Here is a 144,179-nt window from a genome sequence, read left to right as displayed (position 1 = left end):
TTGTATTTTAAGTCTAGCTAAAACTTTAATAGTGGTGAATTTTTTATCTTCATTACATATGAAATTTTCATAATGGTTTTCTCTAGTTTTATGTTCATTAATTCTGCTTCTTGGGGAAGTGTTGTACATCCCCCTTCTTCTGTCTTTTGAACAGATTCTGTATTTTCTTCAAGTTTTTGTTTTCCTTTTTCTAATGACATTACCTTTTGCTCTAGTTCGTTTATTCTATTTTCTAATGTTATTAATCGTAAATTTATTGTATCATTATTTATATCTATCTTTTCACGTCCTTTTATTTTTATTTTTAACAGGTTTTCTATGCATGTGATACATCCTTCAGCATAGCAAAACTTACATTTTGTCCTTTTTCTCTGCTTGGATACCATTTACATAGAATACATTGGTTACTATCTATTCCTTTATTCCTTTCAAATTCATGGGTACATTCTTGTAAAACATTCATCATTGTATTTATTTGTAATTCTTCTAAGTCTATATTTTTTATTTCTAATCCCATCTCATTTATTAATTCTTCATTAGCTGAATCTGACTCATCAGATCGTGTGTTTCTTCTATTTCTACACTTACTATAGAATATATGCTTTCATTGTCTGACATGTATTCATCTACATTAATTAAAGTTTCTTGAAAATCTTCGATTAATTGAGAATTTCTAGTTCTACTATTATTTCTTTTAGGACATACATTTGCTAAATGTTCTATACTTCCACATGTGAAGCATTCTAGCTTATTTTTATAATTTCTATCATTTCTGTATTTTTGAACATGTCTTTCTTTATTTAGATAAGGTTTCCTGGCTGAAGATTTTCTTAAATAGTATTTTTTATTATACTGCTGATTATAGTAGGGTTTATATTTCTTGTATCTTTTCTTAGGTTTATTTTGTCCTTTATCATAACTTTGGGTTGTATACATGACATTCTTACAGAAACTCATTTCATTCTGTTTTAGTTGTTTCTGTATTCGTATATTTGTGCATTTTTCTTTTAAGACTTCCATTATATGTTGTACTTTGTGTCCTATAGACCATTTACCGTTTGGATTCTGTATTACTCCTTCTCTTTTATACCATCTTTCTTCTATTTCTCTGCCTAAGGCTCCTGGTAGTTTATTAAATAACTTTTTTACTAATTCTTCATCAAAAGAATTCCCACTAATTGTACAGTAATAATAATAATCTTTAAGAAAGTTCTTTATGTGGAACCAACTTGTAATGCTTAGCTGTTCTAGGTGTATCAAAGCATTTCTTTGTAAGACTACTAAGCCACTATTTGGGTCTTCTCCTGTAATAAAACTGTGTATTTTATTTGTAAAATTATACGGGTTTGCTCCCAGGTTTACTAAAGCTTGGAATTCTTGTGGGAAATTAGATTTATATGCTTCCCATAAGGCCTTTGCAGATTCTCCTAAAAAAGTTTCCATATATTTATACATTGTTTCTGCGTCTGCATCTTGGTATGTTTTTATATAGTCTGCTACTACTATTCATTTCTATAAATCTATTACTGCATTCCACATTTGAGGGTCATGTGCTGCTATGTTTAATATTTTTCCTTTACTTCCTCCTTCTTGTAACCTAATAGGTTCTTCTATAGGCATCCTTCTACCCATTGGTCTTACGTTTTCAGTTACTGTGTCTGGGTTTACCCTATAGACTCGTCTTCTTGGTACATTTCCTATACTTGTGTCTATTGTATGGTGTTGAGTAGTTCGTTGGAACGGACTAGCACTTGAACTAGTAGATTTCATAAGCTCTTTTTGACTTATTATAGAATCTCTTTTTATTTCGTCGTCTTCACTTTCATACAGATTTTCTAGTATTGTTTCAACGTTTTCTATTTTGTCTTGGTTATTATATTCTTTTCTGTACCCTATATTATCAGTTCTAAATTCGCATGTTTTAAAATGTCTGTCTACTTCAAATATACCCATATTTCCTGTCTTACATCCTTTACATTTAAAAGTTATATCTTTATTATTATTATATCTTCTTTCGGCTTCTTGCAAAGCTTCATCTACTTCATATCCTTCTTGTATTATTTCTATATTCATAAACTCTTTTTCTTCTTCTAATTCTAACTCTTCTTCTAAATTCGTTTGATTAGAGTAATTATAGTTTGTGAATCTAATAGATGTTTCTCCTTTTGTATTAGTATACATTAGATGAGATTCTGGTATGAGTACTTTCTTTTTATTAAATTGTTCTAGGTTCCATTCTAATCCTGCATATTCTTCTGGATTTATTTTTATTGGTTTTATTAATTTTATTCCTTTGTTACCCATTACCTCTACTACATCTTCTACTTTTAATCTAAACCTTGTATTACTTCTAGATGCAACTTTTCCAATGAAACCTATACACATTAGTAAATTATTTTCGCTACTCATTTCTTCGTAGCCTTTAGTCTAGATTCCTATTTTTATGTGCTTTCCGAATTCTCCTAAATTAATCATAAAATCTGGGCTAATATAAAATATTCCTCCATTATTGGTCATGTCTACTTCTTTTAATCCTATGATTGATTTCTTTAAGTCAGACCATCTATCATCGTATATTACTATTAATACTTTAGTTCCTAGATTTTTTCTGGTTAATCCTTTTAATCCTACTACTATTAAGCCCATGTGCATTAATGTTAGTTTGTTATGTATAATTCCTCGTAAGGATTCTGGATTTATTAAATTCATAGTAGCTATTTCTTTTCATATGGCTGAAATTTGTTCTTCTCTATAATGTCTTTATAGCTGATTATTTCTTGTGAAATATCCTGTATCATATAATATCTTTGGGTTTAGTAGATTCAACTGATTCTGTTGGAATATTCTTAGGTCTTTATCTATATCTATTACTTCATTTAACTCCTGGATTTGTTTATCTTCTTGCTTATTTTTTGTTAATATTCTTGATATAAAGTTATTTCCTATTCTATTATCGGAAAAATTTACTCGTGGTCATTCTTCGGTTGTTGTACAAAAAATTTCAAACAAATACAGAAAATACAGTAAACAAATATAGAAAAAAACAAAAAATACAAAAAATTTCAAACAACTACAGAAAATACAGAAAATTGGTTCTAAATACAGAAAATACAGTAGATTTTAGATAACAAAAAAATCACAGAACTAATACAGCGGAATAACAGAAATCGGCAAATACAGCAGAATAGCAGAAATTCAGATTTTTGTAAAGCAAATACAGTAGAATAGCAGAAATTCAGATTTTTGTAAATCCTACTCAGTACTCCCTCTTACTCGTGTCTGGTCATGTTTATCTCATATATATCCTGTTTTTCCCTCTTTTTTTTTTCTTTTTTTTTTTATGTTACAACCCCGTTCATCTCTTCCTTTTAACCAGTATTCTTAAAAAGTTGTTCATTAACCCCACCCCGGAGATGGCCAACAAGACGTTCCGTAATTTTTACGGACTTTTTTAAGGCCTTAGAAACATCCTAAGAATTTACAGGTTAATTCATCGTTGTTATTAAGAAGTTAAAAGTCTAACTATATACTAAGGGTAGTTTTATACTACAAACATATTTACATATTAAAGCAAACATGATTTAAAACATACATACTTTACATATATTTTTAGGGAAAATTACAGGAAACATAAGAGACTTACATGACTTAGACGCAGAGAGGTTTCCCTTTCGGGAACCCCGACTGACTCTTACACACTTAAAACAAACTTTTTTACAAGCTGAATATTACAAGAGAGGATTTTAGGAGTTTTTGGATTGAGCAGTGGAGATCATTTTTCTGAAAATTGGGAAGGGGAATATGTTGTGTTTTTCTCCTTCTGGTTCTTTTTTCTTGTTCTTCTTTAAGTGTGGAGGAGTGTCTTTATACAGAGGTTGAGGGGACTTAGCATAAAGAGTGGAAGAATCCTAATGGCCAAACGTGGCCGACACACTAAGATAATGGAATAAAAAGTAACGGCCTAAAATTGGCCAACGCTTTTACAAAGATTAGCTCAAATAATTAATGTCGGGTACACAGTTGGGCCCTATCGCACATGCATTATTTGCACTTCACAAAACTTTTACACAAAATAAGACGCGTGCTTATCAGTTTTTTCCTCATTGGAGGATAGTGATAAAGTAAGCCCGGAAGGACATTTTGAATGGTTAGCCATGCCATTTGGACTAAAAACTGCCCCTCCAATATTTCAAAGAAAAATGGACACTATATTCGGTGACTATAAAAGGTTTGTCTTAGTATATGTAGATGATATCTTAATATTTAGTAATGATATTAAAGAACACTTAGGACATCTACAGACAGTGTTTAGATTATTTGTGAAAAATGGATTAATAGTAAGTAAAAAGAAAATGAAACTATGTAAGAACCATATAAATTTTCTAGGAGTAACATTAGGAGAAGGTAAAATTAAATTACAACAACATATAACAACAAAAGTATTAGATATGCCGGATAAATTAGACAATACAAAAGATTTCTCATTTAAATTATTAAGTCCCAAAAACTTTTCGCTCTGATACCAAACAAATACAGAAAATATAGAAAATACAGAAAATTTTAAACAAATACAGAAAATACAGTAAAAACAGAAAATACATTAAACAAATACAGAAAAAAATAGAAAATACAGAAAATTTCAAACAAATACAGAAAATACAGAAAATTGGTTCTAAATACAGAAAATACAGTATATTTTAGATAACAAAAATCACAGAACTAATACAGCGGAATAACAGAAATCGGCAAATACAGCAGAATTGCAGAAATTCTGATTTTTGTAAAGCAAATAAAGTAGAATAACAAAAATTTCGATTTTTGTAAATGTTACTCAATACTCACTCTTACTCGTGTCTGGTTATGTTTATCTCATATATATCCTGTTTTTCCCTCTCTTTTTTTTCTTTTCTTTTTATGTTACTACCCCATTCATCTCTTCCTTTTAACCTGTATTCTTAAAAACTTCTTTATTAACCCCACCCCGTAGATGGCCAACAAGACGTCCCGTAATTTTTACGAACTTTTTTAAGGCCTTAGAAACATCCTAGGAATTTACAGGTTAATCCATCGTTGTTATTAAGAAGTTAAAAGTCTAACCATATACTAATAGTAGTTTTATACTACAAACATATTTACATATTAAAGCAAACATGATTTAAAATATACATACTTTACATATATTTTTACGAAAAATTACAGGAAACATAAGAGACTTACATGACTTAGACGCAGAGAGGTTTCCCTTTCGGGAACCCCGACTGACTCTTACACACTTAAAACAAACTTTTTTACAAGCTGAATATTACATGAGAGATTTTTAGGAGTTTTTGGATTGAGCAATGGTGATCATTTTTCTGAAAATTGGGAAGGGGAATATGTTGTGTTTTTATCTTTCTGGTTCTTTTTTCTTGTTCTTCTTTAAGTGTGGAGGAGTATCTTTATATAGGGGTTGAGGGGACTTAATATAAAGCGTGGAAAAATCCTAGTGGCCAAACGTGGCCGACACACTAAGATAATGGAATAAAAAGTAACGGCCTAAAATTGGCCAACGCTTTTACAAAGATTAGCTCAAATAATTAATGTCGGGTACACAGTTGGGCCCTATCGCACATGCATTATTTGCACTTCACAAAACTTTTACACAAAATAAGACGCGTGCTTATCAGTTTTTTCCTCATTGGAGGATAGTGATAAAGTAAGCCCGGAAGGACATTTTGAATGGTTAGCCATGCCGTTTGGACTAAAAACTGCCCCTCCAATATTTCAAAGAAAAATGGATACTATATTCGGTGACTATAAAAGGTTTGTCTTAGTATATGTAGATGATATCTTAATATTTAGTAATGATCTTAAAGAACACTTAGGACATCTACAGACAGTGTTTAGATTATTTGTGAAAAATGGATTAATAGTAAGTAAAAAGAAAATGAAATTATGTAAGAACCATATAAATTTTCTAGGAGTAACATTAGGAGAAGGTAAAATTAAATTACAACAACATATAACAACAAAAGTATTAGATATGCCGGATAAATTAGACAATACAAAAGATTTCTCATTTAAATTATTACGTCCCAAAAACTTTTCGCTCTGATACCAAACAAATACAGAAAAAACAGAAAAACAGAAAATACAGTAAACAAATACAGAAAAAAATAGAAAATACAGAAAATTGGTTCTAAATACAGAAAATACAGTATGTTTTAGATAACAAAAATCACAGAACTAATACAGCGGAATAACAGAAATCGGCAAATACAGCAGAATTGCAGAAATTCTGAGCTTTTGATGTCAACAAGGTCTTGAGCTTTTGAAAGCTCTCCTCACAATCACAAGAACACAGGAAGTTCACAATTTGTCGAGTCAGTCTAGTCAAAGGGGATGAAATGGTAGAGAAGCTCTGAACAAATCATCCATAATAGCCCACAAGTCCGGCGAAACTCCGGATCTCAGTAACTGATATAGGTCTGGTCCAACCCCTCACTACCTCAATCTTGGTTGGATCTACCCGAATACCCTCCTTGGACGCCACATGTCCCAAACATGCCACAAAATCAAGCCAAAACTCATTCTTTGAGAACTTGACATAAAGTTTCTCTTCCCTCAATCTCTGGAGTACAATCCTCAAATACCAATCGTGATCTTCCTTAGTATTGGAGTACACCAAGATGTTGTGAATGAACACTATCACAAAGGAATCCTGATAAGATCGGAACATCGCGTTCATCAACTCCATGAACGCTGCAGGGGAATTAGTCAAACCAAAATACATCTCAAGAAACTCATAGTTCCCATAACGAGTCTTGAATGCTATCTTAGGGATATCTGATGCCCTAATCTTTAGATGGTGATAACTAGATCACAAATCAATCTTGGAGAACAAAGGTTCACCCTGAAGATGATCAAACAAATCATTAATACGAGGAAGAGGATACTTGTTCGTCACTGTCACTTTGTTCAACTGTCGATACACACCATCATGGATCCATCATACATCCTAAAAACAACAGATGAGCATTCCATGGAGAAACGCTAAGGCGAATAAACCCCTTACTCAAAAAAACCTGTAACTGATCCTTCAATTCATTCAACTTAGCTAAAGACATATGATAAAGAGGAATAAAGATGGGCTTAGTGCTTGACTCTAAGTCAATATCAAAATTAATACCCCTATCCGGAGGAACACCTTGAAAATCAATAGGAAACACATCTAAAAACTCTCGAACCACATACACAAAATCCATGGGAAATGGCTCAACACTAGTATCTCGAATGAAAACCAAGTAGGACAAACACCCTCTATCAACCAATCTTTGAGCTTTAATGAAGGAGATAACTTTGATAGGGTAAGAACCACTAGCATCCATCCACTCAACTTTTGGGGCACCTGACATCGCTAAGTCACAACCTTAGCATAATAATCAGGAATCACATGATGCAGAGAGAGCCAATCCATATCCAAGATGATATCAAATTCTACTATCCCAAAAATCAAGTCTACCTAAGAATCATACCTGGCCAAAGAAACAAGACAGGATTGATACACTCGATCCACCACTAAATATTCACCTACTGGTGTAGAAACATGAATAGGCACATGCATGCAATCAGACTACATATCAAACCTAGCAGCAAAATAGGTAGACACATATGAGAAAGTAGATCCCGGATCAAACAATACAGACGAGGTCGATGGAAAACTGGGACGATACGTGTGACCACAACATCAAAAATCTTTGTCATAGGCCTCCATAAGAAAAGCATAACACCGGCCCTCATAGCCACATATAGTCTGAGTAGAACCTCTACCTCTACCCTGCGGAGCTAGAGTATCCCTACTAGTAGTCCTGCCACCTCTACCAGTTTGAACTCTGCCTCGATCCATGGCCGGAGGTGTTGCATCCCTAGCTGGAGAAGTTGAATAAGAATGCCAAGGTTTTGAATGAGTCTGAAGAGGACATTGTCGCATCATGTGACCTGGATCCCCACAGGTATAACAAGATCTCGACACAGATAAGTGCTATTGCGAACCAGACAAACTACCATGGCCACTTCGGCCAGAACCATATGACCTCGAGCTAACTGCGCACTCTCAGCCGCTTGCATAAAAGTAGGAACCGGTCCACAACGCTGAAAAGAACTATTACCTCTATGTGAACTTTTGCCTCCAAATGAGGCCTCGAAAAATTGACCGGAAGAATGGGCCATCTTGGGATCCCCAAACTTCTCTAAAATTATTAACTCTGCTCCTTAGCGGTGCTCACAATGGACTGGAAGGAAGCCCCCTCACTAGCTACCCTGAACACATAGGATCCGACGGAGAAAGTTAACCCTCTCACAAACCCGTGAACTCTCTCTAATTGAGATGAACTCTAATTTTAGAAATTGAAAAACAACTAAAAAAAGAATAAGATAAGACATAGGAAGAATATTCAGTCGTTATTGCACCCACACAAGTTGGTGCTGGTATCAATCATACCCAACTTGGGAAAGAGCCGCTCAAATGAAGCACGTGACAATGACTTAGTGAGTATGTTAGCATGCAACATGTAAGTGTTTGACTTCATCAATATCTTTGTTTTGCACCTGATCCCGCACAAAATGAAAGTCTATGGCACCATGCCTCATCCGACTATAAAAAACAGAATTGGCACAAATATATGTACAATTTTGGTACATAATTTTTATACGTTTTTAAGTGGAAAAACATAACATTACCTTATTTTTGAGGAGTATTCATCGAATGCAAGCATGATGAGTACACTAGTATTAATCTTCGAAACTGCTTGTTTTTGATTACTTATTAGATTGCGTGTGAGTAGTTAGTTAGTTCTCCACTAGGAAATATCTGGCGGTAGGTCAGGATAGTGACAGATACTATTTAGATTTTTCAATCAATTTATATAAGCTTACATATGTGAATATTCTTTCTCATTATTTTAAAAGAACACGGTTACATATAATCTATGAATCAATGTACAAAAGTGTTAATTGTCTCTCATACTGTCTAAAAGACTTCAAGCCTGAATTGTATACTATACTCATCAGGAAGAGTCACAACCACTCCCGATTTGGATTTGTGGTATTAATTTGAGAAAATCATTTGGTTTTTAATTAACCTAGAGCAATTGGTTTACCTGTATCACACAAATGTCCATCACTTAAGTAGAGTCGAGTTTAAACTCTTTCGATAAACTTTTCATAGCCGTAGTCAGACTAAAGTACCCTTGTAGAAAAATCCACTTCTGAGATGAAGAGAATCCCAAAATATATATGCTCTTTTCAGGATTGAAGTCCTTTGCTCTAACCAGCTGAGCTGCCTCTAAGTTACACTATTTACGAATATTCCTTGGCATTCGGCGATTGGTAGTATAGAGGAAGACTCAAACAAATCAACAGTTACACTATGTGGTACATGTAAACAACAAGTAAATATTTCAAAGTATCTAATCATTTATCCCCACTTGGGAAGGTAAGTACTAACCACTATCCATTGTTAAACATTTTTCCCCATCAACTACAAAAAAGTATACTCATAGAATCAATTTTGATAATGACAACATGAAATATTTGTCAAATTAAACAACGCAAGTTGGACTGTTTTTTGAAAGAAACTAAATTGAGAGAACAATAGAGTTCTTAATTAAGATAATAGTTATTTGATATGAATCACATGAAGTAACAAAAATAAAGGTATAAAAGAAACTTACTATTTCATTTTGATTTAAATATCAAATCAAATCATTTGTGTTGTATTTTTAAATTTATAAACCAAATCAAACTAATAAAACTCGAATTTTTCAACCTCAAATTTTTTGATTTTTTTTTGGGTTTTTTCCGGTAAAACTTTTTTGCATAACTTAAAAGTATGATATGCATGTGTAAATAAAACCAAATTTTACATGTTTCATCCATTGCAAACTCTTTAGTACTGACCACTTAGCTATCAGATTATAAGTAGTGATGATTCAATAGTAAATGTCCTTATAAATTTTGGATAAGATTAAAAAAATTGGGAAGAAAAAGTAGAATCTCCTCCTTCCCAGTAGAATATGTTTTTGACAAAGATTGGGATAAAATTTACATGATATAGGGTTCGATTTGTTTTATTTTCTTTTAAAAATTAACTAACAATAAAATAATAATTAAATATTAAATATATGAAAATTCAAAGAACATATTTTGTATTTTTTTTTCTCTTTCCTTGCAAATCAAAAAATACAAATATTATCAGTAAAATCTTTAAATTTTCTTACAACAATGTTTTAAAAATTCGTTATACAACTATATACAAAGTTTTGATTTTTTTATGATAAGGTTTAAAAATTGTCCTTTCTTGATTTATCAAATTGAACAAGTAATTAGGGACAACTAAAAAAAGAAATGTAGACAAGTAATTAGGGACAACTAAAAAAAGAAATGTAGACAAGTAATTAGGGACAAAGAAAATAGTATATAAGACTATACAAAATTATAAGAGGTGTTTATATACTCATATACAATACTAACTATACAATATTATTTATATACTCATACACAATACTATACACTACTATAAAAAAATTTGACTTCGTCTTCTTCCTTGAATTCAAACATTAGAACAATCCAAAACAACTCAAAAGTTATACCAAATCATCCTAAATTTCAGATTCATAGGGTAATTAATGGTAGGAAAGTCGCCACAATATTGCCTTTAGCTGCAATTAGGGGTGTCAAATAAATGGGTTGAGTTGAAATTGGAGATATTAAAGTGGGTTGAAATAGAAATTGGGTTCAGTCCTGACCCGCCCAAGTTTACTTTGGGCACAAATGAGCTTAAAAATAGGTTGGGTCTTGACCCCCCCAATTTGACCCGCATAATGTCAATAATTTTAATATATTGTTATTTAAGTTTTATAGCCACAATTTGAATTTCAACTTAAGAAAAATTAAAAAAAGAAGTTACAAATGGATAGATAAATTCTAAAAGATATAAAATAGATAGTAATTCATACTTTCAATACACAAATATTCATTACATCAATGCAAATAAAGAGTCATAAAACGGGTTGAAATTGGAGATTAAATTTGGCCCAATCGAGGATTCTCTTTAAAGGGGTTAAAGCTTGATTGGGTTAAGGTTGAACCAAATTTAAATTATTTTGAGCCCAACCCTCAAAATTATGAACGGATTACCTATATTTGGGCTCATTTTTGACACCCTTAGCTGCAACTCAGCAGTCGTAAAGAAAACTCGGTGGTTGATAATCTTCTATGTCGAAGATGAACGGTCACCACAATATGTTGCCACGAATAACGTTTAGTTCGGCGATATTTTTAATTTCAATTTTGATATTTTGTGGTATGATTGTTCGGTAACCATAGTTTGTGTGACTTCAACTTACATATATTGAGATAATAAAAAATATAACTTTAATTTTTTTTAAAACATCTCCATCATATTAGACTAAAACTATCTTTGTTAAATAACTTCATAAAAAATTATTTCAATAACCATCTAAAATCTAACTTGGCATATGTAGCTCCATGAGATCTAAAATACTTTTCAAATGACTTATTCCACTTCTCAAATTGTAGTGAAAATGGCTTCTGGATCACTTTGCAAAAGAAATAGTAGGAGCATATGTATTCTAACTTCTAATTCCAACTTCCAATTCAACTCTGGAGATAGATATTATTTTAGTAAATTGGTGATATATGCCATATTCGATGGCTCAAATATAATATGTAATCAAACTTTTGCAAAAGATTTATTTATTTCATCTGTCAAAAGTTTGGTTTATTTATGTCATTTTTATTTGAAAAAAAGTTCATCCATGTCATTATTTTAACTAAAAATAATTTCCGTTGCAAAATATTTTTTTACACGTGGTCAATTATGATTCGGCCACATCACTAATTAAATTATTTTTTAAAAGAAGAAATACTCAATTTTTTCATCGAACTTTGTCAAAAGGCTTATTTATGTTATCTGTTAAAAGTTTGGCTCATTTATGCCATTTAAGTTGACAAATAATGAGAGAAAATGACATAAATAGTCCCTTAATTATAGGAGTAGGTCTAAAATGGTCCCTTAACTATACACTTAATGGATTTAGTCCTTTAACTATTCAAAAACTTATCATTTTTGGTCCCTTAACTACACACTTACCGGTTTTAGTCTCTTAACTATAAACTTACCAATTTTAGTCCTTTAAGTATTCAAAAACTTATCAGGTTTGATCTTTGTCCATTTTCTTAATACAAATAGATTAGGTTTATATTAACGGAATCCATGCCTCGGGAAATTAAATCTTTTAGCAATTTTTTATATTGTTTCTCTCTCCGTTACTTTTTCTTCAAATTAACCTTGTGCGAAGAACCTTAACCTCAATGATTTAAAATAAAATTCAGGAGAAAAAAAAATATAAGTCATAATTTTATTCAGCAGATGATAAAATGAAGCATGTTATTGCTACTAATGACTTGAATATGCTAAAATTTATTATAGAAAAAATAAATATTACCCGTTAAATCCAAAGTTTGTACTCCAACGACTTCATTGATTTAATTTTTCAGAAATTGAAATTTATAAAATGGTAGATTTGTAATTTTTTAAATAGATCAATTTTATTATTCTATTCATTTTATTTTACGTAAAGAAATTAGAGTAAATAAAATAAAATCCGCACATATTAGCATATTCAAGTGCGGATTCAAGTCATTAACAACAATTATATGCGTAATTTTATCCTCCATTGAATAAAATTAGGATTTATATCTTCTTTCCTCATTAATTTTATTTTGAATCATTGACGTTATTGTTCTTTTCATAAGAATAGTTTGAAGAAAAAAGGGTGGGGATAGAGAAACAACTTAAAAAATGGGTTAAAGATTTAATTTCACGAAGATTTTCGTTAATATAAACTTAAGCTATTTGTATTTAAAAAATAGACAAAAACCAAACCTGATAAATTTTTGAATACTTAAAGGACTAAAATCGGTAAGTTTATAGTTAAGAGACTAAAATTGATAAGTTTATAGTTAAAAGACCAAAGCTGATAAGTTTTTGAATAGTTAAAAGACTAAATCAGTTACGTGTATAGTTAAGGGACAATTTTAGACCTACTCCTATAGTTAAGAGACTATTTATGTCATTTTCTCTAAATAATGACATGATTGAGCCTTTTCTCAAATGGAAGCCAAACTTTTAACGGTGGCATAAATGAGATTTTTATCAAAGTCCAATGACAAATTTGAGTTTTTCCTTTAGATATAATATATATATATATATGAATTCTACATATTACTATAGAATACTGTAATAAATACCAAATTTTTTAAAAACGTATACCAAATATCACAATATACATTTTCCAATATAAAAAATATTTAATTTCAATATGATATTCCGTATATACTATACCATACTATGCCCACCTAAATCGAAGTATAGTTGAAAAAAAAGGAAGGAATATTATACATATAGTAGAGGCATGTCAAATAATAAAAAAAAGAAATACTACAAGAGAAGGTTTGAAAGAAGACAAAAAGAGGTCCAAGAGCCTTATCGCCATGGTTTATGTTTATGTGACCTTCTCTAACCATTACACCAACCAAGAAAATTACAGCCCCTATCAATCATGAGCTCATTCACCAACAACAAACATAAAACACCAATCTTGAAAAAACCCAAAAAGCAAACCCTACCCTAAACCCCCCTTTTCCCTGTTTTTGTGTTCTTCTGTGTGTTTTTATATTGGGGGACTTAAAGAAATACTCTATTGTTTTTGTCACCATGGACTCAAAGATTTATGGTGTTCCACTTTCTACAACACAAGGGAGCCCACCTGCAAATGTCCCTCTTTTCACTTCAACAGGTATTAGAGCTCCTATTACTATTGATGATTCTGACTTTGAATACTCTATCTCTGCTAATGGACAAAAAAATAGTAGTAGTAGTTATTATGGTAGTGACTCTGAAGGTTTTGTTAGTGGTGAGGAGGATGAGTTTGAAACTGCTTCTGAAAGGTTATTTCTGTCTGACCCAGATGAGCAAAATCTTGAAAAAACTCATTTTGGTAATCAATTTGTTGTTTCTAGACCATTTGTGAAAAACCCAGATGAAGAAATTGTTGAAAGAGGTAGTAGTGTGGGGGATTATGATGATTCTAGGTCTTCTTTAACTGACCCGTATGCAGAAGATGAATATAGGGATAGACCTTTTGTTGTAGATAGGGGAATTGATGAAGGACATGGTGAATTTAGTGATAGTCCTTTTGTTGTGGATGAGCTAGCTACAGGGGCATCGATGGATGGGTCTGATAAAGAGGGAACTAGAGTTGTTGATAGTGCAATTCGAGGCATTCCAATTGCACAGTTGTCCTGGGATAGTGAAGATGATGAGTACTTGAGTACTGGTGTTCTAGAAGACAATGATGTTTCAGGTGTCTTTAGAATTCCGAATGCAGTGGTGTTGGATAGGTTAGATAGTGCTCCAAAAGTTAGAATCTCAGATGTTTCGGATTATGAATCAGAGTCTGAGAATGCGATACAATCTGGGATGGAAGAGGACTTGATCTTTACAAAAAATGTTGAGATGGTTTTGGGTTCCGACAGTAAAGAAGAGGATAAAGTTGAAGTTGACACTGTTCAGAATTTCATAACGGAGGGAGGTGCGGCCAATGATACTTTAGAAGGAGGAAAAGATTTGTATCAGGTTGCAAGTAAAGAATCTACTTTGTTGGGACAAGAGTTGGACAATGATGAAGAGCTTTTCGCAGAAGAAAGCCAAATTCTTGATAGTAGTGTAGAGGCAAAAAGTGCAGATTCGTCTCGTGATGTTAAGCCTTCTGATACTGCTTACTCCATCCCAAGGGAAGAAAATAGAGTATCAAAATTTAGAGCTGATGAATTGAACTCTGGAAACATCATCTTACTTACTGGAGCTTCTGGGGACAGTCAGAAATCAGAAAGTAAGGAGGATGGGGTTTATCAAGGAAGTGATTGTCAGGATATTGCCACTAGAACTGAAACCGAATCTTATCATGAACCCATCAAGGATAGTGAAGCTGAGAGCTTGGAGTGCACTGATATTTCAGTACCATCAACAGCTGAAGAACAAGTATATTCTTCATCAGATGTAACTTTGTCCTCCAGAGCTGAAGATGATCTACCTAAGTTATCAGATAAAGCACAACACAGGGAGGCTTGTTTAAATCCAGACTTAGAAGCCAACTGCAATGACATTGATACAGTCAAATTGTTCAAAAATGAAGAAGTTCCATTCTTACATGAAAATGATGAAAGTTTGATCTTTGATGGATCCTGTGGTATGAAACTTATCATTGATCAGTTGGACCAACAAATAGCCACTGCCGACTACGATGGAGAGGTTTCTGAGGGTCATTTACCAAAGGTTGATGGTGAGTTAGTGACTGACTCAGATGAAGAGGTAGATACAAACGAAGAAAGTGAAGAGAGTGAGATGTTTGATGCAGAAGCACTAGCTGCGTTGTTGAGGGCTGCTACCGGTGTTGGGCCTGAAGGTAGAAATGTTTCAATTCCGTCAGCTGATGGTACACGGGTTTTTTCTCTGGAGCGTCCGGGTAACTTGGGATCCACATTTCACTCGTCTAGACCTGGTCAGCCAACCAGTGCAGATAAGTTTCCCCTATCTGAGAATAAGACTGAAGGTATATCAGAAGGGATATTGAGTGAAGAAGAAAAGAAGAAGCTTGAGAAATTACAACAGTTAAGAGTAAAATTCTTGCGGCTCATCCACAAACTAAACCGGTCTCCTGAAGATTCCATAGCTGCACAGGTCTTATACCGGTTAGTTCGCGCTGCAGGGAAGTCAGCCTCTCAAGTATCAAGCCTTGACTCTGCCCAGAAGTTAGCTATGGAGTTAGAAGCAGAGGATACAGACAGTTCGAATTTTTCTCTGACTATCCTGGTTATTGGTAAAACAGGAGTTGGTAAGAGTGCAACAATAAACTCTATCTTTGGTGAAGCCAAATCAATGGTTGATGCATTTGTACCTGCGACTACCAATGTGAAGGAGATAATTGGACAACTGGATGGAGTTACATTGAACATCTTGGATACTCCTGGTTTCAGATCTTCCCTGACGGAGCAATCCATTAACCGAAGAACTTTGTTGTCCATAAAGAAATATATGAAGAAATACAGTCCTGATGTAGTCCTCTATGTCGACCGCATTGACACACAGTCTAGAGATCTTGGTGATCTATCATTATTGAAGTCCATCAGTAGTTATCTTGGTCCATCAATATGGCGTAATGCCATAGTTACCCTGACACATGCTGCTTCAAGTCCTCCAGATGGACCCTCGGGGTATCCTGTAAGCTATGAAATGTTTGTTGCTCAGTGCTCCCGTATCATTCAACAGTTAATTGACCACTCCATAGGTGATCCACACACGATGAATGCTGGGTTGATGAGTCGTCCGTTTGCTCTTGTTGAAAACCACCCAGTCAGTCCAAAGAATGACAAAGGAGAAATATTGCTTCCAAATGGAGAAAATTGGAGATCGCAGCTTCTGCTTCTGTGTTACTCAATAAAGATTTTAGCAGAAGTAGATTCCATCATGAAAGATCAAGATCTTCATGACCACAGAAAGCTTTTTGGCTTCCCCAAGCGTTCACTCCCTTTACCATACTTTTTATCTTCACTGTTACAATCAAATGTTCATCCTAAAGTCTCTAACAATCAAGTTGGTGAGGATATGGACTCAGACATTGAGCTGGCATATTCATCTGATTCCGAGCAAGAAGTTGATGATTACGATGACCTTCCACCTTTCAGACCTTTGAGGAAATCTCAAATTGCTAAGCTAAGCAAGGAGCAGAAGAGAGCATATTTTGACGAGTACGATTACCGTGTGAAGCTGCTTCAGAAGAAACAATGGAGGGAGGAGTTGAAAAGGCTTCGGGACATGAAGAAGAAAGGCAAGGCAGAGATAGGTGATTACATGGAAGAAGGTGCTGACCAGGAAACAGGGAGCCAGGCAGGAGTAGCAATCCCTTTACCTGACATGGTGCTCCCAAATTCTTTTGACGGGGACAACCCAACTTACAGATACCGGTATTTAGAACCTTCGTCTCAACTTCTTGCCAGGCCTGTTATGGACTCCCAGAGCTGGGACCACGATTGTGGATATGATGGTGTGAGCATTGAGGATCACCTCGCCATTGCTGGTCAGTTTCCTGCAGTAATAGTTCTTCAGCTCACAAAAGACAAGAAAGAGTTCAACATCCACTTGGATTCATCTGTTTCAGCAAAGACGGGGAAGAAAGGATCAAGTATGGTAGGGTTCGACATTCAAACTGTAGGAAAGCAACTTGCCTATATTTTGAAGGGAGAAACAAAAGTGAAAAATCTGAAAACGAATAAAACAGCTGCAGGGGTATCCATTACTTTCTTGGGCGACAATTTAGTGACAGGATTGAAATTGGAGGACCAATTTTCCATTGGTAAACAGTTAGTTGTGGTGGGAAGTACTGGCACCATCATGTCTCAGGGTAATGCAGCATATGGAGCCAACTTAGAGTTGCGTCTGAGAGAGAAAGATTACCCTGTTGGACAGGACCAAAGTTCACTCGGCCTTTCTTTGATGAAATGGAGAAATGATCTCATATGGGGATGCAATCTGCAATCTCAGTTCTCTGTTGGAAGGAATTCTAAGATTGCTGTTAGGGCCGGATTAAACAGCAAGAAAAGCGGGCAAATCACAGTTAAGACAAGCACTTCAGATCAACTACAGATTGCTATTTTAGGACTTCTGCCAATTGCTAGAGCAATAATGATGACCCTTTTTCCTCAGACAAGTGGAAAGAACTTAATGTAGTTGTTGTATCGTAGACAAATGCCAGTTGCACCTCCATTTTTTTAAAAAAAGTTTGTAGTGGTAGTTTTCTTGTATTTGTCCATTCAATCTCTGAAGTTCTCAATAGAATTTCTCCTTTCTAATCATGAGTTATACTTATGGTACATGCCATCAAAATGTTGTAGGATTTTGTGTTCTGATAAGGAGTTGTCTCGTCTGCGTTTGGAGGACCATATGTGATCAAAATGCTAACAACGAGGGCATATTTCTTCCACAGCTTAGATGGTGGATAAATATAAACAATTTTTCGAAGTACATGGATAAATTTGACCCTTTACATACACACAACAGTAATAATAAAAAATTCTCTACATCCAAATATTCTATCCATCACTTGCTACAGGTGATGGTGAAGTTGCTAAAAATTCTGAGTTGCGTAAGGCCAATTTTGTTGGACGGGGCAATGATGAACATGGGCGGCTAACAACTGATAAATATACCGATTTGCAAGCTGAAAAGTACAGCAATGTAGAAGATAATGAAGCTAGAAATTGGACTTTAGTTGCACATAAAAATTCAGCCGGTAGTCATATAGGTTCCCCGACTAGTCAAGGTAATTCTCCAGGTCGTGAAAAGGATGAGAAGGCCAATACATGGGCAGAACATGCTGAAGATGAAGAATATCAAAATGATGGTAGCAGAAGAGAAAGCTTACATGAGAATAGCTCACCAATTTTGGGCAGTAATCTCAACCATAATGCACCAATTTTTGTGCCCAAGAGTAGTGGAAAAATCACAAGTATGGTGAATACTCCAATTGGTATCCATCATCAGCATAAAGGGTGTGGTACCACGACAGTCAATAAGTCTGGAAAGCAATTGATGAATTCTACGGGGCAGCAGCTAGCTCAAGGGAATTTGGAACAACAAGAAAGTGTGATTGCAAAGAAGAATGAGTCAGGCGCCTTAGCTGCAGGACTTAGTCCAACTAACGCTTATGCTATTGATTTGGGTGAGGATTTTCTTAACGAGGATGAGGAAGATAATATATTAGACATATGCTTTGATAAAGTAGCTAGGGATGTAGATATATCACCTAGGGAACAAAGAAGCGGAAGCAACAAAAGTAAAATAGAAGACATATGGAAGACAACATAGTTGAGATGGTAAAATGACTAGGGAGTTTGTTCCAACGCACCTTCCGATGCGACTAGCAAAGCAGAATCATATGACAATGTCAATAGCTTCAATACAATCCAACAAATCTAAGAAGAAATGATGAACTATCAATTGTTGTTGGCATATTTGAAGAAGAAGACAAGAGAAAAATACTTCAGGTTACTTTAGATGGACAATCTATCTTTCAAATTATTTATACATTTATAAAAGAAAATTTGAGTTTGAAAACTCAACTTTCTTCTTGGCTAACATATTTTTGCATTTTCTAAGAATTCTCATTTGTAATATCATCCGAGAGTGTATTATAAAGTCTATGTTAATCATAAAATACCTAGTTCTCTCTAACTCTTATTTTTCTTCACGCTTGTTAATTAGTGGATGTTTGTTATTTCATTTGGATAGATAAGGTCAGACCAAGTCCCCCTTGCTTGTACTTATCCATGAGGGTTTTTTATTTTTTAAATAAATTGCCTCTAGACACTCTGTCTAGTGGTAGGTAAATGTATTGCGTGATGCACAAGATGATGGTGTATATATACACGTATTACTGAAACATGTTCCTCTGTATTACCTATTATCCACTTTTGGTTTGCACGTGGCTTTTAAAACCTATTTTACTCCACTGGAAATAGCAGTAGACTCTTTAAATGTTATATCTTTGCTAAATCACAGGAATCTAATATATTGATCCTTCCAGGAACTAAACAAGATCATTGTAGTGCCTCATTTGTTTGCATTGCCTAGCCTACGGGCAGACAGTTTATTAAACACTCCTTCCGCCTTTATGAGTTTATTAGATAATCCCATAAGGGAAAAAAGATCAAATCACACAACATGTTCCAAGAGTACCCCTAGATGTGACAAGTATGAATCGTGACTTATAACAACACATTTTGATTTCCAATCCAGGTAGGGAAGGGTAGAGGTCAGATTGCGACTAGAATTGAGTGTTACATGAGAGATTATAGTGTATCGACAAAAAAGAGGCAATGGAAAAATTTCAAGAAATGACTGAGATATCATGGAAGGATTTTATTGAAGGAATTCTACGAAATCTCTTCAAAGATTCTCACTCTTGCTCGCATAATTTATGTATCAAGTTTCTTTTAGCTAGACAAATCTGAAAATGGTGTGAAAGAATAGTCTTCAGCAGTTCCAATTTTCGCCACAAGGAAATGAATTGTCAAATAATAATGTGTAAATGTCAGAATAAGAACAAGACTAGACATCAAAATGTAAAAGCTAAGCACTACACCAAAAATATCTTTAGCAACAACTAATTAACGACAATAACTTAATTATCACTAAATATGTCCCTGAAGTCTCTAGCAACATCAAAATCCAACTATTGCTGGTAAAAACTTTAGTACTCTTTATTAATGTCATATTTATCGCCGCTTAAATTTGTTTTTTATTGTAGTTAACTCCCAAAAATCTACAGACTTGATAATTCTCAACCTTTTTCTTGTGAGTCCATCTAATATCGTCCCGACCCAAAAATACAAGTCATGATGACACCTATGTTCCCAACCAATAGGTAGACAAATTTACTATTAACTAGTTCAATTCAATATATAAAGTAGAAAAGTAAGTGACAAACAAAGTATCCCAAACACTAAGTCTTTTAAAATGAAATGCAGGACAACGGAAATACCACCCAAGATTGGTGTTATAAGTACAAGAGCTTCTACAATATGATAGAAGCCTGAAACTGGAATGACAAGTCTAAATGTAAGCAAATTTGTGTACACACACATACTAAATTATTCCATTATATATGACGTGTACGTTGTGGTTCTTAATTTCCTAATCCGGAAAATGGAAGGAGAAGCTCTGAGGAAACACATCAACTTTTTGATGATTTTGCTCTCCTCTCTGGAATCAATGGCTTTTTTCTGCTCAATGTACATCCTTTCCAAAGATGGAACGCAAGCAAACAATAGCTTTGTAAAAAACAATTCAGTCTTTGAGCACTCATAACAATTGATCACGACATACTTGAGGTTGTTGAGTCGTAGGTCCAAGCAAGTAATCGGTCTGTCAAGGTATTTCAAAACCGCTTCAGCATTGTCGCCAGAAGCACATACCTAATGGTATAAAACAAATATTGAATCAGTTAAAACTTCTCGTGCTTACATAAACATACCACATAAACCTATCTTACTAAGTGGATGCGTTCCATATCATGTTATATTCCAGGACAAAAAACTTAGAGAGGAGTGGAACCGGAATTCAAATTGGCAGTCACAACTATAAAGAAGTACACATATCAAGTTATGATCACTTTATAATTTTCCATTACTTACCGAAATCTGAAGTATGCTCAAATTGGGGCAACTCTTAATCAACTGTAGAGAGCAAGTAGTCTGATGCAGTTTACTCAAGTCTATTCCTAATGACAGCTTTTGCAAGCTCGCAAAAGGACTGCACTTAGAAATTGTGTCAGCCGTCAAAAGCTTCAGAGCAACAAAAATTAGAATAACATGAATACAAATCCTATAAGATATACAAGTATAATAACATGTCAAATGCTTACCTCAAGGCAACTTAAACCCATATGGAGAAACTCAAGTGTAGTTGCGACGCTTAACAGAAGCTTTTCCAAAGTTGATCTTTCATCCTGTTTTGGATTTGGATTGCAATCCAGTACTTTGTCTATTTCAAGTTGTAACTTTCTCAATCCTTTGCAGTTCATAAAGGGATTTAGATCGAGATAGGGACACCCATGTACAACCAAGTGTTCCAATTGTGATGAGACAATAATGTTCAGGTATTGAGTGCCACGACAGTCCACCAAGGCTAAATTGACTAGAAGGGGGCAATCGATAACATAAAACTCAGTGGTTGGTACAAAGGTTATCCTTTGCAGACGAAGGTTTATTAGATGATGGAAAGCAACAAAGGATTTTGGTGGTTTGAACAAACACTTGAAGAGTTCCAAATTTGTCAGGGTTGGACAATTAAGTACACAGGACGGCACTTTATAAGTGCGATTATCTGGCATGTAAAGGCATAACTCCTTGACACCTTTTCTAGTGACATAAACCAACCATCTATCAGTATGTGCATATAAAGACGAACGTACTGATTCTACAAGATGAAACTTCTCAATATCTCCAAGATGTTGTAAGAGAATTGTATTTACTCTTTCTCTGAAAATTTGTTGAGTTGTGCAATATATCCAAAAGGCCCTGTTCAACCACAGATTTGGAAGCCTGGCCCAAATGTATCTCCATTTTTTGGATAAAATACTGGTTTTTGCTGCGTCTTCAACAGGAAGAAGCTCTACGATACGATTCATAACATTTCCTGGCAGTTTACTGATCCTATCTTCTCTTTCCCCTCCACCAACAACTCTTTTAGCATCTGCGAGGAGAAAATGAATAATTTTATGGCATGTTTGGTTAAATGTATTGGAAAAATAATCACAGTACTAGAGAGTACATTCATTGCAAAAATTTAGTTATACATGGATAACATATTTAACATGACAACAATTTTCCTAAATGCATTCAAGTTTTTCATATATTGCCAAATAAAAGAAAATCTCATTGCATCCACCACAAGAGAACACATCTATATACAATAATGCCAAGACTTTTATGAAAAACCTTTATGCCCCGAGTCACATAAATATTATCTCAAACATGTACTACTTTTCTTTATAAACTAACACTTGTATAGTTATTATTTGTAAATCCTCTAACATTTGTAAGCATTTTCACACGAGTTACAAAACTAACACATAAGTTTTCCTGAATCAATTAAAATACAACATAAAAGAGATACAAAGGCATCAAATAGATATTATTTTACCATCATGGATCTCGATAAAAAGAAAGGTATCATTTTAATTAGAAACTATACCTTAATGTAATCGAAAGAACATCAATACCGGAAATTATTTCATGTTGGTGTCACCACTTGCCTAAATTGACTTCCATTAGTTGCAACTTTGGCCAAAGTATTTAATTTTTCCAAGACTTTATGTCGTTCATCATTTATGATTTTATTTCTCGCTTGATGTTCGTAGCACAAAAATGAAAACCTACAATTTTAATGTGAAACAAATTTGTAGACGTATATAACTCAATTGATTATTAGAGAATCATGCTGATAACGTATTATAAAATATGAGCAATATAGAATAAGAAATATAAACCAAAGATATGGAGGTAAAAAGTAGAGATCATTTTATTTAAATGGCTTCATATGTATCTTCCAAAAATCAAGAACTTCCTAGTTTATAGGATGATAAATCACCCAAAGATTACAAAAGTTAAGGTATATATATATATAAGATAACATTCATTGAATAGACATTCACCAAATGCATTGGATTCATATAACACCAAGCACATTTTCAACTATTATTTTTCTTTTACATTAATTTTCAAATACCCTTTTTCAACTCTAACTTTTGTTTTCTTTTCAAATATCATCAAATTCATCCCCAAAAGCCCAAAAGAGGAAGAAGAGAGGATGACATATACCTGGAGTCATGATGTTTGCAAAAGCTGTTTATATCCTTTTTTTGAATTTGATGAAATATAGCTCTCTCTCTTTCCTTTTCTTGACATACAAAAGGTAACAGATGAACTAATGTAGAGTGGATTTGTTTGATATTTTTGGTCCAACAATCTATATCTATATATAATATAAATCTAGACATATACAAGATGACGTGGCACTTTCCTATGACCAATATTATTATTTATCTTTTTTTTTTATCATCTTTTAACTTTTTTTCCTAATATGATGTCTAGAAAATTTGTTAAAAATAATTTAAATACTCCTTATGTATTCCATTCCTTATTATTAAGAATATAATTTATTTCCTTATTAAGAGTATAATTTTTTTTTCTTTTACACCCACGTCCTTTCTCAAGTTCAGATGAGTATCAATATAAAGCTAGAGCCTAGACATATACAAGGTGATGTGGCACATCTTTATAGCCAACATTGCTATTTATTATTTTGCTCATTTTCTTGACTTCTTTCCTTATATGATATCTAGAAAATCTATTTAAAACTTGTAATACACCTTATTATCAAGAATATAATTTATGTTCTTATTAAGAGTATCATTTACTCATTTCCTTATTAAGAATTTACTTTATTTCCTTTACACCCGCGATCTTTCTCCAATGAGTAATATCAATATAAGGGTAAATATATATATATATAGGACGATGTGACACCTCTTTATAACCATCATTGTTATTTATCTTTTTCTCACTTTTAAATTTCTTTTCCTTATATAATGTCTACAAAATTTGATAAAAAAATTAAATACACCCTATTTATTTTATTCCTTATTATTCAGAATATCGTTATTTCCTTATTAAGAGAATTAATTATTCATTTCCTTAATAAAAATATCATTTATTTCCCTTACACCCACGTCCTTTCGCCACTCCTAATGAGTCTCAATATTTAGAGTCTGTTTGACATTGTTGTTGGAAGGCCAATAACACTTCTTTTGGAAAATAAGATGTTTGACAAATCAATAAAACTACTTTTAAGTGGAAGCGGAACCAACTTCTCTTGTAATGTCCCATTTCTTATGATTTGGTTTTTAATTATGAAATGACCATTTTGCCCTTTCCTGTAGCGTTTTCATGCTTAGTTTGTATTTCAGGAATGATTGATGTGGTTCTCAATTCAATCAAGTGTGTTTTTGGTGATTTGACCCTCTTGAGTTGAGAATTCATGATAGGGTTGACCTCGGTCAACATTTTGAGTTACGAGCGTCGGGTGGGAATTTCATTAGTTACATCGCGTCAAAAACGTCGAGTTTGAGTTAGTAGGGTTGTCACGACCTGATCCTACACCTTGGACGTGGCCGACACTTGAGAACCATTGTTAGTCCCCAAGCGAACGCTCATCCTGGCTGGCTAAAAGCGGAAGACTAACTCAAGCATACAAAAGCTTAATTAAAACTGAAATAAATTCAATAAACTCGAATACTCAACCTTTTTAAAAGTTTGTACAATACTCAAAATGAAAGTAAATACAGAAACTCCTCAACTCTGTCTATCTATAAAGCCTCTACTATTATAGAAGGATATCGGGACAAGACCTACGACATCTCAAAACTATTAACTTTAAGATAAAGGTGAAGTCCTCTGGAGTATGAAAAGGCTCACCAAAGTTGATTGGAATATCACTTGACCTCAACGAAGCACCTGTTGATGATCCTAAATACATGTATCTGCATCATAAAATGATGCAGGCCAAATGACTCAGTACATGGAATGTACGAGCATGTAAGGGGAATTCTAAAGCATAAACAAAAGCTTGAACTGATGAAAAAGAAACACACTTACCTCTTCTCAACTCACTCAACTCAATGAAACAAAGTTCAACTCAATAATAAGAGACTCAACTCTGGATACCCAACTAAAGATAAAACAACAATAAAAGATGCAATATATGGAAAGCTTTTAAAAAAGTAGATAACAACTCAATAGATTGAAGAATACAATAAAAACTCAATTTGTATATAAAAATACAATATAACTTTGTGGGAGATTCTCTAATCGACAACCATCACTATGAGCTATGTGATGATACATCGTCTCTCCCACGCTGCCAGAACTGTCCTATACTTTGCCGGGGTATAGAACCTACTACTAAGTGGATCCACTAGTAATATGCTAAAAAACATTAAGGAATCATCTAAAAGTATGACCCTTTTTACCCACGTTGGCTATATGGTTTATGGAGACTTGAGTTATCTAAACTCGTCCCCATATCGATGCTCAATACTACTCCCAAAATGTAACTAGCTCATATGTTTAAAAACATAACTCTTTCTGTGGTTGGAGATTATTACTCAAAATCTTTCTCTTAAAAGAGATGGTACTAAAATTGCTCATGAAAACTCTTTTGAAAATTGGCGTTTCCACTCATCTTAAATGTGAAAACATTTACTCTTGAGAATACCTTAGTTCCTATATATCATTTTAAAGAAAATGAACTCAGCTCTACTCTTCCTCAAACTCATATGCTCAAGTCTTAAAATAAGTTTTAAAACAATTTATAAAAAAAGACTTCTTAAAATAGGGTTCATGCCGAATTATACACGCGAACAACTCAATTCAAGGTTTTCAATAACCATGCATAACACTCAATACTTGGAACTCAACAACTCCAGAACTCAAGGAGTCAATGGTACTACTCGTCTCCCAAAGTTTCACTTTACTACCTGACGCGTCGATGCCCTTTATTGCATGATTTGTTATACTTATGCCCCCGATTTACTCTTGTTAACTAGACGGCTTACTCCCTTGCCAATTTATTGTTTGGCTGGGTGGCCTTGATTTGTTATATTAACGCCCCTGGGTTTACTCTTGCTAGCTGGGTGGCTTATACCCCTGGGAGTTTCCTGTCTGCTGGAAGGCCCGTTTATGGGATTGCTTGTGGTTAAAGGTTAAGGATTGTCCTACTACTCACCCTGCATTCATATGAATCACCTGTCACCAGCATAGTTGTTTGTTGATTGTACCCTTCGGTTTATGGGCGTTGTTTGGGTTATGTTTGTTGTTGTACCTTGCGGGCTTATGGGGTCCGGTTAGGTTATTGTTTGACTATATTATGTTCTTGGTTATTGTTTTCTTGTTAGCTGATAGGTTTTGACTTCAGAATTGTGGATGTGGGTCCTCCTGGCCATGGATAGTTGACTTGGTATCTTAGTTACTTGCGAATAAGTTGTTGGCTTGCGTTCTAGGTACGTGTTGACTTGGCATCTTAGTTGCTTGTGAATATAAATTGTATGAGAATATCCTAAAGTGGTTTATACATGTTAAATTGTGTTAGGATTTGGATTTATATTATGATATTATTTAACTTGTCATAAGTTATAAGTATATTTTACGAGTTTGCAAATGCTCTAGAAGACATCGAAATACCTTAAAATTTAAATTGAAGTTGTTAAACTTTTTTTGTACGTCAATATGAGTTAGAAAATAAATATTTTCATATTGTTAAATCTAATAGTGGAAGGTATTTTATTAAGCATTTCTAAATTAGAAAATATACATAATTGAACAAGAACAAATTTAGAAAATATATAAATAAAATAAAAAACAATTACCTCAGAAACTATCATCAATTTAAATATTTACTAAAACATTTATCACAAAAGAATGACACGATAAAAACATTTTCAGTAATTTAGTAAAATGAATTTAACTAAAAAATATGCCATTTGTAATTACTATAGTTACGGATTGACAAAGATACAATGAACCAAAAAAGGAATTTAATTAATATTATGATTTGGGTCAAATCCTACCAAATAAGGAATCATCATAAATATATTTACATTTTTGTTATTTGAGTTAATTTTCATCAAATAATATGATGATTCTATCTCTATAAATACATCTTTAAAATAAAGACTCAACATCACATTTTTTTACATTCTCAAATCAAAAGTTTAGCCATGAGAAGACCTAATGGCCGCAGAAGAATTCAAATTGTGAGGATGCAAAATCAAACCAGCAGACAAGTTACATTCTCAAAACGACGTGCTGGCCTATTTAAGAAGGCAAGTGAGCTCTCTACTTTGTGTGGTGCTGATGTTGCTATTGTAGTATATTCTCCCAGCAACAAAGTATATGCATGTGGGCATCCTTCCGTCGAGTCAATTGTGGACAAATTTCTCGGAGAGAATCCTACACCCGGCACTAATGATCCTAACCCCATCATTATAGCTCAGCAAAATGCCAATGTTGATGAGATCAATAGAAAGCTGAACATGTTGGAGAGACAACTTGAAAAAGAAAGAAAACATGGACAAGCACTTCAAGCATTGAGGACAGAACCTTCACATGAAAAACTTAGCTTTTCTGACCTTAAAAGCTTGTGTGAGGCCTTGGAAGCTGCGGATGAAGAAGTTGAAAGAGTAGCGAGCCAACTTTTGGAGGCTAATAAGGTATTCCCATATCAAACTATTGGAAGTGCATTCGCTCCTTTAATAGTTAGGGAAAGCACTTCGTTCAATTCCAATGAAGGGCCATCTCAATCAAGTGAATAGATTTTTCTTGCTTTATTTAAAGTTCAGTGACTTAATTTGGTATTTATAGAGTTAAGTATGTCATTTCGATGATTAAGTTTTTTTATATAGGATTTTAATTTTATCTTTGGGTATGTTTATGATCATGGAATGGAATAAGCTTTTATTTTGGTACTTCATTCGTTTGAATTTCTTTGTCTTATTTTTTTTTTATCGGCTTAAAAAAGAATGTCTTTTTACAACACTTAAGTTTATAATTTTCACATGCCATGTTTAAAATCACAAGAATAAATAGCATTTTGTTATATTTCACATAGTTTCAATTTAAGACCATAAGATTCAAAAATCTTGTTTATTTTTTTATATTTTATGTCAAGTAACAATCAGATAAATAAATTAAAACAAAAGAAGGTTATGGTACTTTGTTTGCTGTTAACATTGATATTGATGTACAAGTGTTGAAAGTACAAGTAGGAAATGATTATTGAATACGACATTGTCAATAGCTTGAAGTGCAACAACTAATTTAAAAGAAATTAAGTTCTTATTATCTGTATCTATATTCACATATATTAAACAATGTCACTTTACTATGTTTTGGTAAAGTAAGGATGACCTCCTTACTTATACTTTTTTTTTTGGTTTTCCATCCGGTGTCCAGAGCCCACATTGGAACTCCGACTAAATTTGGATCGCGCTCTGCAAGGCCCTTTCGGGGCTAGTGCTCCCAACAGGATTTTCTCCATACCCAAGGCTCGAACCCGAGACCTCTGGTTAAGGGATAAGTACTCCCACCAGTGCACCACAACCCATGTTGGTCTCCTTACTTATACTTATCCATATTAATAAATTATTATTTTTATTGTTAATAAAATGTCACTAGACGTATTGTCTAGAGGTATATATTGATCAAAAATAAAATTAAATAAATATATCATAAACTTCATCAAACAAAGAATTAAAAGCTCATCAAATCTTTAAATGCAAGCATCACTAATGTATGTAATTAAGAGTTCTCAAATGAAATAGCTTTAATGTAATAATCCTTTTTGTTTTATTTGATTTCTTTCTTCTCATTGCTGGAAAATAAAGGGAATATATCAGTATTAACTTTCTATTTAAGTGTTTTAAAATATTTTCTGACATTATATTTCTTCACTAATCATTTATTGGGATGAATATCTTTCTGACTTGTAAAATATATATTATTGTTTTTGTCTCATAGTCATAGAAACTGATTTGAACCTGCTAATTTTATGAGATTTAGTGTCTAAAATAATATAAAAATATAGTCAATATTATACTTGAATTATGAACATCACACTTCGAATATAAATCTCTGGTGCGATATTTTCTTTCTTTTTTGTTTTCTAATTTATGAAAACTAAGTTGAAATGTTAAGTCGAACATAACTATAAGTGTTCCATAAAATCATAAAATTTAGTAAAAGTTTCAGTTAAGAGAAAATTGTTGTAGACACAATGCATCCACACACACCCACACACACCCCCTGCCTATTTAAGTGTCAACTCTGTAAAAAAGCATAAGAAATTAGAAAGAGTGGTGAATCAAGAAATGCAGTGTGGTATTGAATTTCCTTATCAAAACATTGGAAATGATTTCTCTCCTTTTAGAGCTAGGGAAAGCACTTCCTCCGATTTCATTGCCGACCATGTGGATATTTTGACAACATCCATTGGATTTAATAGCATATGGGGGCACCTCTGGTGTGCGAGCAGAATAGAGATGGGCAATAGGAGTGGCAGCAGGAGATAACACGCATATCCCAACCTCAATTGAATCTAGTAGTTTGTCGTCTTCTTATAGGGGCATCCAAATCATCAAAGTTTACATAAACTGTTAACGAAGTTTTCAATTCCTTTTTCTTATTCAAAAACTTCTTCAGTTTGTAATTCTTGCAATTCAAATAAAAATGCACAATTTATCTTTTTATGAAAATACACTGCAAAGTCAACAGCGATTGCAAATTATTTACAAGGATTTATAGGGACCTTCCCCGCTGTTGTCCATTGATAAAAAAAAGTGTTATTATGCATTGTTTGTTAATCAATTGTCGAAATATATGATATATTCTATAAAAAAAATAAAAGTGAAGTTCAACATGTTTTCAAAATTCTACAACCATTACTTGAATGTCGTTTTAACACAAAAATTCTCTCATTTTACACTGATAGTGGAGGTGAGTTTGAAGGATTTTTTCCTATTTAATAGCATATGGGGGCACCTCTTGTGTGCAAGCAGAATAGAGATGGGCAATAGGAGTGGCAGCAGGAGATAACACGCATATCCCAACCTCAATTGAATCTAGTAGTTTGTCGTCTTCCTATTGGGGCATCCAAATCATACACTAAAATAAGTTAGAGCCCTGTTCAACTCCATGTTTATACCTAGATTTTTCCAATAAATATACACTGCCACCAGTGCTTTGATCCAATTTCTTCAAAAATATTTTATCGAGAGAAGACTTTATTTTTTGAGAATAATTTTCCTTTTCAAAATATTTAATCTCATTTATATATTTTCCAAATTAAATCATAGGAAAACAATATAAAGGAAAACGATCAAAATTTCACATGTGAAGCTGAAAATTTGAACATGGATCTTCCTCCTGCTATTGCGTGTGGACCTTGCCCACAAAGTTCACCCATGCCACTCGCCACAAATAGGGAGCAATCCGAAAGTTCAGGTATTCTCCTCAACTCTCCTTAGAATTCTATGTCTAATGAGGTCGCAATTTCTCTCAAAATTCTCTACAACCACTCAATCCTTTTGTACCTTCTTCACAGAATCAAACACCCATTTTCAACAAGAAAACCCACCCCTTTTAACTTACATACTATGCAATCCACCTCAGATCCTATGTCTTTACCTTCATCGACCACTCAAACATCCATTTGTCTCCTTTAGTATCTTCCCCCATTTTACTTCCTTATACTCCACATTTGTAGGCTATCATCACACCCCCAAGCACAAAACCCATCCAACCCACTTCAGTTGCACCTTCACCATAACATTGAGTCATCCATGGTTACCCGTTCAAAAAATAATATCCATAAGACCAAACAGCTCCTTAGATTTCTTGCTTACTCTCCATGTTATAAAATGTCTTCTTCCTACAAACAAGCTCAGTGTGAACCCCACTGGAATGTTGCATATTGCTATGCAAGATACATTTGATGTCCTTGTGAGAAACCAAATGTCGATTTGGTTCTTAATGATTCTCCGAAGAATGTAGCAGACTGCAAATGGCTCTTTCACGTTAAGCATCTTCTTGATGGATCTATTAATTGGTATATATAAAGCTAGAAAAGGCTTCACTCATCTTCCTGGACTTGACTACCATTCAACCTTCAGTCTGGCAGTCTCGCCTACAACTATTGTTTGGTTATCGCCATCATTGTTCAATGCAATTGTTGTTTGCATAAAGTTGATGTAAATAATGCATTCTTGCAAGGTAATTTAGAAGAACAAGTTTATATGAGACAACCTCTTTGCGTTGAGCATCCAACTTTGTCCAATCATGTTTGAAAACTTAACAGAGTCATCTACGGTAGAAAATAAGCATCTAGATATTCATACACCGACAACACAAGGTTTTTGTAAATCACATTGTGACTCGTCTATGTTTATCTATTCTATAATTTAGGATTGATGTCACGACCCAAGACTACCCCTAGACGTGACATGGTACCTCAGATCTCGAGAGACCCTAAGCTAACCACATGACATAACATGACACTAAGATAACATACATAACTTAAATACCACGGAAAACGGAATAAAGTCTCAAATGACTATTTCAACATAACATAGAAATTTGAGTACATGACACATACGCGGAAATACAAATATTTGAATAAGCCTTTAAGATAAGTGAGTTTCTAGGACAAACCCTAGCTCACTCAAACATGTTTGAATAGTAAAGTCTGAATGAACATAAGAACACATAAGTGGCATGTTCCCGAACCATGATGACTCATCAAAATAGTGTTAGGCTGATACGATCCTATACTTAACATCGACCGGAAGGATGTGCGTTAGAACCTATATTATGAAATAATATAGGCAAAAAAATGTATGTTGTCAATACTCTAAATATGGGAAATTGCATGAGCATGACAAAATAGCATGATAAGTATGAAAATGTGATAATGTAAAGACCAAGTAAAACATAACATGGAAACTGATAATCTGATTGTGGAAACATAGTACAAGGTCATGCAACATTCTAAAATTTGTAGTCATAACATATGTGGGAGATATCATTAACCGATATAAACATTTTGAGCTATAACATGGAGTTCAGTTTACTATTTCCACATCGAAAAGATAGTGTCTTACTTTCCAAGGTAAGGACCATAATCGTGAGCTAAGGTAAATCGACTAGCTAAAGGCAATTAAGACAAAGTCCTATGGGGGCACGTATTTATGAACCTGGGTAATCGCCTGATATCGCCTCTAGTCCAACTCATTGCTAAGTAATCTCCCAACAGAAACATACATAATCATACTCAAAGAATAAGTAAGAATCTAGTAATACTGAATCAGTCATGAAAAATCTGATAACCATAAGCATAGCTCCTTAAAATCATTAATTCATAACATAATATTTGAGAAACTTATCTGAAGCATCTAAATCATGATAATTGATGTGAGGCCAACAATATATTTTAATCATTATTTGCCTCACATTTATTATTTATATTTGTCTTTTTTGAGCATGAATTTTATGGATTATGTTAAATAGTGTATTTTATTTGTAGGGATAAATTGATGTAAAGTTAAAAAAGTTTGAAGCTAAAACGAATTAAATATGGAAGATTGAAAAAGGAAATCAAGCAGACAACTTAATGGTTTAAACTTTATAAAATAATATATATGTTGGTTGAAGTAGAGTTAGAATTGCAATTGAACTTCACCTACTGGGCCACGTGTCAGGCAGCAACAGCAAATGAACGCAACAAGAGAAGAGGCGGTTCACGCGTACAACAAATTCCAACTCAGTTTTGATTTTGGTTTCCTCATTTGTTTTGAACTCAATTATTTTATTTAGGATGTTCTATATCTATAAATAGTCCATAGAAATCAATGACAAGAGATCAATCATAGGGCATGAAAGTATAAAAATGCCAATACTTTTTAGGGTTCTTTTCTTCTTTTTCTTTTCTTAGAAATTAGTGGCTTAACCCCTTTATTTTGGGGCTGTAGCTACAAATCGATTGTTGAGTATTTAAAGTTCTTGAATTAATTCTTGGTTGTCATTATAAGCTACTTCTATATTCTTGTTTTAGTATTTTATGCTTGATCACCTTAAGATAAATCTATTGTCTCATCTTAAAATCGAGAGAAGGGGTTAGATAGACCAGAGAATATAGAGAGTTCGATCAATCCATTAAGTTGAGATGATTTGTGTTTAGGAGTGACACCCGAATGAACAACTTGCTTGGTTACAAAACAGGATGAAATATAAATGCTCGCCAGTTAGGCTTGTTTATCCTCGCTCAACGATGTAGTTAGACAGCTAACTGGAGTAGGCGACTAGAGGTCTAAAACCCGACTCATACAATTAACCATGTAAACAAGTAACTTGACAACTAAAATTAGTTCTAAGCCAAGAATATGATACATGAGATTCATTTCATGCTGCAGCCCTGAAATTTTCCAACCATTGTAAGTAATTTTATTATTTTATTCCTGCATTCTTTTCTTTTGTCACTCTTAAATAAATAATTAGACCAATATAATTTAGTAAAAATATTTAATTGACAAATTCTTTGGGTTCGATAATCTGGTTCTTTTAAGAGTCACTATATTACTTGTGTGACCACGTACAATTGCATGTACAATTGGGAGCAATAATAATCTTATAAAATGGTTGATATTTTATCTTAAAGCATCCTTGGTTCATGGGAATCTTCATAACATAATGCATGCATATGAAATAACATACTCGTGATCATATAAATACTTGCATAGCATAGGTTCATGAAAATATAATTGAAAACACTGAATTATGATCAAATCATGCACAATAAGATTAATCATGAATAATAAACTTAAATTCAATAGAACTCATAAGAAATTATGAAATCCAAAATTTGGGTAAGATTCATAATTGGAGAAATTGAGGTTTCTTTGGGACTCAATGGGTGAAGAAGATTCCATTAATGAAGTTCATCCATACCTTGATTGAAAGTCAAATTGAATTTGGAAAAGGAGACTTGAAGCTTGAAACCATGATCTTGTCTTCGGAGAGAAGGCTTAAGAGAGGGTTTTAGAATTTGAGAGAATAAGACGGACTGGGGGAGGTTAGAGGTCTCAGAGGTCCATTTTACTCTTCAAAATAGGCCTCAAACTATGTAGTATAGGAATTTAAAAAGTAAGAAAAGACTCCTACCTCTGAGAATAACTGTCGTATCAATATTCACGGGAACCATCCACGGACCGTGTAACCTTCTACCGTCCATGACGTGTCTGTAGAAGACAAAGGGAAGAAAAACTGATGTCGGAAGTGTAACACCCCAAAAATTTCTAAACTAAGGCCCAAACCAATCTGTAATTGCTTGTAAAATTGAATCAGGTGATCCTTAAGTTACACATATGTGTAAATGTCATTTCTTTGGTGTTCGAATGGATTTGGATATGATTTAGGGTCACAAGAACCCCCTAGCACAAAGTTGAGTTGAAATCTTCATTTCTGATTAAGTTTTGACATAAGATTCTACTTAGGTCAACTTCAAACGATCATATCTCCCAACACAAAATGAATTAAGTGGCCTATAGCCTACCAAATTAAAGTTCTTTGAATCTTTTTTCCACCGCCACCAAGTTTGCCTCATTTAATGTACGGAGTAAAAAGTTCTGACCATTTTACCAAAGAATATCAAACCAGAGTTTTCTGAGTCTATGAACGACGACCCTAACCGACGGGCCATGGGTTGTGTTTTATATTAAAAAGAAGAAAACGACGGGTTTTTAAGAGTCGCCACTTAATTTTTTAAAGTAAAATTAAGAAAATTATTTTTTCCAAAAGATTAAAACAAAAATCTAATGAAAATATAAAAAGGGGTTCAGGTACATATTAGCATTTCGGGAAGGGTTTGAAAGCACCCGAAATGCCTGCTAACATGCGGTTATCTGACAATTAAATATCAAATATTTTAAAAGATAAGCATGTTTGACTAAGTGAAAGTAAAATATTTACTTGATTTTAAATAGTTAATTCAAACTGGCTATCTTTTGGGGCATTGATTAGGAAAACCTTAAAATTAGATAAACACACTAGCATGCAAAGTCAATTGAATAACGAAAGAGAGAAGATGGGCCCAAATTTGATTTTTGTCCGCCTAGCCCGATACTTGGGCCTAATCGTGTTTTTGGGCTTTGGCCCAACACTTGGCACCTGTCCTAGAAATCTGATTTTTTATTGGGCCTTAGGCCTAATTCCACCTGTCCTAGAATCTAACAAGATAATGGTAAATAAGTGGGCTTGGGCCCAAAAGTAACAAAATACAACTTCTGGAACTAAGAGTGGGCCTTTGGCCCAATCTTTTTAATTCTTTGATCTGTTGCATATTCTTTCAACTCCCGGGACTTGTTCTTCGATTTTACGGCTGGCTGACTCGATAAAGGGAATTTGAGCCTTCATGGCTCTCTTGGAATGCAAGGGAAAGGAATGAGTTTGTGACAAACTCGGGCAGATTTCACATGCAAACAAGAAAAAGGGACAGGAATTAGTACTCAATAATAACATCCTAAGATCGAAGCTTTAAAGGACAATGAGGATTACAGTCAAGATAATAAATTCATCAAAGTGAGTATGAATTGACGACCCTTAAACTAAAGTAAAACAAATTAAATTAATTGAACAAAATAACAGATAACTAGCAGTGACCATGACTAATTAATCATCACTAGATTTTAAACAAAACTAACAAGACCCAACATTAGATCATAAATAGGCATCAGGAGAATGACTACATTCTGCCAACTAAGACCAATCCGAAAATATGCCAATATATTCCTCTTGATTGGAATCAATATCATCAAGCTCAAATTAGAACAAAATGAGGGTGAGGATAGGCTGAATCTCAAGGAAGAAAATCATGGCAAGCAAACAATAATTTTGACATAATGACAGGCAAAGTAACCTAAGCAAACTGTTATTTTTTTTCCCTTTTAAGCCAACAGTGAATAACAATAGAAAAAGATACATCTAATGTTCTCATATGATTAAGCAAAGTAGTAAACAACCCATGTAATACTAAAATGAACCCAAATGCTTTAAACATGCACAAATCATCAGATTAATATTTATAACGCAAGAAAATAATTCACTTAATTCTCAGACATGAATGAAAGAGAGATTTAACACCTGCAAATTAATAAGAGAATGAGGGGAAGGATTGTCACGCCCCAAGCTACCCCCAAGACGCGGACACGGGACCTAGGACCACAAGTGATCCCAAGCTAACCCTGCTGGCATGATCATGAGCATACTAAAGATAATAAACTGATGCGGAAGCTAATTCATAAATAAATCTAAAAAGATGGGGAATACCCATATACTATAGCTGGATATATCAAATCTGAGAGTTTAATACACAAGAAATATCAAACTCAAAATACTAGGCTGAATCTAACTATGTCTGAAATAAGCCTCTAAATTGACTAGAAATGTTGGGACATGCCCCAACTAGATCTAGCAAAACTGAAACTAAAAGACTGAAATACTGAAAAGAAACTCATGACTAGTGTCCCCGAAGAATGAGGACTCACCAACTGATTTCTGCTGAACTGAAGATCGGGAATCGATCTAAGCGTGATCTGGATGCTGAGAACCTGAACCTACATCACGAGAAGATGTAGCGCACGTATGCGTCAGTACTTGAAAGGTACTGAGCATGCAGGATGGAGTAAAGCTGAAATAACATATAACTGAACAAAGCATACTGAGCAATGAAATAATCTGAACATGATATAGATACTGAATACTGAGCTAACTGAATGCAATGACCAATTTATAACATGCTGACTGAATACTGAATGAACTGTAAATGTGGTCAATGCAATAGAGTCTGACTGAACTGTGGGAGCTACTAATAACCGACATAAAACCACATGAGCTAAATGTGGAGTCCGATGTATACGCCCCATCGAGAGGACCCAATATACCCTGCCAGAGGTATAAAGGCATGCTGGCGTGATCACTAAACTGATGTTGTCCACAGAGGGGACTTACACCTACGTGGCTCGTAGTTCTGGGACTATATGGGTACGCTGAAACCCTAGTCCAACTCGGTATTATGCTACTCCCAATAGATTAAGTGGTTAACTAGTTATGACTGAATTTCTGTAAATACTGGATAGCTCGAAACTGAACATGCAAACTGAGAATGCAACAATTAATCCGATAATGATGCATTCATAAACTGAGGCATGTATAACTGAATACTGAAATATCTGACCTAGCATGTGTAATTCAAGAACTAAAGAAATACATAGCTAGGGTTCTGAAATTCATGCGATAAACTGAGCAATAACATGATAATCTGATTTGGAACATTTAAATAACTAATTCATGATGATCTGCTATAATTCTAGAAACCCTAGGTCTGTTCATAATCATGGAATCAAGAATCTGACTGAATTCTAGGGACCTAATGGGCGAAAGGAACCCACTAGTGAAATCCCACATACCTGGTGACGAATTCCACGGAGAAATCTTTCGATTTCGGGGCTGGAACTGATGGAACCTTACTGCGTTCTTGAACTAGGTTTCTTGGCCTTTTTCTCCCTTCTTGCTTCTAATTTTCTAAGTTTTGATTAATGAATTTGACTTAGGTAAGTTCTAGTTATGTTTCTAGGTTTAAACTAATTAAAACCTCATGATTTAGGGTCTAAACGACGTATCTTAGGGGTTAAACGAAATAGGAAAAGACCAAAAAACCCCTAAATTAACTGCTGTCGGAGTGACTGACGGAATGGACCTACGGTCCGTCAATCAATCGACGGTCCGTCGATTGGGTCCGTAGATCGAGTCTGCCCGACAAGGCTTCACTAAAACGAGCATAACTTTTTACTCGGAGTTCGGAATTTAGAAAACTCGGTGGCGTTGGAAAGATAATTCAATTATCTATCTAACCATAGGTGATGAGACACATAATTCATTTTGTGCTAAAAGTTATGACCATCTGAAGTTGACCCATCAGAATTTTCAGCCAACTGGCTGCTAACCTTCGATCTACGGTCAGACCTACGGACCGTGGATCGAACAACGGTCCGTGCTGGTCAACCGTAGTTCATGTCAGAGGCTGGGTAAGGAGGTCTTGATCCATAGACACAGACCACGGACCGTGGTCTGATCTACGGACCGTGGGTCTGTCCGTGAGTCGAGACTTAACCAATTTTCTGAGCTGGCTGGGGAGGGGTTGCAGTGGCAAACCACGGACCACCAACACGGGACGTGGTCTGACCTACGGTCCGTGGATGGTGACCGTAAGTTGCACCTGCAACTTCTCAAAATCTGCATTTTTGTCTATTTTGAATACGGGGTGTTACAAGGATAAACCTTCTTTTAGCATTTTTCTAAGACATCAGTCTAGCAATAGGATGATATGATAATGTAATTAACAAATCAGAGGCTCACCACTTCGAGCTAGTTTCAACACAAAGAGTGAAAGAATGAACAGTTTATGGCTGATTTATGAAACAACACGACAAGAACCAACAAGTTAAAACTAAATGCTTAAAGAATCATATGGAAACGCTCAAGGCTAGCAATACAAATACACTTTGCATTCTTCAGATAGATTTAAAGCTAGAAATAACCCGTTTTATCGTAACTTAACAGACAACCAAAGAAAGACTCAAACCAAAGCTTTCAGATTTGAATTAACATCAGAAATTTTAAACAAAGCAAAAGACAGCTTGCTAACTATGGCGTATAAATATTTACTGTAACATGTGAAGAAGCTACGATGATGAACGAACGATTGATCCAAAAGATTAACTACCAGAAGCTAGTGATCAACCCCAAGCCATTAGATGGACATAAGTGAGTTCAAAACAATTTTAGGCATATCTCAAGAATAAAAGCGAACTCAATCTGTCAAAACTTACAACCAATAATCAGTTCATAGAGTTCAAATCGACAAGAAGCATACATTCAATGAACACGACTTTCCAACAGAACATTTGAGCAAAGTGATGCAAAATATCGATCAACCTATTCCAAAACATAAGCGAGAATATTCAAAAATAATTTAAACACTCGTATTCAAACTAAAACAAGCTTTCATCCATGAGTATTTTGATCAAAATAAGACAGAACAAAACGAAACCAAAGAAACTCCACAAAACAGGTTTATCACACAACACGTAAAATCTAAACAAAATGCTGAAGAGGGAAGAGATATTACCTTTTTCCGGGCAGCAAACTGGAACAACGAGCTTGAACTATGAAGCTTCCACCACCACGTGAAAGGCTCCAATGGAAGTTTCTGGCGAAAAAGAACAGAGAGCTTAAGACGAGACCTCAAGGCTTGAAACTATTGAATTATAACTATAGAAATCCTTATGACTCTGTACCAATACTGTATTCTTTTTGTCTCCTCTCTTTCCAACTCTATTTTTTTCCAACCTTAACAATGAAGAATAAGGAACTATTTATAGAAGGGAAATTAGGGCACAATTTTGGGGGGAAAACGAAGGGCAATTTCGGATAAGAACAAACCCACGAAATTTGAATTCCAACTCAAATTCTATCCCAAAAAATAGAGAATTCTCACAATTTCAACGGATTGAAATAGAGGTGGAGGGGTAAGATCGATTTGATTGTCCTCGAGTGTCCGCGTGGCTTGATCTCACCCTACAAGGACAGAGGATGCTGCTGCGTTTCTGCTGCAGGTACAAATTGGAGAGAGATGTTGAGGAAGAAGACAAGAAAAAGCAGTGTACGGCCTGTTGCTGTTGCTTTGCGTCTGTCTCCGTGTACTCGCTGTTGGAATCGTGGGTTGCTCCGTTTGGAATCGTTGTGAGCTGCTGTCGTTTGGCTGCTACCTTTTCTGCGTTTGGTCCTTGACCTTGATGCTGCCAAGATGTCGGGTATTTTTCTTGCTTTGTCTATGAATGTTGGAGCTGGAACTTTGTTGTCGTGACTAAAAAACCATTTATTATTTAAATATTATAGACGTGACTAAATCACTTTAAACTCTTGAAAAATATTTGTATTTTATAAACTAATTATTCCGAATCGTTTGGAAATTTAAGAAGCTCGAAAATCAATTATTATCGGGGAGGGTCAAAATTGGGTGTCAACAAGTTGAATGACGACCCGTCTTGTCGGCCGTCGGTAGAGTACTGGGGGTCAACTTTTGGAACCCAAATCCTACAAATCCAACCGAAGGGCCATAGGTTGAGCTACGGGCGGTCGTTTGGACCCGTAAATAGACTTTTGAGCCTTAAAAACTCAATATAGAATCCACAGATGGGATCTACGGTTCGTGGGTCAAACCACAACCCATAGACGGTCTTGTGGACAACTTTTGACAGCTTTTAAAAAAGGATAGTTCAGTCTTTTCCCACTCTCTCTAAGCATAAACTACAATGTTTTTCACCCAATTAAGGTCTAAATAGTGTTAAAACATTATTTTACGTTCTTTAACACTTCAAAGACTTAGAGCAAGGATTTAAGAGGAGAAAAGCTAGGGTTTTCTATCGTTCTTCAAATTTCATCGATTTCACCAAGAACTTTGTTCTTCCCAGGTATGTAAGGCTATCATGATGATGGACTGAGTTTGTCCTCACGCCCTACATCTACTTTCTATTGGTAAAGAATAATCTAGCGTTATATCCTTAGTTTTGATAATTCTTGAGATGAGTTCGTTGTTGAATTCAGAGTTGTTATTACTAATTTTTGAGTTGCTATATATTATGTATTGAGATTCTTGAGTTGATTATGCATGCCTATTTTTCAGCATGAACCCTATTATTTGAAGTATTCACTGAGTTGTTGATGAGAATCTTTTTAACTGAATAATTATCTTAAATTGATTTTCTCATAAGATAAAAAGGAATTTTTGAGGAAAGTTTAAAGAGGCATTTTGAGTAAAGCTTAAGGGAATTATTGAATCCCCGATTTATCATTTTTACAGTGAGAAAAGAGAAACTTTGATTTCTAAACAAGGAGTTCAGAGTTAATTCAGAACAGTTGCCTCATTTAAGAGGATAGTTGAGCAATTATCTTAAACCAGAGAAAGAGTAATGTTTTTATACATTGAGCAAAGGTAAATAATATTGGGAGTAGTATTGAACATTGATATGAGGGAGAGTTCTGACGAACTTACAACCCCCATAAACCATGTCTTGCCAACATGGGTACATGATCATACTTTTTACATGAATCCTTAGAGCCTTCAGGCATAGCTTAGTGGATCCACTTAGTTGAGGTGTCCTATATTCTGACACGATACAAGACAGTTTTGGCAGCGTGGACAAGACGTTATATCATCACTTAGCTCATAGTGATGGTTGTTGATTAGAGAATTTCCCAATAGAGTTAAAGTATATTTTATATATCACTTATTATGCTAAAGTTCAAAGATTGAGAAAGTATATTTATAAAGTTTTAATGATTTCACTTCCTTATTTATTTACATTCAGTTGAGTATATATCTACATCTATTGCAATCCTTTCTTTCAGTTGTTTAATATTCAGCTATCTTACCTACCCGTACATTCAATGTGTTGATGTCATTCGACCTGCAACTTTTATGATACAGATATAGGTGGTCAGGATTATCAACTGGCGTTTCGTTGAGATCACTTTGCGCTTTAGACACCTTTGGTGAGCCTCCTTACTTTCCGGAGGATTTCACAATTTAATTTCATGTTATTGTTAAGTTATCATGGGTCTTGTCCCCACTTCTATCCTAGTATTAGAGCCTACATAGATACTTAATGTTGATTAGTCTCTCGGTATTTCCCTTTTGTTTGAGACATTTTGAGATTGTTTTGCAAAGTATTATTATTATTGCACTTAAGTATTTTCAGACAGTTGAGTTAAGTATTTACTTGAGTTTGAATGTTATAAATTCTATTTTTAAAGCTTCTTTATTCTTGAGTAAGTCTTCCGCTAAATAGTCAGTCAGGTCAAGAGTTCGCTTAGGGATCAGAAATTGTTCTCGAGTGTCGACCACATCCAGGGTGTAGGCTCGGGGCATGACAGGAAGTTCAACTTTACAGGCCCTTTCCATGGTCTGTAAACCGTTACATGGACCCTGGAGTCTTCTTGTCCTATTGAAGCCAAAATATCCCATTTTCTGATCCTTCATTCCACAACAAGGTCTACGGTTTGTGGATCCTTACACAAGTCATACAAACCTCCTTTAAAACCATCCTTAAGTTCATCTTCCCTGGAGTCCAAAGGTATGGTCTGCGGACCCATCCACAGTATGTAGAACCATCCACAGGTCATGAATCACAATCGTCATGTCAATTCCAAACATATCACTTTCTAAAGGTGTACGACTATATGACTCGTGAATCCATTTATGGACGGTACAACCATCTATGGTCCCTGACTTGGTGAAATTCCATTCTCTGAGGCTTCTTCGATGGGTGCTTACAGACAATGAAAGCTTGTACAGTCCGTCAACACCTCCCCTGAAATTCAAATATTGCATACTTCAACAACTTATTTTTCACCTTCCAACTTTATCTGAGTTATGAACCTCTGAGGTGTTATAATTGATTATTTATATCCTTTTATATTTGATGACATTATATATACTGGAAATCAAGACCACGGTGTTAGACAAATTATCAATGTCCTTAATTAATGTTTCTCTATCAAGAACCTATGCCACTGAACAATTTTTGGGGTGTTGAGGTTCTGTCATAGCAAGGTGGCATACTATTGTCAATTGAATTATATAGAAGACTTTCTCCTGGAGGCCAATATGCAAGACAGCAAAGGAGTTCTTACTCCTATGTCCGTCGCTAATGTTCTCAGTGTAGACCAAATTGATCTTATTGTTCATGGCTCTTTCTTATAGACAATTGTTGGCAAGAAACAATATTTGTCCTTCACCATACCTTACATTGCGTTCAAAATAAATAAATTATTTAAGTCAATGCATTGCCGTCAAGCTAATCATTGGAAGACTGTTAAGTGGTTGCTTCGATAGCTCAATCAAGCCTCTTCATTTGGGCTTTAAATAACCCGTGAGAAAGATAATCGAATTATGGTGTATTCTGCCTCGGATTGGGCCGGTTACCTTACTGATAGAACTTCCACAACTGGTTATGTAATAAATCGTGGAAGTACGCCATTATCGTGGTCGTCCAAAAAGCAGTGGTCCACCACTCGATCATCCACCGAACCTAATTATTGAGTTGTTCTTGTTGTAATGACCCTAAAGGTTATTTTTGAATATTTTTGAAAAATTATCATTTTACCCCTTTTGGTAATTTCCCCATGTTATGTTTGGTCAATTTACGAAGTTGGTTTTGAAATCGGATCATAAAGTTGTGATTATTGAAAGTTTTAGAAAAAATTTTAGACTTTAAGTTGTTAAAAGTGGTTTTTCTCAACAACTAGATCTACAAGTCTCCGAATAGAATTTCATCATTTTCATCAGCTCTAGAATACATGATTTGGTCTAGTAATGATGTTCTTTTCAGATTTCTAGTCCTTACGAGAAAATTGAGCCCTTGAGTTGTAAGTTTAAGTGCATTTAAACAAGATTTGACTTTGGTCAATATTTGGAGTTTGGATGCTCGAATTAGATTTTCGAAAATTTCATTGGATTCGGGGGATGATTTTAGGTCTAAGTGAGGTCTTATTTGAATTTTCAGAGCTTTTGAGGGAAATTTGGTATATTTGAGCGAAAGTAAGTTTATTGCGACTTTAATGGGTTTTGGGTCAAGGAGACCTCAAATCCGTGTTTCAACAATTCCATTGAGTGTGGAACATCAAATTTAATTGGGTAGCATATTTGGTTTGTATGTACAAGGTTCTGAACGAATCTTGAGGGTCCATTCGATGAACTTATATGTCTTGGTGTGTTGTTGTGTTGCTGATGTCTGGTGCATGCTGAACTTCTCCTTGGGATCGCAACTTGTCCTTCACGATCAAGATGAGGATATTTATGTGCTTCACAATCACAAGGTGGGTTCCGCGATCGCAAAGGATTTGTAGGTTGTGCATCATGACCGCATGGGACTTGATCATGATTTTATTGGTCAATTAATGAGTTGACAAGTATTACTCATCGTGATCGCAAGGTTTGGGGTCGCGATTGCGAAGAGTAAAGTGACGTGGATAGAATTCCTTTCCAAAAGTTGGGGTTTCATCCCCATTTCACGATTTTTGAACCTTGGGAGCTCGGTAGAGGCAATTTTAAAGTGATTCTTTGAGATTCGTCGATTGGGTAGTGATATTTTGCTCCCCATATTCATTACCCACCAACTATTTTATGATTGTTACTATCAAATCACTAATTTTGAATTTAAACTTTGTGGTTTTCACAAGAACTTGATGTTTAAGAAAAATGTAGGTTAAAGCTTGATTTCAACTCAATTGTCAATACAGTTTTCACTAATGAGTTTCTAAACCTTTGGGTATCATAATTTTATAGAAAATTCCAGATTTAACCACAACCCTCGGGAATGACTGTTTGGGTCAATTTGGACCCGATTTCTAAAATCAGCTTTATGGGTGTTGTTGTTTATGATTTCTTATTGGGATTATTTATTTGATTATATTGTGGTGATACTAGCGCACCTCCCCAGGCTGACCGACTTTCCCGGTGAATTATTTTGGTTTAGGATTCCAAATTTAATTAGGAGTGGGAATTAATTTTCCTAAACTCTATAAATAAGATCCTAGGATTATTTTGTAGAGAGCCAGCTTATTTTTTGTGTGCAAGAGCAAGGGATAAACAATTCATCTTAGGGGTTCAATCTTCTACTCTTTCTTTAATTTCGAAGTTCATGAAAACAATTGTATTTGCTTTTTTGAATAGTATGAGTGGCTACAAGCCTTTGTTCTGGGGTTGTAGCTATGGGTAATTGTTGAACATAATTTTTTATGGATTAATTTGTGTTATAATTTAATTACTTTAGTATTCTTATTTTAGTATTTCATGATTTGCCACCATTGATATAAATATATTGTATATTCTTGAACTCGAGAGACGAATATGCAGATAGACCAAAGAATATAAAAGGCTTGATCTTTCTTGCATATCACTTGTTTAGATTCATGTTAGGATTGACACTGGGATTGATTATGAAACAGGATGAAAAATAAATGGTCGTCAATTGAGTTTAGTTATTCCCGCTCAATGATGTAGTTAAACATTCAATTGGAATAGGCGATTAGAGGTTGAGAGATCATGCTCATAACATAAACCCTGTAAATCAGTAGTTTGATAACCTTAATCAACTCATACATGAGATGGGATACATATAGCCTTAAGTAAGCTACAGCCCTGGAATTGTTCATTTATTGTTAAAACACTGAAATAGAATTAGTTGTTGCTATTAGTTACTTTTAAAGTTGAGTTATTTGCAACAGTGCTATAGAAAACACAAGTTTCTTGAGAACATTTATTTAATTTGTGGAATTAGTAGAATTGATTTAAATTGATCGTAAGTCCTTTAGGTTCGACAATCCAGTTCTAAAAAGAGTCATTAATTACTTCTGCGACCACGTATACTTGTGTGTGCATTGGGAGCAACACTACTGATCAGGTTGTTGATGTCCTAACCAAGCCACTTCTACATGATTTTTTCAATCCTATGTTTAACAGTTGGGTATTGTAGATATCAACACCAATTTGTGGGGCCATAATAGAGATATACGTGAATAATTTTTAATTATGTCATAGTTATCTACTTGTACAACTAGGATTAGTTGTTGTATCACTTCAGGATTCATTGTAGTATCAACTCTTATATATTCTTCTTTAGTGTATGACCAAAATATAATTCTTCTCTTTCTCTATCTAGTCTTATTTAGTACTTTTAATTTCAAGTCGTAAAGTTAGATAGATTATGTTGCTAGAATGGAGTGCTACAATATTCACAATTTACACGTTGTTTTGATTGTTATTACATATTGTTTCATAATGCATCATATCATATTCAAATATTAATTAGTTTGTTGGATAAGAAAAGAGACACAATTCGTTGTATCGTTTTAAAATTTTATAATAAACCATGAAGTGTATGAGAATACTCTAAAGTGGTTTATACATGTTAAATTGTGTTAGGATTTGGATTTTCTTATTACGGTATTCTTCAACTTGTCATAAGTTACAAGTATATTTTACGAGTTGCAAAGGCTCTCGAACACACAGAAATAACTTAAAATTTTAAACTGGAGTTCTTAAACATAATTGTACGTCAATATAAGTTAGAAATTAAGTATTTTTATATTATGAAGTTAATAGTGGAAGGTATTTTATTAAGCATGTCTACATTAGGAAATATACATAGTTGAACAAGAGAAAATTAAGAAAATATACAAATACAATTTTTTAAAAACCCTCTGAAACTGTCATCTATTTACATAATTAACTTACTAAAACATAAATCACAAAAGAATGACACAATAAAAACTTTTCCAATAATTCAGTGAAATAAATTTAACTAAAAAATTTATGTTATTTGTAATTACTATAGTTCGGATTGACAGAGATAGAATGAAATAAAAAAGGAATTTCATTAATATTATGATTTGGGTCAAATCCTACCGAATAAGAAATCATCATAAATATTTTAACTTTTTTTGTTATTTGAGTTCATTTTCATCAAATAATATGATGATTCTATCGTTATAAATATATCTTTCAAACAAAGACTCAACATCACATTTTCTTACATTCTCAAATCAAATGCTTAGCCATGAGAAGACCTAATGGCCACAGAAGAATTGAAATTGCAAGGAATCAAAATCAAACCAACTTACAAGTAACATTCTCAATTGTGGATAGATTTCTCGAAGGGAATCCTACACCCAGCATTGATGATCCTAACCCCATCATTGTAGCTCATCAAAATGCCAATGTTGATGAGATCAATAGAAAGCTGAAAAAGTTGGAGAGACAACTCGAAAGAGAAAGAAAACATGGACAAGCACTTCAAGCATTGAGGACAGAACCTTCACATGAAAAACTTAGAAATTTTCACCTTAAAATCTTGTGCGAGGCCTTGGAAGATGTGGATGAAGAAGTTGAAAGAGTAGCAAGAAAACTTATGGAGTGTGGTATTGAATTTCTATTTATCAAACCATTAGAAGTGCGCTCGCTCCTTTAAGTGTTAGGGAAAGCACTTCGTCCGTTTCCGACAAAGGGTCATCTAGATCCGATGAATAGATTTTTCTTGCTATATTTAAGTTCAATGACTTAGTTTGGTATTTATAGAGTTAAGATGTCATATCAATAAAATATCATTAAAATCATATTTTATCTAAAAGTGTCCTTAATTCATGAAAATTTGAGTTCAAAAACCGTGTATGTGAAAATAACATAATTGTGATCATGAAAATACTTGACTGTCATGGGTTCATAATAATACCATTGAGATCATTAACTTATAACAAATTCATGCATTATAAGATCAATCCTGAAGAAGAAACTAAAACTCAATAAAAACTAATAAGAAATCATGAAACCCTAGAATTTGATAGGATCATAAATTAAGAAATTAAGATTTCTTTGGGATTCAATGGGTGAAAAAGTACCCATTGATGAAGTTCCCACATACCATGATAGAAATCCTAGGTAAAATCCTTCAATGGAGACTTGAGATCATGAAGCCCTAGATTGCATGAGGGAGAGGGAATTGGAATTTGGGAGAATATATGAGAGTAAATGGGGTAGTTAGGGGTTTTATGAATCAGTTATAGTCTTCAAAATAATCTTAAATGGCGTAGTATAGGTATTAAACGAGTGAGAAAAGACCCAATTAACCCTGAAATAAAAACTGTTGAATAGGCTTAACGGGACCATCTACAGATCGTAGTTCCTTTCACGGACCGTAGAATCCGTATGTAGTAATCAACTTAAAATCCTAAGTTTCAGAACTCTAAACCACAAACCCCTTTATGACCCGTAATGTCCACTCGTTGAATCAATTTACTGAAAAATCACCAAGTCTCTAAAGATGAACTAAGAAAGCATCTTACGACATTTAGTCCTTTGTATAACTCATACTACCTTCTCGTAGAAGCTAATGTACTAAAATTTCCCAACTCTGAAGTCTGATCTACGAGACACAACTACGACTCGTGGTTCCTTTCGCGAGACGTACTATTGGCTCGTACATGACATCCTGAAGTTCTGAAGTTTTACGGCTTGTTTCCATGAGCCTATTCACGACCCGTATAAACATCTACAATTTGTATTTCCTTCCAAACTGATCAAGACACATCTACAACCTGTAAGCCCATGTACGACCCATAATCTTGCTTGTATTCCCTGAGATACTTAGCCTGATTTCTAAAGCCTCAACCACGGATGGTTTCCACGAGCTCTAATACATTCTACGTTCCTTAACATGAGTTCGTAAATACCAAAACTCTATAAACTTGAACTGGTTTTCTACACTTTCTGATTTTTTTTGAGTTATGCACACCCAAGGTGTTACACTTGGGGTGATCGAGGTTGTTTTGATCGTGGCGAGGTTGGCCACTACGTCAGAGATTTCACCAAGTGTAGGGTTGTAGCACCTCCGAGTAGAGGCGGTTCTCGGGGCCGAGGGGTGGTCCTCCAAGTTCTTGAGAAAGTACTCAGGTAGGTAGAGCAAGTGGAAGAGTTGGACTCCAGTCCGTAGGAGGATGTGGACATTTTTATGTGGTTCCTTCTAGGTCGGAGTGTAAGGCTTTAGATTAAGGGTGTGTTTGGTATGAAGGAAAACATTTTCCGGAAAATGTTTTCCAATTTTCTCATGTTTGGTTGGGTTAAATGTTTTGGAAAATGTTTTCCAAATCAACTCATTTTCCTCAAATTTAAGGAAAATGACTTCCCTTCAAAACTTAAGGAAAACATTTTCCAAACCTCTCTTCCAACTTCAAAATTTCATTTTTTCACCCCAACCCACGACCCCCCACCCACCCCACCCACCCCCTACCAGCCCCCAGCCCCCAAAAAAAATTTAAGTTTGTTTTTAAAAAATATTTTCAATTTCAAAAATTATTTTCTACTCTAGTTAAAATAAAAGATATTTCTCAAAAATATTTTTCATTCATAAGTCAAACACTAAAAATCTTTTCCGGAAAATATTTTCTACTCACCAACCAAACATGAGAAAATAAGTCAAAAATCAACTTGTTTTCCGGGAAAACATTTTCCTTCATACCAAACACACCCTAAATGATTGGCAAGTACAATCTCAATTTTTTATTGATCGACCTTTGATTTATTTGATTCAAGATCTACTTATAAGTATGTATATGTTTATTTCTCTCGATTAGAGTTGCATTTTGAGCCCTTGTAAATGTTGTTGCCGGTATCGACTCTCGTGGTTGATTCTTTAGGAGTGGATCAGGTTTGTAGAGCATGTGTTGTGACAGTTCAAGAGTGCAACACGCAAGCTGACCTTATTTTGCTTTACATGCTTGATTTTGATGTCATTCTGGGCATAAACCGGTTATCCTCCTTATGTGCGGTCCTGGATTGCTTTGCCAAGACTGTTATCTTAGTCATTCCTAGTATTCCCCTGGTTGTGTGGTAGGGTCATCGTAGCCGCACATTAACAGAGTCATGCCTATTTGGCTTTTATTGGTGATTTTAGCAGGGAGGGCCCTATAGCTGATTTTGTTCCTGTTGTGCGAGAGTTTGTCGATGTATTTCCTACTGACCTACTTGGCCTTCACCCTGAACGTGATATTGATTTATCTATTAACCTTGACTCGAGCACTCATTCTATTTCTATTCCACCTTACTGTATAGAACCTGCTTAGCTTAAAGAGCTCAATATTCAGCTTCAAGATCTTTTGAGTAAGGGCTTTATTAGAACGATTGTCTCACCTTAAGGTGATCCCATACTGTTTATGAAGAAGAAGGATGGGTCTATGCGTATGTGAATCAATTACAGTCAGCTCAATATAGTGACAGTGAAGAATAAGTACCATATGCCTCGTATCAATGACTTGTTTGATCAGCTTCAGGGTGTTATGGTGTTTTCTAAGATTGAGTTGAAGTCTGGTTATTATCAACTAAGAATTAGGGTGAAGGACATCTCCACCATTAGGTGTTTTTTTACTGTGGAAAAAGTACTCTCTGGATTACTAAATCACCACATAAGTAATCATAACTCATAAGACTACATTCAAATACTACTTGGCACTAATACTTCATCAAAAAATTGGGCCAGTGCACGCACGGCTAACATCATCTAGTAAATGAAACAAAGATCAATAGAAAGAGACATGAAGGACGTCAGAGTGAAGATAGAATCAGTTACCTGTCATGCACATCAATGGCTTTTTCTTTTCCTGTAGCAAGATATAATACATTATTCTGAGTTATCATTCCATCATTTATTGCAACTAAAATGCTAGCCCTCAGCATCTAGTACTACACAAGATTCAAGGTAGCCAATTGTAGGTTAATTTTTAACTCGTACAATTGCACCACCTTTAGTTGATCAGCCCTGTTGTAGTAGCAGCAGTGGTCTGTAACATTTTCCAGCCACATAGAATGTTAGAAAGAATTAGACAGTGATAAGCTGAAACATAGAATGTTAGAAATATTGGTACTGCAATACAAAAGACAATGCTGCTGCTCTGAGATCATCTACTCATCTAATGTTCAGAAACTCAACTGATATATACAGAGTCAACAAACTAAATATCAAGTATTAGATCTGCTCAAAAGGGGACTTCTCTCCGGACATTGCAGCAGTACTGCTTTTCTGTACTTCAGCATTTACAAATATTCAAATGCAAGTCTTCTTGCTCGAAAACTCTCCTATCATGATGATCTTTCTTCAGATTTGAAATTGTAACAACTTTATAACATCATAATGAAGGAGTAACACCCTTGGGAATAAAATACATAGATATTCAGGCCTCTGCACAAACACAACATTCCGTTCAATAGAAGCACTAGAACATATCCACGGAAGCAGATTTATTCTTGTGCAAACATCAAATAGTACAGTATCTATTTGGCTTTATTGGCATTCGAGTATTTATTTACTTTTACCAAAAGCATCCTTATAATGTCACTTCAACTCTAGTTGCATTCTTATAATATTTCACTTAACAGGTTGTAACAGTTGTGTTGGGGAGAATGGACTTGGAAGCATGAGCTTGAGACTCCAGCATCAGCTTGTTTGCTGATATGAAACAAAGCAAGAAAAGGCCATTAAAAACCTGCAGCAGTAGCTTAATGACTACTGCCCAATATCGATATAAAGAGTCTTTGTTGTCATAGATCTTGATGATTTGCCCCGTGTATTTTAGAGAACCTAGCTAGCAATTTTACCTTCAGATTGCTTCAAGACAAGCACCACAGATCAACTACAGATTGCTATTATAGGACTAATGCCAGTTCTTTCCAAAGACGAGTGAAAAGAACCTAATATAGTACTAAGCAAGTGCCAGTTTCACCTCTGTTTTTGATGCTTTTAGTTACCGTTCCCGTCAGTCCCTGAGGTTTTCAAGTCAGGTTCTTCCTTTCAGCTCATGAGCTGTAATATATATTGTCCTTTTTCAGGACGAGTGTATCCATCTTGGTTGTGTTTGTAAGTGACATCAATAAAGTGATCAAGATTAAGAATACAAGTGAAAATATCTGTAGACATTGGAGTTGATCATAAAATTCCTTCATTTACATCCTTCCAAGCTATCTCATCCATTTCTTGAAATATTTTCCATTGCCTCTTCTGTTCAAATGCCATAATCTCTCATATAACACTCAATTCCAGTCGCGACCTGACCTCTACACTTCTCAACCTGGATCGGGAATCAAAATGTCCTGGTATAAGTATGAAATCATTTTTATCGCTTCTTGGTTGTAACTTAGGTAAAATAAAAAAATCTAAGTTTATTTGATGCAATTGAACGAGTATGAAATCACTCAATTCATACTCTCTCTTTTGCATAGTGAACAACATCAGATATGCCATCCTTTGACAACTCTCTTTCATAATAGTTGTAGAGATCTAAAAGTGCTTTGTAATGAGTGAGCTGGTCAATTTGGCTAATATCCCACCTAATTAATGAAAAAGAAATGAATTTGATATCTTATGAAGAAGGATTTTGCAAAAAATATTATTTGTGTATTATATTGATCATCTTTAAATACATAAGGAGGAACAGAGATTGCTACAATACAAAGGAAACTGAATAAAAAGAATCATAAGATCACAAACATAAGAGATATTAACGATATATGTGATAAGTCGTGAATTTGCCACTTATTTATGTCTTCTAACCATTAAATGAGACTACTTACATAGTGATTTGTGATTATTCTAGGTGGGAAGCTGCAAAATATGTTGTGTAAGGAAAGGAGTTCAAAAGGAGCAAGAGGAGGAATTGTTGTGCTGAGGCAACTGTCAGGCCTCTCGCACCTGCAGGGAAAGAACCGCAACAGCAAAGAGTTCACTGTTCCACTAGAGTTTCGCCTGCGATGAAGTAACACCACTGCAATCTCGCAACAGCGAAGGGACACCACCACAGCAAAGCTGAGGAAACAATAACAGGACCGCCCCTACGAGAGAGTATTTGAGTTTTGTATTGAATATTTGTAGGTGTAGTTGCTAATTTCAGATTTGGATATTGTGTTAGATATAAACAATATTTGGGTTTTTGATTTATGTGTTGTGTTTCTTTATTTAGTTGAATACCATCTGATTATGAATCGAGTCTTTGATTATCTAATTAATCTCATGCTTTAATTGATTTCTTGTTCTCAAAAAAGGCTGGGGTAATTAATCCTAAAACAGAATCTTCTAAAATGGTTTATACATGTTAAGTGTTTAAACTTTTTTTTTTAATATAACTAAGAAATCCGTCTGTGACCCACCGCCTTTAGGATCAATCACAACCTTCTAAACTCGGTGGATAATGGACCCGCCCCTCTACCCTTCTCCACTTAAAAATCGGGCATTGCTTTGCATGGTGTGGGGCTTGAACCTGCGACCTATGCCACAAATCCTCCGCCTTTTGCCACTCGAGCTAGGCCTTAGGGGAATGTTTAAACTTTTTTATACATTAATATGAGTAAGAAAATAAATATTTTTGTATTGTTACAGCTAATAGTGGAAGGTTGTTTATTAAGCATGTCTACATTAGGAAATATACATAGTTGAATAAGAGAAAATTTAGAAAATATACAAATACAATAAAAAAAAAATTATCCCAGAAACTATCATCAATTTACATATTAACTTTGCTAAAATATATATCACAATAAATTTTTACCAATGATTCAGTAAAATAAATTATACTAAAAAATATGTCATCTGCAATTACTTTAGTTACGGATTTTGACAAAGATACAATGAACAAAAAAAGAATTTAATTAATATTACAATTTGGGTCAAATCCTACCAAATAAGGGATCATCATAAATATTTTTACTTTTTTGTTATTGAGTTCAATTTTCATCAAATAATATAATCATTCTATCTCTATAAATACATCTTTAAAACAAAGACTCAACATCACATTTTTTTTACATTCTCAAATCAAAAGTTTAGCCATGAGAAGACCTAATGGCCGCAAAAAAATTGAAATTGCGAGGATGCAAAATCAAACCAACTTACAAGTAACATTCTCAAAAAGACGTGCTGGCCTATTTAAAAAGGCAAGCGAGCTCTCTACTTTGTGCGGTGCTAATGTTGCTATTGTAGTTTTTTCTCCCAGCAACAAAGTATACGCATGTGGACACCCTTCCGTTGAGTCAGTTGTGGATAAATTTGTCGGAGAGAATCCTCCACCCGACACTGATGATCCTAACCCCATCATTGTAGCTCATCAAAATGCCAATATTGATGAGAACAATGAAAAGCTGAACAAGTTGGAGAGAGCACTCAAAAGAGAAAGAAAACATGGACAAGCACTTCAAGCATTGAGGACAGAACCTTCAAATGAAAAACTTAGCTTTTTTGACCTTAAGATCCTGTGCGAGTCCTTGGAGGCTGCGGATAAAAAAGTTGAAAAACTAGCAAGCCAACTTATGGAGTGTGGTATTGAATTTCCATATCAAACCATTGGAAGTGCGCTCGCTCCTTTAAGAGCTAGGGAAAGCACTTCGTCCGATTCCGACGAAAGGTCATCTGGATCTGGTGAATAGATTTTTCTTGTTTTATTTAAAGTTCAATAACTTAATTTGGTATTTATAGAGTTAGTATGTCATATCGATGATTAAGTTTTTTTATCTTAATTTTATCTTTCAATATGTTCATCGTGGAATGGAATAAGCTTTTATTTTGGTACTTCATTCGTTTGAATTACTTTGTCTTACTTTTTTTTTGTCCATTTAAAAAAGAATATCTTTTTACAACACTTAGTTTATAATTTTCACATGTCATGTTTAAAACTGTTAACGAACAGGTTTTCCACTTCTTGTTTATGGTTACCTTCCTAAGTAATAACTACTACCCAATATTGATCTAAAGAGTCTTTGTTGTCATAGATCTTGATAATTATACATTAAAGGAGGTACACTACATAATTTGTCCCCTGTATTTTAGAGAATCTACCCAGCAGTTTTACCTTCAGATTGCTTCAAGACAAGCACCACAGATCAACTACAGATTGCTATTATAAGAGTAATGCCAGTTGCTAGGGCGACAATGAGGGGCCTTCCTTCCAAAGACAATTGAAAATAACTTAATATAGTACAAAGCAAGTGCCCATTTCACCTCTATTTTTTATGCTTTTAATTATAGTTCCTGTCAGTATGCAGCAAACTCGATTCCAACACAAGCACTATTATATATATTTATCATTGCAGACAAGTTACAATGTAGAATACGCACAACAAAATAATAACACACTAACTAGGGAGAGATTAACATAGAAGGTAACTAGAAGGGGATGAGATACTAGAAAGGGGATGAGAGATAACTGACAGCCAAAGTTTTGATATAATTAACAAATGGTTATTGGGCCTGGATCCCAAATAAAATTCTCTAATAGCCCATAGACCCTTACAGAGTTAGCTTGGTTCATAACACAGTCCCTAAGGTTTTCAAGTTAGGTACTTCCTTTCAGCTCATGAGTTGTAATATATTTTGTATTACCTGTCCTCAAATATTGTGGGGATTTCTTTTTTCTTTTAAATCTTTTTGCAACATGTCTTGAATTCAGCATTTGTCTCAACATAACTAGTTTGCCAAATTTTTCACTAAAATGGGTCTTGAACCCATTCTAGTATGAGCTGCCAAGATTGTAAAAGGATTTATACCTGGATAGATTGGTGAATGACTTGACTCAACTATTTTTTTCTTTTCTGATAAAGTATGAGTACTTTAATTAATTGAAGTACCAAGAAGCAATGACTTGACTCAATTCTTCTTTAGACAAATATGCCCTAATCTATAACATGATATGAAGTACAATATGATGAACAAAAGACAAAATGTTACATGTATGCAACACTAAGATTAAAAATTCTCACATCCAAATACTCTGTCCACTCAACAAAGTACCCAGATCCAAACATTGTTTTCGTTGTAAGATACTGATTTCTATCAATCCCATTCAATTCAAGGAATTCAAAAACTATGAATTCTCAATTCTCTATGACGTCAGAATGATAGTGAACCAAGACATGAAGTGTAATGCAAAATAATGCCTTGTTTCTTGAGACTTCATGTAGTGCAAGATGAACAAGGAACAGCTTGAACTAAGAGGAAGCAGATTAATTCTTGTGCAAGCATGAATCTGGTAGTATGTGGCATTACAATAAACTGATGTAAATCCATGAAATGCTGTTGTTTACACTTAATTGGCTAAAGGGGCATCCTTGAAAGTACTGTTGAAATTTCAAGCATAGATATCCTAGACAAAAGAAAATACAGAGGCTTTTGAATAATCTAAAGGAGATGGACGATAAAGGTGGATAATACAGAGGAACATGTTCCTGTAATACCTGTATACAACATCATCTTGTGCATCACACAATACATGAACCCTCAGTTTCGTTGCCAAAGTAAGGAGAGACAAGGCTATCAACAAAAGTTCGAGCTTCATGCGTAATAGGATTTACATCAATCAACAGATCCTTACGCCGATTCTCCTTCAGATTGTAGATAACCCATTCTTCGTCGACATCCAATAAAACATCATCATCATCAGTAATGGAACACAGTAGCGTACTAAGAGAATCATCCAAACTCGGTTCTATAATCTTAAATTTGGTCCAAGACTCCTTAACCCCATACTCTTTCATGATCCAAAATGTAACTGTGTTTATGTCTCGGGGTAAACTGGTAGATATACAAAGACACCCTTTAAGAGTTGCAAGATTACACATAAAGCAATTATCCTGAAGATCAATAGGTCCTGGTACCTCCAAGAATTTATCAGCACTTAAATCAAAAGCAGCAATTGCGGTTGAATATTCAAAAGTTCTACATGCCAACCAATGCAAAGCCCCATTAACCAAAACCCCAGAAGCACGGTCAGTGAGTGAATGATCATAAGGAGAAATCCCAAGTGTCTCCCAATGACCCTTTCTCACAGAGTACAAATCCACATAAGTATTAGACATAAATTCATTATTCGTATCACGATAAGAAAGAGAAACCACCTTATAATCATCACTAACAATATCATACCCTAAACCATACATGTAACAGCTAGTTTTCGGAGGAAGAGCCCAATCAAAAACAGGAAATTTATGGTATTCTAAGGTAGTTGGGTTGATAAAAAATTGAACATTTTCCCTATCAATCACTAAGACCAAACCATTACAAGACCCAGCTACAGAAATCCAGTTATGTGTGAGCTGCTGAAAATCAACCTTTGTTGAAATGCTATCGATGAATGCATCTTCGAAGATGTCGTGGCTAAGCGTGATAGTATGAAGTTCGCATAGCCAAGTGACGATAATGAGTTTCTCTTCTTGTGTATGGGCGTGGAGGTTGAAGTGAAGTTTGATGAATTGTGGGTCTGAGAGAAAATTGCGCCAGTGCTTTGATAGGCACCTACACCGCCCAATGGACTTTACAGGGAGTCTGTAGAAAATGTCAATGATGAGTTCTTCGGGTAGGTATTTAGCTTTGCTCATCGCCATTGTTGGATTTTGGAAAAGTATCGATTGGTTAAATGTATTACTAGGGTATTTGCTCAAAGAAAATGGAGAACGTGAAAGGGTCAGTTTTCCCCAATAATTTTGCACACTAGCGAAATTACGTGGGCTTGCACATTTTTCACTGTTTTTACCCCGAAAAGTTTTTGTATAAATTATAGGAACCACATATTATAAGTACTAAATAACATCTTATCCCTTCTAGTTTTCTATTTACCAAAAATCCCTTAAAATGTTGTTTTGCGGGATACATAGCGTGTGCACGGGATACATTAGGTTTAATACATTCCACATAGCGGGATACATAGCGTTGTGCACGGGATACATTAGGTTTGATACATTCCACATAACGGAATACATAGCGTTGTGCACGGGATACATAGCGTTTGATACATTCCACATAGCGGGATACATAGCGTTGTGCACGGGATACATGCGGGATACATAGGTAAATAAGGGATTTTTGAAAATTTTGAAATAAGTAGAGATAAATAGATATTAAGGTAAGTAAAAGAGTGTAGTTAAGTAATTTGTCCAAAGTTTTTTCTCTTTGTTTGGTCATGAAACAAAATTTAAAAATATTTTTATTTGTATTTCATGGACAAACACAATCAATTAGTACTGGTATTATTTTTCATTTTTTGAAAAAATCTTCAGATTCATAATAAACATGGCCAAACGTCCACTTATGAATGAATTAATGACTTATAAATTTACAAATTATATTTTGATTTTTTGTTGTATCATATCACTTGCTGGTAGAGCTGTCAAAATGAATTGGCCTAACCCAACTCAACCCAACCTTAACGGGCTAGAGAGTTAAATGGATTAGGACAAGCTGACTCTTTTAATTAAAGGGCTTATAAAATAGAAGCTCAACCCAGCCCTAAGAGGGCCACGGGTTGGGACGGGTCGACCCTTCACCCAAAAATTGAATAACATTGGTTTCTTAGAAAGAGTATCTAAGAGTATCTAAAAGTATCGAACGTTGATGTTTGATGAACACGACATCAATACATACAAAAATTCAGATATAAATTACATACTTTAATGAATACTTACAAACCAACATAATAGCCAAGATACAACATCGTAAGATTCATCCGAGCAAAAAATATTGGATGCTCAATTTTTTCTAAACAAGACAACAAAGGGGAAATGAAAATTTAGGCATAAATACAAAAATAGGCTTGATTTTAGTGGGCTAATAGCCCTAAAATGTAAAAGATCTACAAAGGAGTTAGACTTCATTTTATATTTTTTAGATATTTATTGACAAAATCTTTAAAAATAAAACACTACTAAAAAATTTATAATAAATATTTTTATCATTCATAGCCCATAGGCTGGTCTCTAAGCCTCACATGTTGGGCCAACGAGGCTAGCGGGCCAAATGAGGTTGGGCCAAAAGGCCTCGTTCCTAAATGGGCCAAAAAAATTTAGGTCCAACCCTACTTAATTCAAGGGTTGGGTTGGGCCGACTTAACGGGTCAAACCCATTTTGACAGCTCTACTTGCTGGAACCATTTTCTTTCAGCATAATCATCACATATTTCATTACGATGCACATAAATCAATGCGAATAAGCAATTTCACACCATTAGAAAGAGACAACAACTCAAGAAATTTGAGTCAACAATAATTTCATCAAAGCATTTCTTCAATCAACAAATTAGGTTCTACAACAAGGCAATTCACAAAGTACAACTATCAACACGCTGCCTTTTTCATTAATCAATTTTTCGTTCATTAAGATTAATCAAGTAGAATAATTGAACGCTGTACCTCATTCTCATTATTCCCCAACACATAATAAAGGATAAAATACAAGATTCTACAAGTTTTACAAGGTTTAAAAAAGTTCACTTGCTCAAGTCGATCCAAGACTTGAGCATTTCCTTTCCGAACAATGTTCAAAGCCACACAATCTAATCCAATCAAGTAATCACAATAAGATTCCGGAAATAACAATACTCATACCAACACTCATACCAATGAGATTTTTGAAAGTCCAATCCGAGCATTCGAACCCTGAATATTGACCAACAACCCAAAGGCTAAAATTTACAAACTTTCAACTTAAGACCTCAAATCTTTGAAACCGACAACTTAGTTAGACCAATTTCCACGTTTTGAAATTGATGGAATCGACGGAATTCTACTTCCGAGACTCGAAACTCCAAAAGAAACCAAAAATCACTTTTTAACAACTTTAGCCTTTCAACTTCCAAAAATACCATAATTCACAACTTTTAACTCAAAACTCGAAAGCAATTTCAAAATTCAATCATAAATAACTCGGGGTCAATATTGGGAGGGGTAAAACAATAATTTTATGAAGAATTCCAAAAATGACCTTTTGTGTCATTACAGGTCATCAACATAGGCGAACCCACATGTATAGGTGGGGTGCACGTGCACATGTTTACTTCAAAAAAAACATGAGTATATATGTATGTATCTTTTGAGAAACTAGAATATAACTAATTGTGCACCCATAGAGAGCTTAGAAGTGCACCGTGGGATGTTGGTTTAAGTCAATGCACCCACCCGCATGACCACTACGTGACCAGGGGTTGATCCCCGCTAAAACTCCATTTCACTGTTATTATAATTTTTGAATTTAAAGGGCTTATTTAACTGTAACATCAAAATTGCTAGAGAGGAGATTCATACTCAACAATCCAGTATAATAAACCCACTTTACCATTGAGCTATCTCACTCAATTGTTTTTCAATTTTTTTAAGAAAGTTAAAGTCTACATATTATCTTAAAGACTTAAATTCATATTATCTTAGAACTTATATATGATCTATATATTTGTATTTAATATTTTCAGTATTATTTAAGTCATCAGTAGTCAATCGAATTCGACATTTTCCTTAATCGTTATTGAAAGTTTTGCCAACGCCTAAATTAAAATAATATTAATACATCTGTGTGCAGCCTTCAAATTCTGAATCCACCTCTAATCATTTGTACATACCTAATTAGTTCCACAAAATACAATAGAAGCACCAACTATTGCTGCCTAGTAATGGATGAATACCATCCTTACTCTTTCCTTTTTTTTTAAAACATAGTTTGAATACATAATTAAAATCGACCATCTGTTTTTTTTTTAAAATTATATTTTTAATATCAAATTTCACTTGATTATTTAACGTTTTGTTAAACCTAAACCAACGATTCTACTTAGCCAATTCACAAATTTAAATATTTTTAACATAAACCAATTTAAATTAACTAAAAGTCATAAATAATTTCAGCAAAAATATACTCGGATGCTTGCACTGGAATTTAAATTAACTAACAAATCGTAAAACTAACTTGTGCTTATTTTTATTAGTAATAATATTATTGTTGTTACTACAATATCTTCAACAAGAGAACAAGACCATGACACAAATACTTGTAATATTGGTACAAAGGCAATAGATGATGTTTCTCATTTTTTTATTTAATTTGGATTTCTTAAGTTAAGCGCGAAATTTAGCTTTATAATCACTCCAAAGTTGATCAACCGTCTTCCCTAGTATGTCAACAAAGAAGTGATCACTATAGCCATTTCTCATTTTCTTGTTAAGTTCTGCCACGAACCCATTTCTCAAACTGTTGCAATAATCAAGAAATTGAGCGGTTACATCGTAGACTTGGTCCCAACGATTGCCCTGGCCAGGTTTCACCCAGTGGCTTGACCCAAGACCAGCTTTGAGCCTCACATAATCAGCAATTCCTTCAATTAATCCTCCAGGAGCCCCACCGTTCCCATTCCACTGCCATACGTGAGTGGCTTCGTGGTATAATACTCCAGTGATCTCGATCTCTCCTAACATCCCTAGAGTAACCTTGGATGTACCTGCAAATGCATATTTAACATTTGAGTAATGAGTACTATTACTTAATTATATATATACATATTTATCTCATATATGACTCACAATCCCAAAAAGACATTATATAGTTTTTTCATATACGTGAAAACAGAGAAGTTGGACCAAGTCAATTGGAAAATTTAAAAGGATGATAATATAAAAGCCGCTAGAGTGGGAAAATGAAAATTTCCAATTACTTTATGCGTAGGTCAAGTAATTAATGTTTCTTGTAGTTAACCAAAAAAAAAATGTTTCTTGTAGAATGTTGCTAATACTCCTAATAAGGAATTCTGACGGTTTAATCAGCTTCAGAATGACCAAATTAGGTTAGTAGCATGGTTGGCACAAGTATCGAGGCCTTCGGTGCTAGTTTGGACCATTAGGCGTTTTAGCCTATGAAATTTGGCCTAAGGTTAACTTTGGTCAACATTCTTGGAAAACACGCTCGGATGAAAATTTCGTCAGCGTGGTTAATTCTGGAATGTCGAGTTTGGTCTAGAATGACCTTTCGTTCGCTTCCCGAGGCTTCCGATCTAATCTCGAGGATCGTTGTGGAATTGGGCTAAAAATGGCATTTGGGTGTAGAATCCACTTTCAGTCAAAATGGCCTCGTATGGAAATTTCGACTACGCCATTGAGTTCGGAACGTCGAATTTAGTGGCGTAGCATAGTCCATTTGTGCACACAGGGCTCCAAACGAATCCCGAACACCCCATCGGAGACTTCAAAGATAGAAATAATTTGTTGGTGCGCCTGGTGCACCCTCGCCTATAAGACAGTCATTTTCAGCTTTTCTTCTAAATTTCAAAGTTGAACATCTTGAGCTATAGAGCTCCAAATTGGGTGATTCAAGAGGCTAGGTTGTGAGATTTTTTGAGGAGAACGTGTTGGTGAGCTCGGAAGCTGCTTTGGGACCTTCGTTTGAGGCAAATTCTTGCTTTCACCTGCTGCCATGGCTACTTTGTGAACTCAATTTGTGGGATATTTTGGGACTTGATTTTTCCCTCATTCTAAGTCCGAATTTGACGATTCCAATAGCTATTTTGAGTGGTTTTTCGAGGAGAACATCGTGGTATCGTCGGAATTCACTGTAAGCCTCCTGTTTCTGGTAAAATTTACTGATTTCAGCTGCTGTCCCATTTCTAGTTCTTGAGAAAATCTGGGTTTTGGTTGCATGTTGATATTGTGATGTTTCCGAGTGCCAAATTGTGTCCCATTTTGGGACATGAGCTCGGGGAACTGATTAGGACCTATTTTTGGGGTTAATTCCAGAATTTCCAGTGCGGGTCCCACTTTCTCCGTTTTGACCCCGAAATTGGTTTGTCTCTGTTTCTTGCGATTTTAGTGTCAAAATGACCGTAATAATGTTGTCGTTCTATTTTTTATAGTGTGGCAGTGTCCTGAGGCCGTTCGGAAAGGGAAACCTCTGGAGAAGTGATTTTGGAGCGCGCGTGATCGGCCTATAGGTAGGCTACGGCTTCCCTCTCCTAGATTGAGCTCGAGAATGTGAATGCATGTTGATAAGGTAGTTATTGAATCATGTATAGGTGTTTAGAAATCATGTTTTCAGCCTATTTCAGGAATTATCGGGTAATTGTGAGCATGATATGTGTTATTAATTGACCCTCTTTGCTATGTGGAGTACTTGTATGCTTGATTACTTTTTATTTGAAGCATTTTGAGCCTTAGTTTAGGTTTGACTAAGGCTTGCCTTAGAAATGCATGATTCAGAACCGATAGGCCTTAGTTTTTCCCCGACGTCGCTTGGCCGACTTAGATCCCTGTAGACTGGTGTAGCAGACTTGACTCTGATAGTTTAGGCCTTATTTAAGCGATACATTTGCTTCGATGATAGTCATCCTTATTTCTCCGATACCACGGCTTCACGAGTTACATCGGCGACACTGGGTTCCGCTCCGCGATTTGAAGTTGGTTTTTGATTCGGTTCCAAGGACTTACATTGATTGGCTAAGTGTGGACGGCGTTCCACGGACACTTATGATTATGGATCGATTGGGACTCTTTCAGCAACCACATTGGCTCCTTTGTCGGGCATCCAGATCTAAGCTTCTGCCTCGACCTCGTTGATATTTTCGAAGAGCATCCGATTCAAGGTCCAGACTGGATCACCCGGATACTTATATAGAGCATCCGGTTAGAGGTCCGGCCTCAGTTACTTGATATTTGTGATTGGTTACTTGGATACTTATATCGAGAATCCGGTTAGAGGTCCGGCCTAAGTTACTTGATACTTGTGATTGGTTACTAGGATACTTAAATAGAGCATCCAGTTAGAGGTCCGACCTTAATTACTTGATACTTGTGATTTGTTACTTGGATACTTATATAGAGCATCCGATTAGAGGTCCGACCTCAGTTACTTGATACTTGTGATTAATTACTTTGGTACTTCTGGTAGGCATCAGGTCCAACCTCCGTACTGTCAGATTCTACTAATTGGGGTTGAGGTTCTGGTTCGATGTTCTCCGGTCTTAGGTTCTCAAATATAGTTCTCTTTAGTTATAGTTATTATGTGTACTCGTCGGGCTTATGAGGGTTCATTCGGGTTTTTATTTAAATTTGTTCACGAGTGTACCTTCTAGGCTTATGGGGTCCAATTAGGTGTAGTTAGCTTATAGATTACTTTAGTTAGTTCTTTCTACACTCTTGTGCATTCCATTGTTTACTTAGACTTCCGTTTTGGACCTCTGTTTGTGCTATTCCTTCTTTTCATATTGCCTTTACTTTTCAAGTTCAGTCGGACTATAATGCCTACTAAGTACTTGTTGTTTTGGTACTCATACTACACTCTGCATCTATTTTCGTGATGCAGGACCGAGCCAGTAACAACCAACATCTGGAGGTGAGGGTGAGCACAACGTCCTGATCATTGCCGCCTCCTTCTGTACATATATTTTGTGGCTCGTCTTTTATACTTGTGACAGGTCCTTTGTAGTTGCGTATATTTGTGTATGTTGGTCCACTTCTGGGACTTGTACTCTTAGTATGGCTCTGTACTTGTGACTTCCAGGTTCTGGGTTGGCTTACCTAGTGGTGGGATATAGTAGGTGACATCACGGCTCGAGGAATCGGGTCGTGACATGGACAGATGGGGTAAAACAAATTACTCTCGTCCCAAGACTAAATATAGGGTTGTGTTATTTTTCTTAAAACCGATTAAAAAGAGTATACTGCATAAATTGGGATAAGTATTGTATTGTGTTGTTCTTAATATTAACTACTCATATTTTTCAAATTATTTCTCAAATCTATTGTGATTATATATCAATTAATATAAATATTATAATATATATATATATATATATATATATATATATATATATATACACTTCATTTATTATTCTAAGGGAGTATAAGGTCCATAATGAGCAAGTAAAAATAAACGAAAAGAATAATAAGCTACAGAGATTGATGCAATACATATAAACTAGTAGTAATACTTTATTGTGGGACACAAATTTATGTGCAAACAAATCACTAAATTACAATAAATAGTAAGTCCGAATTTATAATTTTCAGAATATAATAAGTTTGATATTAAAAAAAATTAATAATTGAACTCAAAAAAGGAAGTCAACAAGTCCACCACGATTGAGTCCAAAATACAAACAAGGACTTGCCTTAAAAAATATTTAAATATAGACTAGCAATTCTTTGAAAAGTGGGTGTAACAAAATAATTAATTGAATATAACAGTAAGATGATTTATTGATTTATTTTCATTGTCCTATAATTATATGTTCTTAATTATAGTAAGTTACAGCCAATGCGCTTTAGCCGGCCGAAAGATTATGTAATTCTTATTTTAGTGAAGCAAAATGCATTTATCAAAAATGGCCAAATAGTTAGATTGTTTATTTGTTTGATTTATAAATTAAATAAGTGATTGAGTATTTAATTATCAATCCATATTATTTTTCATAAAATATGAAGAGTTGGTGGCCTAGATGGTCACTCAAGTTATGGTTAATGTTTAATGGATTGAATTTGAATGATGGTTATTTTGTGTAGTTAATGGATTGAATGTGAAGAGTTGGTGGCCTACACAAAGTCGTTCAACTTTGTGTAGTTAGTTTTGATGGTTATTTTAGTTAAAAATATAATTTTTGGTACCTATTTAATGACGTGATAATTATATATTTTAGAAAAAAATATTTCAAAAATTGAAATCAACATGTAAATTTATTTAGAACCCAACCTATCCTAAACTCGACCAATTCTTGACCCGACCTGCTAATGGGTTAATTATATAAGAGCTCATTTTAATAACATTTAATACCATTTTTTTCCGCTTTTTTTTATTAAATACGAATACATTATACCCTCGATGTACATATGAGCTAATTGGAAATGACTTTTAACTTGAGACTAAAATAACGCAATTGCTGAAATAATCAACAAATTAGCCAATTAAGGAACTACTCATCGAGAGGTAGCCATAATGCTAGGCATTATACAATGTGTTATTTAACTTAGCTTCAGTTAACATTAATGTCCTTCAATTTTGGGTGTCTCATAAGCATTAAATTTGTATAAAATTAAACAAGTAATCACATGTATCTTACATGACATTTATAATGTGTGTCTTATATGACATAAAAACAAATTAGTTATGTATCTCATGTGAATTGTCATGTAGGACGTGTGTGTCTACTTGTTCAACTTTATACAAGTTTAAGTATCACTTGTGCACACTCAAAGTTGAAGGGCATAGATGTCAACTGAAATCAAGTCAAATGACATATTTATATATTATGCCTAACTTTGAACTTTAAATGATTAGCATACATATAGGGAAAATGCACAAGTACCCCCCAGCCTATGCCCAAAATCCCTGAGACACACCTAACCTTTACTAAGGTCCTATTACCCCCCCCCCCCCCCGAACTTATTTTTTAGTTAATTGTTTACCACTTTTCGGCCTACGTGGCTGAGTCCGTGATTTCACCTATGTTAGGCGCGTGGGTGCAGCTTTTAGACAGCACTGACCAATAAAAATTGGTCATGTGTTAAAATAAACTTGGAAAAAATAAATATTAACTCAATTGTCTTCTTCTTTATTATTGTTCTTCATGTTTGAAAAAAAAACCTCCATTATCATAAATTGATCCTTTCTTCGAAAAGCTAACAAAATAAAATCAAGAAAAAACTAACCTTTGAACTCAATCACGATTCTTGATGACTTAGAAGTAGGGGTGTACATAGGTCGGTTTGGTTTGGTTTTTCATTAAAAAAAACCTAAACCAATTATGTCGATTTTTTAAATCTAAATATCAAATCAAACCACGCAAAGTCAGTTTTTTCGGTTTCGATTTTAGTCGGTTCTTTCGGTATTTTTCGGTTTTTTACAACTTAACGGTGTTTGAAAAAGAGATCAAATACATTTTCACCTACCTGTGTGATAAGCTAAACTTAAGAAACGTTAAATGAATAGAAATTTTTATAAAGACGGTAAAATTCACATGAGTACAAAATATATTTTTTTGAAATAAAATATATAAACATTGAAAACTATAAACTAACTAAAAATATATTAACAAAGTTATAATATTTTTTAATCTATAAATAAAATAAAATTATATTGAATGAATGGGAAAGACATGGGTCTAGCCAGACCCCTGACATCGGGTGACAAACCTTGATGATGGCAATTTCAAAATGAATAAATAAATAAATAAATATATATATATAAAATATTTACAAAATTTTACAAACCCAAATTTGAAATAAAATATATAAACTAACTAAAAATATATTAACAAAGTTATAATATTTTTTATCTATAAATAAAATAAAATTATATATATAATATTTACAAAATTTTACAAGCCCAAATTTGAAATAAAATATATAAACATTGAAAACTATAAACTAACTAAAAATATATTCACAAAGTAGATTATAAGTAATTTTTTTTTCTATAAATAAAATAAAATTATATATATAATATTTACAAAATTTTACAAGCCCAAATTTAAAATAAAATATATAAACATTGAAAACTATAAACTAACTAAAAATATATTAACAAAGTAGATTATAAATAATTTTTTTATCTATAAATAAAATAAAATTATATATATAATATTTACAAAATTTTACATGCCCAAATTTGAAATAAAATATATAAACATTGAAATCTATAAACTAACTAAAAATATATTAACAAAGTAGATTATAAATAATAGGATAGCTTTTTGAAATTTTGGGAAGTGTAAAAGCTACTTTTTAGAAAGTTGAAAAAGTGGGGCCTGGCGCGTGTTGAACAAAGCTTTCAACCTATTTGGTTTATATTGCCACGTAAGCCGAAAAGTGGTAAACAATTAACTAAAAAATAAGTTGGGGGGGTAATAGGACCTTAGTAAAGGTTAGGTGTGTCTCAGGGATTTTGGGCATAGGTTGGGGGGGGGGGTACTTATGCATTTTCCCATACATATATACTACTTAGTTTCTTGAAATTAATTGGTGCATTTTTGTTCTTATGAAATTAATATTACATAAATCTTTATCTTTAGTCTATTATTAGAAATCCATTATTTTGAATTTGAAAGAATATCGTATCAGGAACGAGATTTGTGCACCAGTTAACAATAACGGAAGATCAATGAAATCCTTTTGAAGAATTACTCCAAGCCAAATTTTGAATTTCTAGGAAATAAGGTAATTGATTCACAAACTAAGTGTCAATTTGTCAATAGATGTTTATCTGAAGAAAGAAATGTGTATTCCTCTTTCAACCCATTAGTTTTCTGTTCTTACGTTCTCTTTTCTCTTATTTCCTCTCTCCTGATAAGAGTAAAAAACAATCTTAAAATAGGGAGTGAAAGTGGTTCATCAGTTACCCCGTAAATGTTCCTACTTCTTTTTTCAAAATTATATTTTTTATTTTAGAATCTTTATCGGGTTGGGTCGGATCCACATGGGTGACCCATGACCCAAAACTTATATCTCCCGCTTCGCACATGGTGTACAAGACCCAAGTTAATACAATATCAACTAGACACATAAATCATACTATTAATAGTTCGTGTGACTCGTGAGCATCAAGAGCTTACCTATAGGGTTTTACTAGCTCTACACAGGAATTCAATCTCATTTGGAAAGAATTCACTACTAATATGAGGATATCATTACTCACAATACCCCAGACTTCATTCGCTACTTCAATAGTTACTTATTCGATCCCTCATCCTCTTAAAGAGGTGAACTCGAGTTAATGTTTAACTTTATATACACAATTACACTCAACTGTAATAGTCGGCTTGTGTATACAAGTTAAATTGTTCATTTTAATCATCTTCCCTTTCTAGTCGAATCTATATATTCCATATCAACGGCTTTCCTAGACATGAACTACATTGCCAAATCACTCATGGATATTAATAACATGCTAAAGTAGCAACACCGATCGAAACTTCAAGAAACAGTAAAAGGTCAAAAGGTATTTCAATGAATAGTTAATATAACTTTTCGAGGTCTCACACAGTGAAGAAGCAGGGAACCATTCATTCATTAACCCATTGATCACTTAACACTTGTAGTTTGAGACACAGTATACGATGTTTACACCTTATACTGGTGCACGTATCTCATGCTTTCAATTATTCAACATCGTAGAAACTTTGGTCTAAACACCTCTAGGTGTTTAACTTGAGTTTCTCTCTTTAGTGATCCTCAAACTCATTTTATTAGAGACACTCTTGTCTGGTTTATAAAATAAGTCATAATATGGTACTGAAAATCATCTTTTCATGTTCTCTAACGTAAGATGCAATTGCTCGTATGAGAGAGCCAATCTCGAGACTTGTCTAACACACTCTTTATTTTTAAAACATTATAACATTCATATGAGATATGAATATAAATTCAATAGTCTTATGTTGATGATAAAATGACAACAACTAAGTTGTTTTACAATACATAAAAAATATCATATTCTACACAAACCTAGAACCTTAACATGTTTCTCAAATAAGTCTCTAGATATTGCCTTTGTAGAAGAATCAACTATCATTTCACATGTAGGAATGTATTGTAAATTTATTTCTCCAATTGCTAATATGTCTCTCACAAAGTTAAACTTGATGTCAATGTGTTTGCTCTTGTTGTGATACTTAGGATCCTTCATGTATGCAATAACTGCTTGACTGTCACAATATAGAATCATGGGGCCTTTAGAATTCTTTGCAATATTCAAATGCTCAAAGAACATCTTTAACCAAACAGCTTCTTATAACGCAGACGCACAAACCACAAATTCAAATTTCATGGTTGAGAGAGTTGTGCAAGTTTATTTCTTACTTTTCCATGAAATAACACCATCGTTAAGTAAGAAAGCATAATCAGATGTTGATTTTCTATCATTCCAGTCACCAGCCCAATCAACATCTATATAACCTTTTATGAATCAATCAAATGCACTATAACATAGTGAATGATCTGCAGTTCCCTTCAAGTATCAGAATATTCTCTTTACTTCTTTTCAATGATATCTTCCAAGATTGGATTGATATCGGTTAATCAGAGTTATGGAATGACAAATGTCTGGGTGATTACACATCATATCATACATCAAACTCCCGACAACACTAGAATACGAAACTCGGGACACGTCTTCCTTATTTCACTCTTTGGACACATTTCAAGTGTTAAAGTTTCACCTCTTGCTATAGGAGTATCCATGAATTTGCAACTATTCATTCGAAAGCATTCCAATATTTTCTTTATGTAAGTTTCTTCAGATAAACTCAACAATTTCTTGGAACTCTCTATTTGGATCTTAACACTCAATATATAGTCCACTTTGATGAGTCCACAAATTGGACTCATTTAGGGCTTTATTTTGATAGAAATAGTGTCCTCAAATGCTTATTTTGTCTCAATATCTAATGAAACCTCTTAAGTTTCAGGTATTTGAAATTATAGTGGAATCATGGACACTTAGGTACAAAAAGGAACAAAGAGGCTGAAAAGAATGAAGAAGCTAAAGCCTGAGCCTCGCCAATTATACTTGGCGATTCGCCGAAGGGACGCACTCCACCCTTTGTTCCAGTACGCGAAGCCCTGAATGAGAAGGATCAAAAAGGCGATGAAAGGAGCAGTCGGCGCTTCGCTGAATAGTTCCGCGAAGCAGTACTATACCACCCAATGGTCCAGAACGTGAAGATGCTGAAGGCAAGCACAAAACGGTGATGAGACAGAAGAAGGGCGAGTCACCGAGTTATTCGGCGGCCTCGACTAACCTTGCCGAGCGATCCGCCAACACTAATTTCTGAAGTCTATAAATACTAAACTCTTTATTAATTTTAGGGGAGTCGAATTATTATTATAATTTTCACAATAGAATAGTACTTTTTTGGGATATTTTCTCTCAAGTTTGGAGAGGGTTTTTTGGGAGACTTGAAGAAAGAAGAATGTCATCTTCCCTAAGTTGGAAGTGAGTCTTCTCCATTCTTCTTCCTTTGCTTAAATCAAGGTTTAATTCCTTATACTCATTTGATTTTAGTATCTTGTTAGGTGTATTTTGTTATTTCTTGATGTGTGGCTAAAAACCCCCATTCTTGGGGTGTGATTTAGCAAATATGTGTTGATATTATTGTTTGGTCTTGTTTGCTGATAGGTTAGATATATTTTAATGGTGATTTCACCTAGTGGTTGTGGTTTAATTTAATGGGTTTGTAGTTGCAAATACAAAACCACCACGTGTGTTTTTGGCTTGCTCGAGAGAGAGAGGTCGCGAAACCAAGACCGCTAGACTGATGGCTTAAGGAGTGGGTCGACATGAGGTTCAACCCGAGAGGGTGAGCCCTAGTCCCATATCCTAACACTCAGCTTGAGAGAGTGAGTGGGGTAAGGCGTAGGTTGGCCTTCATGCGGCAAATGGGTGTTCGAGAGGAACCTATTTGAAACGGGGTAAGTTGCCCGAGAGGGAACTTATTTCCATCTAAAGCTTAGTCTAGTCACTATTATCTTGCAAATTTCCTATCGAAAGCATGTACCCAACGATTTATCTCAACTTGTATTGCGGTCACACCTCAAGAACTTTTCCCCATACTTGATTTTCTTGTTATTTTTGTTGTTTTTACTACTTGTGACAAAAACCCCATTTGATATTTGACACTTTTGTGTCACCCCCTTTAATTTACTATGTTTTTGTTCGTTAATGTCTTTAGCTACGACTAGTTAGAGCTAAATTTATTTTTCTATCAATTCTCAAAACCACTCCCTTGGGACACGACCTCAACTTTTAGTTTGGTTACCATATTATCGACGATCGTAAACACTCATACCGTAGGTTAGTGTCGTTGGTCACGATAAGCATCACGCTTCACCTGAATTTTTCATATCAAAGGATTTTGAATGCCACGACTTGATGGTTTTCACATACTTCAAATTTTTTTCCAGTTAATAAAATATCATCTACGTAAAGAGAAAGAAGAACAAATTTAGCATTGGACTTTTCTTACATAGATGCAATGGTCTTCATCGATCATAATGAAATCAAATGATATTACCTCCTTATGAAATCTCAGGTACCACTGTTTTGAAGATTGCTTTAGGCCTTAGATTGATCTTTTGAATTTACATTCTTTCCTTGGCCTTTAACAACAAAATCTACGAGTTGTTCCATGTAGATTTCCTCTTTAATTCTTCATTGAGAAAAGCGGACTTCATGTCCATTTGATGTAATTCTATATCTAAACGTGCAACAATAGCTTAAAGTAATCGTATGGAGGTAAACTTTACAACTGGTGAATTTTTTTTCTCATAATCTATTCCAACTTCTTGAGTAAAACCTTTTGCCACCAATCGTGCTTTGTGTCATTCTATTGACGTATCAGATTTGTGTTTAACTTTGAGAATCTATTTATTCTCAACAACTTTACATTCTTTAAGAAGGTCAACTAGATCTCAGACTTTGTTGGTTTCATAGACTTTAATTCTTATTTCATCGTTTTTACCCATTCATCCCTTTTAGGGCTCGATAAGGCCTCAGTTACAAAATTAGGTTCATCCAATATTATAGGAGATACCAAGAAAACATAATCATCAATCTCATAAGATCGTTTACGTACACTTTTTATTGCACTCTTATGTAATTGAAGTTTAGATTCATCTATGAGATTTAGAGATTCATAACTCCCACTTGGATCAGGAATCATTTCTTGATCCATTGAGTTATTGAGTATGTTTGACGACATTACCTGATCTTCTTAATTCAACATTTCGTAGAGAGGCTCAACTTCTCTATTTCACCTTTTTTGAGAAAATTATTTTCTAAAAACCTGACACCTCGTGATACAATTTCAGTAATACTTCCAGGAACAAGATTTGTGCACCTGTTAACAATAGTGGAAGATCAACGAAATCCTTTTGAAGAATTGCTCCAAGCCAAACTTTGAATCTCTAGAAAACAAAGTAATTGATTCACAAACTAAGTGTCAATTTGTTAGTATATGTTTATCTGAAGAGAGAAACTTTAATTCCTCTTTCAACCCTTTCGTTTTCTGTTTCTATGTTCTCACTTTCTTTTTTTTCTTCTCTCTTGATAAGAGTGAAAAACAATCTTAAAATAAGGAGTGAAAGTGGTTCAACAGTTACCCCGTAACTGTTCCCACTCTTTTAAAAAAAAATTGTATTTATCTATATTTCAGAAACTTTATTGGGTTGGGTCAGATCAGATCGGATCGACATGGGCGACCCATGACCCAAAACTTAAAGAATTAGTTGATTGTCCATTTACTTATACATGAGTACTTATATCTATTTATATACATGCTTTCTAGGTTCAATGAGTCATTTTGAAGAAGAATGTATTTATCAATTATGACATTTACGATGATAAATTTTGAAGTGATTTCTCAACCTGTGAATATGCTTGTCATTCACCATTATGAAATATACTTGAAGACATTTGAATAAGATGGTCTCTACATTCTACTATCTATAACTCTTGTCTGTATTTCTTGTAATATATTACTCAACTTTTATAACATGGTGTCAGCATAAAATTCATAAATTAAAGATAAAGTTAACTCGACAATTAGATCATGGAGGTGGTGAGTTTCTCTTATTTGTTATTGGTTGATTTATAAAATTTTAATTTTCTGAATATAACTTGTTATCACTACTGGTGACCATCTTTCACCACTTAAGCACATATAAGAAGGCTAATGCCTCTACTATATCTAGCCTCAATTAATCGCTAATTGTTCTCATGGATTTTGAATTACAAGTTGATCATTCTAAATTATTTTAAGTGTCAATGGTAGAATTTGTTTAAATGGAGTATATTATTTTCTGTTGCATAATTTTAGATGAATGGTTTCGTAAATCTCTTATTATCAGCGGGTTACCAATGCTCTCTCCGTTTATTTTTACTTGTCACTGTTTGACTTGACACACCCATTAAGAAAATAATTATTTATGTCACGCCCCGATCCTAAACCCTGGAGGTGGCCGGCACTCGAGAACCATTGTTGATCCCCAAGCGTACCCTTGGTCTAGGTCACTACTTAGCGGAAGAATTACTCAAGAATATAGGAACTTCAAAATCAACCTCAAGAACGAATTCATGGATACAAGTTTACATGATTGGTGTGAGGGCGAACAAACCCAACACTATGAAAGCTTACATACCTCGAAAGAACTAAGTTCTTTGGTGAAAATCCTCAAACTCGAATGAACGTTTGAACTTTCTTCTTTCTCTCCTCTTGAACTCTTCTCAAAAACCCTAAGTGTGTTTTGGAATTGCTAAAACTGACTCCAATCAGTTTAGACCCCTAAAAAATTAACAAAAATGAGCTAGGCTAGTGGTGGTAAGGAAAATACCAAAATACCCCTCCTTAAAATGGATGAACTGCCTTACCTAGACAGGTTGCACTCAAATAGGCATTTCGCATTCATCCCAACTCAAAATTTAGCAAACTCGGCGGCATTGGAAAGAGGACTCAAAGACCTTCGATTTGATACCTCATAGGCGACCTAACTCATCATGTGCTGAAAGTTATGGTCGTTGGAATTTGACCCAAAACTCACAAATTTGAAGATTCAATTGTACCAATTTCAATTTAGCTCTTTCTAATTTAGCTTTATCTAAATTTAGCTCTTTCTAAGACCGAGATGTTACAATTTATATAGGTACTTTATCATTCTATCCCTACTAATTAATGTTTAGTATTGGATCTTCAAAAATGATATGGAGAATAATATTTAATGCTAGGGGTAAAACATAGAAAAAATAATTGTATTTTATTGCTATGTCAAAAGTCACACGTAAAAATGAAAATCTATTATAGGAATAAGTGACAAGTAAATGTAAACGCAGTGAGTAACATGTTTTCCCTTTTTCCTCTCTTTGACCTTTTAAAAAAAGAAAGTTTGTAACTATAAAAGGTCGTAATATTTTAATGATTCAAAAATGAATTACGGCGCACTTTGGTCTATTACATCATTTGTTGAGGGTGAGACAATGAATTTAATGTAAATTTCTATGGCCCGCGTAATTATATTTTGGTTTGATAATTAATATAAGTTAAATCCTAAAGATAAGAAAGTTACTTAGTTGTAACATCTTGCAATTTGAAATAACTAGGAAGAAGCCAATAATTGGAAATAGTCATTTTTGGAAAGAATGAAAATCTGGAAATTTTGTTAAGTTAGAATAAGTTGAGTTTTGGTCAACTTCAAACAGCCATAACTCCTAGCTCAGGATGATTTATGTGTATTTCCAGATATGTTTGGAAATCTCTTGGAATGATCTTTCCAACGCCTCCGAGTTTGCAAGATTCCGAGTTCGTGTGAGTAAGTTATGCCTTTGGAAGTTGGGTTGTTGGGTTAAGGAAAGTCTAATCCGGATTTTGGAAGGGTAATTTAGTCTTTTCCTTACCTAATTATTCTAATTCGTTTTTAGGAGTTTAATTGGGGTAAAGTCAGATTTTAGTCAGTTTAGAAAAGTGAATTTTACGCTAGGGCTTGGAGAAGAGGAGAAAAGAGAAGAACGTTCAAGATTCGTCGATTTCGTCAAGGATAGCTTGTGGATTTCATCGGGGGTTATCCCTAAAAGGTATGTGACATCACAGAGCATTGGGTTAGTTCACCCACGCACCAACCATGATTAAATTCAGCGAATTTAAGTCTTTGAAAGTTTAGAAATTGGGTTCTAGATGAACATTGTTGAAAGTTTCGTTTGAATTTCTTGTGGGTTGTGTTGTTGGAGTTTCTTGCGATTTGAATCATGTTTTTGGGTGAAATTTCAGTTTGAATCTATCATATATTGAGGGTATAAATGATTCTAAGTGTTCGGGGAAGGAACAATTGAAGTTTAGAGGTTTTAGAGATGAAAACAGAGAAGAAAAGTCGTCAAACACCTGTGGATAAGGGTGGGGCGTCGCGCCAACCAGTGCGCCCCAAAAGGGTCTCTGAATCTTCACCCTTGGGGTGACGTGCCAACCAGCGCCCCCCAGACCAGTCCCTGAATGTTAAGGGCTGGCTCCCCGCACCTCTTAGAGTGCCAGGGACGCTAGTTCTCCCCATTTTTTCCCCACCTTTTCGTACTTGTTCCTTAGCAATGTACCTATGTTTTCTAGTTGATTCCAACACTCTAAGGTACATCCAAACATCATAAAATCATCCATAAACATGAGATCATGAACCTTGAATCCATAATCCAATTCAAGAAAAGTTAAGATCAAAGTCAAGAGAAGTTAAGAGTTAAGTCTAGAAGTTAAAAAGCAAGTCAAAGCAAAGTTTATAAAGTTTTCAAAAGTCTTTAACAAACATTTTAACCTTGTTTTAAGACTCAAGTTTCAAGTTAATCAAAGAGTAAAGAGTTGAGTTCATTTCTCAAAAAGCTATAAGGGAACTAAGTATTCCCAAGAGTTTAAAATGTTTTCACATTTGAATAAGAAAGGGAAACATCGATTTCCAAGAGAGCTTTTAAGCTAAAAATTTGAGTAATTATCTCAAACAAAAGAAAGAAGTTTTGATTTTTAAATCATATGAGCTAAGTATATTTTGAGAGTAGTATTGAGCACCGATATGGGGATGCGAGTTCATATTAACTCAAGTCTCCATAAACCATGTAGCCATCATGGGTAGTAAATGATCATACTTTTTAGATGACTCCTTAAGATGCTTTTAGCATAGACTAGTGGATCCACTAAGTTAAGCGTTCTATATGACGGCAAAGTATATGACAGTTCTGGCAGTGTGGGAAAGACGTTGTATCACCACTTGGGATCATAGTGGTGGTTGTCGGTTAGAGAATCTCCCACAGAAACTACATTACTTTGTTATATGAGTAAAGTTGAGTTTGTTATTGCATTTTCTTTGACGAACTAAGTTGCTTTTACTGTTTTATAAAGCTTTTCATATATTGCATGTGTCTTATTTCTTTATTATGAGTTGAATTATTCATGAGTTGAGAAGAGCCAAGGTAAGTGTTTCTTCCAGAATTTTTTCAAGCATATGTATTGTTTAGCTTTCCAACTCGCATACTCGTACATTCAATGTACTGATGCCATTTGGCCTGCATCTTATTATGATGCAGACGCAAGTAGCCAGGATCAGCATCCAGCGCCTCGTTAATCCAGTTTGAGCACTCAGAGTCTTGTGGTGAGCCTCATTGCTTCCGAAGGGTCCCTTTTATTGCTTTCAGTTTTATTATTAGCTCATTAGGATGTCATGGGCCTGTCCTAACATCCATCTCAGTTGTTTAGAGGCTTCATAGACAGTCAGTCAATTAGTTAAATTCATTTGTCACTACTTTATTATTGGCTTATGTTTTTGAGACTTGAGGTTGCCATTTTGGCTAAGTTTGAATGCTTATTTAACGACATTCTAAGTTATTTCATCAGTTCCTTTTTAGACTATTTCTTGTGTTTAAGTCTTCCGCTGAGTAAGTAAGTCAGGCCAAGTGTTCGCTTGGGGCCAGCAATGGTTCTCGAGTGCCAGCCACGTCCAGGGTGTAGGCTCAGGGCGTGACACTAGTAACTTTAAACCACCCATAAAGGTGGGAAAGGGAAGTTACCTAATAACTTCCAACTACCCATAAAGGTGGGAGTTACCAGGTAGTTTTAAAACTACCCACCATCTCCACAACTCACGATGACGAAAAGTGGAAATAACGTTCAAAAACTCTCTAGAAAAGGGTCCTCTCTCTGCCATAAAGTATAGTTTTATCCATCAAATTTATTCATAAAGTGTAAGTCAAGGGAGAGAAACAAATTCTGAAGAATAATAGAGAAAAGACTTCCGCTCAATTCAAGCAAGATTACAGAAGAACACTATGGCTGATTTGGATATGTATTATTGATTGAAGTGTGTGGGTGTGTGTGTGTGTGTTCTACAGACGTTTCTTATTTTAATTACTATTTAAGAAAATCAATAATAGTTGAATGGTGAATTAATTATTCCTAAATTTATATTTCTCATAAAAGTATAAATATCTCTCACAATTATATTTATATATTATTACTGAAATTGAAAAATTAAATGCACTCCTCTTGGTTATACAATTTAATTGCCAAAATAGTAATATTTAAGAACAAGAAATATGTACTTGAACTAAAACACATTCTTCTAAGTAAGTCTCTTTCGATTACCTTACTTGTTACAACTAATTATTAGACTATTCGCCTCTCTCTATTACAAATAAGTGTAGATTTAATTATAACATAAAATAGATAGATGTCACTAAAATATTAACAATATATCAATACTTCAATTAACGGTATTACTTCTTCTGCTTCTCTAGGTTATAGAATTAGTAATATGTTTATACGTAGTAAACAATAGATACATGTTAATAATAAATAAAATAATATATAACTATAAAATAAATAGAAATTAAATCTATAGCTTAAGCTCATACACATAAAATTTAGAAATAATACTTACTATTATATAGAAATATCATGATCCATCAGTTTCTCAACACAAAAGAAAATTACTCCATAATAGAAATGGTATCACTAACAAAAATATTATTCTCCATTAAATTACTCCATAAGAAAATAGAAGAAATATTCAAGAAGAATAATTTCACTATTTAATTAAAAGGAGGAACTAGAATATTTTTCAAAATCAGATAATTAAAAAATAGTACAAGAAGAACTTAAAGAAATATATGGATTGTTTTGTTTCTGCCCCTCTCTACTGCTTTAGCAACTTATTCCTCGTGTTATTTATAGTCATTCTCTGAAGATGAAAATCACCCTTTTCTCTTAATTGTCCACTTGCAAGTTGAAATTTTTGACAAAATTAATATGGTAAGTCCAATGCACTCCAACATTTGATAAATTTTTCTTTCTAACTCGTCTTTTGCTTTGTTTTTCACTTTGGTGCTACTACATTTTTCAACTTTTGTTTTCCATATTTGCTGCATCTTTCTTTAATTTATTTCTTTCTTATTTGTTCTTCTTTCCATTTTTAGCTTGTGGGTTCCACACAATGAAAAATATGTGTCCAACTCTTTTCCATATTTGCAAAATTTCTCGTTCCTCTCTTTCATAATTCTTTAATATTTTCATTTGTGTTGGATAATTTCTTTTAAATCAGCACTTGTGTTTCTTTTGCCACATATCTACTTAGTTGATGTTTTCTTATTGTAATGCACCATTTTCTGCAAAGAAAGATTAAAAATATTAGTATTAAAATTAAATAATAACTTAGTATATATATGTTATTTTTCTCTTATTAGTATGTGTGTGTGAAAATCATATAGTTCTACGATCATGAATTATTGATAGGATTTCTGAATGTTTAGATTGCTTATGTTTTCACTATCTTTTAAATCTTTACATGTGGTATCAGAGCCAGATTTAAAAACTAGTGGTTTTTCATTAATATTAATGTTTCTCCTAATTTTGTGAACCATAATTATGTAAATTAAAGATTAAAACGGTGACATCCTGTAAGTTGGTGACTAGAAAGAAGCTTAATACTTGGAAATAGTCTTTTCGGAAAGAATTAAAAATCTGGGAAAAATTTGGTAAAGTATGGAAAATAATTAACTTTTGGCCAACTTTGAACAGCTATAACTCCTAGCTTAGGATGATCTAGGTGTAGTTCCAGTCTTGTTTGCAAAGTTCGTGGATTGTTCTTTCCAACGCCATCGAGTTTACTCGTTTCCGAGTTCGTATGAGCGAGTTATGCCCTTTGAAAGTTGGGCAGTTGGCAGGGAATCCGTCCGGAAATTGTAAGGGTATTTTGGTCTTTTCCCTAGCCTTGTCTTTGGATATATATTAAGGTGTAAGACTAATTTTTGATCAGTTTTTCCCTTTTTAAAAGAGTAAGAGTTAGGGTTCTTGAGAGAAAAGGAGAGAAAGGAGAAGAAGAAGCAAACTTCGTAAAGATCGTCGTGGTTTTCTTCGAGGCTAATCCCTATTAAGGTATGTGAGTTCATAGTGTTGGGTTGGTTCTTTCCCCCACACGCCAAACTCGTTTAATTTCGAGAAAAGATTGATTATGTTTGATTGAGGTTGTTGGTTGGAATTGTTGAAGTTGTAGTTGTGTTGTGTTGTAGTTGTTGTTGGTTTAGTGTATGTTCCCAGTGGTGTTTTTGAGTTGAATCTTGTGTATGTTGAGGGTTTTGATGATTCTAAGTGTTTGGGGGATAAAGCTTTGAAGTTTAGAAGGTTTAGAGTTGGAGAAAAGAAGGAGAAAAGTTGAGTTTTCGGGGAAAAGGGTTGGGGCGTCGCGCCAGCCAGCGCGCCCCAAAAGGGACTCTGAGGTCCAGTCCTTGGGGCGCCGCCCCTACCAGAGCCCCAACCAAACCCATTTGACCTTTGAGGTCTGGCGCTCCGCGCCTCTCAGAGCGCCAAGAGCGCCAAGTTTTCCCATTCCTTCCCCACTTTCTCATACATGTTCCTAGGTATTGTACCTATGTTCCCTAGTTGTTTCCAACACTACAAGGTATGTTTAAACGTCAAGCACTTGTCCAGAACACGTGATCAAACACCTTGAATTCATGATTCCAATTCAAGGAGAGTTAGTTTCCAAGTCAAGTGAAGTTAAGAGTTGAGTTTAGAAGTTAAAGAAGTGAGTCAAGGTAAGTCTTTAAAGTTGTTCAAGAGTCTTTATTGAATGTTTTAACTTCATTTTAAGGCTCAAGTTTCAAGTCAAGTAAAGAGTAAAGAGTCAAGAGTTTCAAGTTAAGTCAAGAGTTTAAAGTTGAGTTCATTTCTCAAAATGTTATTAGGGAACTATGTATTCCCAAAGAAGTTTCCAAATGTTTTTACATTCGAGTAAGAAAGGAACTATGATTCCAAAAGAGCCTTTGGGCTAGTTTTTCAAGAAAAAGGAACATTGTTTCCAAGTGAGCCTTCGGGCAAAGTTTTGAGTAATTATCTCAAATAAAGAAAGATGTGTTTAAAACACTTATGAGCTAAGTATTTTTGGGAGTAGTCTTGAGCACCGAATTGGGGACACGAGTTCATATTAACTCAATTCTCCATAAGAACCATGCGCCAACATGGGAGTTAACGGGTCATACTTTTTAGATGATCACGTAAAGTTAAGCTAGTGGATCCACTTAGTAAAGTTAGCTTCCTATATCACGGCAAGGTATATGATGGTCCTTGGGCAATGTGAGGTAAAACATTGTATCACCACTAGGGCTCATAGTGGTGATTGTCGGTTAAAGAAGCTCCCACTAAAGTTATATTACTTTTATATAAGTAAAGTTGAGTTGTTATTGTTTTATCTTTAACAAGCTAAGTTGTTTACACTATTTTACAAGCTTTATATATCACATGTGTCTTATTGTTTTATATATTGAGTTCAGTGATTCATGAATTGAACAGAGCCAAGGTAAGAGTTCTTTGTACTCCTTTCAAGCTTAAGTTGTGGTTTAGCTTTCCAGCTCGCATACTTGTACATTCAATGTACTGATGCCAGTTGGCCTGCACTTATGACGATGCAGACACAGGTACCCAGGGTCAGCATTCAGCACGTCGTTGATCCAGCTGAGCACTCCAGAGTCAGTGGTGAGCCTCTTCGTGTTCCGGAGGACTCAATTTTATTGTTCTCTTAGTTTTGTTTTATTAGGATTTTGCGGGGTATGTCCCAACATCCATCTCAGTGATATAGAGGCTTCATAGACAGTCAGTCAGTTGGTTTTGAGTCTCTCATCCATGTATATATGTAAATATTCTATTTTGGGACTTGAGTTGCCTTTTTGGCCAAATTTTTATTAGTTTGATTGTTTTATAATCTTGCATTGCATTGAGTTTTTCCGCTGAGTTAAGAAAGCCAGGCCAAGGGTTCGCTTGGGGGCCAGCAATGGTCTTCGAGTGCCGGCCACGTCCAGGATGTAGGCTCGGGGCGTGACAAAAACTATCTATTAGTAGTTTACTATGATTTGTTGCCTACACTATTTCGGTATGATTTGGTGTTTTAAAGAAACTCAGTGTTTACTTGAATAATTTTATATCTTCATGAAGTTTGACAGTAAAGTGTTTAGTATTAAGGAAAATAATTATTCATTTTTATGATATATTTTATTTTGAAATTATATATAAGTGATTTGTTAATCACCAAAGTGGTCGAATCTTTATGAAGAATTAATTCTAAAATAATGATTAAAATTATATTCAATTACTCATTAATTTTGATGTCTATACCCGATATAACTCTTATGGGTAAATTGAAGTTTTGGTTATAAGATATTTATGGATCACCCAAAGGTTGATTATTTATTTTTAGAACCATTTAGCATTAAGAAAATAATTTAGATGAGTAGTTAGTTTTATTTATTTATTCCAAGAGAATAAATATTATTAATTGACACATTAAAAATTATTGAATTACGTTGAACACATTTAAGCATCATTATGTCTAAAGTTGTATTTTAATGTTTCGCCCAAAGGAGGACATCAATATACATTTTAAACTACATAACCATTTATGAATCTAATAGTATGTGTTAAACTCATAACTCAAAGTAATAACAAATGAGTATGTTCTATTTGCACCATTTTCTCTTCATTAGCACTCTGCCTCTGTTACGACCTTTGACGGTCTTAACTTCTCAGACTGGTATGAATAGATCAAATTCCATCTTGGAGTTCCAACCCTCGCTGGAGGGGTATCAGCGATCTATGAATGCCACTCCAGAACCAAAGAACCCATGAAGCGTTTTGTTCAATGGGTGCTCACGAATTTATTATAATAATTTTCCAGTATTTTCTTTATACATATATAAAGTTTTCATCGGGATCAATGGGTACTCGAGCACCCGAACTTTAATACGTGGGTCTGCCCCTGTCTACGGACCATAGTTCCTTTCACAGACCGTAGAGTCTGTCTGTAGTAATCAACTGAAAATCCTAAGTTTCAGAACTCTAAACCACGAACCCCTTTTACGACCCGTATTGTCCACTCGTTGAATCCATTTACTAAAAAATCACCAAGTCTCTAAAGGATGAACTACGAAATCATTTTACGACATGTAGTCCTTTGTATGACTCATACTACCTTCTCGTAGAAGCTAATGTACTAAAATTTCCCAAATCTGAGGTCTGACTCTACGAGACCCAACTACGACTCGTGGCTCCTTTCGCAAGCTGTACTATTGGCCCGTACATGACATCATAAAGTTCTGAAGTTTCAGGGCTTGTTTCTATGAGCCTATCCACGACCCGTATAAGAAACTACAATCCGTAATTCCTTCTATAACAACCTGATTTCCATCATTATAGAAAAGCCAATGGGGAAAAATTTTGGGCCGGAAATTTGGTAGTAACTTGAAATTTCCTACCCTAGTCTAGACTTGGACGAAATTGGAGTTAGTGAAGTCTAGGGAAATCTGGTAACAAACGAGAGGTTTAATATGGAATGTGATTACATAAGTGAATAGCTAAGACGTTAAGGAACCCGTGCGACTTTACAGAATCAAATTTGGGTGAGTAGAACTCCCGAAACTGATATTAGCGTGAATGAGTATTTTCTGAACGTCCTGGTTTGAAAGTGTGTTGTGAAATGGGAGCTTGGAACTCAAATCTCAAGGTTCTGTCTCCATGCAAGCCGCCAGAGCAAGGCGGTTGTGGCGGGTTGGGGGCCGCCATAGCGGCCAGTCGCGACTTAAGTCGAAAATAAACCCCAAAACGTTATTATTCTGCAACTTTCGATCTTGAGAGATAAGGAACGACCTAGGGATTTTTCTTAAAGGTTTTCCACCTATTCTAGCACAAAAGGTAAGGTTTTTACTCCTCGAATCCATGTTTCGATCCGTAGAACTTAGTTTCTTGTATAATTATCGATGGGGGAGGGTTTTGATCCGGGAATTATGGTGGAAGAAAGCCCTAATCTGGGTATGGGGATCAAGGGTTTGACCTAGGGTTGATATTATTGATTATGATCTGGTTAATTAGGTCTTGTTTATTGATCCTCGCGTTATATTGATTGTTTGTAGACCAAGAACAAGCGAAAAGAATCCAAAAAGGAAAGAATCAAGTTTCTTAGGGGATTCAAGCATTGTTCAAGGTAGGTGATGGTTGTGATTTCATGTTTTGCGTGGTGTATGTTAGTAATTGTTTCATTGTAATGCATGTATGTATGTGAATGAAGCCTATTGATCACACCTAATGTAATTGAGTATGAACGAATGATTGTGTGCCATGAATCAATACTTGATTGTATGATTATGAGAATGTACATTGTGATTGTGGCTTGTTGAATGGATCAGGTGTCACGTTCCGACACACTAACTGGGATCGGATGTCACGTACCGACATATATATTGGATCGAGTGTCACGTTTCGACACACTAACTTAGATCGGGTGCCACGTTCCGATGCACATTTGGGATCGGGTGTCACGTTTCGACACACTAACTTGGATCGGGTGCCACGTTCCGACGCACATATGGGATCGGGTGTCACGTCCGGCACATTAATTGGGATCGGGTACTACATTCCGGTACACTAACAGTTTGGGTATGGGTTCCATGAGAGGACCATTGAATTGGGTTCCATGAGAAGACCATTAACTTGTCATATATACTTGTTATTGAGAATGTGGAATTGAACATTGCTTCGGAAATGATAAATTGTGTATGCGTGTTTTACTTTGTTGTGACTACTTATATATATTTCACTTACTGGAATAGTCGTGTGATCCTACCAGTACAATGTGGTTGTGTACTGATATTGCACTTGCTTGTTCTTTGTTGAGTACTGGGCATCTTCAGGCGGTTATTGACAGGCCTCATCTAGGAGATTCTTGATCAATCAAATTCAAGGGTGAGTCAGTTCTTCCAGGCTGCCATGAGTTCTCTTTTTTGCTTAGTCCATCTTATTTGAACCTACACAAGTACTTAGTTATTCTCTTGTTAGATGGGTTGCACCCATTTTCTTAGACTTGTCGTTCGTAGATGTTTTGGTACAATGACTTTCAGGTTCTAGGGGTTGTTCTTCCACATTAGTTTGGCTAGGTTATTTAAACCTTTGGAGTTTATGGGAACTCTATATAATCTCTGCATTTAAACCTGCTTCCATATCTTTAAATGCGTAATAGCTTGGTTAAGGCTGCTTAGTTAGGTTGTAGCAATGGTTCTCCCACCGAAGGGTTAGTGTGGGTGTCAATCACGACGGTCTGGGTTGTGACACTTCCCAACTGATCAAGACACATCTACGACCTGTAAACCCATGTACGACCTGTAAACTTGCTTGTATTCCCTGAGATACTTAGCTAGATTTCTGAAGCCTCAACCACGGATGGTTTCCACGATCTATAATGCATTCTACGGTCCATAGCATGAGTTCATGAAGACCAAAAAGTTGCAAACTTCAACTGGTTTTCTGCACATTCCGTATTTTTTTGAGTTATGCACTTCGAAGGTGTTACACTTGGCGTGATCGAGGTTTCTTTGATCGTGGCGATGTTGGCCACTATGTCATAGATTGCCCCAAGTGTAGGGTTGTAGCACCTCCGAGTAGAGGCGGTGCTCAGTGTCGTAGGGGTGGTCCCCCAAGTGCTTGAGAAGGTACTCAAGCAGGTGGAAGAGTTGGACCCAGTCCAGGGAGGATGTGGGCATTTTTATGTGGTTCCTGCTAGGTCGGAGTGTAAGGCTTTAGATTAAATGATTGCAAGTACAATCTCAGTTTGTTGTTGATCGACCTTTGCTTTATTTGATTCAGGATCTACTTATTCGTATGTATATGTTTATTTCTCTCCTCGATTAGAGTTGCATTTTGAGCCCTTGGAAATGTTGTTGCATGTATCGCCTCTCCTAGTTGATTCTTTAGTAGTGGATCTGGTTTGTAGATCCTGTGTTGCGACAGTTCAGGAGTGCAACATGCAAACTGACTTATTTTGCTTGATATGCTTGATTTTGATGTTATTCTGGGCATAAATCGGTTATCCTCCTTATGTGTTATCCTAGATTGCTTTGCCAAGACTGTTATCTTAGTCATGGCTAGTATTTCCCCCGGTTGTGTGGTAGGGTTCTGGTAGCCGCACATCAACAAAGATTATTTTTATGTTCGGGCTCAGAGGATAGTATCTAGCGGGTGTTCGGCCTATTTGGCTTTTATTGGTGATTTTAGCAGGGGGGTCCTATAGCTTATTTTGTTCATATGGTGCGAGAGTTTGTCTATTTCTTTCCTACTGACCTACTTGGCCTTCACCCTGAGCATGATATTGATTTATCTATTAACCTTGACTCGAGCACTCATTCTATTTCTATTCCACCCTACTGTATAAAACTTGCTTAGCTTAAATAGCTCAAAATTCAACTTCAAGATCTTTTGAGTAAAGGCTTTATTAGAACGATTGTCTCACCTTAGGGTGATCCCATACTGTTTATGAAGAAGAAGGATTGGTCTATGCGTATGTGAATCAATTACAGTCAGCTCAACAGGGTGACAGTGAATAATAAGTACCATATGCCTCGTATCAATGACTTGTTTGAGCAGTTTCAGGGTGTTATGGTGTTTTCTAATATTGAGTTGAAGTCTGGTTATCATCAACTAAGAATTAGGGTGAAGGACATCTCCACCTTTAGGTGTTTTTTTACTGTGGAAAAAGTTCTCTCTGGATTACTAAGTCACGACATAAGTAATCATAACTCATAAGACTACATTCAAATACTACTTGGCACTAATACTTCATCAAAAAATTGGGCCAGTGCGCACACGGCTAACATCATCTAGTAAATGAAACAAAGATCAATAGAAAGAGTCGTGAAGGACGTCAGAGTGAAGATAGAATCAGTTATCTGTCATATACAGCAATGGCTCTTTCTTTTCCTGTAGCAAGATATAATACATTATTCTGAGTTATCATTCCATCATTTATTGCAACTAAAATGCCTCGGCATCTAGTACTATACAAGATTCAAGGTAGCCAATTGTAGGTTAATTTTTAACTCGTACAATTGCACCACCTTAAGTTGATCAAGCCCTGTTCTAGTGGCAGCAGTGGTCTGTAACATTTTCCAGCCAGCAACAGAAAGAAGAGAATTAGACAGTGATAAGCTGAAACATAGAATGTTAGAAATTTTGGTACTGCAATACAAAAGGCAATGCTGCTGCTCTGAGATCATCTACTCATCTAATGTTCAGAAACTCAACTGATATATACAGAGTCAACAAACTAAATATCAAGTATGAGGTCTGCTCAAAAGGAGACTTCTCTCCGGACATTGCAGCAGTACTGATTTTCTGTACTTCACCAGATACAAATCACAAATGCAAGTCTTCTTGTTCGAAAACTCTCCTATCATGATGATATTTCTTCAGATTTGAAATCGTAACAACTTTATAACATCATAATGAAGGAGTAACACCCTTGGCATTAAATACATACAGATTCAGGCCTCTGCACAACACAACATTCCGTTCAATAGAAGCACCAGAACATATTCACGGAAGCAGATTTATTCTTGTGCAAACATCAAATAGTTCAAGTCCCTCTACATACTAGTAATTAGAATGTGAAAAAAATGGAGGCTCTGAAATGTAAAAATAAAGAGCAACAGTTGGTATTGGTGTTGGAGAGAATGGACTCGGAAGCACGAGCTTGGGATTACAGCATCAACTTGTTTGCTGATATGAAACAAAGCAAGAAAAAGCCAATATGAACCTGCGGTAGTTGCTGAATTCCTTCTAGATGCAAGGTCTACTATATAACCAATAATGTTTGTCTTACTTCACATTAATGAAATACATCTAACATTAAGTTTTCTTTACTGTTACAAGTTACAACTGATAAAAGAAGGATGATAGTGATATTTTGAGTAGGCTTTGATGGGTGGCATGTGAAGTCAAGTGATCTCATTTAAGTGGCATGTGAAGACAAGGTAAGAGAATCTAGCTAGCAGTTTTACCTTCAGATTGCTTCAAGACAAGCACCACAGATCAACTACAGATTGATATTATAGGACTAATGCCAGTTGCTAGGGCATTTATGAGGGGCCTTCCTTCCAAAGACGAGTGAAAAGAACCTAAAATAGTACTAAGCAAGTGCCAGTTTCACCTCTGTTTTTGATGCTTTTAGTTACAGTTCCGGTCAGTCCTGAGGTTTTCAAAGTTAGGTACTTCCTTTCGGCTCATGAGTTGTAATATATATTGTACCTTTTCAGGATGAGTGTATCCATCTTGGTTGTGTTTGTAAGTGACATCATCAATGCGATCAAGATTAAGAATATAAGTGAGAATATCTGTAGACATTGGAGTTGATCATAAAATTCCTTCATTTACATCCTTCCACGCTCTCATCCATTTCTTGAAATATTTCCATTGCCTCTTCTGTTCAAATGCCATAATCTCTCATATGACACTCAATTCCAGTCGCGATCTGACCTCTACCCTTCTCAACCTGGATCGGGAATCAAAATGTACTGGTATAGGTATGAAATCATTTTTATCGCTTCATGGTAGTAACTTACGTAAAATAAAAAAATCTAAGTTTATTTGATGCAATTGAACGAGTATGAAATCACTCCATTCATACTCTCTCTTTTGCATAGTGAAAAACATCAGATATGCCTTTGATAACTCTGTTTCATAATAGTTGTAGAGATCTAAAAGTGCTTTGTAATGAGTGAGCTGATAAATTTGGCTAATATCCCACCAAATAAATGAAAAAGAAATGAATTTGATATCTTATAAAAAAAAATTTGCAAAAAGTTGTTATTTGTGTATTATATTGATCATCTTTAAATACATAAGGAGGAACAAAGATTGCTACAATACAAAGGAAACTGAATAAAAAGAATCAGAAGATCACAAAAATAAGAGATATTAACGACATATGTGATAAGGTGAATTTACCACTTATTTATATGTCTTCTAACCATTAAATGAGGCTACTTATATAGTGATTTGTGATTATTCTAGGTGGGAAGCTGCAAAATAAGTTGTGCAAGGAAAGGAGTTCAAAAGGAGCAAGAGGAGGAATTGTTGTGCTGAGACCACTGTCAGGCCTCTCGCACCTGCAGGGAAAGAAACGCAACAGCAAAGAGTTCACTGTTCCACTAGAGTCACGCCTGCGATGAAGTAACACCACTGCAACTCGCAACAGCGAAGGGACACCACTTCAGCAAAACTGAGGAAACAATAACAGGACCGCTCCTACGAGATGATATTTGTGCTTTGTATTGAATATTTGTAGGTGTAGTTGCTAATTTCAGATTTGGATACTGTGTTAGATATAAACAACATTTGGGTTTTTGATTTATGTCTTGTGTTTTTTTATTTAGTTGAATACTATCTGATTATGAATCGAGTCCTTGATTATCTAATTAATCTCATGCTTTAATTGATTTCTTGTTCTCAAAAAAGGCTGGGGTAATTAATCCTAAAACAGAATCTCCCCTAAACAGTGATTACTCAAGGAACATCAAAGGTGGATAGCCTAAGGATCTGGGTGTCCAGATCAATCTTGTTCATGTTTTGCTTCTTGCTGAGAATATTCTAAAGTGGTTTATACATGTTAATTGTGTTAGGATTTGAATTTTCTATTACGATATTCTTTAACTCGTCATAAGTTACAAAAGTATATTTTATGAGTTTGCAAATGCTCTAAAACACACGGAAATAACTTAAAATTTTAAATTGAAGTGTTTAAACTTTTTTTTTAATAACCGGGAAATTCGTTTGTGACCCGCCGCCCTTTGGACCAATCACAGCCTTCTAAGCTCGGTGGATAATGGGCCCGCCCCTCTACCCTTCTCCACTTAAAAACCGGGCAACGCTTTGCATGGTGTGGGGTTTGAACCTGCGACCTAAGCCACAAATCCTCCACCTTTTGCCACGAGCTAGACCTTGGGGGGATGTTTAAACTTTTTTATACATTAATATGAGTAAGAAAATAAATATTTCCGTATTGTTAAAGCTAATAGTGGAAGGTTGTTTATTTAGCATGTCTACATTAGGAAATATACATAGTTGAATAAGAGCAAATTTAGAAAATATACAAATACAATAAAAGAAAAAAAATTATCCCAAAAACTATCATCAATTTACATATTAACTTTGCTAAAACATATATCACAATAAATTTTTTCCAATGATTCAGTAAAATAAATTATACTAAAAAATATGTCATCTGCAATTACATTAGTTACAAATTTTGACAAAGCTACAATGAACAAAAAAAGAATTTAATTAATATTATGATTTGGGTCAAATCCTACCAAATAAGGGATCATCATAAATATTTTTACTTTTTTGTTATTGAGTTCATTTTTCATCAAATAATATAATAATTCTATCTCTATAAATACATCTTTAAAACAAAGACTCAACATCACATTTTTTTACATTCTCAAATCAAAAGTTTAGCCATGAGAAGACCTAATGGCCGCAAAAAAATTGAAATTGCGAGAATACAAAATCAAACCAACTTACAAGTGACATTCTCAAAAAGACGTGCTGGCCTATTTAAAAAGGCAAGTGAGCTCTCTACTTTGTGCGGTGCTAATGTTGCTATTGTAGCTTTTTCTCCCAGCAACAAAGTATACGCATGTGGACACCCTTCCGTCGAGTCAATTGTGGATAAATTTGTCAGAGAGAATCCTCCACCTGATACTGATGATCCTAACCCCATCATTGTAGCTCATCAAAATGCCAATATTGATGAGATCAATGAAAAGCTGAACAAGTTGGAGAGATCACTCGAAAGAGAAAGAAAACATGGACAAGCACTTCAAGCATTGAGGACAGAACCTTCAAATGAAAAACTTAGCTTTTATGACCTTAAGATCTTGTGCGAGTCCTTGGAGGCTGCGGATAAAAAAGTTGAAAAACTAGCAAGCCAACTTATGGAGTGTGGTATTGAATTTCCATATCAAACCATTGGAAGTGCGCTCGCTCCTTTAAGAGCTAGGGAAAGCACTTCGTCCGATTCCGGCGAAGGGTCATCTAGATCCGATGAATAGATTTTTCTTGCTTTATTTAAAGTTCAATAACTTAATTTGGTATTTATAGAGTTAAGTATGTCATATCGATGATTAAGTTTTTATCTTAATTTTATCTTTCAATATGTTCATCATGGAATGGAATAAGCTTTTATTTTGGTACTTTATTCATTTGAATTACTTTGTCTTACTTTTTTTTGGTCCATTTAAAAAAGAATGTCTTTTTACAACACTTAGTTTATAATTTTCACATATCATGTTTAAAACCATAAGAACCGCTAACCAACAGGTTTTCCACTTCTTGTTTATGGTTACCTTCCTAAGTAATAACTACTACCTAATATCGATCTAAAGAGTTTTTGTTGTCATAGATCTTGATAATTATACATTAAAGGAGATACACTACATAATTTGTCCCCTGTATTTTAGAGAATCTACCCAGCAGTTTTAAAATGTTACATGTATGCAATACTAAGATTAAAAATTTTCACATCCAAATACTCTATCCACTCAACAAAGTACCCAGATCCAAACATTGTTTTCGTTGTAAGATACTGATTTCTATCAATCCCATTCAATTGAAGGAATTCAAAAACTGTGAATTCTCAATTCTCTATGACGTCAGAATGATAGTGAACCAAGACATGAAGTGTAATGCAAAAGCACGCCTTGTTTCTGGAAACTTCATGCAGTGCAAGATGAACAAGGAACAGCTTGAACTAAGAGGAAGCAGATTAATTCCTGTGCAAGCACGAATCTGGTTGTATGTGGCATTACAATAAACTGATGTAAATCCATGAAATGCTGTTGTTTACACTTTAGGCTACTGGTTCATAGACTATATTTTCTAACATGATAGCAACTTGAGAAAAAGAAAACCAGCAATACAGTACTGTTGAAATTGCAAGCATAGATATCCTTGAAAGTACTGTTGAAATTGCAAGCATAGATATCCTAGATAAAAGAAAATACAGAGGCTTTTGAATAATCTAAAGGAGATGGACGATAAAGGTGGATAATACAGAGGAACATGTTCCTGTAATACCTGTATACAACATCATCTTGTGCATCACACAAGACATGAACCCTCAGTTTCGTTGCCAAAGTAAGGAGAGACAAGGCTGTCAACAAAAGTTCGAGCTTCATACGTAACAGGATTTACATCAATCAACAGATCCTTACGCCGATTCTCTTTCAGATTGTAGACAACCCATTCTTCGTCGACTTCCAATAAAACATCATCCTCATCAGTAATGGAACACAATAGCGTACTAAGAGAATCATCCAAACTCGGTTCTATAATCTCAAATTTGGTCCAAGACTCCTTAACCCCATACTCTTTCATGATCCAAAATGTAACTGTGTTTATGTCTCGGGGTAAACTGGTAGATATACAAAGACACCCTTTAAGTGTTGCAAGATTACACATAAAGCAATTATCCTGAAGATCAATAGGTCCTGGTACCTCCAAGAATTTATCAACACTTAAATCAAAAGCAGCAATTGCAGTTGAATATTCAACAGTTCTACAAGCCAACCAATGCAAAGCCCCATTAACCAAAACCCCAGAAGCACGGTCAGTAAGTGAATGATCATAAGGAGAAACCCCAAGTGTCTCCCAATGACCCTTTCTCACAGAGTACAAATCCACATAAGTATTAGACATAAATTCATTATTCGTATCACGATAGGAAAGAGAAACCACCTTATAATCATCACTAACAATATCATACCCTAAACCATACATGTAACAGCTAGTTTTCGGAGGAAGAGCCCAATCAAAAACAGGAAATTTATGGTATTCTAAGGTAGTTGGGTTGATCAAAAATTGAACATTATCCCTATCAATCACTAAGACCAACCCATTACAAGACCCAGCTACAGAAATCCAGTTATGTGTGAGGTGCTGAAAATTAACCTTTGTTGAAATGCTATCGATGGATTCATCTTCGAGGATGTCGTGGATAAGCGTGATAGTATGAAGTTCGCTACGCCAAGTGACGATAATGAGTTTCTCTTCTTGTGTATGGACGTGGAGGTTGAAGTGAAGTTTGATGAATTGTGGGTGTGAGAGAAAATTGCGCCAGTGCTTTGATAGGCACCTACACCGCCCAATGGACTTTACAGGGAGGCGGTAGAATATTTCACTTATGAGTTCTTCGGGTAGGTATTTACCTATGCTCATCGCCATTGTTGGATTTTGGAGGATTTTGGAGGATTATGTAGGGTATTTGCTCCACCTCTGATTTCAAAGAAAATGGAGGACGTGAAAGGGTCAGTTTTCCCCAATAATTTTGCACACTAGTGAAATTACGTGCGCTTGCACATTTTTCACTTTTTTGACACTGAAAAGTTTTTTTACTCTGTTTGGTAATGAAACAAAATTTAAAAATAATTTTTATTTTTATTTCATGGACACAATCAAATATTACTTTCATTTTTAAAAAGAAAAAACTTTCCAGGGTCAAAACTATTAACACGTTGCCTTTTTCAATCAATAAATTAGGTTCTACAACAAGGCAATTCACAAAGCACAACTATTAACACGTTGCCTTTTTCATTAATCAATTTTTCATTCATTAAGATTAATCAAGTAGAACAATTGAACTCTTTACTTCATTCTCATTACTCCCCTACACACATAATAAAGGGAAATACAAGATTCTACAAGTTTTACATGGTTTAAAAAAGTTTACTTGTGTAACACCTCGAACTTTGAAAAAGCTAAATAGAATTTTGTGCAAATCACCCATCAATTTTTAGTTATGGGTCAACTACGATCATATATTTTAGCACATGAAGATATAGGTGGCTCATGACCTATCAAATTGAAGGTCTTGAGTCCTTTTTCCAACGCCGCCAAGTTTGCTAAATTTTGAGCTCCGAGTAAAAGGTTATGGTTGTTTGAGTAAGCCTCACCATTTAAGGCATTCCACTCGTTTTAGGAAAGGGTATTTTGGTCTTTTCCTTTTCCCACTAGGCTTAGCACATTTTTCCTGACTCAATTAAGGGATCTAATCAGATTCTAAATCACCTATTCACGTTCCTAGACATCAGGGATTTAGAGCGAGGTTTCAAGAGGAGAAAAGGGCTAAGTTCAAGCGTTCTTCAAGATTTGTGGTTTCGGCAAGAATATCGTTCTTTCCAGGTATGTAAGGCTTCTCATAGTGTTGGACTTGTTCGTCCTCACACCATACATCTAATTCATCCATGAATTCGTCCATGAAATTGTTATATTAAGAGATTTTTGAGTAGTTCTTGATTTTAGTTTCATTCTTTAATCATTGAGGCTTTGAGTTTCTTGTGTTGAGGATCTTGAGTATGAGTTGTGATTTCTTAAAAGGGATTGTATGAAATTTTTCATGTAATCGTGTTGGTTTGAGAATTAAGAAGAGTTTAGGAGAAATCTCCCAATTTTAAATGAGTTTGAAGCCTAATTTAACAAAATATCGTCAGGTTCGCTAGGGAGGGGTTGGGGAGCCGCGTCAATAGTGCGCTCGAAACAAGCCCAGTACTTTGGGGTCTAAGGCAGCGCGCCAGCAGTGCTCCCGGATCCAACCCAATACTTTGGGTCTAGCGCCCTGCGTCTGCAATACGCCCGAAATTCACTGGGCCAGTTCTTCCTTGCTTAGTCAGGCGTGTATCTACGTTTCACCTCTCTATATTAACTACTAAAGACTCCTTTTACCTTTGAGAATTCCTTCATGTTCTAATTACATGTCCTAATTTACAAATCAAAATCTAAAGTGAGTTTAAGAGGAAAGTTCAAGAAGTTCTTTTTGAGTGTTTTGAGAATCTTTTGTAACCAACTATAATTTGAACTAAGTTTTTTTGAGAAAGTAAAAATGAGTAATGAGGACAGTTGTATTCATAATCGAGAAATAATAGAAGGAAACTAAGTACTTCCAAATGTAACAATTTTACATTGAGAAAGAGGAACTTTGATTTCTAAAGAAAGAGTTTATGAGTTCGACATATTTCACTATCTCTTTAAAAGAGTTATTTTGAGTAAGTACCTCAAATTGAGAAAGAGTTATGTTTTATACATTTGAGCATGAGTTATATATTATTGGAAGTAGTATTGAGCACCGATATGGGGATGAGTTCAGACAACTCACATTCTTCATAAATCATGTAGCCAACATGGGTAAAAGATCGTATTTTTTAGACGACTCCTTTTTGCTTTTAAGCATAGCTATAGGGTAGTTCTAACAGTGTGGGCGAGACGTTGTATCATCAACCACTAAGGCATGACCAAGGCCACTCCCACTAGTCGTCTAAGGCTTCACGATCCGTGAAGTGGCTCGTGTGGAGGAGCCAATTTGGGGCAGCCTTAAGGAGGCTACTACCCCACCTCCACGAGTGGCACCACGACTCGTGGTGACCACCACTGGTCGTAAAGGCCATCGTGGTCATGGGGCAGTGCCTTGGCAAGGCTTGGGCATTCTTGCCCCTTGCCCCTTTGCCCTTGTCCCTAACCCTTCTTCCTCGACGTACGTTTATCTCTAATTTAGCCTACTAGTTTCCGGGGTGTTACGATAAGAGTAAAGAGTAACTTATTGTATTTGTATACATATCTTTGAGTTAGTATCTTTTATTTATGAAGCTTTAAACGTGTCATATTTTGTTATTGCTTTGTATTGTGTTGAGTTGAGGTGGGTATTTCTTCTAGCCTTGTCAGTTCAATTATCTATTGCATTCAGTTCTCTTTACATGCTTGTACATTCTATGTACTGAGGTCATTCGACTTGCATCTTTTCATGATGTAGATACAGGTGCCCAAGGTCATCAATAGGCGCTTCGTTGATACCTCTTGAAATCCAGCTAGCTTTGGTGAGCCTCATTGCTTTCCGGAGGGCTTCACACGTATTTCTTGCTTTGTTAAGTTGTCATGGGTTCTTTCCCGACATCTATCTTAGAGGTTTCATAGGTAGTAGAGGTTGAAGAGCCTATGATTATTTCCCCTTCTTGTTGAGACAGTTGATTGTAACTTAATAAGTATTTTCAGATGTTCCTTTGAGTTGAGTTTTTGTTTTAGACTTTAAATTTTAATTATGTATTTGAAATTTCCATTTTGCTTGAGTAAGTCTTCCGCTAAGTAGTTAGCCAGGCCAAGGGTTCGTTTGGGGATCAGCGATGGTTCTCGAGTGCCGGCCACGTCTAGGGTGTAGACTTGGGACGTGACAAGTTGCTTCAATTCAATCAAAAGTCAATCCAAGACTTGAGCATTTCCTTTTCGAACAACGTCCAAAGTCACACAATCTAATCCTACCAAGTAATCACAATAAGATTTCGAAAATAACAATACTCATACCAACGAGATTGTCGAAAGTCCAATCCGAGCATCTGAACCCCGAATGTTGACCAAACTCAACCCAAAGGCTAAAATTCACAAACTTTCAACTTAGGACCTCAAATCTTCTAGACCAATTTCCACATTTCGGAACTGATGGAATCTACATAATTCTATTTCTGAGACTCGAAACTTCAAAAGACACCAAAAATCCCTTTTTAACAACTTTAACCTTTCAACTTCCAAAAATTTCATAATTCACAACTTATAAATCAAAACTCGAAACCAAATTCAAAATTCAATCATAAATAACCCGGGGTCGATATCGGGAGGGGTATAACGGTAATTTTATGAAGAATTCCAAATATGACATTTGTGTCATTACAAGTCTTCAACAGAGGCGAACCCACATGTATAGGTAGGGTGCACGTGTATCTGCTCACTTCAGAAAAAAAACATGTGTATATATGTATATATCTTTTGAGAAACTAGAATATAACTAACTGTGCACCTATAGAGAGCTTAGAAGTGCACCTTGGGACATTGGTTTAAGCCAATGCACCCACCCGCACGACCACTACGAGACCAGGGGCCAGTCCCGGCTAAAACTCCATTTCACTGTTCTATTATAATTTTCGAATTTAAAGGGCTTATTTTAATTGTAACATCAAAATTGCTAGATAGGAAATTTATACTCGTGACAATCCAGTATAATAAACCTACTTAACCATTGAGCTATCTCACTCAATTGTTTTTCAATTTTTTTAATAAAGTTAAAGTCTACACATTATCTTAAAGACTTTAAAATTCATATTATAGCAAAGTAAAGTTTAAGTATTAGCTTAGAGCTTATGCATGATCAATATATTGTATTTCATTTTTTTTAGTATTATTCAAGTTATTAGTGGTCAATTGAATTCGACATTTTCCTTAATCGTTATTGAAAATTTTTTCAACGCCTAAATTATAATAATATTGATATATTAGCGCGCAATCTTGAAATTCTAGATTCGTTTCTAATAATATGTATAGATAATTAGTTCCACGAAATACACTAGAAGCAACAGCTATTGCTGCCTATTTCTCTACTAGACTAAGAAATTTGTGGGATGAGTATGATGTGCAGTGTGCTACTTCCTAGCAATGGATGAGTACCATCTTTACTCTTTCCTTTTTTTAACACAGTACGAATAAATAATTAAAGTCGACCGTCTATTTTTTAAAGGCAAATTATATTTTTATTATCTAATTTCACTTGATTATTCAACATTCTGTTAAACTTTAACCAACGATTCTACTTGGCCAATTCACAATTTTACTAACTCTTAAGAAATTTAATAATCTAATTTTTTCATAATGTTCATTTATGTTGTTTACAAAAGAGCAGAGTTTTTACTTACAAATTGAAAAAAAGAAATCATAAACTAAACCAAATACTTGAAGAATTTAAAGAGAGCTTACTGCTTCTATACTAAACCGAAATTTTCAGCGTAACACAAATAAATATTTTTAACATTAACCAATTTAAACTAACTACCAAATCATAAATAATTTCAACAAAAATATACTTGGATGCTTGCACTAGAATTGCTTACTTTAATTAGTCACGCGAATGAAATAACTTGTAGTAATGCTTATTTTTATTAATATTATTATTATTGTTACTACAATATCTTCAACAAGAGTACAAGACCATAACACAAATACGTGTAATATTGGTACAAAGGCAATAGATGATGTTTCTCATTTTCGATTTAATTTGGATTTCTTAAGTTATGCCCCAAATTTAGCCTTGTAATCACTCCAAAGTTGATCAACCGTCTTCCCTAGTAAGTCAACAAAGAACTGATCACTATAGCCATTTCTCATTTTCTTGTTAAGTTCTGCCACGAACCCATTTCTCAAACTGTTGCAGTAATCAAGAAATTGAGCGGTTACATCGTAGCCTTGGTCCCAACGATTGCCCTGGCCAGGTTTCACCCAGTGGCTTGGCCCAAGACCAGCTTTGAGCCTCACATAATCAGCAATTCCTTCAATTAATCCTCCGGGAGCCCCACCGTTCCCATTCCACTGCCATACATGAGTGGCTTCGTGGTATAATACTCCAGTGATCTCTCTCCTAACATCTCCAGAGTAACCTTGGATGTACCTGCAAATGCATATTTAACATTTGAGTATAACGAGTACTATTACTTAATTATATATATACATATATATTTCATATGTCACAATATATATGACTCACAATCTCAAAAAGAATGATACATTTTTATATATATGTTATTGTTTGTTTGTTTGTTTTTTGGGAGGGGGAGGGGTATGTATTTGGAGTTTAAGACGTGCATTCACTGGTTATTTATTAAATCAATTTATGCGTACCTTGCACTAACATGAATCTCATTGTTGCTAGCGTAAGCTACTCCGTCCATGTCATCTACAAACATGCTTACTTTTGGAACATTTTTGCGGTCAGCCGGAGAATTCTGTTGGAAGATGTTCCATATGAAGGAAGTGGCAGCTACGAGTGTTTGCTGACTATATTGAGCTCCGATATCTCGGTCGAAACGGGCACCACCAGCGGTGTTTGCAGCCGTATTGGTGACAGAGTAATCTACCGCATCGATTTTTTGGGTGAATATTACCAAGACAAATAAAGAAGAAATGAAGAAAATGTTATTAGCCATTGCTTGTTTGCTATGTTAGTGATATGGTATTATCTTATAAAAAGATGAGCATTTATATAGTATTTTCATATACGTGAACACAGAGAAGTTGGACCAAGTCAGTTAGAAAATTTAAAAGGATGACAATATAAAAGCCGCCAGAGTGGGAAAATGAAAATTTCCAATTACTTTATGAGTAGGTCAAGTAATTAGTGTTTCTTGTAGTATGTAGCTAATACTCCTAATATATCCTCCACGACCCCATCATTTCCATTCCCATTGCCAATTTTTTGTATATCAAGATTAAAAAAATATTGAATCTGTCCCATAATAGCTATTCACTATACTATTTTGGAATGTTCAACAATACTTGTTCACTTTTTAAAATTAATGGAAAATTTTACACTTAATTTCTAATTTACCCTTATCATTAATTATAGTTATTTCTCTAGACATTATATTTATTACTCCCTCTGTCCCTAATTACTTGTCCACTTTTGAATTGACACACTTATTAAGAAATCAATTAATGACATAGTGAGTTTACCATTTTATCCCTATTAATTATGAAGTGAATGAAAAGATCTACATTTTAAAAAGTAATTAGTCATTTAATTGAGGGTATAATAGGTAAAAAAAAATTGTCCTTTCTTGATTTATCAAAATGGACAAGTAATTAGGGACAACTATAAAAGGAAAAATGGACAAGTAATTAGGGAGAGAGGGAGTATATGCAAATGATGATAAACTATCCTTCTATTTATAGTTTCTTAAAAAATATGCAAAATCAATGTTGGACAAGTATTGTTGAACAGATGAAGCAATAAAAATTACTCTCGTCCCAAGACTAAATATAGAGTTATGTTATTTTTTTTAAAAAACCGATTAAAAAGAGTATATTGCATAAATTGGGATAAGTATAGTATTGTTTTGTTCTTAATATAAACTACTCATATTTTACAAATTATTTCTCAAATCTATTGTGATTATATATCAATAAATATAAATATTATAAAAAATATATATGTATACACTTCATTTATTATTTTTAAGGGATCACAAAATTCATAATGAGCTAGTAAAAACAAACGGAAAGAGTAATAAGCTAGAGAGATTGATGCAATACTGCGGTATAAGATTTATATAAATTAGTAGTAATACTTTATTGTGGAACACAAATATATGTGCAAACAAATCACTAAATTACAACAAATAGTAAGTCCGAATTCGTAATTTGAAAAAATATAATAAGTTTGATATTAAAAATTTTAATAAATTGAACTCAAAAAAGGGAGTCGACAAGTCCACCACGATTGAGTCCAAAATACAAGCAAGGACTTGACTTAAAAAATATTTAAATAAGTAGGACATGATTCATGAATAACGGTCCCTGCCCAGATAAAGGTAAGGGAAATAGTCCATTGTGGGGTTATTTTTATTATTAAAGAAAGAATATAATTGAATTATAGACTAGCAATTCATTGGAAAGTGGGTGTAACAAAGTAATTAATTAAAGGGCAAATTAGAGAAATCACATACTTTTAAGGTAAAATTACAATCTATCCCTTAAAAGTTTATAATTACAGAAATCCCTCAAACGGATATAATAATATAAGCGCTGATACATTAATCTGATGCACGAGATACATTAATCGTTAAGTAAGATACATTACATTTTATACATGATACACTAATCTGATGTACATTTTATACATGATACACTAATTTAATGTGCGAGATACACTAATCTGATGCGCGAGATACATTAATCTAATGCGCGAGATACATTAATCTGATGCGCGAGATACACTAATTGATGTGCAAAAATGAGGAATTTTGGAGATTTGTAAAACTTATAGGGAATAATGGTAATAAATAAATTAAAATGTGGGATTTCTGTAATTTTTTCTTAATTAAATATAACAGTAAGATGATTTATTGATTTATTTTCATTGTCCTATAATTATATGTTCTTAATTATAGTAAGTTACAGCCAATGAGCTTTAGCCGGCCGAAAGATTATGTAATTCTTATTTTAGTGAAGCAAAATGCATTTATCAAGAATGGCCAAATGGTTAGATTGTATGGTTAGTTGTTTGATTTATAAATTAAATAAGTGGATTGAGTATTTAATAATGTCAATTCATTTTATTTTTCATTAAATATGAAGAGTTGGTGGCCTAGATGGTCACTCAACTTATGATTAATGATAATGGATTGAATTTAAATGATTAAAATTTTAGATCTAAAAAGCAAACACATTTATAATGAGCTGTATTTGAATAATTAAAATTCAGATTTTCAGTGCAAACAAATTAGGACTAAGTTATTCAATTTTGTTTTATTTTTTAAAAGTTGTTCAACTTTGTGTAGTTAGTTTTGATGGTTATTTTAGAAAATATATAAATTTTGGCATAATGACGTGATAATTATATATTTTTAGAAAAAAAAATTCAAAAATTGAAATATGTTATAAATCCAAGAAGTAAAGTATCAAATGTACTTGACTTTATCTTCTTTTTTTTTTATAAAAGAGCAAGAAACAATACTAATACTTTTCAAGGAACAACTAGAGAGGAAAAAAGAGAAGAGAAATTTGAAACTAATTTCTTCATGTGTATACTAATATATTGAAGACTTTAATAACATGGATTTTTAAATTCTAATAGCATAAATTAAAAAAAAAAGGGTCAATAATTTTTTTTCAACAACTCTGATACCAATGAAAGATTATCGTAACAGAAACGAGATTTGAGCACCTGTTAACAATAGGAAGATCAACGAAATTCTTTTGAAGAATTGCTCCAAGCTAAACTTTGAATCGCTAGGAAACAAAGTAATTAATTCACAAATTAAGTGTCAATTTGTCAGTAGATGTTTATCTAAATAAAGAAATGTGTATACCTTTTCAACCAGGGGCGGACCCACGTGGAAGTCAGGGGGTTCACCCGAACCCCTCGTCAAAAAATTACACTGTATATATAAGGTCTATTTCTGATTTTATTAGTACATATATTAAAATGAACCCCCTCAAAACAAAAGAGAAGCATGGCTCAGCGGCCAAGGGGTTCAACTTTAACTGAGATGGTTCGAGTTTGATTCCCCCTTGCAACATTTTCCCACTTGTTTTGTTTTGCTTTGAAAGGCAACATGGGCTCTTGTTTTGGGTTCAAATCCAACTTCATTTCATTGTTTTTCGAAGGCTGAATGGGATTTTGATTTCGAGCGCAAATCCCAACTCAATGAAATGCCTCATTGTTTTTGGTTCAATGTAAAACTTTATTATTTTTGTTATCATTATTTTTCTCTCTATGCTATTTCTTTTTCTCAATTTTACTTTGTTTAAATTTATTAGACATATGTTAGATACTTTTGTCTTTTATTCTTCTTATTTATACTTCTCATTTTATTTCTACATAAGTCTCTTTCCATGTGCTAACGATGAATAGTATTTCTTTCTTACTTTTTTCAGTTCGATTTTAAAAAGATGAAAACTAAACTAAACTTATTTGTTCTATTCATCATTTATCTTTTTCACAAATGACCTAGTCAATTGAATTAAATGAACTAAAAAATCGACGATGTCAATTATTTATCTTATAAATATATATATTATAATATCTTAGTGGTTGATTTAAAAAAAAAAATAATCAAAAAATAGAGTAGAACACTGCAATATAAAAGAGAAAAAAAGTACAAGAAATATTTTTTTAAAAAGCTTGATGAAATAGGGTTTAGTAAAAAAAAAAACTAAATGAGGCATGACAAGGCAAGTTAAACTTATTAGATTCATATTACCAGTTTTCTCCTATCTCGCTCAATTTTTCATCTTGTAATTTTCACATGTCTACTTCTTTATATTTCGAACCCCCTTCACATAAATCTTGGATCCGCCATTGCTTTCAACCCTTTCGTTTATAGTATCTATGTTCTCTTTTCTCTTTTTCTCTTTTTCTGATAAGAGTGATAAACAATCTTAAAATAGGGAGTGAAGGTGGTTCAGCAGTTACCCTATAACTGTTCCCACTCCTTTTTCCAAAACTGTATTTATTTTTATTTTAGAAACTTTATCGGGCTGGGTCAGATTGGATCGGATCGGATTCACATGGGCGACCCATGATCCAAAACTTAAAGAATTAGTTTATAGTCCATTTACTTATACATGAAGTACTTATATCTATCTCTTAGCCAAAATGACAACTTATGTCTCAAAACAAAGTATCTGCAAATACATAGATGAGAGACTCAATACTAACTGTCTGACTGTCTATGAAGCCTCTATAATACTGAGATGGATGTTGGGATAGACCCCACAACATCCTAATAAAGGAAAACTAGGAAAGCCAAATAACAGAGTCCTCCGGAATGCAATGAGGCTCACCACTGACTCTGGAGTGCTCAACTGGATCAACGACGTGCTGGATGTTGATCCTGGTTACCTGTATCTGCATCATAATAAGATGCAGGCCAACTGGCATCAGTACATTGAATGTACGAGTATGCGAGTTGGAAAGCTAAACAACAACTTAAGCTTAAAAGGAGTACAAATGAACACTTACCTTGGCTTTGTTTAACTCATGAACAACTGAACTCAATATAAAGCAATAAGACACATGCAATATATATAAAGCTTGTAAAACAGTGTAAACAACTTAGTTTGTTAAAGATAAAACAATAACAAACTTAACTTTACTTAAATATAAAAGTAATATAACTTTTGTGGGAGATTCTCTAACCGACAACCACCACTATGAGCCTAAGTGGTGATACAATGTCTTGCTCACGCTGCCAGAAATGTCCTATACTTTGCCGTCATATAGAACACTTAACTTAGTGGATCCACTAGTCTATGCTAAAAGCATCTTAAGGATTCATCTAAAAAGTATGATCCTTTACTATCCATGATGGCTACATGATTTATGGAGACTTGAGTTAATATGAACTCGCATCCCCATATCGGTGCTCAATTCTACTCCCAAAATATACTTAGCTCATATGTTTGTAAAAACAAAACTCTTTCTTTGAATTGAGATAATTACTCAAACTTAGCTTAAAAGCTCTCTTGGAATCGACGTTCCCTTTTCTTGCTCAAATGTGAAAACATTTATAAACTCTTTGAGAATACTTAGTTCCCTTATAGCTTTTTGAGAAATGGACTCAACTCTTTACTCTTTGCTTAACTTGAAACTTGAGCCTTAAAACGAAGTTAAAACGTTTGTTAAAGACTCTTGAAAACTTTAAGAAAGTTGACTTTGACTTGCTTCTTAACTTCTAGACTTTGACTCTTAACTTCTTTGACTTTGATCTTAACTTTCCTTGAATTGGATTATGGATTCAAGGTTCATGATCTCATGTTTATGGATGATTTCATGATGTTTAGATGTACCTTAGAGTGTTGGAAACAACTAGAAAACATAGGTACATCGCTTAGGAACAAATACGAAAATGTGGGGAACGAATGGGGAGAACTAGCGTCCCTAGCGCTCTGAGAGGCGCGGGGCGCCAGCCCTCAAACTTCAGAAAAGTCTGGCTGGCACTCTGGCTGGCGCGACATGCCAAAGGCCAAACTTCAGAGAAGTTTTTGTGGCGCTCTGGTAGGCGCGGCGCCCCAGCCCTTTTGCCCAGCGACTTCTGACTTTTCTCTTCCGTTCTTCCTCTCTAAACCTCCCTAACTTCCATAGTTCCTTCCCCAAACACTTAGGATCAATTGTACCCTCAATATACAACCAATCTAACTCGGAAATATGAATCAACTCACCCCCAAGCATCAACAACTCAACCAACAAGAATTCTACAATTTGTTCTTTAAGAACCTTACTTCTTCAACATGTAACCAACTCAAAACAATTGGATTGAAACAAGTTGGTGTATGGGTGAACTAACCCAACACAAAAATATCTCACATACCTTAATTGGGATCACCCCCGACGAATTCCACTCGCAAGCTTGGATGATCTTGACGAATTCTTGCCTTTTTCTCCCGATCTTTCTTCCTTTCTCTCTTCTCCAAGCCCTAAGCGTTCTTAAATTTTCCAAAACTGATTTAGATTCTGTTTTTACCCCAATAAACCCCTTAAATCAAATTAGGAAATTAATTAGGGAAAAGACTACTTTGCCCTTCCCTAAATCCGGATTGGGACTTTCCTCAATCCAACAACCCAACTTCCGAAAGACATATCTCACTCATACGATGTCGAAATCGTGCAATCTTGGCGGCGTTGGAAATATTTCTCCAAGGGCTTTCCAACCATATCAATAGATTCTCCTAACTACTCCTGAGCTAGGAGTTATGGCCATTTGAAAATGGCCAAAACTCACTTTCTTAACTTAGACAAAATTTCCAAATTTCCTAATTCTTTCCAAAAATCAATATTTTCATATTTTAAACTCTTTATGGTCGTTTCTAGGTGCGAGATGTTACAAAACATATGGAATTGAAATATTTTTCGATTAAAGAAGAAGTACAAAAATATAAAGTGGCAGTTGAACGTATTAGCACCAAGCTTATGATTGTCGATCCTTTGGCGAAAGGATTATCACCCAAAATATTTGTTGAACATGTTGAAAGAAGGAACATTATTGATGGCAATGAATGACTTTATGTAAATATTTTATCATGTTCATGTAAATTGACATTTTGAGCTCGATATATATATATATATATATATATATATATATATATATATTTGTTGTTACCTGTTTTCTCTTGTATACGTAATGTTGAGAATGATGATGACAGGTTCTGACTTAGATAAAGTATTCTAAGCATTATTGTGGACCCATTATGTATTTTAAAGGTTGTATTAGGTAGTAGACTAAAAATTCTCTTGATTAAAAGGGTCCTCTCTCTGCCCCATATATATATATATATTTGTTGTTACCTGTTTTCTCTTGTATACGTAATGTTGAGAATGATGATGACATGTTTTGACTTAGATAAAGTATTCTAAGCATTATTGTGGACTCATTATGTATTTTAAAGGTTGTATTAGGTAGTAGACTAAAAAATTCTCTTGATTAAAAGGGTCCTCTCTCTGCCATAACATATAGTTTTATTCATCAAAGCTATTCGTAAAGTGTAAGACAGGGAGATAAACAACTTCTGAAGAATAATAAATCTTCAATAAAGAAAAGATTTCCGCTCAATTCAAGTCAAGATTATCGAAGTACACTATGACTAATTCGAATATGTATTCTTGATTGAATTACTACAGTCATATATATATATATATGTGTGTGTGTGTGTGAGAGAGAGAGAGAGAGAGAAAGAGAGAGAGAGAGAGAGAGAGAGAGAGAGAAAGAGAGAGAGAGAGAGAGAGAGAGAGAGAGAGATAATCATATAGTTCTATGATCATGAATAATTGATAGGATTTATGAATATTTAGATTGTCTATGTTTTCACAATCTTTTGAATCCGTACATTTAAGTCCCATCGTATTAAAGGGTAAGATACCAGATTAAAATTTGGGTGCATTATGATGATAAGATGTTGGGTTCAAGTCCTAACAAATTATGACTTAACACACCTTCTTAGGGACAATACATTGAGTTCGAGTCTCAGTGTATTATTTGATGATAAGATGATGACTAAGGCAAAATAATATACTTTTGATTAAAAGTCATAAAATTCCCCCAATTGATTTGAATAACTCTCTTATGTGATTATGGTAGCAGTATGCATGAAAGATGACAATGATTATTGCGGTTGTACAAATGAACATTGCCGATATGACAAAAGACCAAATAATAATAGTTATCATTATGGTAAAAATGTAAAATACTATGGGTTCTCCAATAATCCTTCGAAATATGAATGTAATTTTTGTCATCAAAATAATATGAAAGGTCATTAGACACGCGATTGTCGTATGACCTAATTTGATAAGTTTTACAAATCCTCCATTAAAAGAAAGGAAGATAAAGTGGTGGTACACTTGACCTTGATGTTAAGGTATACCATACAAAAAACGATAAATTTCAAAAATATGACAATGAGCTTATAATGTAAACTTATGAAGCACATACAAATGATTAATATATTTCTTGAAAAGAATGTGACTTGTGATAAACACCGTGAATACTCGATCGTTCTGAAAGTGAATGAGTCAAGATATGATAAAAACATTATGGATTGAATACCTGCCACAACTCTTCTCTATGGAAATTTTGAGAAAAATAAAATAAGATTATTTTGAAATAAACAGTCATTGATTGTGTACCTTTGCACATCATAAATATTGTGATATATTTTTATAAACTAACAAAAGGAATAAAAAAGAAGAAATGATTCTTGTCAATAAAAATTATAGGAATTCAAAATTAAAATTAGAGCAAATCCAATGATGCAAGGAACAAGAAAAAAATACGAAAGTATTATCACATTTGCACCCAAGGAAGGAATTTTGGAAAAATAGGAGAAGACAGAGGCCAAATTAGAACAAAAATCTTGAGTTTTTGATTTAACTCATTTTAAATTGGGATTAATAAGTGGTCATCTACTTCTATTTAAGATATATGTATCTAGACGTTGTAAATATATGTAATATATTTTTATAAACTAACAAAAGGAAAAACGAAAGAAATGATCCTCGCTTATAAAGATTATAGGAATTCAAAATTAAAATTACAGCAAATCCACGATCCAGGGAACAAGAAAAAAAATATGAAACCATTATCATATTTGCACCCAAGGAAGGATATTTGGAAAAATTGGAAAAGACAAAGACCAAACTAGAACAAAAATCTTGAATTCTTAATTTAATTCATTTTAAATTTGGATTAATATGTGGTCATCTACTCCTATTTAAAATATATGTATATGGACATCGTAAATACATGTATTTAGGGATTAAAATATAGTAGACATTGTAATATCAAAACTAACTAGCAAACAAGTAATTAACTCCTAAACTAGTGAAATTTGTATTGTGTATGCAAAAAAAAGCCAGTTGACGCTCTAAATTCCATCTACATATCATATAAATTAGGACAAAAGAAATAACATATATTAAACGTGTGTTGACATGGACTTTTATGTATCTAGTACAAACTAGAAGGGTTGGAAGTGCAATTCTTTTCAAGAAAATCACAAGAGCAAAGGCACAAAATACAATTATGGGGGAAATAAAGGGGCTGAAATCGCAAACGCCAAGGCACGGCGCATAGCAGCTTGTTGTCTAGTCCAGTTATCCACAAAGCAGAGACGCAGCTTGTTTTTCCCTCTTCTGTAGTCAAAGCAGCAGAAGAAGAAAGCTTCAAACTTTCAAATGAATGGAGGCCACTTTTTTTCCTAAACGCATCACTGCTTCGAATTCAGTTGTCTTTGCCCTTGCTAGAGCCAAAATGGCAATGCAAACTTCTTCTTATAAGGTTCTTTTTTATGAGTTTTCTTGTTAAATAAAAGTTGCCATTTTGATGGGTTTCATTGCTTTTCCTAAATTTCTTATTAATATGAATCTTATGAATGTCATTTTAGTTGACTATTGAAAAAAATGACAGCTTTATGCTGTCAAGATTTAATTTTTCTTTGGTTAATTGTAACTTTGTCGCCAGAAGGGATTAAGTATCAATTGGGGTGTCAATTTATTGTGTATATCTGCATAATGGATTGTTGCCTCTACTCATATTTTTTTGTAAAGAGTCTTGAATATTGTTATAATACTGGCTGCTTGATCAGGAGCTAGTCTTTCTAATTGAGCTATTATTCTGTTCTTTACTTATTCTTAATGTGATCATTCATTTGTTGGAAGTAACTTTCTTTCCCAGAAGGAATAGGACCAATTGGCGTTGCTTTATTTTGTGTATCTGCTTAAGTGTTGTTGCTTCACCCATTTTTCCTATGATTATTGTTGGGATGCCAGATGCTTGATGAAATGCCACTCTTTTACACTTCATATTTGAGCAGCTATATATTCTTTGCTTACACCTACTTATATCGTGGTTGATTTCTTTGAATGTTGTGGCATATTCATTTACACTTCATGTGGCTGATGTAGAATCTTTTATATTGCTCAGCTTTGGTCATTAAAGAGTTGCTCATCCTTAAGGGAAACCACTTCAGTTAGCCTGTTAAATTTAAGGAGTAGCTCTTCTGCTAGAGTTTTCTCTCTTATGAACATGACCCGCTACTCTACCTACTCCAATGATGATTCTTGTCCCTCCGGGAAGAGGAGGTCACGTGGACCAGTAATGGCGGCCAAGAAAAGGTCTGAAGGTAGGGAATGTGACTTGACTTTGCTGGACAATATGGTTTTCTGAATACAAAATGAACGTAGGCTATATTTAGTTACTAGTCACTTTGGTTGTTGCTGACAAGATGCAGCGTTGTAAACTGACTGGCCTGCTTGATATTGTCCACTGTCCAGGGGCTAAGCAGGATGATGGGAAATACAAGGACACAGTTGATCTTCCAAAAACTGCCTTTGGCTTGCGAGCAAATTCCACAGTTAGGGAACCTGAACTTCAGAAAATATGGGATGACAACCAGGTTTTTAAAAGAGTTGTTGAGAGGAACAATGGGGTGAGTGCTCGAAGACTGACTTAAGCGTCTTTACAAATGATAATTGCTTTTGACTAATGCTTAGAGTTTCTTGATAGGGCACTTTCGTTCTGCATGATGGACCTCCTTATGCAAATGGTGACTTGCACATGGGACATGCTCTGAATAAAATCTTGAAGGACATTATTAATCGTTATAAGGTTCGTATGTAAGCTCACCCTTCTGTAGTTCTTTTTGCTGTATGTGCATTGAACTAAGTAGAAACACATTTGGTGGTTTTCTTGGGTGGTTAGCTTTCAAGCAGCGATAGTACTTTAGCTTGTTGTGTGCTGATGAGTAAATTCTTGATTGGGACATTTGGATTTAGGTATCAAGTTATGAACAGTCACTGCTTTGACCATTTGGGTAGATCATATTTGATTTGCCATGTTTGATTATAGGTAATCCGTTGAGAGCGTTGAGCCTGTGAGTTACTCGCTTTCAAGTCTTGATCTGATAACATAGAACATTTTACTGGTAATGAGCCCTGTTGAGATACTTTGAGATTCATCTGTGGAAATTCTCTGTTGAGTTAAATCATTTTGTGATAGTGAAACCCCTCATCATAAAGTTAATTCCGTTCTTTTCACCATACTTGATAAACATAAGTCCTTCATTAAGGCTTCATAAAATGATGTCATTGTGTAGCTCTTGGGACAGAAAAAAGGTGAATCTTCTGCAGTATCAGATGAAACATACTTTATAAGTAGGTGTTTGGACATGAACTGGAAATCATGATTTGAAATCTTTGATTTGGGTAGAGATTGATTTGAAGTTGAAATTTTGTTTGCACATGAAAAACCCCACAGTCTCTGAAATCTATCAAAACTTTCCAATATACAATATAACCAAATGAGCAAACCATAGCTCATATGGTATCTAAATATCTTAAGGTGCTGCATTAATAAATCGCCTACAACCATGTTCCTTGTATAAATAAATGCTTGAGAATACATGCTGTTACTTGCTGAATAAAGGTTGTAGAAGAAAGCAGGCTGAGTGTATGGTCAGAAGGCTGCATTAATAAATCGCCTACAAACATCAACCTCAGTCACTTCCTTACTGGAGCCTGAAAATGAACATGGCAAGTTGAGCCAAAACAAACCTGAGTGTATGTAGCTCACAATGTGGCTCACTGCATTTTCACCCCTCATCAGGTGGGAAAACAAACAAAGATGGTAGAGAAAGATAAATCCTTCTATATCTTACAGAGTGGAACATAAATGAAGACTAGCTATGCTTTATCTAATTTCTATAGTCGTTGGTGTTGTCAGATAATTTGGCAAAATATTTCTTTTACTTCTCAGTTTTCACTTAGAAATATTACATGATTTGCCTACATAGTTTGAGATGTAGTATAATATCACCTGCTTTTATCAATTAGATTTGGATAAACAGACCGTTTTGCATCAATGTTGGCTAGCCTAAGCTCATGAAACAAGCAGGTTATTATCCGTGAATCTTTAGGTAAGATTTGTAGTTTCGTCTGCTGTTATCAACTAGATTTGGATAAACCGATCGTTTTGCATCCATGTTGGCTAGCTTAAGCACATGAAACAAGCAGGTTACTACCTGTGAATCTTTAGATAAGAGTTGTAGTGGACAAATAAATAAGAAAAAGAAAGGTTTTAAGGCTTTAACATGAGGCTGCTTCAAAATTTTAACATTTCAAAGTGCTATGATAGCTGTAGTATTGTTCAGTCTAGTTGATGTCTAGTGTGATCTCTGTTGCCTAAATTTTGTTATATGGACTCATCAGTCAAGTGAACACTATTGTGAGTTAACAATTGATTCTCATAGGCTACCTTCCAGGCATTTCTGGTGCCCACAATTATGTTGTGTTTTACTAATTATGTCAAAGTTGAAATGCTTTCTTTAGAATTAACGGGCTGTCACGGTGTCACCCCTGCATGTATTTCATATCTGTCTATTAGATTTTTTGTCATATCTCATTAGTCCTTCTGTTTTTTCAGCTTCTTCAAAACTTTAGAGTTCAGTATGTTCCAGGTTGGGATTGCCATGGCTTACCAATTGAATTAAAAGGTAAACATCATTGCTTGTGCAGCTTCAGTTAAGTTTGTTTAATATTCCTGTGCTTAACTCTAGATAGTTAATATATGAGACTAGTCTATGTTAGCAGACCTAACCAGCAGTTACTGAGAATGCGCTTACCAAAGTTGGCTTTATCCTTAAAGAGTACCAATTTGGTGAAGTACTTTGCCTCTGGGCTACTTCAATTGTTATATTCAAGAAGCAGACATTAGTTGTTGCTAAAGCATTTCTGATGCAAAATAGCTTGTCCGAATTTCCAAAAATTGTGAACCAATTACAAATCGAAGTTGCAGATGCCAGATGGTTGCCTGTGCTTTACATATAGCTTTACTTAGGGTCGATTACAATTCTTTGATTGACTTTTGTTGTCCTTTGCCTACTCTCTTTTTGATTCTTTGACTTAGCTACACTGGTATTTCTCAAAATTATAGATCATGTGTACTTCTGGTTGTCTTCTTCCTGATCAAAACCAATCTCTGAGACAATTTCCATGTTTCTTTGAGATGTAAGAAACATAGAGCTATTATTGGTTTGAGAGCTTGTAGTCCCAAGTACAACCATGAGATAACATCCACTGTTTCCCTTGAATCCAATTTATTATTTTTTTCCTTGGTTCCTGATTAGAAAGTGTGCCACAACCTTCTCCTCAGTGAAGCCTGGTCCTTTTGTGTAGAAGGTATAATAGGGAGTAGTGCAGAGTCTCTGTGGAAACACCATCTGCCTAAAGTTCTTTTCTTTCACATGCTTTATCAGGTCCTTATGATTAGCAAGCTGGCATTCTCATGCTACTCCATCTTATTCCTTAAACTATTTGGCAAGACTCTGCTTTGGGAAAATGTAACTTCTTATTCTGAGTGTCTTAATTCATGCTGTACCTTATAAAAAAGAAGATTTTTACAATTCATGCTGAAATATCTGGATTGTGGATAAAAGATATGGAATAAGGGTACCAAAATTTTAGAACATACTCGTATGCTTTCTCCTTGTAAAAAGAAGAAGATATACTCATATGCTTCTCTCTTCCGTCTGTGCCCCCTAATTTGTATTTTGGTGGCATGACAGCTTATTTTAACTTCAGTGTTACAGTCACTAGATGATGATGCCAGAAAGGAGCTTACACCTCTAAAATTGAGAAACAAGGCAGCCAAATTTGCAAAATCAACTGTGCAGAGTCAGATGGCATCATTTAAGGTTGTTTATATTTTGCTACTTCCTGTTCTGTATTCTTTCATCTTTGACCTTCTATTCCTCCTTTCTTGTTATTCTGCTTTGTTCCTAATGCTAACATCTATGGTCCTGAGATGCATGCAGCGCTATGGAGTATGGGCTGACTGGGATCAGCACTATCTAACTCTTCACCCAGAATATGAAGCTGCACAGGTATGGTTACTGCAATTCTTATAGCCCCTTCAATGTGTTTAGCTGAATCTCCCATAGTTCTGCTCTTATGATTGGCCAAGCTTTTCTGGTTTGCTTTTGCACTATATGTTTTGTGTGCCTTCTATTTCTTTCCTTGTTATGTAAGCTACCACTAGTGCTTTCTCTTTGACGAGTAAATTGCATATTTTTCTTTTTTATATTGACAATAATTATTCAAGCCAGTCTTACAAAGATCTTTTTTCCTGCTTGATGCTTCTCTACTAGATTGAAGTATTTGGCCAGATGGCTATTCAAGGTTTTATATACAGAGGCAGGAAACCAGTTCATTGGAGTCCCTCATCTCGAACTGCACTTGCAGAGGCTGAACTAGAGGTATTTGAACTTGTAAATTGTTGCTTTTTCTCGAAGAATCCTACTTTCTATGTGACTGTTGATTTGACCTGGGAGGTTGGTAGAACTTGAATGATTGACAAGGCAGTGGATTCTGCTATTTTTTGGCAGATGAGGGTGAAACCTAGTAAGTTGTCTGGGTAATAGTACAGTCTGGGTCATATCATTGTTGTATTTCCCATTTTATTTTTACTAGAAGAAATTTGGTCTGGTTAATGTCTCCTCTCCTTTTGTTTGATTTGAAATATATTATATCATAAGTAATTTACTGGAAAGGCTGAACATCGTTACTTTGACCTGCTATTCATATAGTTATATGAATATGTCTCTACATATGTGTTTTTGTATATGTATATATTTTATTTGTGTGTATATACATGGTTCTCTCTGACATCATTGAAGTTTATATGCAGTATAATGAGGAGCATGTGTCAAAGAGCATGTATGCTATTTTCAGACTAGTTGGTGTACCAGCTTCATGTGGCTCATTGAAAGAATTCTTGCCCAATCTATGCTTGGCAATTTGGACAACAACTCCTTGGACAATACCAGCTAATGCTGGTAAGGTGTTTTGCGAAATCATCACAGTTTGAACTTTTCCGCCTTTTCTTTAACTAGTCCAACTTAGAAAAGGTGTTATGCTTCGAATTTATTAGCTGGAACTTTTCATCTAGCATAAGACAGTGGAACTAAGGCTTCGAGTAAAATATTTCCTGCTGGACAGTGGTAGTTCTATGTTCGAGATATTGTATTTGTCACTGTTGTAAAATGACACATAAAAACACGAAATGGTTAACTATAATCTGGGAAAAATTGTCTAAGATAAGTGTGCATGATTTGGCACTGCACGACATAGCCATTTATGAATTGAGTATATAAAAACACCCAAACACCAGATAGTGCTGATGCGATTCACTCATGAGCTAGCTTTTGGGGCTAAGTTAGGCCCAAGGTCTATTTCTTCACATGGTATCCTTGCCAAACCCATCGATCCCTGTTGTATTTTTCAGTGTTGGGCATTCGTGTTATGTTATCCACACTCCAGTTGTTTAGACGTACAGGGGGTGTTAAGTCCTACATTCACTGAGGAAATGGGTTATGGTCTTCTTATATTGTCTTCTGCTATTCTCTCCTTGTGATCTAGCTATTGGGTTGAGCTAGACCCAAGGTCCGCTTCTTCACAATTGAGTTTATATCCGTTGCTTAGTGAGATTGAGCTTTTCACTTATTATTTCTGTTATTGCTTTATATTTTGAGGAATCTGCTTCTTGGGGGAGTATCATTTGCTGAACCGGGTTAGTGTGTATTTCAGTGTCCATCTTTATGCTACATCCTTTTTCCTGCCTTTTTGTGAGAAGTAAATATATGAACTAGATAAAGTTGTGTCTGTGAAAGGCTTAAGTAACCAATGTTTGATTTGTTCTCAAATTTCAGAATTTGGAAGCATTTCGGGTTTGCGAGGTTGCACTATAGTTTGGCATGCTAAATATAATTTCCTTTTCAAGTGAAGTTCTTGTTTTGCTTTAAAATTGAATTTATTTAGCACAGTCCATTCTCTCAACAAAATATAAGTGCTGCTAGTCTTTTATCATGTGAAGTTTTGCTTGGCTTTTCTATAGTTAAGGCTCATCAAGTCGTGGTATGGAAATTCATTTTTTCCATTTCTGTTCATATATTGAGGTACAACTATTGTCTAATAATATATGTGGGGGTTTGCAGCTGTTGCGGTAAATAACAAGCTTCAATATGCCATTGTTGAAGTTTCCTCAGCCTCTGTAGATGGTTCTACATCTTCTGGTGATGGAAAGAAGAGGTTTGGAAATTTCATGAAGGGCGATAAAAGTCTACATCTTATTGTAGCTCTGGACCTTGTATCAACATTAGAATCAAAATGGGGCTTGAAGCTTACCTTGAAGAAAACAGTTCTGGGTTCAGATCTTGAAAATTGCAGGTGAAGTGTTGATCTTGTAAGCTTGGTTGTCCCAACTTATTATTTTATGCTGCCAAATACAATTCAAATGGTAGCACCCTAAGGCGTGGCCTAGTGGTCAATGAGCTGGGAGAAGAACCATGAGGTTTCAGGTTCATATCTCAGCTCTGCTGATGCAAAAAAACACTAAGTGATTTGTTTCCATTTGCCTAAGCTTTGGTGGGATTAACCGGTACCTATGCTGGTGGGAGGTAGCAGGTACCCGGAGGAATAATCGAGGTGTGCGCAAGCTGGCCCGAACATCATTGTTTAGAATTTTTTTTTCAAATGGTATATTTCCATTATTTTTCACGATTATATTCTGTCAAAAGTCCATGTTAAAGGATGGACCTTATGTATAAACCATGTGGTCCGATAGTTCATGACGAAGTTGTCACTACTGTTCTGCATGAGTTGGTTATCAAAAAAACAAAATACTGTTGTCCATGAGTTTCTCACACTTGTTACTAGAGAGGAATTGTTTATTACTTCAGAAACCTACTTCCAACTTTTCTCAGGTACACCCATCCTATAGATAGCCGGGAATGCCCCATTGTCGTTGGTGGTGATTACATTACAACAGAGTCAGGAACTGGATTAGTTCATACCGCACCTGGTCATGGACAGGAAGATTATGTAACCGGCTTGAAATACGGTTTGCCTTTAGTTTCCCCTGTTGACGATGATGGGGTATTTACAGAAGAAGCTGGACAATTTAGGGGGCTTGATGTGCTTGGCAATGGCAATGTTGCTGTTATTGATTACTTGGATGAACACCTGTCAATGGTCATGGTAGAGCCATACAGTAAGTGATTTTTTCAGTGCCTATTCCGGATGTCTGCAACCTATAAGTCTCCTGTGATTCATTAAATATTGTTGATATTCTTTCTGAATCTAATCCTTGTTTTCTCTTCTAATAAATAAATGTTGTGCAGAACACAAATACCCTTATGATTGGAGAACAAAGAAGCCCACTATATTCAGGGCTACTGAACAATGGTTTGCATCAGTGGAAGGATTTCGTGATGCTGCAATGGATGCAATCAACCAAGTAACATGGATTCCTTCTCAGGTATTTGTTATACTTCTTAGGCTCTCAGATTTGTTGAAGATGGCATCTGGTCCTCTAGTGGCTTTGTAACTGAATAATATGATTCTGTCCAGGCAGTAAACCGTATTTCTGCTATGACATCTGGCCGCTCTGATTGGTGTATATCACGCCAAAGGACATGGGGAGTCCCCATTCCAGTTTTTTACCATGTTGAATCAAAGGAGCCACTGATGAATGAAGAGACTATCGATCATATCAAATGTAAATCCCTCATGTTGTGATTTCCTGTACTTCTCTGTTACGCTGGATTTTTATTGGAGCATGATAATTTCTCTGATCAAGTACATGTATTTTCATTCATAAAATGTGGCTAAGCTGGACGTATACAAGGGGTATACCAAAAGGTAAAGAATCTACAAAAGGATATGATTCTCTATAAACTCCATCCAATCATCTATACAACTAGGAAATTTCTGTTCACACCAAAAGAAAATAAGGGAACGGAGACTACTCTATAGTCTAGAGATACTCGACTCTACACCTTCAAAAGCTCTCTCATTTCTTTCTCTTTAAACTATTCACATTAAAGCAAGTAGAATCACATTCCAGCCCTTCATTTTCTCTTCTTTCTCCTGCTCTTCAATCTGAACATCAAATCTTTCATAGTATTTGGCATTTCCGACCGAGTGCCAGGTTAAAACCAGGCAAATAAATTGAAACGGAGGGAGTATTAAATATTAAAATCTTTAGTTTGTGTTTAGAATATTCTAATGTTAACCTCACACCGAATCATGATTTTGCAGCTATAATTTCCCAAAAAGGAAGTGATGCATGGTGGTACATGGCAGTGGAGGAATTACTTCCTGAGAAATATCGCGATAAAGCATCAAACTATGAAAAAGGGACTGATACAATGGATGTCTGGTTTGACTCAGGTGATATAGCTTCTTTCGGTACTCTACCTGTTGAACTAGCTCAAACAATTTCCTTTGTGGGCATAAATGTTGATCATTGATTGTTTGAAACTTTATGGCACCATGGTTAAAATCTAATCATCTATTAGTTTCTACTTTGCTTCTTGTTGTATTTGGAAAGCAACTTCATCTATTCATCAATACTAGAGTGTGTTTGGGTTAATTTTAAAGTTTGGTTAAACTAGCTTTGTAAGAACTTTTTGGGTTATTTTAGAATTGGTAGGACTCTTCACTTTCGGTGCTGCACCTGTGTCGAAAAGACATGGGTATAGGATCCATACCGGATCTGGTCAATCGATCTTGGTTACTTTGACCAATATTGGAAATCAAAACAAATGCTAGGGTGAAACAAATTTAGGCATATGCCTTTTCGGAGAAAATAAAAATAAATTTAGGCATATGTTCGTTAATATCATTAAAAGATACTTGTATTAAGAAGTCAACAACCAGAAGATACTTTAAAGTTATTTACAGGTCAACATCTCTATTGAATGTTGGAAAAAAAACATCACTATTGAATGTGCAATGAACTGAAGAAGTCTATCATGACCTCTCATTTGCAATAGTGAAAAAATTGTTAGGAGCATATGTACTTAATAATAATTACTGATTCAAACTTGCTCTAAAATATTCATGCATTCCTTTCCATTCAAGTAGTCCATAAATTAGGCATATTTATACAACTCTATTCGTAGATGTTTGAAATATTTTAAGCCAAATTAGTGAAGACTTTCCATTCTCGATTCAATTACCGCTATTCTCGCTAAAGCTTGAAAATGTCCAGCCTGTAAGTTCCTTTGTCGTTAGAAAAAAAAAGAGATATTATTTAATATTTGAATTTCTTCCTTTTTCTCTCCAACACTTTCCTTGGTCAACAATCAACTAAAGTCCCGCACCCGTATTCGTATCTAGATCTGTACCCCCAAATCTTAAAATTTAGTATTCGAACACTGAAGGTTGATCAGCAGAACACCAGAACCTTAGTATTAATTGTTTGCTGAATTTCTTGTTCTATCAAGATCAAGCCCAGTGTTTTGGGAAGCGAGAAGCGGAAAAAAGCGACGAGGGATCGCTTCACAGAAGCGAGAAGCGAAGCGCGCACTTTTTTTAAGTAAAGCGATATTTAGTATAAAAATAAAAAAATATTAAATAACTGAATAGAGGTAATATATTCTTAGATTAAAAGTAAATAAATAGTCAATAATCCTCATAAGTCATAACATATAAAGTAAAAACATAATTAAATCACAAAAAATGCAGCAATAAAAATATAGAAAAACACACAGCAGCAACCAAAAAAAAAAACAAAAAAAACAGTAGCAGATCAGTCGCAGCAGCCTCGCAGAGAAGAAGAAGAGAAGAAGAAGAAGAAGAAGAAGAGAACTTACAGCAGTGGCCTGGCAGCAACCAAAAATAGAAAAAAACGTCGCAGAGCAGTCGCAAAGAAGAAGAGAAGAAAAAGAGAACTTACAGCAGCAGTCGCAGCCTCGCAGCAGTCCAAACAATAAATTTGAAGTCGCGTAAGGATTTCAGAAATTAAAAAAAAAAAAACCTTACAATTTTTTTAAAAAAAACCCTAATTAGCGCTTTTTCAAATTAAGCGTGCTTTTTCACACTTTCGCTTTTCTTGCTCTTCTTGCTTCTACAGTAGAAGTGAGCGCTTTTTCAATGTTGCCTCGCTTCAGGAAATAAAAGCGCAGGGGCTGCGCTTCGCCACGCCTCGCGCTTTTCCTCACTTTTTATAACACTGATCAAGCCCTTGTTTATCCTTGGTCATTTCTTGAAGTTGGTGTAATTAATTCTAATGTGTTTTTTGAACTCTAGAATGCATGTGACTACCAACTCTCTTTGCATTGCTTCTTGATCATCTTGCTGGTGGCATGCTTATTGGAATTATGTACACGGACTTTCTGAAATGTCTCTCCAATAGTCGGCCAGTCAAGAACTCGCATGTCTAGAAGATGTAAGTAGCGGTAATAAGGATACTGAGATGAATGCGTGGGTATACTAGGAGAGATATGATTAGGAACAAAGATATTCGAGATAAGGCAGGAGTGACCTTCATGGTGGACAAGATGACTGAGTTGAAGCTGAGATGGTTCGGGCACGTGAAGAGGAGATCCTTTGATGTCCCAGTGAGGAGGTGTGATAAGTTTTCTATGGTAGGTCTTAGGAGAGCAGATGTAGGCTGAAGAAATATTGAGGAGATGTGATTAGATAGAACATGACACATCTGCAGCTCAACGAGAACATGATCCTAGATAGGAGGATATGGAAGTCGAGGATTAGGGCAGAAGGTCAGTAGGTAGTCGAGCGTTGTCTAGTTTTCCTTATCAGTATTATTATGAGTACTCTCCTGCTGGCTGCTACTGTATTATTCTCTTTTATTATTACCTGGTGTTGCTCTGCTTCAGTTATCATACTGTTTGTTGTTGCTATTGTTCTTTTCTCCATTATTTTCTATATGGTTTCTTCACTATTGTATTTCCTTTATTTATTGATCTTGATATGCTTTACTTGATGCAAGGGTCTATAGGAAACAACCTCTCTACCTTCACAAGGTAGGGGAGGGGTAAGGCTGCATACACACCATCCTCCCCCGACCCACTTGTGGGATTACACTTCCCTTTTCTTCCATCCTTCTCTCTCTCTCTTTTTTCCTTTTTGTGTCTTCTCTATTATTGTTGTCTTTTCCTTCTCTCCCCAGACCCCATTTGTGGGATTACACTAGTATGTTGTTGCTTCTCTGTTGTTTCTTTGATGTTTAGAAAGGTTGGGGGATTGACCCATATCCATGTGTGCCTTTATTGTTGTTTGTCCCTTGAAATAATTCGAAGGTCCTGAAAGAACCCAACTGAGTGTCAGCTAAGTCAAGTGGACTTGACTACCACCACAAATTTCTTGAAAAGAAATTAAAGCTCTGTCAGCCAAAGTTCAGCTTTAGCTGTCTAACTATATTTCATGTTTAGGCCCTTATGTAATTTTTCTTTAGCACTAGGATTATAAGTTAACCTCTCTTTACACAGGTTCCTCGTGGGCTGCGGTGCTGGACAAAAGAGAAAGCCTTAATTACCCTGCAGATTTGTACCTCGAGGGGACAGATCAGCATCGTGGTTGGTTCCAGAGTTCCTTATTAACAAGTATTGCTACAAAAGGTAAGGGGCATTTGAAGTCCTGTTCTTGATCCTTTGTAGTATTAGTTAAGAAGCTTTAGAGTATCTTTTATTAGTCTCTTTTTTCTCCCATGGAAAATATCAAGCTCAGCTATGAGAAGTAGGAAAAGAACAGAGTTATGTTTGAACGTCCAGGGGAATTGGTGATCCCCTTAAACTCTTTTGTCTCTATGGATCTTTAATTTCTACATCTGAAACTATGACTATATTCTCTACTCTCTGCTATTATTGATAAAGGTCTCTCTCTCTTGCCCCACTATGTGGACTTCATCCATAGACCTATAGTGTACCATCTTTTTCTCCTTCAAAAACAGTGGTAAGTTATACTCTGAAAGAGGCTAAAGGATTTGGAGAAACTCTTGGAAATTGGAGACATTGACGGATGATGCAAAAGAAGCAAATTGTCAAAATACTTAATACGGGATCTTAGTACATGACAGTAATTACCAATTTCATTATTTTTAGGTTTTGGTTCTTCGACCTTCTAATAATTTCTTACATTTACCAGTTTCAAAAAAAAAAGAAAAAAAAAATTTCTTCATTGCATGTCATAATTGCAGGCCAGGCCCCTTATCATGGTGTTATTACACATGGATTTGTACTGGATGAGAGGGGGTTGAAAATGAGCAAATCTTTGGGAAATGTTGTTGATCCAAGGATGGTGATTGAAGGAGGGAAAAACCAGAAGGTATGTTGCCAATTTACAGCAATTTTTGTGCAAATCAACATGTTCTTGCCAAGAAATGACGTCTCTACTTTTCCTTTGACAGGAAAATCCTCCATATAGTGCTGATGTCTTAAGGCTTTGGGTTTCAAGTGTAGACTATACTGGCGACATGCTAATTGGACCTCAAGTCCTTCGTCAAATGTCTGACATATACCGGAAATTGCGAGGAACACTCCGATTCCTTCTAGCAAATCTCCATGATTGGAAAGTAGGTTGAACAATCTCAATTGAGGCCATTTTCAAATGAAAATGTTTACGCACATATTCTGATTATATTTGCAACATCATCTTCTTTTTCCGCTAAGCTCTCTCTCTCTCTCTCTTTCTCACACACACACACACACGCGCGCGCGCACACACACAAACAAACACCTAGAGCATTTGAAATCCGTGTCATAGATGATCCCTCTTATGCTCGACTCTTGAACTGAGTATTACTTTTACTTGTTAAAGTTGATGATTTTATTAATTATCTTGATTCTTGAATTAGATGTTCAACTTGACATGGTAGTTTTGGAAGTTGAAGTTTTATTTGAAATTTTCTTTCTGCAGGCTGATTATACAGTCCCGTATAGTGATCTTCCGATGATTGATCAGCATGCATTATACCAGCTTGCTAATGTTGTGAACAACATTAGAGAGAGCTATGATAGTTATCAGTTTTTCAAAATATTTCAGGTATGGTTTCTTTAAAAGCCAAGTTGATGTTTCAAGTTCCTGAAATGTGATGGCTCTTAAACTTTGGTTACATGGAAAAAGGAACTTGTTTGCTTGAAGATAGTAAGAGAGTGTATTTTGAAGAAAAGGAGGAGCTTAACAGTTTCTGTTATGTGCAAGAGTGGGAGGGTCTGAGTCATGGTTTAAACTATGTGCGTTAGTCTTAGTGCATCAGCAGATGAGATTATGGCTGCAACTAGCAGATTAGTTGTGTCGTATCTGTGTTTCAATGTGAACTAATTGTTTAGGTAGACGTGGCACTTTAGCAGCGATGTTTAATGATGTAAACACCATTTCTATCACCAGTCACAGTAAAGGTCAAGTCTTTCATCACTAACTCTGCCAAAGTTTCAGAAGGTTAAAGGCTGAAGTTTTCCTACTTGTTCTAGTTTTACTTGATAGTTATACGATGGTTAAAAAAAATCAAACTTGATATCATGTGAAGTCTGAAGAAACTAGAAACTAAACTGAGATTCTTTATTCAAGTATATAAGCCATGTCAGTTCCCCCAAAAAAAGAAAGAACCATTTCAGCCACCAATCAGACATCGAAGTCAAGATCCTGCCCAAAGTTTCAGAGTGTAAAATCTGAAGTTCTCTAGAGGCAGTCAGCTCGCTGCAGTTGTACTTCGTAGTGTGGAGCACAAAAGATAGTTGAAGAGTTCTGGCTGCATGGAGGATATTTTGGGAAAATGATCAAGGCTTAGCACTAGAAGTATGGAAGAAAACATTTGTTCAACAGATGAAAAAGGTAATACAGAAGAAAAAATAGAAGGTCAATATCGAAGGTCCTTAAGATTGATGACAAGGAACATAACACACCAATCCTGTTGAATACAATGATTTTTATCCAGCGAAGGAGCATTTCCTTTACTTTTTTTGAGAAAGTAAGGAGAAGGGGAGGGGAGCCTTGGAGCCTCTGAGTAACCTATAGGTCATGTAGGCTACCCACACCAAACTCCCTTGGGGTGTGGTTTTTCCCTGAACCCTGCGTGAATGCGGCACACTTTGTGTACAGGCCTACAGGGTTGCCCTTTTTGTTGTTGAGAAAAGTAACGATCTTATTGATATTGCACAACACCAAGATGTACTGACAAATATGTACAAGTAGAGCAAAAAGAAAAAATATTCCTAAAATCATGTAAGGATTCCATGAATCCTAACAGTTATTCATCCTCATTTACAATTCCTTTCCACACCAAAATTAAAACAAAATTATAAAATAAACGTAAATCTTTATGAAAGAGTTAACAGTATCTTCAAAGCAGCTTATGTTTCTTTTTGTCCAAATGATCCACCAGATGCAGGATCTTCATCCTCATGTACAATTGTTTCTACGCCAAAAGTTAAATGAAATTATAAAATAAACTTAATTTTTATGAAACGGTTAGCATTATCTTCAAAAACCTTATGTTTCTTTTTGTCCAAATGATCCACCTGATGCAGACTGGTATTAAATTCCACCACTAGTGGATGTGTATTTCTATAAGCGCTAGATGAAAAACTATCAACTTGTTAGGAGTTAGTTTTGGCTTGCCAATAGCATTACTGGTGGATATTTCTGCAAAACAGGGAGGGAATGGATTGATTATTATCTAGTGCTATGTTGGATCACTTCTGAAACAGAATAGCTTGAATATTTCCAATGGAAGGTAACCTAATAGCCTGGCTTGAAATGATGAGGTTAGATTGGGGGATTTCTGGAAGAAAAGCTCCATGATACACTTAAGGAATGTACACCTTCATTGTTACCTAGTTTGTTCTATTCCAGCACAGCGAGGAAGCTCGTCATGGTCAGGTCTTTTAGCTGAGAATGTAGGTACAAAAGCAGCAAATTCTATTTGTTGGAAATGTAGTTGCAGCTGTGTCAAGGCCTAGTGTAAAAACGAGGGAGGAGGTTTAGCTGCTATAAAGTGGCTGCTGCTGCTGTGTGTGTGTGTGTGAGAGAGAGAGAGAGAGAGAGAGAGAGAGGGGCCTGGGCCGGAATAGATTGAAGCAAAGACACAGTAGCAATTTCTTGTCAATATTATGGCAAGAAGATAACAAGGATCCTACAAAAGATTTGACATATTACTCCAGTAAAATGCAATCTGTCAGATAAATGATTCCGGTCTTTAACAATATGTAGCATTATTTCTTGTCAATATTATGGCAATCTTTGTCAAAATGAATTTGATTATCAGCTGATGGTCACAGTTGTTTTGATACTTATTTACTACTTTCATCCCTTTAATAGCTGACATCCATTTTTATGTTATTATTTTTAATGTCCGTGCAGGTGATTCAGCGCTTTGTGATAGTTGACCTCTCAAACTTCTATCTTGATGTCGCGAAGGATCGGCTTTATGTTGGGTAATACATGTTGCATCTCTACATACTCTCACCTCTTGTTCTCTTCCAAGCTTGTCTAATGTTTCAAGTGCTGGATTTTAAAAAAAAAAAATAACAAAAGAATATAAAACAAAGCAAAGACATCATGCTACCATATTAAAAGAGCTTTAAATATTGTAATTATGAAGGATTCATTTTTCAGTTTTGGCCCCTCTTTGTATAAGGTACTTCTGATGGTGGCCTCTGTTGAACCTGCAATTCGGTTTGTAGACTTGATTTATCCCGAAGTTGCTTTTTGGCTCGTTATCTATTAAACCCATTCAAATGCCATCAAAATGAGCTGTATTTAGGTACTTTTTATACAATATTTTGGAAAGAAGAAAAATAATCAGAAAAAGGTATACCAAATGAGATCTGCTGCTGGTAGGGGAGGACCAAAAGTGCACCAATATTGCAAACATGAGGGACTATTAGTGCTCCATGTGAAAACTCAAGGATGATTTTGAGTCTTAACCCAAAGATGAGGGACTATTTTGGGCCTTTTCTTAGTGCTCCATGTGAAAACTCAAGGATGATTTTGAGTCTTAACCCAAAGATGAGGGACTATTTTGGGCCTTTTCTCAACTTGAGATCCCAGCTACTTCTCTTAGGGAAGTTAGTATTCTCAGACCTCAATTCTTGACTCAGTGTCATCATTTCGGTTACAGGTACTATGTCCCGTGTATGAGTTGTTGGGTTTTATGAACTCTGTATATGAGTTCTGAAAGATCTTCTGAAAATTGACTTTGTGTGGCGGATTGCGTACATTGCTCTTCCTTTACATTGAGGCTTCTGCTGCTATGGACTTTCTTTATATTAGAAATTGTAGGCCAAGAGCTTTGAATCCAGCTTTCTGCTCGTTACATGAACTACAGCTTGTATTGAAAGCTTAGTCAGATGCTAGTGTAAATTGGTTGAGTTGCAGTTAAAAATGCATGCTTAAGTCAACATATGTTGCAGAGAAGAGGAATTACTTTGTGCAGTAGATTTGTTTTCTGTGAAAATTCTCAGGAATCTGCAGATCATCTGTTTTCGCATTGCAATCATACAAAGCAGTTACGTGAGCTGTTCCTGATTATGAGTGGTGTGCAACAAATGATGCCAAAGAATGTGACCCTATTGGTTTGTTGGCGGAATCAGAAAGTCAGGAAATAATTAACACAAATCTGGAAAACCATACCTCTCTGCATCTTTTGGACTATTTGGTTGGAAAGAAATAAGAGAGATTTTGAGAATCAGAAGAATCATTTAGCTATTGTTAAAACTTAAAAATAGAGTCTTCAATGTGTACTTTTGGTGTAGGGTAAATCTGGTAGAAGACTTAGTTCAGTACATGGATTTTATAGAAGTTTTGAGATTGTAACAGATACAACAGTGCTGTAGTTTGTATGCTTTGAGTACTTTCTTGGTACATTTTTAATGAATTTTACACTACCTAATAATTATTTTTTTTGTTATTTTCAGGGGGAGTGCAAGTTTTACAAGGAGGAGTTGTCAAACAGTCCTTGAAGCCCATCTGCTTTCAATAGGAAGGATAATTGCTCCTATCTTACCCCATTTGGCTGAGGATATGTGGCAGCATCTTCCTTTTCAGTATACGGCTGAAGATGGGCATGTTGCTAAATTTGTTTTTGAGTCAAGATGGCCTGAACTAGATGCAGAATACCTTTCCTTTCCAGGGGAAGAAGTTGACTTTTGGGGAAAAATTCTTGAGGTAACTGCTATACATCTGAGCCAGCTAACCCACATAGTTTGGCCCAATACTTTTATCTGTTACCAGTTGGTTAAACTTAAGTTTGGCCTAGTATTCCAATCTGGCGACCAGTTGCTTAAGTAAGCTCAAAGGGGGCTGATATCTGTTTATCTATGATGCCATACAAGAAATCCACAGCGCAGATTGGTAGCTTTAAATTTGAGGGAGCAAATGATTGTCCATGACATCAGATTCTATTTTGTTTAATAATTTAAACTATTCGTGGTTTCATTCATGCTGCCAGACAGAGCCTATTTTCTTTCTATTGAATTGTCACTATCTTCAGGCTACTTATTCAATCATTTTCTGATCATGACAATTTGAACAACTATGACCAGCTAAGGACGGAAGTTAACAAAGCATTAGAAGTAGCTCGAAGTGGAAAATTGATTGGTTCCAGTTTAGAGGCCAAGTTGTATCTCCATTGTTCTAATGAAAGCCTGGCTGAGAGACTAAACAAAATGTGTGAACCTGCAAATGAGGCAGATGCTTTACATCGCATATTTATAACATCTCAGGTATACTGCAGTACTCATTTTAACTTTGTATAGTTAGGACTCATGCTCAAGATTCTATAGGTCTTGGTATAAATGTGTCCAGTACTTGTCTTTTATGAGTACCTGCCTTCCCCTCTTTTTAGTGTTAGCTCACTTGAGACTGAAACAATCTAAATTGGATCCTCTTGAAAACCTACTTCTGAGTTGACACCAGTCATATTTTTTGGGTTGGTTACACTTGCAACAAATATTGGTCATCTTTTCAGCTGAATTTCGTTACACACGTGTGGTAGTAGTCTTAAAAGGTGAAATACTCTGTTTAGGTATTCTAGGCCTCCATAACAGAAATGTCTTCTTTGAGCGCATAATGTAAGTGGTTTTCTTGATTTTATACATCTTATGAGTGTATTCTTGCAATTTTCGCAGGTGGAGATTCTCAACTCATTGCAAGATGAAAGGATTAAAGATGTTCAGTACACTGGAGAATACCTCATGGAAGAAGGGGACAAAATCTGGATTGGTGTATCTCGTGCAAATGGGTCGAAATGTGACAGATGCTGGAATTATTCACCTCAAGTAGGTTCTTTTACTGAGCATCCTTTGCTATGTGGCCGCTGTCACACCGTGGTTATCAGTCTACAAGCTCGTGATCTTGATGATTTATCCAAGGTCACACACAGTGAAGCAAAGGAGGCTATAGCACAATGAACTTAATCAATATATCATGATCCACAAATCTGGAGGTTTACAGCTACTACAAGCTGTAATTCTTGTGTCTTCAAAAAGTTTTAATTTCATTACCAAATATGAGGCATCAACCCAAGTCTTTCATGTAATTCATTAGAATAGAGAAAGAAAAACACAGAGATATCTATTTTTTTAAAGTTAGGATAGTATTTTTGTACATGCATGATGAATAGAAAGATAGTGATTTAACTGGTATTGTGATTTTTTTGTAATCGATTTGATTCAGACCTTATTTAACAATATATTACAGGATTATTTTTAGACATTGCTTGTTTTTATTTTATTTTATTGTTACTGTTATCACTTCAACTGAAGAATAAATTGAATATAATAAGCCCAAGTCACAACCTGATGCAGTCAATTTTCAGCAAATAAATTGTCTTATTAAATGTAATACAAAATTAGTTAGATTAAGTAATTTTTTTGAACTAAATAATTAAAAATAAACTCATTTGCAGCCAATTTTTAGTAATCCCTCCCGCCATTTAATATATGACCGTTTGGGTGAAAACATTTGCCCCCAATTTTCAAAATCCCTACTCTCTGTATCGCAAAACCCTCCGATTCTGTAATTTTGTAGATTCCCGCCGTGGACGGCGATCCTTCTCTCACCGGCGGCGAAATTGAATCGGACAATTGCCAGGTTTCTTCTGTTCTCTTTCTGATTCTTCTTTATTCACTCTGCAACCCAATGTTGTTTTTGTAAAAACTGAGAATTTCGAAGAAATTATGAAAATTTAATCAAATCACATCATTTATGTTTCTTTTGATATCTTGTTTCAGTAGTTTATTTTATTCGTCAATTTGATGTGGTGGGAGCTTAGTCTATTTTGAAGGATTGCCCTATTCTGCTGCTTTATATATACTTTGGATAGGTGGTAGAAAGAGACATTAGAGAAATGTGGAAATTGATATGAAGAAGGGACTAACGTTTTGCACAATTTTGAATTTGTTTTGTTCATTATTTCAAGAACAATTAACTGTTTCTCCTGGTGAATACAGTAATATGGGCGAATTTCCTTTCCTCCGATAGAATCTTAAACATGTCAAGAAATATTGCGCGTCTAATTTCAATTTACTTTTATAGTAATATCGAGTCAAAACTGTTTTAACAAAAATAGTGCATTTCATTCATCTCCGAAAAGTGTTACAGCTGATATGAGGGGAACATACAAAGCATGGTAGACCTCTTAACTGCTTTGGGAAATAGCTAAATGATATCTTCATTACAGTTGAGATGATTCAAATGCCTATGGGAGAAGAGAATCTAGTCCTATACAGGACTTCTACATCATTTACACAAAATTTGGACTTTGAGGGATCAAATATGGAGTCAACTGGTGTTTGTTCCCTAGTGGATTGTTTTTGCAATGCATATCGTTAACTGGTGTTTGTTCCCTAATGGATTGTTTTCCTTTTTGTCAAATAAACCTCTAGAGCAGATTTAGCTCTTATATATTTGTAGTTGGAATTTTTCCTTTCTTCTCTAATAATTTTACCCTTTTTTCACCAGAATTAACCATGGTTTCCATCAAGCTAAACTCGAAAGGCACAGACTTGAAGATCCAGCTGAAATTACGAGCTCAAGCACGAACCCTTGTAACAAAAATGAGGTGCAATGTCCAACAACTCCAGATCCAATGGTTGGGGTTTCAGGCAGTAAAAATCAAGAAAGAGATCAGTTATTTGGTAATGACTTGAAGCAAGTCCATCTAGATGATGTGAAACTTAAACCTACCATAGCCAAGTTTGTATCTGGTTTGGGTGCACTAGCATCATCAATCCAAGTTGAGGCTATTCACGTGAAACGTTCCAGTTTTGTTTACGAAACAAAGTTGCAATCTTTCAATCTCCTTGCAAATGCCATGACGAAAAAATGCAATGATAATGCTGTTCTGAAGATTGGTTGGTATGGAGCTTCCAAGGAAGAAATCATTGACATAATTACTAATGGCTTTATTCCATCAAGTTATCGTCATGGAGTTCAGTTTTCTGCTTATGATTACCCTCTTGATTGTCTCCAAACTGCTATTCAAGACAAAGATGGACTAAGAAATATATTGATTTGCCAAGTGATAGTAGGAAAAATTGAAGTTGTCACTCCTGGTTCAGGACAGTTTTAACCTAGTTCTGAGGATCTTGATTCTGGGGTTGACAATTTATTATCCCCAAGAAAGTATACTGTTTGGAGTTGTCACTTGAATACTCATATCCTCCCTTTAGGCATAATCACTTTCAGAGTTTCTCCTCATTCAAGTTAGTGAAGTAGCAGGAAACAATGTGTTGATTGAACTCATGAAGTCCCTTTGTTCTGCTCAGGTAAATCATCACAACCTCTTCACTGAAGCAGTCATTAGTTGTCGTCCTGTACTATTAAAAGCTCGTTACAGTTCATGGGGTATTTCTCCCTTAAAATTCATGGTAGTGTCAGATTGTCAATTGACTAACCACATGGTCACTTAAAGCAACAGAGCGATGCAAAGCAAGGGATTGGTTATCTGTTCAAGTCCATGGATCGTGTTGCTTTTTTGTTTTTCTATTTTAGATACATTATCTAACTTTTTCACTCTTCATGCTGCAGCGTATTTAGCTCAGCGAAGACTGCCAGAGCAATAATTATACAAGGATTCTTTGTTACCGTGAATTGCTGACTTTACATATTAGTTTGTGTAGCAGATCCTTCTTTTACTTCCCCCCCGGTCCATTGGTAGAAGTCACTAGTATAACAGTTTTTAGTTGTTTGTAGGAGTAACAACTGTTGTTGACAGTTTCTTATTTTCTGATGCTTTGTCCTTGTATCTAAGGTGGTGATGTTCACCTGTAATGCCATTCTCACACGGTTGTCTTTAACCTTTCTATCAGTGACGAATACTATTTTTCCTTTCCCAAGTGTATATTCTTGAATTGCTATTCCAACAAAAATATGCCTACAATAAGGATGTATTGGTACAACCAACAAGGGATGTGGTAGAGTGGTAAATACTCATTTATTCTTAACATGAGTTTCCCTAGGTACGGAGTCATCTTTGTTAGGGAGCGCTCCACCCCAATGTGGGACTTCCTAGTGCGAATCAAGATTTTAGTCTCGTCCTTTGAAATCAATACAAAGAACCCTCAGATGATGAATGATACCTTGTTGCGAATGGAATTTTCAAGTTTTAAATTCCAAAAAGATTTTCTTGCTGAGTTTAAAGGTGTGAACATGAAATAAAGGGTTGTGACCGTTTGAAAGGTTGTGCCTTTTCCAAAGTGTTGTGACCTTTGTGAAAGGTTGTCTTCTTTCCAAAGAGTTGTGACCTTTACCCTTTGTTGGCTATAAATAGAGAGGCTTTCTCTCATTTTTCTGCATCAAATTCTTCCCTTCTCTTGCATACATTTCTTACAAAATAAAATCGATTGATCGTGTCTGTGTGTGTGATTCGTTGCTGTCATTTTGAGTTCGTTGAAATTATTGAAGTTTGAGGTACCGCTACTTCTTTAATGGTTAACCTGTTTTATCTTGGGAGGAATTAATCTGCAACCTCGGGTACTTGAGGGGATTAAATTTCTTAAGGACACACAGTACGTGGAATCTGTGGACTGGGATAGTTCTTTGTTTTTTCTTTTCATCTTTTATTATTTCTGATTTGCTAATCTGAATACAAGAGATAACAAGCTTAAGAAATTTAATTGTTGGTATTTTCTATGGTAAGAAAATTACTTTTGTTATTTGTGTTCTTTTTATTAAGAAAAACAGGATGAAAAAGAGAAATATTTTATCAAATGATAAAAGAGATTTGGGATGAATTAGTACTACTTTAATATGTTCGAGTATATTTTATGTAGTAAGTTTTCCTTGGATGGGTAAGATTATCTTTTATTTTCTTCCCAAGTGCATTGCACCCCTTCAGTTTTCTTTTCAATGAGAAAAAATATTTTGTGCATAAAGGCTAAGATGAACACTTTACTTATTTTTCCTATATTCTTGATTTTATATAACTATGAGAAGAAGTAAATGAATATATGTTGTCTCCTAACAATATTTGAACATGAGTTTAGTTTCTTGTTGAAATTAAATGTCTTCTTGAGGAAAATAGGAATATAATGGATACTGAGAAATGAAAAAAAAATAGCAAGAAAAGTGACTTGCGTGGAATCATTGCTGACAGATAGAATATGATTCAATGAGAGTATCTTTATTTCCCTTGATTTTTTTTTTCTATCCTTTATAAGTTATGAGAGATTTATTTCATAAATGTTAGGATAGATGGTCATTATGTGATGATCTCAGAATATGTCTTTATTATGATTAATATGTATTCTGTTTAGAGGGGGGAAAAACTTTTGTAGTTTTCTACTCCATGTGAAATTTGATTTTGTTTGACTTTTGGAGACTAAAATCTTCTGACTTTTTTTTTACTCCTTTGGTTTGAAAAATATAAGAACTTCATGAACAAATCAGATTGTGCATTGGTTTAAAGAATATAAAACTTTATCAATTTGTTAAATACTCTGTTTGAATGAATATTCTGACTTGAAGAGTACAAAATCTTCGTTAGGAATATTAAGGCTAAATGATTTGAAAAAGATAAAATCTTCATTTTAGCAGTGTTGTATTTGAGCTTTCTACATATTAAAACCTTTTTTTGATTTACTACTCTATCTGAATGTGAAACTGATTCGAAGAATATAAAAATTTCATCAGAATTCAAGGTTCATTCGGTTAACAATTAGAAGAATATAAAACCTTCATCGTTAAACTAGAAACAAGTTGTATAAATATTGAATCTTTATTGTTAGTATTCAAAATACTAAGTGGTCTGTCTAGTTGTGACAGAAAGGAAAAAAAATTACTAGTAACATAAAACTAGTGATTTTTGTGCCTTTAATGGGTGTTTCTATGGATTAAATCTCCAAAAGAAGGCTTTGTGTTGCCAATGTATATTTAGATGGTATACAATTTGAAATTATGAAAAAAAAAATATGTAGAAAATAATTTCAAATACTTGAAAAATATTTTTGAGAACATATTTAAAATGTGGGGGGTTCTTTACTTGTGATAAAGAAAAAATTAGACTTACTATCTAATTTAAATTTGAGAGTACAAGATATGAAATTTAATGACATTCTTGTATTATGTTAGACCCCACAAAATTCTTGGAGTATATTTGATATTGTGGTCATTGAGTCTCTCTTTACTAGTATATGATATGACTAGTATAAAACCACAAAATTATATTACTCATTCAAAAGAATTGTATTCTTTGATGAAAAAGTGTCACTTAAAATATTGTGATTTTTTAGGAAAAAATATGTCTATTTGTATAGACATGAACATTGGAGAAAAGTGATCTGTTATGTTTGTGTTGTAAAATAAACATTCGGGTCATATTGTCGTTGTTGGACCGAAGAGACTATGGTCATGGGTAGTCTATAACAAATTGAATGTTATGCTGCAAAGGACATCTAGCAAGGTGCTGACTCTAAAACAATGTCTGTATTTGACAAAGTTATAAAAAGTAAAGAACAAAATATTTGTAGGAAAAAGTTATCTCACGGAAGGTCTTTTCAAATCCATTATTTTTGTTTGTTCTTACTTACTTGAATCAAATTGTTTGTGACATGAATGCTTAGGACATGTCAATTACAAAAACCTCCAAAAACTGATCAACTTAGAAATTTTGCCTAACTCTAGTGCAATAAATCAAAATGTCAAGTATGTGTTGAATCTAAGTATGTTAAGCATACATATATATTTGTTGAAAGGAATTTTAATCCTTTAGAATTGATTTACACTAACATTTGTGATATGAAGTCAACACTATCTCTCGATGGGAAAAAGTGTTTCATAAATTTTATTGGCAATTGCACTAGATAGTGTTATATCTAACTGCTGAATGGTAAGGATGAAACAATAGAAACATATAGGCAATATAAAACTGAAGTTAAAAATCAGTTGGATAAAAAAATTGTCATGATTAGAAGTGGTAGATGTGGAGAATATGAATCTTCTTTTGCAGAAATATATTTGAAAAATGGTATCATCCATTAAATTACTGCACATACTCACCTCAATCTAATGAAATTGTTGACAGGAAAAACCGAACTTTAAAGAAAATGTTGAATGTCATACTTACAAGTTCAGGTTTACCACAAAATTTGTGGGGTGCTATCTGTAAAACCCTGGAAATTTTTTGATCTAAGACTCGAACCCTTATTTGTAGTGAGTGAGATTTTTGCAAGGAATTTAAAATTTCTTGAGTGTTAAGGTCACTAGATGTAGCACCTTGAGTTCCAAAAAGAATTGAATTGGAAATAGCAAAATCTGAAATTTTGCAAGTTAAGTTAAGTATGAGTTTTGGGTAGACTTCAAATGACCATAACTCCTAGATCAAGATGATTTAGGTGTGCTACCAGATACCTTACAAAAGATCTTCGAATTATCTTTCCAACGCCACTGAGTTTACTCAATTCCGAGCTCTGAGTAAAAAGTTATGACAGATTTACTAACGTCGCGCAAACCTGGCAGCAGCTCCGCGATAGCTCTGGGACGCGGAGCCAACACGGACCTCACTGCCTGGTGAAAGATCTTTCCGACTCCCAGCTCGTTTTAATTATTTCTTTAGGGGTATTTTAGTCCTAAAAACCCTTAGGAGGTCATCTAAATTGCCCTAAACGTGTAGAAAATCAGTTTTCATAAATCAAACCCTCTCATCCACTCCAAAATTCTACGCTCAAGGGATTCAAGAAATGCTAAGGCTAGTGTTCATGTTTCAAGATTTTCCTTCAAGTGCTGCAAGAAGATGATTCTTTCAGGTATGTAAGCTTCCATAGTGTTGGGTTTGTTCACCCACACACCAATCATGTTAATTTCAACTTTAAATTCGTTCTAAAGTTGAAGCTTTGATGTTCTTGTTATGAATTCATGATTTTGCTTTCGTTCTTGAATTTGGCTGAAATTGAAGAGTTCTTGAGGTTAATGTGTCGATTTATAGAGGGGTTAGAGTTAGATTCTAGTGTACATGTGCTGGGTATCTAAATCTAAAGAGAGATTGAGAAAAAAAATTGAATTTAGGCGAATTGGGGTTAGAAAACGAAGAAGAAATTTCGTCGATCGAAATTTGACGTTGGTTGCGCGTCGTGGGGCGAGTTCCCAGATTTGGGAATTTCTGTTTCGCGTCGAGTCGCTGACACAGAGTGTTTTGTCTCAAAAGACGTTTTCAAAACCAAATTTTAAAAGCCTCTCCGCGTGGCGGACTCACTCTCAAATATTGGTTTTCAGTCTTTTCTCATGTTTAGCTATCTAAGATCATTCCTAAACATCATGAGACCTTACCTTGAATTCATAAATCACATTCAAGGTATAGTTAAGAGTTATGTTTTTGAGAATTCTTTCGAACATTCTAAGAAAGTCCTTTAAGCCCTTTTGAGGAGTCTTCTACAACTTCTAATAACTTGTTTCAAGACTCGAGCAAGTGAGTACGAGTGAGGAAAATGTATTCATGAGGCTATTTATCATTACATGATCCTTCATACCATGAAGCATAACTCTTGAATTCATAATTCACATTCAAGAGAGAGTTAAGAGTAGAGTTCAAGAAAGCCTTTGAGTTCAATTGTGAATCCTTGAGATCAACTATCGATTTGAACTAAGTTTTGAAGAAGTAATTCAGAGAATGAGAAGAGTCGTATACATGAGTTCCATATTGTTATGTAGATCGAGTCGAGTTGTTTCATGCCCATAACTCTGCATGAACGTTGTAAGTTGAGTATCTTTCAGAGAAGTGGTATCTTCAAGTTCTAAGCCTTTAAGTGTTGAGTTCCTAAATCCCTTTTGAGAAGTATATTTGAGTCTTTGAGTTGAATATTTCATGCTCATAATTCCGCATGAACATTATAAGTCGAACAATCTTGAGATGAGAAGTATCTTTGAGTCATTGAGTTGAGTAGTTCATGCTCATAATTCTGCATGAACTCTGAGTTGAGCATTCTTGAAATGAGTAGTATCATTGAAGTTCTAGAGTTCCAAGTATTGAGATCTATCTATGGTTATTGAAAACCTTGCATCGAGTCATTCACGTCCATAATTCGACATGAACCATATTTTAAGAAATCTTTTACAAATGTTTCAACTTTGTTTTAAGACTTAAGTTTTGAGTTCAGTTAAGAGTAAAGTTGAAGTTCTTTTCTTCAAAGAAGTATATGGGGACTATGTATTCCCAAAGAGATTTAAAATGTTTTTCACATTTAAATAAGAACGGAAACTGAGATTTCCAAAGAGCCTTCGGGCTAGTTTTCAGAAAAGAGTAATCGCTTTCTAAATAAAGCAAGAGAGGAAACTGAGATTTCCAAGATAGCTTTTGAGCTAAGTTTTTTGAGCACTAATCTCAAATCACAGAAAGATGTATGTTTTTAAAACATAAAGAGCTAGTATATTTTGGGAGTAGTATTGAGCACCGATATGGGGGAGAGTTCAGATAACTCACAGCCCTCATAAACCATGTAGCCATCATAGGTAGAAAAGGGTCATACTTTTTAGATGAATCCTTTTCGCATAGACTAGTGGATCCACTTAGTAGTTCGGGTCCTATACCTGTGGCAAGGTATAGGATGCGCTGGCAACGTGAGGAAGATTGCTGTATCATCACAATAGCTCTTATGTGATGGTTGTCGGTTAGAGAAACTCCCACAACAGTACTTTGTATTTTTTATATACAACAATTTATTTGTATTTTCACGTACATCTCAGAGTTATTTGTATCTTTGCATACTCACAGAGTTGACATCATGTTTTAAACAACTTTTCTTTATATTGCACTTGTTTTAAAACTGCTCTATATTGAAATGAGTTCAGTAAGTTGAGTTCAGTTATGTTGAGTTGAGTTGAGCCAGGTAAGTTCTTCAGTTTCTTTCAGATTCTTTTCAAGCTTATGTTATGCTTTAGAATTCCCCTTACATGCTCGTACATTCCATGTACTGAGTCATTTGGCCTGCATCTTCTCATGATGTAGACACATGTATTCAGGATCATCAACAGAAGCTTCGCTGATACATCCAAGAGTTCGAGTTAGCTATGGTGAGCCTCCTTGCTTCCGGAGGATTTCATTTACTTTTCAGTTCAGTCAGGATGTCGTGGGTCTTGTCCCGACTTCCATCTTTATCAGTTAGAGGCTTCATAGATAGTTAGTATAGTTGAGAAGTCTGTATTATTCATTTATTTTATTAAATGTTTCAAAGACTTAAGTTGCCTATTTTATGGCAAGTTGAATATATTATTTTTATTCTAAGTTGTTCATTTGAGTTAAAGTTTCGAAAAGTTGAGTTTATTGAATTTTATTCAGTTTTAAGCTTTTGCATGCTTAAGTTAGTCTTCCGCTTGTAGTCAGCCAGGATGAGGGTTCACTTGGGGACCAACAATGGTTCTTGAGTGCCGGCCACGTCCAGGGTGTAGACTCGGGTCGTGACATTATCATTGGATATGCTACAATAGTAAAGCATGTTGATTTATGGTTCATAAGTCCGAACAGTCGGATAGTCAAGTGAAGGGTCTAAACGACCTTAGAAAGAACCAAAGGATAATGTACTTAATAAAGAGATTCAGAGGCGTAGTAAATGTCAATGGACAAATTACTTCCTCCGAGTTTGATTTTTTAACATTTTTCTTGAAAATGAGTCCATATAGTCGAAGAAGATATGTCTTCTGTGGACTCATCCTTTTTGGAAAGAGGCTGTCAATAGTAGGATAGATTCAATCTTGAACAACCACACTTGAGAGTTGGTTGATCCTCCTCCAATAAATAAACCTTTGGGTTCAAAGTGGATCTACAAAAGGAAAAGAAAGTTGATGAAACTATTGGAAAATACAAAGCAAGACTTGTTGTCATAGGCTTTAGACAATAAGAAAGTCTTGATTATTTTGACACATAATAGCCACTAACTATATTACATCAATTTAGATGTTAATTGCGCTAGTTGCGGTATATGGTCTTCAAATTCGTCAAAATGGGTGTGAAAACATTTTTTTAAAATGGAAAATTGGAGGAAGAAATTTACATGGAACAACATGAGGGCTTTGTGGTTCCTAGTAAAGAAAAGAAAGTCTGTTGGCAAATGAACAAGCGCCCAAATAATGACATGCGAAGTTTGACCAAACTATGTTGACAAATGAATTCAAGATTAATGAATGTGATAAATGTTTTTACATTAAAGATACTCCAAATCACAAGGTCATTGTTTGTTTTTATGTTGATGACATGTTGATCATCAAAAGAGACATTTATGATATAAATGCTACTAAGCATATGCTAGAAAGTAACTTCGATATGAAAGACATTAAAGTTACTGATGTGATTGAGAAGGTACTTGACAAGTTCAAGTATTTGGATTTCAATATTCTCAAGACTCCAATAAATATGAGTTTTGTACTTCAAAAGAATGAAGGCAAAAGCGACTCACAATTGGATTATGCTAGAGTATTGAGAAGTATGATACATATCATAAAGTGTACGCGATCAGATATAGCATGCGCTATTATTAAACTGAGTCGGTTCACGAGTAATCTTAATTAAACTCATTGGATGACAATGAAAAGAGTTTTGGAGTATTTAAAGCATACTTAAAAACTATTGCTTTGCATTATAACTAATATTCAAGAGTATTGGAAGAATATAGTGATGCAAATTGAATCACCAGGTGATCTTAGACATATTTATATGCCTAGAAAGCTAATTATGCCCGCATTTAAGCTTAGTTTGAAGTCAATATGTGTTATATTATAGTTTTTTTGAGTCTTTTGATTGTCTATGAGCTAACAAACATGATTAGTTGTGTAGGTGAGCTTAATCCGAGAAACGAGCACGAAAATGGACAATAGGGAACACAAAAGATTCAAGGAAAAAAGAAGCAAGGAAGAAAGAGGAAGAAAAAAATACCAAGGCAATGCCGTATCCTCTCCGCGTCGCGGAGAGGGGCTCTTAAATAAATTCGCGAGAGTTGATATTAGGCAGAGCCCTGCGTGTACTCTCCACGTCGCGCAGAAGGGTTGTTGTTTTATTCGCGAAAGTTGATTTTTAGGCAGGACACTCCGTGGAGTGTCTGCGTCGCGGAAGAGACTAATGTGCTTGGAATCAAAATTTCAAAGCCTCTCTTGTTGCGCCTCCTACTCCCAGTTTTGGCCTTTTCGACTTTAGTATAAATAGGTCATTATTTATTTTATTAAAACATGTTTTTCTGGGTTTTGAAGAACGACGACTTAGGAGAACGTTTTCCCATTTTTAAGGTTCTTTCCTAAACTCTTTTCCTTTCGATCTCTTTATGCTTATTGAACATTGCTTGATTGTATCTTAGATTATGAGTAGCTAAATACCCTAGTTCTAGGGTTGTGGCTACATGATGATTGTAATCTATTAAGTTTTCACTGGGTTAATGTCAATTATCATATGAATCTTTCTTATGTTCTTGCTTTTCATATTTCGTGACTGATCACCATTGAAATAAATACATTGTCCAAATTGAACTCGGAAGAGGAATAAAAGGATAGAATGTGGGACATAAGGAACATGATTAATTCTAAATAACCCGGGTTAATTTGTATCTATGATAGGTATATACCTAGAAACCATGCTTGGGTCACTATACATGAATAAATCGTAATGCTTGGTACTTAATCCATCCTATCCCCGCTCAACGATGTAGTTAGGGTGTTCTTTATCGTAGGCGATTAGAGGTCGGAAAACCATGATCATACATTTAACCCTGTGATTCATTGATTCGATAGTTGATAATTACCCATACAAATGATATTGATTGGATGAATCCTGATAAAAGTTGCAGCCCTGGACTTTACCTAATCACTGTTTTTAAACTCTTGAAATTGAATCGTGTTTGTTACATTTTGTTGAATTCTTAGAATTAGGAACTAAATCACTTTTGAAATCTTGATAACACTTGTGCTTAGTTGAAAGTTAGAGAAATTGAGTGATTCTAAGCGTAAGTCCCTGTGGGTACGATACCCGACTCTTAAAAAGAGCCACTTTAATACTTGAATGACCATGTGCACTTGCGTGTGCGATTTGGATGCACACCAGGTCAAATGAAGTAAAATCCATGAGTGGATATGTATTTACTCTTGGTGGAGGAGCACTCTCTTGGAAATCTTCCAAACAGAAATGTATCACTCGCTTTAGTATGAAATCTGAGTTTATCACTCTAGATAAGGTCGGTGAAGAAGTTGAATGACTCTGAAATTTCTTGAAAGATTTTTGGCCCAAACCTTTTGCTCCTGTATGCATACACTGTGAGAGTTAATTTGCAATAGGTAGGACATGGAGCATGATGTATAACGGAAAGCCTCGTCATAGATAACGTAGACATAATATCGTTAGAGAACTACTCTCTAGTGGAATTATCATAATTGACTATGTAAAGTCAAAGGATAATGTGTCGGATCCACTTACAAAAGGCCTAACTAGAGAGGGAGTTGATAGATTATCAAAGGGAATGGGACTATGGCCGAGAACAAGTAACTCTACCTAGAAGACTGGAGATCCTAAGATCTAGGTTCAAGGAGATCAAACAAAGTCATTGATGACGGTTCAACATTGTCAAAATATTTTTTATGGTCCATTCTCATGATAAGACAATGTTCAGTAATAAGGATAAATGCATTAGGACCTTTTAATGGTTTCTAAGTTTGATACAGGGTATATCAAATAGTGTATCTACGGGATAACACATTTAGAAATCACCTATGTAAGTGTGAAGTGTAAGCTGCTTCAAGGAGAATTCGGTAAGGCCAGTTCTCTACGCACTTATAAACCAAGACGTGTTCATGGCTGAAACGAACAAAACAATGAGAACCAAAAGCAGTTCAAAGGTTGATTGTGTGACTTATGTTGTCTAGGTATATACCAAAGCTCGAAGGTTCAAAGATATCAAATCTACCGATTGACTGAGTATATCCATATATGTTCACTATGGAAAGTTCAAAGGGAAACCCACTTATCCAGATGCAATCAATCCTTACTTACGAATCATACAGTTTTTCATGCATATGTTTTAACAATAGCCATTCCCTATGCATGTGGGGGATTGTTGAGTTTTAAAGGTGTGGACAGGAAATAAAAGGTTGTGACCGTTTGGAAGGTTATGCCTTTTCCAAAGTGTTGTGACCTTTCTGAAAGATTGTCTTCTTTCCAAAGAGTTGTGACCTTTACCATTTGTTGGCTATAAATGTAACACCCCGTATTCAAAATAGACAAAAAAATGCAGATTTTGAGAAGTTGCAGGTGCAACTTACGGTCACCATCCACGGACCATAGGTCAGACCACGGCCCGTGCTGGTGGACCGTGGTTCACCACTGCAACCCCTCCCCAGCCAACTCAGAAAATTGGTTAAGTCTCGACTCACGGACAGACCCACGGTCCGTAGATCAGACCACGGTCCGTGGTCTGTGTCTGTGGATCAAGACCTCCTTACCCAGCCTCTGACATGAGCTACGGTTGACCAGCACGGACCATCGTTCGATCCACGGTCCGTAGGTCTGACCGTAGATCGAAGGTCAGCAACCAGTTAGCTGAAAATTCTGATGGGTCAACTTCAGATGGTCATAACTTTTAGCACAAAATGAATTATGTGTCCCATGACCTATGGTTAGATAGATAATTGAATTATCTTTCCAACGCCACCAAGTTTGCTAAATTCCGACCTCCGAGTAAAAATTTATGCCCGTTTTAGTGAAGGCCTGTCGAACAGGCTTGACTTACGGACGCAATCTACGGACCGTAGATTGACCTACGGCCAGTAGGTCCATTCCGTAGATCACTCCGACAGCAGTTAATTCAGGGGTCTTTTGGTCTTTTCCTATTTCGTTTAACCCCTAAGATACATCATTTAGACCCTAAATCATGAGGTTTTAATTAGTTTAAACCTAGAAACATAACTAGAACTTACCTAAGTCAAATTCATTAATCAAAACTTAGAAAATTAGAAGCAAGAAGGGAGAAAAAGGTCAAGAACCCTAGTTCAAGAACGCAGCAAGTTTCCTTCAGTTCCAGCCCCGAAATCGAAAAATTTCTCCGTGGAATTCGTCACCAGGTATGTGGGATTTCACTAGTGGGTTCCTTTCACCCATTAGGTCCCTAGAATTCAGTCAGATTCTTGATTCCATGATTATGAACAGACCTAGGGTTTCTAGAATTATAGCAGATCATCATGAATTAGTTATTTAAATGTTCCAAATCAGATTATCATGTTATTTCTCAGTTTATCGCATGAATTTCAGAACCCTAGCTATGTATTTCTTTAGTTCTTGAATTACACATGCTAGGTCAGATATTTCAGTATTCAGTTTTACATGCCTCAGTTTATGAATGCATCATTATCAGATTAATTGTTGCATTCTCAGTTTGCATGTTCAGTTCGAGCTATCCAGTATTTACAGAAACTCAGTCATAACCAGTTAACTACTTAATTCATTGGGAGTAGCATAATACCGAGTTGGACTAGGGTTTCAGCGTACCCATATAGTCCCAGAACTACGAGCCACGTAGGTGTAAGTCCCCTCTGTGGGCAACATCAGTTTAGTGATCACGCCAGCATGCCTTTATACCTCTGGCAGGGTATATTGGGTCCTCTCGATGAGGCGTATACATCGGACTCCACATTTAGCTCATGTGGTTTTATGTCGGTTATTAGTAGCTCCCACAGTTCAGTCAGACTCTATTGCATTGACCACATTTACAGTTCATTCAGTATTCAGTCAGCATGTTATAAATTGGTCATTGCATTCAGTTAGCTCAGTATTCAGTATTTCAGTATCTATATCATGTTCAGATTATTTCATTGCTGTATTGCTTCGTTCAGTTATATGTTCTTTCAGCTAAACTCCATCCTGCATGCTCAGTACCTTTCAAGTACTGACGCATACGTGAGCTACATCTTCTCGTGATGTAGGTTCAGGTCCTCAGCATCCAGATCACGCTTAGATCGATTCCCGATCTTCAGTTCAGCAGAATCAGTTGGTGAGTCCTCATTTTCCGAGGACAATAGTCATGAGTTCTTTTCAGTATTTTTGTCCTTTAGTTTCAGTTTTGCTAGACTTAGCTGGGGCCTGTCCCAGCATTTCTAGTAAGTTTAGAGGCTTATTTCAGACATAGTTAGATTCAGCTTAGTGTTTTGAGTTTGATATTTCTTTTGTATTAAACTCTCAGATTTCATATATTCAATTATAGTATATGGGTATTCCCCATCTTTTCAGATTTAATTATGAATTAGCTTCCGCATCAGTTTATTTTCTTTAGTATGCTCATGATCATGCCAACAGGGTTAGCTTGGGATCACTTGTGGTCCTAGGTCCCGTGTCCGCGTCTTGGGGGTAGCTCGGGGCGTGACAATAAATAGAGAGGCTCTCTCATTTTTCTGCATCAAATTCTTCCCTTCTCTTGCATACATTTCTTACAAAATAAAATCGATCGATCGTGTCTGTGTGTGTGATTTGTTGCTGTCATTTTGAGTTCCTTGAAATTATTGAAGTTTGAGGTACCACTACTTCTTTAATGGTTAATCCATTTTATCTTGGGAGGAATTAATCTGCAACCTCGGGTACTTGAGGGGATTAAATTTCTTAAGGACACAATAGAATCTATGGACTGGGATAGTTCTTTGTTTTTTCTTTTCATCTTTTATTATTTCTGATTTGCTAATCTGAATACATGAGATTAGATTTCTTTGCTATACATCAATAAAATACTTACTTTACGTATAAGAAAATTCCAGGAAGAAATAAAAATAGCAGATTACCTATAATGTAAATCTGGTAAAATGCTGAATGAGATTGCAAGAAGGAGCAAGGAAGCTATACATGGTTAGTCTACAAGTTTAATAAAAGAGAGAGAGTACACGACGGTAACAATTTACAAGCATTTAAAGATATTTTCTATGGGTTGCCTAGTATTTGGTGAATCTCTCAACACAAACACACAGTTTGGGCCAAAAATACTAAAATTTCTAACACGTATGATTCTTTAAAATTCACGTGTAGATACAATTTCTGTTACAAAAACATAATGTGTTTGTGGTGAGTCAAAATATTTCAAGACATTAAACCTGCTCAATTTACCACAAGTTCTGCATTATAGGCAAACTTTAGAACTTATGCTTGATTGACAACATAAATTGATCTTCCTAGCAAATCTTTTTAAGTTAAAATCATTTTTAAAGATTTTACTAGAGTTTTTGGCTAAAATCATTCCTGAACTATGACTTAAATCTAAAGTACATCCTTGTGTTATATAAGTGAAAAAAAACATTCTTATAGTATTCAAAAAGTGGCAAGATTCATCCTTCTGTCTATTTTTTTAAAGAATGTGCCAAGTCGAATGAATATATGTACACATGATTAAGTTCGGCAAATTGGGTGACATTTCTAATTTTTAGAAATTAAGGGTTTAAATCATATTCCGACAAAATATATTCAAATTCTAAATATTCTTTGTAAAAAGTATGGTCAAATACAACTCCAACTTCAAAAATTTCAAATAAAGTAATTATTCTTTTTATTTTCATAACTAAATGCCTACGTAATTTCACTCCCAACATTTTTGTACATTATATAAAATGTAAATTGCATTATATGTAACGTACCTAACTATTTTATTAAAGAAAATCTCTAAATAGTTGGGCGTAATATTTTTAAAATGAATTTTTTTACACAACCTTTCTAACCATTGAAACCTACAGTCTAAATATTTTCAAGACTTATGTATTGTTGCAAGTCAATTTACTTGATGATGCAAAAAAAAAAAAAAAAAAAAAAACTAACAACACACAAAATTTAAATTCTGAGAATGAAAGATTCATTTTCAATCCATATCCTTATTCTTTTTAGGTAGCTTTGATCTTCTTGTCGTGGCTAAGATATGACCAAATTTTTTTATTGATTCAATCAATTTCTTAATAAAAATAGACTGAAGGATGATTTTTGTTATTTTTTTTATAGTATAAGGATGATTTTTGCTCACTTAGATAATATAAGGATGTACATTAGATTTGAGTAATTGTTACGAGATGATTTTAGCTAAAAAAATACGCGAATTTTACTAAGCGGAGATAAAAATTTAAAGACCTAACACTTTGAGGGATACTTGGTGTAATGTCCTTTATTTATTCGTGTTGGATTCTCTATTATTGCTAGACATGTCGCGTCGTAGTCATGGTCCCATTTGCTAAGAAAATTAGCTGATGCGGTGATTTCGGCCTCCTTATTATTACTACATTTTATGGTGACATTTTAATTTTTTTTTACATAATGTAGTGATATAAT

At 34.9% G+C, this 144,179-nt stretch overlaps 7 protein-coding genes and 1 pseudogene across 7 annotated transcripts; 4 read left to right on the top strand and 4 right to left on the bottom strand.

Annotated features, from left to right (window-relative positions):
- Positions 1-13,698: 13,698 nt before the first annotated feature.
- On the top strand, positions 13,699-17,986 carry LOC125812216 (translocase of chloroplast 159, chloroplastic). Its single transcript, XM_049491739.1, has one exon. The coding sequence runs from the start codon at positions 13,778-13,780 to the stop codon at positions 17,846-17,848; it is 4,071 nt and encodes a 1,356-aa protein (XP_049347696.1). The 5' UTR covers positions 13,699-13,777; the 3' UTR covers positions 17,849-17,986.
- Positions 17,987-20,769: 2,783 nt separating this feature from the next.
- Positions 20,770-23,509, bottom strand: LOC125812282 (putative F-box/LRR-repeat protein At5g02930). The gene is made up of 4 exons (XM_049491793.1): positions 23,500-23,509; positions 21,543-22,372; positions 21,313-21,462; positions 20,770-21,093 (listed from the first exon to the last, which is right to left on the bottom strand). Exons 1-4 carry the CDS (start codon positions 23,507-23,509, stop codon positions 20,770-20,772), a joined length of 1,314 nt encoding a protein of 437 aa, XP_049347750.1.
- A 3,946-nt stretch (positions 23,510-27,455) lies between these two features.
- On the top strand, positions 27,456-28,049 carry LOC125812281 (agamous-like MADS-box protein AGL62). The gene has a single exon (XM_049491791.1). It carries the CDS (start codon positions 27,456-27,458, stop codon positions 28,047-28,049), a length of 594 nt encoding a protein of 197 aa, XP_049347748.1.
- Positions 28,050-53,770: 25,721 nt separating this feature from the next.
- LOC125812280 (agamous-like MADS-box protein AGL62) lies at positions 53,771-54,364 on the top strand. The gene has a single exon (XM_049491790.1). It carries the CDS (start codon positions 53,771-53,773, stop codon positions 54,362-54,364), a length of 594 nt encoding a protein of 197 aa, XP_049347747.1.
- A 1,659-nt stretch (positions 54,365-56,023) lies between these two features.
- LOC125812279 (F-box/kelch-repeat protein At3g06240-like) lies at positions 56,024-92,778 on the bottom strand. The gene is made up of 2 exons (XM_049491789.1): positions 92,053-92,778; positions 56,024-56,587 (listed from the first exon to the last, which is right to left on the bottom strand). Exons 1-2 carry the CDS (start codon positions 92,776-92,778, stop codon positions 56,192-56,194), a joined length of 1,122 nt encoding a protein of 373 aa, XP_049347746.1. The 3' UTR covers positions 56,024-56,191.
- LOC125812332 (uncharacterized) lies at positions 60,809-87,897 on the bottom strand (annotated as a pseudogene).
- A 4,720-nt stretch (positions 92,779-97,498) lies between the features above and the next one.
- Positions 97,499-98,597, bottom strand: LOC125812231 (uncharacterized). The gene is made up of 2 exons (XM_049491757.1): positions 98,260-98,597; positions 97,499-98,029 (listed from the first exon to the last, which is right to left on the bottom strand). Exons 1-2 carry the CDS (start codon positions 98,562-98,564, stop codon positions 97,654-97,656), a joined length of 681 nt encoding a protein of 226 aa, XP_049347714.1. The 5' UTR covers positions 98,565-98,597; the 3' UTR covers positions 97,499-97,653.
- Positions 98,598-107,661: 9,064 nt separating this feature from the next.
- On the top strand, positions 107,662-127,134 carry LOC125812217 (isoleucine--tRNA ligase, chloroplastic/mitochondrial). The gene is made up of 22 exons (XM_049491740.1): positions 107,662-107,912; positions 108,558-108,756; positions 108,908-109,062; positions 109,140-109,241; positions 111,054-111,123; positions 112,211-112,323; positions 112,444-112,512; positions 112,777-112,884; positions 113,316-113,463; positions 114,622-114,853; positions 115,390-115,676; positions 115,807-115,943; positions 116,036-116,183; positions 116,726-116,857; positions 119,923-120,051; positions 120,630-120,757; positions 120,840-121,004; positions 121,349-121,474; positions 123,791-123,864; positions 125,347-125,596; positions 125,974-126,153; positions 126,559-127,134. Exons 1-22 carry the CDS (start codon positions 107,814-107,816, stop codon positions 126,838-126,840), a joined length of 3,333 nt encoding a protein of 1,110 aa, XP_049347697.1. The 5' UTR covers positions 107,662-107,813; the 3' UTR covers positions 126,841-127,134.
- The last annotated feature ends 17,045 nt before the right edge of the window (positions 127,135-144,179 follow it).

This window comes from Solanum verrucosum, unplaced genomic scaffold (assembly GCF_900185275.1).
Source record: "Solanum verrucosum unplaced genomic scaffold, falcon-dt-bn FXZP01000115.1, whole genome shotgun sequence".
NCBI lineage: Eukaryota > Viridiplantae > Streptophyta > Magnoliopsida > Solanales > Solanaceae > Solanum > Solanum verrucosum.
This window is presented reverse-complemented; position numbering and strand designations above follow the sequence as displayed.

Bases quoted from the DNA above. Each gene is read 5' to 3' on its own strand.
- LOC125812231 (XM_049491757.1), bottom strand. From the start codon at position 98,564: ATGGCTAATAACATTTTCTTCATTTCTTCTTTATTTGTCTTGGTAATA. The intron at 98,030-98,259 runs GTACGCATAAAT...ATGCATTTGCAG, and splicing joins GAGATTCATGTTAGTGCAAG to GTACATCCAAGGTTACTCTG.
- LOC125812279 (XM_049491789.1), bottom strand. From the start codon at position 92,778: ATGGCGATGAGCATAGGTAAATACCTACCCGAAGAACTCATAAGTGAA. The intron at 56,588-92,052 runs GTACCAGGACCT...AAATTCTTGGAG, and splicing joins GTGTTGATAAATTCTTGGAG to GTACCAGGACCTATTGATCT.
- LOC125812282 (XM_049491793.1), bottom strand. The intron at 21,463-21,542 runs GTAAGCATTTGA...GTTGCTCTGAAG, and splicing joins TGGGTTTAAGTTGCCTTGAG to CTTTTGACGGCTGACACAAT. The intron at 21,094-21,312 runs GTAAGTAATGGA...TTATACCATTAG, and splicing joins TGAGCATACTTCAGATTTCG to GTATGTGCTTCTGGCGACAA.
- LOC125812217 (XM_049491740.1), top strand. From the start codon at position 107,814: ATGGAGGCCACTTTTTTTCCTAAACGCATCACTGCTTCGAATTCAGTT. The intron at 112,324-112,443 runs GTTGTTTATATT...AGATGCATGCAG, and splicing joins GTCAGATGGCATCATTTAAG to CGCTATGGAGTATGGGCTGA. The intron at 125,597-125,973 runs GTAACTGCTATA...AACTATGACCAG, and splicing joins TTTGGGGAAAAATTCTTGAG to CTAAGGACGGAAGTTAACAA.
- LOC125812280 (XM_049491790.1), top strand. From the start codon at position 53,771: ATGAGAAGACCTAATGGCCGCAAAAAAATTGAAATTGCGAGGATGCAA.
- LOC125812216 (XM_049491739.1), top strand. From the start codon at position 13,778: ATGGACTCAAAGATTTATGGTGTTCCACTTTCTACAACACAAGGGAGC.
- LOC125812281 (XM_049491791.1), top strand. From the start codon at position 27,456: ATGAGAAGACCTAATGGCCGCAGAAGAATTCAAATTGTGAGGATGCAA.